The sequence below is a fragment of the Ursus americanus genome, chromosome 3, assembly GCF_024610735.1.
Source record: "Ursus americanus isolate L20-20 chromosome 3, mUrsAme1.1.p, whole genome shotgun sequence".
NCBI classification, from domain to species: Eukaryota; Metazoa; Chordata; class Mammalia; order Carnivora; family Ursidae; genus Ursus; species Ursus americanus.
The window spans coordinates 3192346-3314241 of record NC_142129.1 but is presented as its reverse complement, the minus strand read 5'-3'; the positions used below and the strand labels follow the sequence as shown (position 1 = coordinate 3314241).

The window sequence follows — 121896 nt, the reverse complement described above, 5'->3', positions numbered from 1 at the left end:
AACCCAATTTGTTATTTAACCTAGCAAAAACTTCAAAGTTTTAGGTTACCAAAGATTTTAGAAACTATTTAAAAGTTTCTGAACATTTTCTTTAAAATTTAATTTACTCGCTCCTAACAATTACCCATGAAAACTTCATGAGACGAAAGCAACCATCATTTTAAGTTTTTTCTTTTTTTGGTGACAGGTTACAACAGTGACAAAATGAATTTAATACATTCAGGTAGGATAAAAGCTGATTATCTGTATTATATTTGATGTTGATAGTGCCAAAAGCATGTATATTTTAATTAAACCAACAACCTTGAATTAGCTTTCATAGCAGACGTGCTGCACCCGTGTCCCCTGAAACACTCAGTTGGTCCCCCGGCCGATTTACGTGGGGCTTCTGTGGGGAAATCTTAAGCGGCTGGTTTGAGGCCGGGGGAGTCCGTGGCCCCTTCATGCTGACTTGGGAGCTGCTGCAGTGTGAGCCTCGTGAGGAGGCGGCCTGCCAGGCAGCTCTGGGCGCGTTCGCTCCTTGGCCGCGAGGGCAGGGAGAGCAGGAGCCCTTGGCGCCGGGGCGCTGCCGACGGCCCTGGACCAGCTGAGTGAGCGGCGCCTTGGCGGTCGGGCAGGAACGGGAGGAGGGGCGGCAGAGGCACGTTCAAAGTTGGGACTAACATGGCTCCATTGCCACGTCCTGTCTCTCCCTCCTGCAGAACAGGCTTGCTCTCCAGGTGCTTTGCAGCCCCCTGGGGGGCGCGGAGGAGGAGGCCGCAGTTTGGATGTTAGTTCTGGAGCTTGTACTTGGGGAGGTAGATTCAGGATTTCCACTGTCTGCCTGTTTTCCGCCTGCTTTTCCTCCTTTTTCTGACTATTGAGAACGGGGTTGGTTGTCTAAGATTTTTGTCCATCCTTATCTCTCTGGACCATCAGTTGGGTTCCTTCACATCTTTATTACGGAGGAACATAAAAAGCCTGAATGTACGGAATTTCATCCCAGATAAACTTGAAAAACATTTGAGTTAGTTTTTATCTTTCTGAGTTTGAGTTTTTATGAGCGCTTGCCTTTAAACCAATAGAACTCCTTGGGGCGCCTGGGTGGCTCAGTCCTTAAGCGTCTGCCTTCGGCTCAGGGCGTGATCCCGGTGTTCTGGGATCGAGCCCCGCGTCGGGCTCCTCCGCTGGGAGCTTGCTTCTTCCTCTCCCACTCCCCCTGCTTGTGTTCGCTCTCTCGCTGGCTGTCTCTGTCAAATAAATAAATAAAAATCTTAAAAAAAAAAAAACAATAGAACTCCTTTACAAATTAATTTAGCAGTGCCATCCCAAGGTGGAGAAAATCTCTCTCAGTCATTACACGTGGACACATATACACAAGCTGCAAACAAAACTGAGCCGTTGTTTCACTGATACTTGTGGAGAGGACTTTAAAGACCCAATTTCTAAATATTTCCCATTCATTAAAACAAATCCAGTCGCAGGATAGCATTATAATTTATGGATCCATTTTCTTTTTTTTTTTAATAATAATTTTTTATTATGTTAGTCACCATACAGTACATCCCTGGTTTTTGATGTAAAGTTCCATGATTCATTAGTTGCGTATAACACCCAGTGCACCGTGCCATACGTGCCCTCCTTACTACCCATCACTGGCCTATCCCATTCCCCCACCCCCCTCCCCTCTGAAGCCCTCAGTTTGTTTCCCAGAGTCCACAGTCTGTCATGGTTCATTCCCCCTTCTGTTTATCCCCCCTTCATTCTTCCCTTCCTTCTCCTACCGATCTTCCTATTTCTTATGTTCCATAAATGAGTGAAACCATATGATAATTGTCTTTCTCTGCTTGACTTATTTCGCTTAGCATAATCTCCTCCAGTCCCATCCATGTTGCTGTAAACGTTGAGAAATCGTTCTTTTTGATGGCCGAGTAATATTTCATTGTATATATGGACCACATCTTCTTAATCCAGTCATCTGTTGAAGGGCATCTTGGCTCCTTCCACGATTTAGCTATGGTGGACAATGCTGCTATGAACACCGGGGTGCGTATGGCCCTTCTCTTCACTACGTCTGTATCTTTGGGGTAAATACCCAGTAGTGCAATTGCTGGATCATAGGGTAGCTCAATTTTTAACTTTTTAAGGGCCCTCCACACTGTTTTCCAGAGTGGCTGTACCAACTTGCATTCCCACCAACAATGTAGGAGGGATCCCCTTTCTCCACATCCTCTCCAACATTTGTTGTTTCCTGCTTTGTCCATTTTTGCCATTCTAACTGGTGTAAGGTGGTATCTTAGTGTGGTTTTGATTTGAATTTCCCTGATGGCTAATGATTTTGAAGATTTTTTTCATGTGTCTGTTAGCCATTTGTATGTCTTCATTGGGAAAGTGTCTGTTCATATCTTCTGCCCATTTTTTGATGTTTCTTGCGTATTGAGTTTGAGAAGTTCTTTGTAGATCTTGGATACCAGTCTTTTATCTGTAGTGTCATTTGCAAGTATATTCTCCCATTCCGTGGGCTGCCTCTTAGTTTTTTTGACTGTTTCCTTGGCTGTGCAGAAGCTTTTTATCTTGATGAAGTCCCACAAGTTCATTTTATCTTTTGTTTCCCTTGCCTTTGGAGATGTGTCATGAGAAAAGTTGCTGTGGCCGATGTCGTAGAGGTTGCTGCCTATGTTCTCCTCTAGGATTTTGATGGATTCCTGTCTCACATCGAGGTCTTTCATCCATTTGGAGTTTGTCTTTGTGTATGGTGTGAGAGAGTGGTCAAGTTTCATTCTTTTGCATGTAGCTGTCCAATTTTCCCAGCACCATTTATTGAAGAGACTGTCTTTTTTCCACCGGATGTTTTTTCCTGCTTTATCAAAGATTAGTTGCCCAAAGAGCCGAGGGTCCATTTCTGGGCTCTCTATTCTGTTCCATTGGTCTATGTGTCTGTTTTTGTGCCAGTACCATGCTGTCTTTGTGATCACAGCTTTGTAGTACAGCTCGAAATCTGGCATTGTGATGCCCCCAGCTTTGTTTTTCCTTTTCAACAGTTCCTTGGTGATTCGGGGCCTTTTCTGGTTCCACACAAATTTAAGGACTATTTGTTCCAGTTCTTTGAAAAATGTCATTGGTATTTTGATCAGCATGGCATTGAAAGTGTAGATTGCTCTGGGTAGCATAGACATTTTAACTATGTTTATTCTTCCGATCCATGAACATGGAATATTTTTCCATCTTTGTGTGTCTTCAATGTCTTTCAAGAGTGATTTGTAGTTTCTAGAATATAGGTCCTTTACGTCTCTGGTTAATTCCGAGATAACGTATGATTTTTGGTGCTATTGTAAATGGGATGGATTCCCTAATTTCTCTTTCTTCAGTCTCATTGTTCGTGTATAGCAATGCAACTGATTTCTGAGCATTGATTTTGTATCCCGCCACGTTACTGAATTGCTCTATAAGTTCTAGTAGTTTGGGGGTGGAGTCTTTTGGGTTTTCTATATAGAGTATTCATGTCATCTGCGAAGAGAGACAGTTTGACTTCTTCTTTGCCGATTTGGATACCTTTGATCCCTTTTTGTTGTCTGATTGCTGTTGCAAGGACTTCTAGTACTATGTTGAATAATAGTGGCGAGAGTGGGCATCCTTGTCGTGTTCCTGATCTTAAGGGAAAGGCTCTCAGCTTTTCCCCATTGAGAATGATATTCGCTGTAGGCTTTTCATAGATGGTTTTTATGAAATTGAGGAATGTACCCTCTATCCCTACACTCTGAAGGGTTTTAATCAGGGAAGGATGCTGTATTTTGTCAAATGAGAGGATTGTATGGTTCTTGACTCTTTCTTGTTGATATCTATCACACTGATCGATTTGCTAATGTTGAACCACACTTGCATCCCAGGGATGAATCCCACTTGGTCATGATGGATAATCCTTTTAATGCACTGTTGGATCCTATTAGCTAGGATCTTGTTGAGGATTTTGGTGTCCATATTCATTAGGGAAATCGGTCTGTAATTCTCCTTTTTGATGGGGTCTTTGCCTGGTTTGGGGATCAAGGTAATACTGGCCTCATAGAATGAGTTTGGTAGCTTTCCTTCTGTTTCTATTTTTGGAAATGGCTTCAGGAGAATAGGTATTATTTCTTCTTTGAATGTTTGGTAGAATTCCCCGGGGAATCCGTCAGGCCCTGGACTCTTGTTTTTGGGGAGGTTTTTGATCACTGCTTCAATCTCTTCATAATTAATTGGTCTGTTTAAATAATCAGTTTCTTCCTGTTTCAGTCTTGGTAGTTTATAGGTTTCCAGGAAGGCCTCCATCTCTTCCAGGTTGTTTAATTTATTGGCATAAAACTGTTGATAAAAGTTTCTAATGATCCCTCCTATTTCATTGGTGTTTGTTGTGACCTCTCCCCTTTCATTCATAATTTTATTAATTTGGGTCCTTTCTCTATTCTTTTGAATAAGTCTGGCCAGTGGCTTATCGATCTTATTTATTCTTTCAGAGAACCAGCTTCTAGTTCTGTTGATCTGCTCTACTGTGCTCCTGGTTTCTAATTCATTGCTCTCTGCTCTAATCTTGATCACCTGCCTTCTCGTGCATGGGTTAGGCCTGTTCTTCTGTTCCAGCTCCAGCTTCTTGAGGTGAGAATATAAAAACTGCCTTTTAGGTTTTTCTATTCTTTTGAGTGAGGCTTGGATGGCTATGTATTTTCCCCTCAGGATCACCTTTGCAGTGTCCCACAGGTTTTGGACCATTGTGTTTTCATTCTCATTGGTCTCCAGAAATTGTTTAAATTGATTTTTAATTTCCTGGTTTACCCAATCATTCTTGAGCAGGATGGTTCTTAGTTTCCAAGTGTTTGAGTTTCTTCCAAATTTTTCCTTGTGATTGAGTTCCAATTTCAAAGCATTGTGGTCTGAGAATATGCAGGGAATAATCTCAGTCTTTTGGTATCGGTTGAGACCTGTTTTGTGACCCAGTATATGGTCTGTTCTGGAGAAAGTTCCATGTACCTTCGAGAAGAATGAGTATTCTGTTGTTCTGGGGTGTAGTGTTCTGTATATATCTATGAGGTCCATCTGGTCCCAGTATGTCATTCAAAGCTCTTGTTTCTTTGTTGATTTTCTGCTTAGGTGATCTGTCTATTGCTGAGAGTGGAGTATTGAGGTCCCCTACTATTAACGTATTATTGTCTATATGTCTCTTTATTCTGGTTAAGAGTTGGCTTGTGTATCTAGCTGCTCCCCTGTTGGGGGCATAGATATTTACAATTGTCATATCCACTTGTTGGATACATCCTTTAAGAATAATACAGTGTCCTTCTGTATCTCTAACTACAGTCTTTAGTTTAAAATCTAATCTGTCTGATATGAGAATTGCTACCCCAGCTTTCTTCTGAGGTCCATTGGCATGAAAAATTGTTTTCCATCCCTTCACTTTCAGTCTGGATGTATCTTTAGTTTCTTTCTTTCTTTTTTTTAAGATTTTATTTATTTATTTGACAGAGACAGCCAGCCAGAGAGGGAACACAAGCAGGGGGAGTGGGAGAGGAAGAAGCAAGGTCCTAGCAGAGGAGCCTGATGTGGGGCTCGATCCCAGAATGCCGGGATCACGCCCTGAGCCGAAGGCAGACGCTCAACCACTGTGCCACCCAGGCGCCCCATGGATGTATCTTTAGTTTCAAGATGAGTCTCTTGTAGACAGCAAATGGATGGGTCATGTCTTTTTATCCAATCTGCAACCCTGTGGCGTTTTATGGGAGCATTTAGGCCATTCACATTGAGAGTGATTATTGAGAGATAGGATTTTAATGATGTCATGTTGCCAGTGAAGTCTTTGTTTCTATTGATTGTAAATTTCTGTTCTGTATCACTTTTGGGGCCTTTTTACTTTTATAGAACCACCCTTAATATCTCACGTAGGGCTGGTTTGGTGGTTATGAATTCGGTCAGTTTCTGCCGATCCTGGAAAGTCCTTATCTCTCCATTAATTCTGAATGACAGCCTTGCTGGATAAAGGATCCTTGGCTGCATGTTCTTCTCAGATAGAGCTTTGAAAATACCCTGCCAACCCTTCCTATCTTGCCAGGTCTGTGTAGACAGGTCTGACGTTATTCTGATATTTTTCCCTCTGTACGTAAGGAATCTCTTTCCCCTGGCCGCTTTCAGTACTGTATCCTTGGATCTAATATTTGCGAATTGCTCTATGACGTTTGCTGTGATTTACCTTGGGAGGGGTCCTCTCTGCCTCTTGGACACGAATGCTTGTTTCCTTTGCCAGATTAGGGAAGTTTTCAGCTACAATTTGTTCAAATATCTCTTCTAGACCTCTCTCTTTCTCCACCATCCATCCATTGGGGATGCTGATGATTCTGACATTGGAACGTTTCATTGAGTCAGTAATCTCCTGTAATCTATATTCTCAAGATTGGATTTTTTTTGAGCCAAGTTTCTGTTTTAATTTTCTCTTCTACCATCCCTTCCCCAATTCACTAATTCGTTCTTCTGCCTCATTTAGCCTGGCCGTCAGGGTGTCTAGTTTAGACTGCAATTGATTCATAGCATTTTAAATTTCTGCCAGGTTTCCTCTCATTTCTGCCCTTAGAGATTCCATATTCTCATTAATATTTTTGTTAATATTTTTTTCAAACCTACACATTATCTTTTTTTTTTTTAAGATTGTATTTATTTATTCGACAGAGATAGAGACAGCCAGCGAGAGAGGGAACACAAGCAGGGGGAGTGGGAGAGGAAGAAGCAGGCTCCCAGCAGAGGAGGCCGATGTGGGGCTCGATCCCAGAACATCGGGATCACGCCCTGAGCCGAAGGCAGACGCTTAACGACTGAGCCACCCAGGCGCCCCTCAGGCCTACACATTATCTTGACCATTGTTACTCTGAACTCCATTTCCGATAATTTGGTTATATCCATATCCATCAGTTCTGTGGCAGAGGCCACAGACTCATTATCTTTTCTTTGCTGGGGGGGATTTCTCCTTCTCGTCATTCTGATGAGGAGAGGTTGCGGGGTTGCCCAGAGCCCAAATTATTGACCAGGACCCAGGCAGTGAGCACTTGTTTTATAGGGACCTTAGGGATGTGGGCTTCTTGATTTTTCAGCCTGCCTTCTGGGGAAGGGGCCTGCCGTGCTGATACTCAGGCAACCCTGTTTGGGTAGAGTCTCCGTGTCCCCTGTGAGGGGGGATGGGGATGGGCACAATGTGAGCTGGTATTTCCGGGCTTTTGTTTTCTGGTGGCTTTCCCTGGCGGTTTTCTGTGCCTCTTCTGAGAGGCAGAGCAGCAGTGGCCGTACCCTAGCCTCTGTCTCCGAACAGAGAGATCACAGTCCGCTCTCCACTGAGCTCTCCTGGCCACTTTAACTCTGTTTCTGTCGGTGCTGCTAAAAACCCTGCAGCATCCTGGGTTGTGCGCCCCACAGCCGGTGTCCCAGTCCTCGCTCCCAGGGCTGGCTCGTCTCTGTCCTTTGTGCTTCTAACACCACCAGCCGCCTCCAGTTCCTGCGCGCTCCGGAGCTCCCCATTTCAGTGTGGTTCGCACGCACTCTGGAGCGCCGGTTTTCAGTCTGGTCCTGCGCGCGCTCCCCAGCCCCTGGTATTGGTCCGGTTCCAGTGAGCGCTCCGGAGCTTGGGTTTTCAGACTGGTTGCGCTTGTTCCCCTGCTCACCGGTCTCAGTCTGTTCTCTCCCGGGTGCCGTCCGCGAGTCCGCCCGCTCCCCCGTGCAGGTGGCTGCCGCTTCCCGGCGCCCGAACGCGGCGGCTCCCTCCCCCTTCTGTTTATCTTCTGATATCTGTGCACAGTTTCAAGGCTCCCCGCTTCGTACCTCAATACTCAGCGCTGGAGATGTTCATTTGTAGAGATCCAGATGTATCTTCCTGCGTCTCAGGCTGATTCCGTGGATGTTCAGGCTGGTCTGGTACCTATCCAGCTCGACTCAGGGGACCGGCTGAAAAAGGGGTCCCCTACTCCTCCGCCATTTTTTCTCCAATCCCCCGGATCCATTTTCTGATCGGAACACAGCCAGTTTTGTCCAAAGATACCCAAAGCTGCGGCCCAGGGTACCTCTGTGAACGCTGCTGGTTCCTCCCCCAAAGCTGGGGGCTTCACTGATCGGAACAAACAGCTTCGTAGTTTCTGGCTGTGTAGTCTTACCGCTGGCTTTCTAATTGTGTACTCAAGAAAAATAACTCCGACCTGTCAAAGAGCCCCATCTGGGCGTCAGAGACTCAGGTTACCCTTAGCTGGGTTCCCCATTTAAGCGAGGCCCTGCAGGCAGAGGCTCACCGGTGCCGTGCGTAGGGCCTGCCAGAGTTCCTGTAGGTCGTGGTTGGTTTTCCGGGAGCTCTTCAGCTTTTGAAGCACGGTGCCCCATTCCTTCTAGTTTCGCTTTTATTTTTAGAATCAGGCTTGAATAAGATCTAAGGCTGTTAAGTGTGGTGGATCCAGAGGGTGCTGCTTGTGCCACTTCCAAAGGGCTCTGATACGCTCTCCCATGTGTCTCGGTTTCTCCCTGCGAGCTCTAGGACCATTAAGGGGGCTTGGAGCACTGGATGGTGCATCTTTACATGTGCACCAGGGACGAACCAATCGCTAATTACTGTGTGAGATGGGCAATTCCTATGGGAGCACCGCACGTCCGGGGAATATCCTCGGACACTTCCTTTAGGATTTCAGTCACCTGAAAGCAGCATTTGGCCAGAAGGAGCACGTGTCCCTGCTCTTTGAAGCTGAATGCTTCAGGCTCCCCTATTTTTAGGCAGAAAATTTATTCCAGCCTTATAGTAATAACATCAATTATTATAATGCCCAATTAAAACAACTAAGTCCTGTAGGTGATTCCCACCAAGAGGACGTTACTGGGAACCCTCAACAGCTTGAATAAAAGGACTGTCGATTCAAAGCGAGGGGGTTGGCTGTCAGGAGAAGTTGCAGGGGTACCAAGGGCCCATGCTGGTACCGAGCTGAGTTCCAGATGACCCCCCAGGCGTTCTCAGGTGAGGGGCTCTGATATCCTGCCGATCACGCCAAGAAATGTTGAGGCAGAAAGAACAAACCTTTTTTAAATTTTTAAAGAGAAAGGAAGAGTCTTATTCGAGCCCCAGTTAGGACAGCTGCCCGGGACACGGCCTTCACAAAGAAGGGTGCTCTGGGGAAGGAACATGTGGTGCAGCACGTTGTATTTTTGTTTTTGTTTTTAACCTAGAGTTACAAATCATCCCGAGGAAGGGCATTCCAGAAAGTCACAGACTTATGTTTCTAGTACGTGTGAGGCTGTATGACTTTAATCTTACGGGAACCAAAGAGGGTTTTTTCCTTTATGTTTTTAATGCTTCTTTTTGGTTATTTATTTTAACAAAGCAGATGTACGATGTGTGCATGGGACAGAAATACAGCCCATGCTCTGAGGTTTTGCTGAGTCATTTTGACCCCGGTAAATGTTAAAGTATAGCTTCCCTGGGAGCCCAGGAGCAGGGCCCACAAACTAGACGTTGAAATTTTCCTTTATTTTATGAAAGCATCGCACATAATCCAAAACTGGGATCCTCTTCATTCTACTGCCTCATGATGCAAGGAGACGATGGTGATCAGCAATCCTACATAATTTCTATATCAGGGAAAATCTGAAAATAGGAATAAATAGAAATAAGAACCAAGTATTATACGTGCACTTGCAAAACAAAGTTTACAGATGATAAATCCTGACTGAGAAAGAATCAGGGCAACTGGGATTGTTCAAAAGACAGGCTCAGGGCCGGCGTCGCTTGCTCCATTCTAGAAACTTGGCTCTCTGGTGTCAGGTGAATAGATAGAATCCCATCTGAAAAAACAAACAAACAAACAAAAATATTCCTTGGGAAAGTTTGCAGAAGGAAGTGCACAAATAGTTTTAGAACAGAATCTTAACAGCTGCAAATCAGTCCCAACATAAATGCGCCCCTCGGTATCTCCAGCAGTCGGTATCCTGGCGCACCTGGCGGGAAGCTGCCACGTTGCCCCCGTGGGGACCGAGGGGACCGAGGCCGGGCAGCGCGCTCTGCATCGCGAGGCACATGGCCACGTCCATCTGGAGTCGGGGTGAGGCGCCGCTCATGACTGGAGTTTAGGTCCGAAGTCCTGGCAGTCACGCACAAGATGTAACCCAGTGGGTACACCTGCCATCTCCGGAGGGCCCCGTGTCTGCCGGCACCAGGGCAGCACTGTCCGTGGTTCTCTCAGTGGGTCCTGGAGCCTTCATGAAGGTTACAGAACGTCCAAGGGCACGGACGTGCAGGACCTCTGTCACCCCAACTTCCAGGCGCTCACGGCGGAGCAGCGGCGCACGTTTTCTCCGAATTCCCCCTCCCGGCTGGGCCGGCTCGGGGCGGCCAGCTTAACGGTAACCTTCCCACGGGCAGCATTTCTTTGCCTTCTCCTCGCTCAGCGGAGAAAACACCGCCCTGGACTCCGGAACCCGTCTCCTCCCTTCCTGGAGCCGGTGGAGCCACGGCTGCAGACCACCGCCACTCCCTTGGAACGTCCGAGAACAAAACCCACAGCAGGGACTGCTCCAGCACACTAACCCGGGGGCTTTGCAGTGCACCGGCCACACTCCTAAACCCGCGTATGTGTGGGATGGCTTTTCCGGCCTTGGGCATCCTGAGCCGCTTCGCTCCGGGTCCCTGCACCTGTGCCTCCAGGCGGGGCTTCCTTTCGTGGTCTGGCCGACTGGGGTGAGTAACAGAGACGGCCCCTCCCCCGGCCTGCCCAGCCCACGCTTTCCCCAAGGTGAAGACCTCCTAGGTCACCCTGGCCAAAATGATACGGACGGCCTCACATAGAAGCCCTGGAGCTTTGAAGGCTGACACCAAAACCCGACATGGCTCGATGGGCACAACAGCCCAGTCTTCCGTGGTCTGAAAAAGCTGTTTTGACCCTTCACGTCTGTTCTCATTGCTTTCCTGGAGGCAGCTACACGCGGACCCTGATTCTGTCATTCTGGAACCAGCCAGCCACTGGTTTTTGTTTGGTCTTGTTTTTAACACAATCTGTAATCTTTCCTCAGGATCCTTTTTCAGATGTGATGGAAGCCACAGGAAAACGTGCGGCGAACACACACGTCCACACACTGATCCGCTGGCTTATGGGTAACTCTCCTTGTGGATCTGGCGTTCTGACCACTCGCTCAAGTGTTCAGAGAAGGCCTCTGGGAGACCAGAGGGTGGACCCACGGGAGGGTCTTCTGCCTTCACTCCCCACTGGTTTCCCTGGTGCTCTTCATTTCCTCCTGCATTTTTAAAAAACCCGTAATATTTGCCACGTTAGTCATTTGGTAGCGGACAGTGAAGGGGCACTGAGCGCGTGTGCAGTGTTGTGCGACCATCACCACCACCATCTCCAGAACTTTTCATCATCCCCGACTGAGACTCTGTCCCCATTACACACTTACTCCTGCTCCCTTCTTCCCGCCCCCGTGCCCACCACCTCCCAGCTCACGCTTGTGAACGTGGGTGTGTCCATGTCTCACGAAGACCCTGCTTTCAATTCTTTCAATATACCCGCCCCCCCCAAAGAATTGAAGTGGAATTCCTGGGTCATAGGTGGGTGGGTGTGTGTGGTTTTTTTTTTTTTTTTAAAGATTTTATTTATTCGACAGAGACAGAGACAGCCAGCGAGAGAGGGAACACAGCAGGGGGAGTGGGAGAGGAAGAAGCAGGCTCACAGCAGAGGAGCGTGATGTGGGGCTCGATCCCAGAACACCGGGATCACGCCCTGAGCCGAAGGCAGACACTTAACCGCTGTGCCACCCAGGCGCCCCAGGGTGGGTGTGTTTTTAAACTTTGAGAAACTTCCGTACTGTTCTCCGGAGTGGCTGCACCAGTCTGCATTCCCACCAGCAGTGCATGAGGGTTCCAGCTTCTCCACGTGCTTGTTTTTTCTTTTGTTGGGTAGCAGCCACCCCGATGGGCGCGAGGTACCTCCCTGTGGTTCCATCCGCACTGCCCTGATGAGTGAGTGGGGCATCTCTTCAGGTGCCTCCTGGCCAGGCGTGTATCTTCTTTGGAGAAACATCTATTCACGTCCTTTGCCCACTTTGAAATCAGGTTGTTTGTTGTGAAGAATTGTAGGCTCTTTGGATATTAGCTCCTTATCAGGTACAGGACTTGCAAATATTAGTCTCTCATTCAGTGGGGTGCCTTTTCATTGGTGGTTGTGTCTTCTGATACATAAAAGGTTTTTAATTTTGATGTGATCCAATTCATGTTTTTTTCTTGGTTGCTTGAGGCTAAAGCAACAGAAAAACCTGAAGACCAGGAGAGGCTTTACAGGTCTTAGTGAGCAGGGAAGGTTGCCAGACAGGAGCGGGAGGATAGTGTGACACGAGGAACAGGAAGTAATTTTGTGTGGCTCCTGGGAATGAGGACCTGGGTGAGGATGTCACTCAGCTTTAAGACTGCAAACATGACAACTCAGGTACTTTCTCTTAGGAGTGTGACAAAGGTACGGAGGGCAGCGCCGAGGGGAGGAGACTGGAGGCAAGCAGGCATCTTGGAGACCTCATCAGGTTTGCGAGGGAAGGAGCCCGACGGTAACAGGGCTGCACAGACGTGACCATTCATGCAGCTGAGTCGCCAGGGCGAGAAGAGGGGCAGACAGGCAGGAAGGCAGAGGGGCACTTGAGGAGGGCGTCTCGGCCACGGCACGTTGGGAGGCAGCTCTTTGCCGTGGGGCGTGTCGAGAACCGGGATGGGGGCCTGCGGGATGCGCGGCGGCGGGGACACCGACGTGCAGATGGGAGCGCTGACCGTCCCTGGCAGGTGTGCGGAGCCAGCCAGCTTCCCGTGAATGCAGACCTTATTGCACACTGAGTTTTTGATTCAGCAAACATCAGGGATTTGGGAGGGCTTCCTGGGAGTGCGAGCACTTGGGTTAGAGGAGCTTTTTGCCTCCTGCCTGTAGAAATCTCTGGCAGCCTCGTTCGCTCGTGCGGCCAGTACCGCTCAACCGCGTCTTTCTTCAGTCACCAGATATTGGCAGGATTTACACACGTCCAACTCTGCCTAATGAGAGCAGGGACGTTCCCCTTGACACCCTGCACCTCCCCAGAGGGAAGCACGCCGTGTGTGGCCAGTCCGTGGCAGGGAACAGTGCTCCAGCGACTGCACACGGAGAAGCGATCCCGGAGCTGCCTGGACGGCTGGTGCAGGCCCCCCCCCCGCCCCGGCACTCATGCGTCCCAGCAGCCTGTGCAGACGGCCGTCAACATAGCAGTGACGCCTGGTCACCACGGAGAAACACACTCGTACAGGTGAGGGGCTGCACTTCTCAACACTAATTTTGTTACTGGAAAACACTCATGCTTCGAATAACTTGGGCATGTAAATCTTTTTATTTAAACTCTAAGTGGTATGAAATCTAAATACAGATGAAATATTTCCAATGAAAACTTGTCAGAATTGAGATGTGCACTAAGTGTAAATAAAATACACAGATTTTAAAAACTGCACCAAAAAAACCTCACTATCGCAATAATTTTGTAAAATATTGATGACCTGTAGTGGGAACAATATTTTAGATACACGGTGTTAAATGAAATTATAAAAATTTAAAATTTAAACTTTTTTACTGTGGCTGTTAGGAATTTTTACATTGCATATGTAGGTCCTATTTCTGTTACACAAACTTGAGCAGACAAAATAACAGGAGTAGACTTCCTTTTCTTAGGAGAAAATAACTTTTTTAATCAACTTCTGTAAGAAGCATTTACTTGAAATCTCTATTCTTCTATGTTCGTACGAAACTCTCCGAGCCACCAAATCCGTGCTCAGCAGCTGGGCGAGCCAGTTGGCTGCAGACAGCTCCTGGAGTGTTTAAGGATTATTTCTTGGCAGCTTTTGAAAAAAAAAAAAAAAACCCACTAATTGAAAGGTTAATCAAATCAGTCATTCTTGCATGTTGGTTAAACAAACGCCATCTCCACTGAAGACTGACAGGTGCGTGGCGCTCTGCACAGAAGGCCTGCTTTTCCGTCCGCACCGTCACTTTCCTTCAAGGGTGCGAGTGGTAGGGCAGCCTTCTCGATACTTTGCAAACAAAACTGTGTTTTCAATTATGAAACTCTTCTTCCTTTGCAGGATTTTGCAGAACCCAAGGTATTTCATGGCAACACTAATTCCATCTGTGGTACGTGAGAGGGAACTTCCGGTCAGTTCTGCAGGTAAGTACTTCTGTTTGCTTAGGTACAAAATCATTAGTTTCAAAGCAGGCACATTTTGAGGTACAGTTTGTTAAAACAGGTAAATGCCAGAATATAGCACATCTGGAAACAGTCGCTCTTAGGGCGTACCCTAACAGAGCTCAAGATAAATACTTCCGGCAGCTGATACGCTAGGTCACGCGGGTGAGCCCGCTCGGTGAGGGGGCGGCTCACCGGGAGACCCCACAGAAGGGCGAGGGTTGGGCAGAAGAACTTGAGGACCCTGAGCCTGCACCTGTGAGGCGTGTGATCTCTCCACCTGGAGAAACCCCAGCAGAGCGGGGAGGAGCGCCTGAAGAAGCAACGTCCTGAGTGTGTGACCGTCGTCCAAGCCCCACAGGAGGGGAGAATCCCTCTGACCTGGAATTCGGCTCCTTCAGGACTTGGGCTGAGAGGATGTGCGGTTAAGGAACGATCGAGTGGGTCACTACTGTTTCTGGGGAAGCCACCCGGTGAGCACAGCGAGAGCAGCTCCGGACGTCCGCGACGGTACTGCTCTTAACTACATGGACACACTACACGTGCTGCGCGGTAAACGTCAGTTCCTGACCCGCGAAGACGGCCGACGGTTCGGTCCAACGGGAAGCATCGGGGCACGTGGTCTCCAAGGTTCTGACCGGTGGGTGCCGTCCCTCTGCTTGGGAGTTTTTATTACACTGGCAGAGGATGGGTGCCTTCCAGAAATTCTATTATTTTGTCTTGAAATTACTTAAAATGTGATCCAGTTTGATGTAAGTCATATAAATTATGCAAAAAATACAGAATAAAGGATCACTCAATTCTAAGTTCAAAAGTACATTTATTGAAAATGTGGCCAAGATATCAATATAAAAGAAAAGAGTATAAGAAATAAAAATAAAGTACAAAACATTTTCAAATCTTTAACATCCATAATTTAGAGATAGCAAGGTCTTTATTTACACCATTTTATTTGTAGCCGAAGTTCTGTTAACAGTGTTGTGAAAACATTTAAAAACTTGGCAAATGAATCATAAAACCTAATGTGGGCTCATAAATTCATATAATACAAAACATAATTTATGTTTCCTCAGAATAAAATTACACATCTTAATAAGATGCAATATATTTATTATATTTGTTCTCCTGCTTTAAAATGCCTGTCTCCTAAAGCAGCTGGAAAACACGGGCATCTGAAGGGGCACGTGGCCCGTTCTGGCGACAGCGGGCGCAGCCAGACGTCATCCCAGGGCTCCAGTCGCACTGTAGATGCCATCAGTTAAATTTATATGTAGGCTTGTTGAGGAAAAAACATTTCAAGCACGATGCACACACACATCCCATACAAGGTGCCAAAGCTAGTTAAGTACCCTGATGGCATTTTTCTTTCCCATTTAAACCAGTCAATCCTGCTGCACACCCCGATCCCAGGGAGCTTCACAAAGGCCCGAGTGCCCCCGACTCCGCGCTGGCGGGACCTGGCACGCATGTTGTGCGGAGCCACCGAGGGAGTCTGCTCTGCGGTCAGAGCCCCAGTCGTGGCTGATCACGCACAGGCTGACAGTCCGGGAGCCCCGCCCCCCCGGTAAGTACTTCCTGCGGCTCTGACCCATCCTCCCGGGGCAAAACTACTCTGTCTCCCTTCTGTCTCTAGACAGAAAAAAGGCCCCTGAGAGGAGACCCACGTAACTTTTAAAGCGGTTCTTCTTTCTGAAAGGAAGAGGAGTACAGAATAGGCATTTACAGGTACTCTTTACAGAAAACGCTTATAGCACGGCGTCTGCAGAAACTCACCAGGCCTTCTCCCACTAACTGGCACATACGCATATACGTACGGTTCCGACAGCCGTGCGGAGCTGCTTTCCCAAAGGATATGACTCATAGTCCAGTGTCTGTGTGAGCACTCCGGTCAGAACGAACTCCGCGTTGTGCACATCTGAAAGAACGAGACAAGCGTTGTGGCGGTGAGCTGCTGCTGCGTCCCCGCACTCCGAGCTAGAGCCGTGAGAGCAGCGAGCCTCACCTATTCCTCTGGCAAAATATTCTCGACATAAGTGGAGGTCATTTTCACAGGATATTAAAATTATTTCTGACAAACTCTAAGGAAAAGAAAATGAGTTTATCGGTTACTGAACAAGGAATCTCATCTGGCACTGTGACGAATCAGCAGCTCTCTTCCTTCTATCCACCTTATTTTGCTTGTGCTCCACGAGTTTCCGGAAAGACGGCTGTTTGGACAGCACTCGTCCTCCTGCACACTCCACGATCGCCTTCATGGTTGAGAGACTTGGGCAGATTCCAGGTGTGATATAAAAATATTTTGCCTAAAAATAAAAATATAACTGCTCTGAATTTTTAGGGCATGTAATTTCTCATGAATTCTACCGCGGTGTTTGCAGAAGCCCCGGCAGGTCCCCAGCGTGAAGCGGGCCTGGAGGAAGCCAGGGTGTCAAGATGAACTAACTAAAGCATCTTCCTCTGTCAGGTAAGACCTGTGATGAGTCAAAGTAACTGGAACGTCTGTCCCTAAGACACACGAAGGATTGTGTTGGGTCAGCGAGCACCGGCATGACCCCTCTTCGAGACCTGTGTGTTCTCTGGGCTCCGACCGGGAGACGATCCCGAGGGCGAACGCCCGTGCTCCGAACTGCACCACAAATGCTACTGTGTTTTAAACCACTCGCAGAAACAGAGCATTTAGAAACTCAGACTATTTTAGGTAAGCTACGTCCTAACATTCTCATTCCTGAGCCGGCTCCCTGGGAAGGGTAAAAACAGACCAATACCAAAACAATGTTTACCAGCTATTGTATCTTCTCAAACGTATTTAAAAACCTTCTGTCTTTACTATTTTCCCAAGAATCCGTACTCTCCAGCTGAGTACGCACTTAATGACAAGAGTGGGAAGTAGAAAAGATTGGTGAAAAGCAGAAAACTCAACCTAAATGTCTCTCGCCAATTAGAGTATTCATAAATACGCTCTCCACACCCCGGAGCTCTGTCGTGCGTGTCTCCAACAGCTCCGTGAAGAGCCGTGCTCCGGAGGCACGCTGGGCCTCCCCGGCGGAGGCCTCCAGAAACACATCCCGGGAGGAAGACCAGCCTCCCGGCGCTGGGAGTGTGCCACCCACTCAGTACTGTCCCCTCCGACTGTGCCACCGGGGGCATCCGTGGGGACGCTGACGACCCTTTACCTTGAAGAGTGGGGAGGCGTGCGCCCTTTTCAGGGACTCTTCCAGACTGAAAGAGAACAGCACCTCGGCCTCAGCGTCTCGGAGGAGGTAGTTCTGCTCATCTGGAAAACAGAGCCGCCCACTCAGAAAAGTGCAGACTCGCAGGATCCGCCCCGGAGGTCTCCCCGCAGCAGGTCAGGGGCATGTCGCTCGCGGCTCACACTTCCCTGGGAAACCACTGAATACTGAAATCTCAGCTATGCTGTGTCATTCACTCTCCCCTGAAAACAGCCAGACAAGATGAAAGACAGACTTCCTTCTCCACAGCATATCTTAACCTTCTGAGATCATACGCTCTTGAAAACAAATGGTCTGAGAGCGGGGACCCTCTGCACCCCCGCCACCATTTCGCTGTTTCAGGGAGCTCACAGATCCTGGGTGGAGAACCCCAGTCCCAGAGCGACCAGCTCAGGACCAGCATCACATCCAGCGTGTCTGTGATGACCACACATCTCATTAGACTCTAGGAGCTGATAATCCATTAAACTGGATACATCGAACAGATTCCTTTTAAATATATGAAAGTGGATAGCAACTTAACAAAGAATACTTTCACCAAATCTTGGAGACTTAGGAGAATTGCTTTTCAGAGTTCTCATGGTAACATTTTAAGAGATGTCCAGTTTACCAAAAATCAAAGACCACAAAATGTTTGAACCTTCTTCTACATGTCTGATGCTCAGAAATGCACTTCTTCCTCATTTCATCATAATAACCAGGTAGCGTAACACAGAGCGCTCTAACCTGATGACACGGTCCCCAAAAGTGCAGCACAGGCAAGTCTGGAGTGGGGCTGACGCACATCAGGACTTGCAGGCCACACGGCTTCTGCCAAATACCCTTTCCATAAAGCAATGAGGCTTTAACCACGTAAAAACCATTCTTCGCTGGGCAAGAGCAATCGGATCAGTAAAGAGACAAGTTATTAACAACTGCTAAAAATACAGGATCAGAGGGTCAGTCAGATAAAGCTGCTACGCTGTTTTAGGTGGAAAAAGAATGTCTGGAAATCGGAGAAATAAAAAACGAACACGCAGTACAGTCGCACATGAAATATCTGAGATGTACGTTTCTAGGGCACCCACGGCGGCTGCTGTGCCTTCTCGGGACCTGGTGAGGTGTCCCAGGCAGCAGCCGGGGCTTCGGACAGAGACGCCAGGGGAACAGCAGCGCCCCGCCAGCCCCACTGCCCAGGAGGTGCCACACGCGGCTCTGCTCGCTCTCTCGCTTCAAATAAATAAATCCCCAAAGAAACACCAATGCAAGGCAGGAAAGCCTAACACGAGCTTAGAACTTTCTTGTGCCAAAGGCCAGGAAGTGCTCAAAGACCAAGGGGACAGACTGCGGGACCGTGAAGCCAGCTGGGGTGGCTATCACTGGACATAAAGGACAGCACGGTAACAACCCACGGAATAAAATTTTAAAAAGGAGTCCATACGAGGAAATATTGAATCAAAGGAACAGTAATACTGGCACAATTTCAGCGTACTTCCCCACGAATGACACATTGCACAGAGGCAGCCATCAGATGTCACCTGCTCCCAGGGATCACAGGGACCCATGAGTCACACGACAGAACAGCACAAGTCTAGCAGAAGCGCAGCAAGGACCTGGCCCCGAGCGGGGAGGCCGTGCACTCGGGGAAGCAGCAGGTACACCCAGACAGAGGGACATTCTATCAACTAACCAACTGACGTGACCAGGGAACACTGAGGCGACGTGGCGACCCTGTGTACGATTCTGACCCGGACCCTCTCTGGGACAGCTAGGCAGAGCCAACCGAGGATGAGACCGTGGCCATGGACCGGACTCTGAGGGTCGTACTGTGGCCATGCGGCAGAATGGCCTCTCGCGCAGGTAACACACAGCAAGGTGTTCGGGGAGGACGGCGCGTCACTTTGGCAACACACCCTTTCATGGTTCAGAAAAAAGCAATTTTACTATACTTGCTGCAACTGTTTGGTAAAAAGATTTTTTTTAAGTCAGTCACAAGCTGAATATATTTAAAAATCGATAAAATGTTAAAAGATGGGTAAAAGAAAGAAATGACTCTGAAAGCAAAAATTCAGACACTAATTACTGCAAATCACCCAAGTAAGGTCAATAAATTTAGAAAATAATCCCAAAGTGTCAACTTTTGGCCAAAGTATCTTTAAGTATGTACTAAAAATAAATGATTTGGGGCGCCTGGCTGGCTCAGTTGATGAAGCATCTGCCTTCAGCTCAGGTCATGATCCCGGGATCGAGCCCCACCTCCGGCTCCTTGCTCAGCAGGGGATCTACTTCTCCCTCTGCCCTTGTCCCTGCTCATGTTCTCTCTCTCTCTCTAAATCTTTAAAAAAAAAAAAGATACGCATATACCAAAAAACTGATCCTGAAGCTGATATGGAGGGCGAAAGACCCAGGGCAGCCGACTCAACGCCAAAGGACAAGAACAAGCCCGACTTCCAAGCTCGCCTGGACGCTCCGGGAATCAAGACCGCGTGGCACTGGCAAGAGCGAGCCCAGAAACAGACCCGCATCCACAACATAAACTGGCCTTTAACAAAGGAGCAGAAGGCCAGATGCCGGAGCAAAGATCATCTCTCCAACAACTGGACGTCCACATGCAAGAACTGAACCTAGACACAGACTCTACATCCTTTACAAAAATAAAAACGGATCACAGACCTAAGTATAAAACTACAAAACTCCTAGAACACAGGAGGAAGTCTAGAGGACCCCGAATATGGCGATGACCTGAGACACAAGCTGGACTTCATTAAAATTAAAAAGTTGTGTTCTGGGAAAACAATGTCAACATAAGGAGAAGACAAGCCACAGGCTGGGAGAAAATAGTTGGAAAAGACACCAACTGATTCAGGACTGCTGTCCAAATGTACAAAGAACTCTTAAGATTCAACAATAAGAAAACAACCCAATTTAGAAAATGGGCAAAAACTCTGGACATGTCACCAGAGAAGATACAGAGGTGGCAAATATGCACATGAAAAGATGCTCCGTGATCTACGTCATTATCGAACGGTAAGTTAAAACAAAAATGAGATGACCACTACACAACTATTAAAATGGTGGAAACTCAAAACACGGACAACAGCAAACGCAAGCAAGGATGTGGAGCAGTGGGAACTGTGCTTCGCTGCCGGCAGGAGCGCAGGATGGTGTGGCTAACTTGGAAGATGGCTCCGTGGTTTCTTACCAAACTAAACATACTTTTACCACGTGATCCAGCAATCCCACCCCTTGGTACTGACTCCAAGGAGGTGAAAACACAGCCACACAAAAGCTGTACAGGAGTGACGACAGTGGCTGTACTCACAGCGGTCAACCCTTAGAAGCAGGGAAGATGCCCTTCCTTCGGCTGGTGAGCAGACAAACTGCGGCCCAGGCTCAGCGCCACAAAGACACGAGCTACGAAGCCACGGAAAGACAGGGAGGAAACGGAGACGCCTCTCAAGGAGAAGCCGCTCTGGAAAGGCACGCACTGCTGTGATCCCGACTACATGACACCCAGAAAAGGCAATTACTGTAACCCAGAAAAATTCTCCTAGATCCTGATATTTAGGGAACCAAATCTGAAATCTCTGAATATTTACTATTAAATGTTTATAATGTGACTAAGCCACCTTCTCACCCTCAGAGATCGACAGCTACGCCACACCAGTGAAAACCAGTCAAAACTTCGTGAAGTAGGAACTGCTGTCAACTTTATCAACAGATCAAAGAATCATGCTTCACAAACTGGGGAAGTTGATAAATTAAGCAACTCAAATTCCATGTAGGAAGACTGTCACATTCTCAATTTTATAACTCGTCTACAAAATTGGGAGCTAACCTGTAAGTTTATGGGGGTTGTTCCTACAACTTTTCTCCTTTGCTTACATCATTAGGTTTTGTATTTCAATATCTTTTAAGGACAAAGAAAATTTATTTCAATTGAAAAATTTTCTAAGCATTAATACAGTTATCCTCGTTATTTGTAACCCCAAGTCAGTACTGCTGGTGTTTCTGCAGCCACCTGCAGAGACGCGCGCCACAGGGACAAACCTGAGCGGCCATGTGCCCGATCCCAGAAGGCAGCGCCCTCACCATGAAGCCGTTTTCTTCCTGGCGTGTACTTAGTGTTAATTTGTTTACATTTTCATGCTTTTTGTTGATGAGTCTGTAGTCACGAAGGCCCCGGTGGGTGCCGCGGGGCCACCAAGGGAAGAGACTGTGCGGACAAAGCACGAGCTAGGACGGCTCGGTTATGGCTCGGCTGGCCAGGTCGCCAGGGGAAGGAGCCAAGAACAGGTATTAGCAGCGTCTTTCAACAGAGGCACGTCCAGCAAGGATTTACAGAGCCTGCCGGGGTAGGTACTGGTCAGCTGATGAAAATGTGACTGGGCCTCACAGGAACCCAGCCGTGAGCTTCCTCTGGCCTCGACGGCCCCGTATTCACGAATTTGGGGTCTGCGGCTGCTCTGCAGAACAGGATTACCGCGAATAACAGGAATCGGCTACATTATTACCGTTGAGAATTTAATTTTTTTCATTATTGTTGGTCTTCACATAAAGGATTCTTTCCTTAAGAATCACGGAATTTTACGTCTGGTTCTAGCTTTGCTGTAAATAACAACCCTAATTTCTCATCTGTATATTACACCACATGAACTTTAAAATATATATGCTTTTTATTAATTGTGTTACACTAAAGACTGAATTAGGTTTAAATACCAGTGGCCGAGAAAAGACCATGGATCTGAAATGCTTCAATTTAGCATTAACGAGCACTTGTCCCTGTTAGGGACAACTACGGCTAATTTCGTGGGTCAGAAGAGCGTGAGGCCCAGGGGCGCCAGGGTGGTCTCTGAGGTTCTGGTGGGTCGGTACCCCTCTGCTCCAGGGGCAGGAGCAAGGAGGGAGCAGCACCCAGGGCACGTGGCTGGCAGAGAAACACGAGTGTGTGCGTGTGCGCCCTAACTGCTGTCACTGCCGCGGGGGGGGGGGGGGGGACACGACACAAGGGAGTTAAGTCTTAGCACCACTGTGCTGGGGCTTAAAGACCAAAAAACAAGAAACCAAACAGACTGTGGAGATGCCTGCCACGGGGCCAAGCTCCTCTTCTCCCGCTCCGCCCAGACCAGGGGCCAGGTGAGGGCTGAGGATGTGCGTGTGGGGGTCACAGTGGGCTGGGAAGGCCCGCACACGGAGGACACCACCACCGCTCCTTACGCGAACAAAGACGCAAATCAATGTGGACCCTACAGCTTCGTGGAGAAATTGTTTGAAATTTATGTTCACTCTGTGTGTAGCACGGTTCTAAAAACACTCGGGCACACTGGCGAGCAAAGCTCTCCCGACTACCTAGAAGGAACTCCCACTTGGTGCTCTGAAGGACGGGAGGCGGGCGAGGGGAGGCACACACCCATCCCTCCGGACGGAGCCCGCATTCAGAACCGGGCCAGGGCCAGCACAGTCCTGGACGCCACTGTGCGTGAGAATGGCATTCTACAGCCACTTTCCAAACAAAACCTGGTCAGCAAACAACAGAGCAGTGGCAGAGAGCTCGTCTTCCCCGAACACTGTCCGAGTGACCAAAACCCTTCTACTTCACGTACAACGCAAACATGTCACCTGACCGCTGGGACACGGAAGAAAGTTAGGTATTTTACTCTTGGGGAGCTGCCAGGAGTAAAACCGCAAACTAGAGGTTTGTTGGGATGAAAATGGACAAACTCAAGGGAACAAAAGGTCTGCTCTCAGCATGAAACACTCAGGTAGTGAAGCCAGCACGTACCGACAAACTTCTGACACTTGAAACACTCCTCCAGCCACTCCGGTGTCACGATGTGCCTTACCACCGAGATGGCCGTCAGGAACTTCACCGTGCGTGTCACTTTGCTGGCGATGAGATGTGTGCACTTCTGCGCGGACTCGGCGACCTCGCCCCCGAGAATGTAGAGCTTCTGCCAGGAGGAGCACAGAGCAGAGGTGAGCGCGGGCTCTGCGGGCCCCGGGACGGCGCAGACGGTGCACACGTCCGTCGTCACGTCCGCAGACACCACATCCCTACAAATGAGTCCCCGAGAACCAGGCAGCACATCTCAGACTTGTTGCTGAAGCGGGGTAGTGAAGCAGTGACCTACAGTCTCTGGTTTCCAAGAATCCCAGCAAAGACATGGCTGAGAAGACGTGAACATATGAAAAAGACCTCAGTGACTACACTCATAAATGTAAAAAAATTGTACTAAACTCAGAATAGCATTTGTAACCGTTTCTTTTCCTTAAAAACGATGAAAAGCACAATGTAGGAATCCAACATAATACGGGTGAAGTTTTCACCACCCCCCACCCCCCAGCAACAGGAAGCTGTTATTCCAGAACGTGTATTTGAGGTCGTGTCCCCAACTTCCTATCCAAGTACACACATACACAACTCCCCCCGAGCCCCCTAGGCGGCCTGCGGCTCCAATGGGAGACACAGAGTGGCAGGCGCACCCCCAAGGCTGGGGGTTTCTAGAACACTGGCCTTTGAGCAGCCTTGCTCATGTGCACGTGGCTAGGAGAACGTGTCTTGGTCTAATCACCACAGTCATACTAAGACTGCAAGTGTATAAAACTAAATATAAAAAACACAGAACGAGGTGAAAAATCATTAACAATTTAATGACTACTTGTTAGTATAAAAACTACTACTTTATAAGTATATGCTATTAAGACTATTAGCCTATTCCTGATTAAATGTTCTTTTAATAAACTGCTACCCTAAAGCAAATCTCTATAGAAAGGCACAGCAAAATATCCTTATAGAAAGTATAATTTTACCTTGATATACTGTTGCACCTGGACAGGCTCAAACCCAGTGAAAAGCACAAAAGGGGTCAATTCTGGCGTTAACTTCTTAGTGGGAGGGGGTATATCTTCGATTCTACAAAATAAATGCACAAAACACAAAGGTGACTTTGTTTACTTAAAATAAAAACATCCTTTAGCAAGCAAGGGATTTTAGTAGTTTTAACAACTGTTCGGAGCTTTAACTGTGTGGGGTTTTTTCCGTCAAGGAGAATGTGAGGTACCTGTCCTTTCTTTCCCACCTCTTACACAGTCTCCCCCAAAAGACTGTGCATGGCACCCCCAAGGAAAGTAACCCATCGATACCCTCCCCCTCCCAATTATGAATGTTTTCAACAGCTTTAAAAAGAGGGCAGACACTTTGGCCGGACTCCCCCATCTTGCTGATTCTGCCAGGATAACTGTTGCTAACGGGCCTGTTCTGGGTCCGTGTCAGTCACTGAGGGGGGTGTCCTGGGAGCTGCAGCCTCTCGCAGGCCCTTTGCCCCCCTGCCCTGTCTTACACCAGAGGCTCAAAACAAGCTATCAGACTTAAGCACACCTTTTAAATTAATCAGTCTTTTACATACCCTTAAAATTTTCAAATTCCACTTTTAGCTTACATTTGAGACTGTCTAGGTAAAATTGTTTTTTAAGGTTTATTTATGGCATTTTGATGGCCATCTTAAAAATAATCACAGGGGTGCTGGGTGGCTCAGTCAAGCATGCAACTCTTGACTTCGGCTCAGGTCTTGATCTCAGGGCCGTGAGATCGAGCCCTGCACTGGCTCTGCACTGGGCGTGGAGTCTGCTTGAGATTCTCTCTCTCCCTCTGCCCTCCCCCCCGCCCCAACACTGCTCACGATCTCAAAAAATGTTATATATAAATAATCACATATTACGGATGTTACTGCATACTTCCATAACTCACTCACTCACAGACTGTGATGTGGGGGCAGAACAGGGAGGATGCAGGGCAGGGGAGAGACGAGGAGAAGCTGGTGACTGCAGAGGACAGCCCAAGCAGGTCAACTGTGGTTCACCACGTCCAGCTTGAAAATAACGGCTTTTCCAGGCCCACAGATGAAGCAGAGAGCTCCCTAGTTCATCCTGTATGTGCTGTGCCTTACTAATCGAACGACAGCCAGGACTCGTTACCGACTGTACTGGCCAACCAGGTTCCTAGCCACCTGTGCCCGGGCTTTTTTCCAGTGCCACCACACAGGTCCTTCCACAGGGGTCTGGGTCCCTGCCCATCTGGGCCACAGGGCACACCCTGAGGGCACAGTCCCACACACACTGGTGCAGCACGGCCAGCCCAGCCAGGCTCCCACCTGCTCTGCCACAGCAGCTACGCTTTACTGAGGTTCTGAGGTTTTGCTTAAAAAAATCTTTAATAAAAAAATACTTATCTATCCACCTTTATGTCCAGCAATGAAGTTGTGAAGCAATAAGCAAATCTTATTTACTATGAAAATGTTCACAAATTTCCCCAATGGTGACCAGTTTGTAAAACACACCTGTAAATGAAAACCACCACAGCTGACGTAGGGGGTCATTCCTACCTGGCTCTTTTGGAAGAAGGCTGGATGTTGGTGACTTCATTCTGTTTCAGTTTGGGAGGTAGTCTCACACCCTGTAATTAAAATATCACTTAAATCAATCTCACAAGTAATACAGGCGCTTCTAAGAAACCTACGTCCAACAAACTCTCTCCTACAACATTCATGCTCCCCACCACATCGAAACTAGTATTTGCCCAGAACAGTGACAAGGAAGTCACCGCCCGGGAGCAGGAGGGCTTTCCAGAGAACCTCTGTGTAACTCTCGGCCTGCCTTCCAGGCTCCCCAAACCCTCCCGGTCCTCAGGGTGTGCCCATCCCCCCACCCCCAATCCGAGCCGCGCAGGCCATCCTCCACCTTCCAACAACCACGTCCTCCCTCCCTCCACTCCACACGCCGTCCTCCACCTTCAAAACTGCATGGCAGTTTTCACTTCAAATGTGTTGTCTTATGTCCCAGTTTGGAATCTGGCAAACCTCCTCACTGCAGTTACATCCCCTAAAAAATGACTCTTGCTAAGGAGGAGCTCTGGCTAGGGCGGTTTGCAGGGCTCACCGCACAGGCAGCAGCACTGCTGGGAGCAGGGCAGCTTTCCCAGAGCTGCTTTCAAAGGGACACCGTACGTTTTACTGTCTGAAGCCTCTCCGTCTTCCTGTTTATTACCATTTTCTAAATACTGCCGCTGTTACGTGGACAACCCACACAGAAGTCCGCGGGTGTACAGGAAACGCCCGAAACCTACTCGCCCGTCAGACAGGGGCCAGGCTCACTGTCTCTCCCTGGCACCTTGACAAGAAGTCAGCCCTCGGCTCTCAGGAGCCGGCAAGCACCCTGAAGTGTCTACACCACCACACAGCAGCAGCAGCGAGAACAGGCAGTGGGACGGAAACGTGTAAATGGGCAGCTCTGTAACTGCGGACACGGAGCCACAGGGAGAGCAGTGTCTGGGCCCCTGGGGTCTGGGAGGGCTCTTCCCTGATGACCACGTCCCCAGCTTCGTCCTGAAGGCCACCGTTAACACTGCTTTCATCGAAATGAATTAGGAGAGTATCTGCTTTTGCCCATGCGTCAGAGCTGGTCGTGTTTTGTTCAAACCATAATTACTAGCTGAAGCAAAGGGAAAAACCCCCACGTGACCACGCTATCATCAGCACAAAGGAAACAGACTCTGACGATCATCAGCGGCTCCCAGGTTAGACGTGGAAAACAGCACGCAGAGCTCGCGAGTCAGAGCACAGCTGAGGTGCTCCTCGTAACGCCGACGAGCGCACGCCCCTCAGTGAGCTGTTGGTGGACACACAGCCTCCCTCACCTCCGCAACGCTCAGGGGTGTGCTGAACGTCCGTGCACGTCACACACAGTCCTTCCGCGGAAAAACCCAGGAGAGCACATACGGGAACATGCACGTAACCCTGAACCTTTAACTTACGCTGCCACCACCAAGGAAACCACAGCTGTCCTCACAGCGGCAGGCGCATCAGCAGGGACAGTGACCGGGAGACAAGTTCTACAGGATGACCTTACTGAGATGTGTCACAGAAACACAGCCAGAAGACACAATTCATGTCCTGTCATACCTGACCGACGGGAGTGCAGACAGCCCCGAGGGCCGCCCAGCCTTGTTTCCTAACTGACCATCACCAGCATTCCAACTTGTGCCAAGTACCAAAAGAGAGACTCCCCCCTCCAACGTGGCCAGGCGCCCCCTTCCCGTCTCCTCTGCAGCCCGGAGCGAGTCGGAGCTGCCGGTGTTGCTCTCAGGGCTCCCGCTCGTCCTGCTTCCTCCTCCGCCCCTTCACAGCCACACAGCTCTCGGAGCCGACAGCGCTCCTCCGCACAGAAGCACCAACGACTGACGCCACCGCCACTGAGGGGGGAAGGACCCAGGGCGTGCTGAACATTTCATGACGGGTGAGAACGTACCACCCTCATCTGCTATGCAGACACATTCAAGAACTTTTAACTGACAGATACACATCTACATCTACTGTGATTCCCAACAGTGCCAGTCCACACGACCGGGCCAGAGCCTGGACGTACCATCAGCACCTCTGCCGACACCTTCAGCGGGACTCTCCAAGCATCTAGAGAGAGAGAGAAGTTACTTTGACGACAACACACGGTTTCAGCGGAAAGGCTTGCTTGTGAAACCCTTTTCTGGGGCTGGTAACCTTAGACACGTAGGCTGCTTTGTGCACATTTATCAAGGGCACACGAAAGAACTATGCTTGTGCTAAAAATCCCTCCAGGACAGGGGAGCGCGGCAGGCTGCTGCCGGGGTCATGCTCAGGGGCTAATGCTCCGAGCCTTCTCCAGGGCAGCGGCTCTAGGACAAGCAGCAGCGCACAGCCCCGCACCCCACTGTGGCCGCCGTCCACCGTGTCTGGGAACCACCACCACCCGTGGCAACAGGAGGCCACCGTGAAGGACCACAGCGTGTCCCCCACATGCCGGCCAGGCTGAATGCTCCAAGGAAGGATGAGGAGTCTTCGTAAGGTTTTCATTTCAGAATTGAAAGCAGACAGGGACATATGTCCCAGGGAGGGGGATGATGGCTTAAACTGAAGAGCGCTCTTGTGATGAAAGTCATCAAACTGAATGAGCTTTCTGAAAAGCGAGCGTACTAAAGCAGACTGAATGACCGTTTTCTCGAGTGTCCGTCCTCGAGCATACGCAGCACAGCTAGTGTTGTAGCGGACCTGGGGGGCAGGGGTCTGTGCAGGCCAGCAGCAGGCACACCCATGCCTGCCCACCCCACGGCAGGTCAGCCGAGGCCCGACAAGGGCAGGGGCAGGAGACGGGGTGCTTGCCCACAACTGAAGCAGAGAAAGCTGGACCTGGGTCATGGTGTGGGGGCATTTTAGAGAAGCCATCACTGGCTGGAGAGACAAGACAGCAGCAGCATGGGGGACCCCTTCCATCCGTGAGTGTCTATTAAGATGGCGAACACGGAACCAACAAGGCCCCCGTGCAGGGTGGACAGAAGGAAGGGGCGTGGGAAGGAGACAGGAAATGATAGGAAAGGTGACGCCACGCTGCGCCTCGGGTAAATACAAGGTGGCGGAGGCACATGTGATCCTTGCATGGGTCAGTCGGCCGGCATGTGAAACTCTACTTACCCAGCAAATTTAAAACCAAGTGCGGGGTCGGGGCAAATGGCTCCTGCAGACTGAAGGCCGTGTAGCGGCCGTAGTGGACCTGCCTCAGCGCCTCAAAGTTCCCCAGCAGAATATCGCCGAGCCACTGGGCATTCACGCAGGGTATCCGCCACTCCTTGGCTTTCTCATACTTTAAACCAGTCGGTCTGTTTTTGAGGGAAAACACATTTTATTAAATGTTAGACTTGTCTACTGTTCAAAATTATATTTATTTTCAATATGGTGCCGTAGAAATAGCAGGGATACCTCGGCAGGGTTGGCAGTAACCCCCGGCTGGCAAATGCAGGGCCCGTCCCAGCTCCCGCCGGGTCACCAGGGCGTCCCCTAGTTTAGTAAGTTCACCTTATTCCCGGGACCTAACTTAATTAACTCTTTAGCTCATTCGTGAATCGAATTTCGTCCCCATGTTCTATAGATAACTTCTGCTCCCATCAAACCCATCACGGCCGTTCTTCTACCAGACCCAGGTTCTCAAACCCCCACCCCAGGGCGAGGCGGAGGTCCGGGTATGGGTGGAGGCCAGCGGGGCGCACTTACTCTCTGCAGATGAGCACCGTGTTGCTGCGGCACAGGTAGCCCGTGTACTTGGCGCCAGCCAGGTAAGCCATTAGCTTCAGGTCGTCTCTGTCACTGTCGACAAATCCAGTCACAGAAATAATCTAAGCACAAAGAGAACAAATAAGGCCCAGACGCGGCAACAGTTTAACCCGTGAACCCTGCTTCTCCGTGCCTGTTTTACACACGTGCATTTTCACTCTTCACCATGTTCCTGCACAGAGGCGGGAACGGTCCTCCTACAGACGTCAAGACCAGCCTCTTGTTCACGGTCAGCAGGGTCCATGCGTCGCCAGCAGACGGGGAGCAACGACCATGACACCAGATATGGGAAAACCTTTCTTGTGTTAACAGGACACTGCTCAGATCACCTTAACAAAGCTTCTTTATTAAGCACGTAAATACTAATCGGCCAGTTCTTCATTCCCCTCACTGATCCCAATTTGGAGGTTATCTGAGTGAGAGAACCTAGAGCTACGGATAAACTCCTGCCAGCAGTGCCCACTCTGGTGCAAGATGCCTGGCTTACTTTAGGATTTTAAATAGTGTCAGAGATTTGAGAGAATCGGTTAAATTCTGCTCCACGAAAGGAACTGTGATGGTTCTAAGGGACCCAGGAAATGAGGGAAATGAGGTACTGGCACTGCTCGGGCCCTTTCGAGCTGGGCCGGAGGGAGCACATGGGGACAGGGACGCAGAGGCCCACGGGGGAGACGGGAAGGCAGGGCAGGACCGCTTTGCCAAAGGAGGAGAACGATGACGAAGCAAAGGGATATCCCTTACGTGCTGAGAGCAGGGCTTTCCTCCTGGGGGGAACGCCACCGGGAAGTGAAGGGCGCGGTGAGGGGGCACCAGCTTCTTCTTCTTCAGGACCATGTTCAGCCAGTGCGCGGTGACACACCTCTTCCTTTCTCTGATCGCCTGCCAAACATAAGATCATGGGCTTGCTGGGCTGGGGTGTGTGTAGCTGCAGGACTACATGCGAAGGGGTCAGGTTGCATAACTAGTGACCCCTCCGTCGGAAGCCCTGTGGGGACAGCATACCACTGAGCACTTGGTTTACCACAGTGACAAATGACGAAGCAGGCCGATTGTCACAAAACTAAGAATGGGACTACCTACACACCAACAGCCCGCGACGGGACAAAAGCAACAGTTTGGGACAACCTTGAAAATACTCTGATCATGCAATGACTGAGGTTTATGATCATCAAAATTTAAAAATTTCCCTTAAGAACACAGAGGGCCCCAAGGACAAGAAGTTCTGAAAAAAATATAACTGCCCACCTAAAATTAACCACAGAGGAGGAAAAAAAGCCCTCACGAGCATTTCCACATTTTCAGTTGGGAAGCGGATCCAGTATATGGTTCCAGTGTTTAAGAGGAGTTTCTAGGAGGCCATGCATCACATACCTATCGACAGCGGCCTGTCTACCAATAACAGCATTGTTAGGAGAAGAGAAGAGACTTCAGGGGACAGACGAGGTGACGCCGGGAGAAAGCCTGTGCCCCGCAGAGCGTTACAACCGCTCGATCCAGCCCTGCGTACACAGCCCCACAATAGCGGGAAATCCTGCTTCCGCCCCCCATTCCGCCAGCACTGCTTTGAACTAAGTAAAAGGACCGTGTTCTTTCCGTGACACTACCCGGGGTCGCCCTCACTTTCCCCGTGCTCAAAGCCAGGAGGCCACAAACAGACCTATCCCACCAAAGACTGATGGAAATGACGAAGCAGGTACTTCCCCACTTTCAGAGGCAGAAGAAAGTCCTGTCCAAACATGTCTCTAGAACCCTTGGATGGCCCACGAGAAGGGACAGACCCTGCCGCAGTCAGAGCCGAGGCCACCGCACTCACCTGCGCGTACGCACTGCTGACCTGACTCTCGCACAGGAGGTGTGTGCACCGGCTGGAGAACGTGGGGTCCACGGCACCACCGTGCATCTGGATTATCTAGGCACACAAGACCCGGAGTCGTCATCAACGTCAAGTACTCAGGAAAACGGAGGAGAATCATTTCAAATTAGCCTGCTATCAAACAAATCCATCATGTTTTTATAGTGTATTTCGCCAAAGGACGTACGATGTGTATTGGTGGCACTTAAGGGTTTTTCTATCCAGCACCATAAAATGAAAATGAACTCCAGCGCTCACAGTGAATCGGATTCCCAGAAGGCAAGAGAGGAGAAACGGAATGTCCTCTTAATGAAGCAGGGTTTTCTCCACCCGGCCCTGCTGATGTTCTAGGGCAGCTGATGCGGCGCTGAGAGTGACCTCGTGCTTCGTAGGACGCGGGCCACACCCCTGGACGCGGCAGCTGCGCACCCCCCCCCCCCCGCAGGTGTGACAACTAGAACTATGGGAAGACATGGCCAGACATCCCCGGGGGGCAGAGCCGCCCCTGGTTAAGAGCGATTATTCTACAGGGAAAAAAGAAAAAGTAGTGTGAAGTTAGTGAATACCAGACACTGACTGTTAGCAGCAGACTCTGAGTGGGGCTGAGGGGCTGCTCTGTGTGGACTGTGGGCGTCACGCGATGCCAGCTTGTGTCGGAGCCCAGAGAGACTTTCACTGTCAAAAATGATCTGCCCTGCAAACCAATTCTGCTTCATTTACTTTTTAAATTTAGTTCCTGTAGCAGCTGGCGCACAGGCTAGGAAGGCCATTTCCACGCGCCACTGGGTCTCACTCCCCTGACGCAGCCGCGCTCCGCACTCCTGCCGCGTCTTCCGGTGCCGACCATCGTACTCTACCCGGCCCGCACCGCTGACCTCCCCCGACGGGGGACACCCCTGTCCCCAGCCTTCCTTGTTTGGCTCCGTCACCATCCGCGGTTCAGGGAGTCTCCGGGATGTAACTCACTGCAGCTCGGCCGCCGGGTCTAGCACCGCACGTGCCCTCCCCATGGCCAGTCCAGAGTCAGACGCCCTCCCTCCCGCCTTCCTCTTTCTTTCCTGCCTGCCTTTCACTACGTCACTCCTACACCCTTCGAGGAACACCACGGTGGTTAAGACCATGCCCGCACATCCCCGGATCCCCTCCCTTGGGTACGGGCTGGCCCCACAGGATACGGAGTGACCGCGTGCGGCTTCTAAGACGCAGCCGTGAGACACAGGGCGGCGTCCTCCCCGCTCTGCCTCAGCTCCCACGCCCCGGGGAGAAGCCAGGGCCACCCCAGCCCTGTGGAGGGGGCCCGCGTGGCGAGGCCCAGAGGCCTCCCGCCGACAGCCAGGCAGGGTGCCAGCGGCCCAGCCACCCCACAGCACCCTGCTGGGTGCCCCACCCGTGAGGAAATGCGGAGGTGACAGGCGCCGTTGCTGCGTGTCCCTCACCGAGAAAGCACGCAAGCGGCCTGGCGGCACCGGCTCTACCTTGTGCTGGCCCTCGGGGACCGCGCCTTCTCCCCAGCAGAGGCCGGCTCCTCCCTCCGCTCACTTTCGCAGCTGTGTGGCACGTCCCTCCGCCCTCACCCAAGTCCTTTTCCATCCCTGCGTCGAAGCGCTGTTCCCGGTGACCGCGTCTTCCCGTCCACGGCACGGCAGATCCCCAAGAACGGGCCCCGGGAGGGACCGCTGACTGTGGGAGTCTGAGGATGACGTCCTTCCCGGCGCCACGGGACAGACAGACCACACACGCCCTTCTAGGCCAGGGTCGCTTTCCCTCAGAACCCTGGAGACGGCTGCCCGAGCAGCACCTGACGTGGGGCGCCCCGCCCTCACCTCCCCTGCTCCCGCACTCCTGTTACCGAATGTTGGCCCTCCTGGACTAATCCTTAACCTAACAAAACAAAAGCAAACTTTTCTCTGCCTTTTCTCTGAGCTATTCTACTGCTTTTTAGGACAGTTTCTACACATGACATCTTAACACTTCCGTCATTTTTGAAGAATTTTCTGCGGCTGTAATTCTCAAACGGGCTTCTGCGCCTCCTCCCTCTGACCGCGGCCTCAGTTCAAGGTACTGACATCACTTCCCTGCTCTCCCTTAATTCAACATTTCATGATTTAAAATGTACATCTCTCCTTTCTCTATGTGCTTTAATACCTACAGAGAGAAAACTCCAGCATTCAAAACTTGGCACGTAAAGAAGGTCTTGGAAGGGATGGCCCAGCCTGGACCGTGTGCCTTCCGCTGCCCCATCCCCAAATGCATCACCTGTCTACCTGTGCTGCTCTACGTGGGACACCCTCCAACACCCACTCCTACTTGTCCTTGAAGACCAAGTTCAGGAATCACTTGCTCCCGCAGACCACTGCAAGCCAAGGACCCCCCACCCAAAGGGTGATGTTCTGTCTCATGGCTCACCCTGCACCTGCCGTCCTGCCTTATCATCCCCTGTCCAGAAGGCTGTTTCTCCCACTGATAGTTTTCTCGATCTTATACATTCATCACTACTCCCTAGGTCTTACAGCGTGCTCAGCACAGAGCGGGCTCTACACGACAGGAAAGCTCAGGGGAAGCACGTGCAGGGTGCACTTGAAGCATACTTACACTTTTTTTCTTTTAAATTTGAATCAGTTTTAATTTGTGGCACTGAAGGGAAAAGTATTTACTTCTTTTCTTTAAAGGCCACCACACAAAATAATGAATACAGGCACTGCAGTTCCACAGCTAGACCAGAGACTGGGAGGTCCCTTCCCAGCTGGAGAGGCTGAGATTTTCCAGCAGCTGCCTTTGGAGACAGACATGATTAAGGCACACAGAAGTCGATGGTCCCTATTCCAGGGCACCAAAACCCTCATCTTACTCTCACTTCCCCAGTTACATTCAAGTAATTTGTGCCCCGTAGAATTTATGAGCTGAAAGAATCTGAAGAACAACAGAGTCCATCATTTTCCCCTTACGGCTAAATACTGAAGCCCAGAAAAGCAGTCTGCCCGAGGTCACAGAGAATGTGAATAAAAATGCCCGTAATACATTCACAGCATAAATATGTGTATGTCAGGGAGGGCATGGATGAAGTCCAGTCTACATTCGGAGGAGAGTGTTCAGGACAAAGTTTTTCTTCTTCAAGCACGACTCACCCTTTTCCAGGTGGCCAACAGCTGCTTATCAGACATCTGCTCCGGATAATCCGCAATTGCAAACACACATCCCAGTAAGAAGCCTTCTTCTGGAACTGGCACAGAATTACACAAGAACGGTACAACCCCATGAATATATGACTCTGTGTGCACAAAAACTAATAAAGCTGAGTTCAATCTGAATTTATGAAGTGAATCACTCTGGAGCAGGAGCCTGCTAGACACATACTAGCTGGGCTGTCTGTATTCACAATTAGAAAACAGAACCGACAGAAGGAAGGCCTGGCACGGACCGCTCTGTGTCAGCAAGGGGCAACCGCCGTCCCCAGCAGCAGGGACCGCACTCACCTACTCTATTGTTAGAACCCGGTCCTTTGCTGGGGACAAGACTCGGAGCGGAATCCTCCCCCTGCCCTCAGCCCCACCCTACCCCACCCCCCCCCGTATTTGCATAAGTGCAAGACTTCTGTGAGAAAGACAGACGAACCCCCGTGACTCACTTTCCACTGCTGGGTCGTGTCCAAAGAGCTGGTGCTGGGGCGGCGGCTGCGGGGGCGGGGGCGGGTGCTGCAGCGGCGGCTGCAGGGGCGGCGCCGGGTGCTGCGGGGCTGGCGGGGGCTGGCCCTGCACGTGCTGCGACTGCAGGCGCTGGAGCTGCTGCTGCTGGAGCAGGCTGTGCTGCTGCTGGAGCTGGTGCAGCTGCTGCTGCTGGAGCTGCTGCTGCTGGAGCTGGTGCAGCTGCTGCTGCAGGGCGTGCGGCTGCGGCTGCAGGGGCTGCTGGGGCCGGTGCAGCGGCTGCTGGGGGAAGGGCAGCGGCTGTGGGGGGAAGGGGTGCGGCGGCTGCTGGGGATAAGGCTGCTGGGAGATCTGCGGCTGCGGCTGGAGCTGCAGGAGCTGCTGGGCGGGAAGATGCAGCACCGGGTGCGGCGGGGGCGGCGGCGGCGGCTGTGGCGGCTGCTGCGGCAGATGTGGCTCCGGAGCCACCTTCACCTGGCTGAAAAGCACTGCGTTGGCATTCGCGTGGCCCTGCTGGCTGTGATTCACCTGCTGCTCTAAGTTTTTTGTAGGTGCGGAAAGGGACTGTAAGATCTAGAAAACAAAAATGAGGCAAAGTCATTAGCAACTGTTACTGAAATGTACTCGTTCCCTCCATGGAGAGAATAGGAGCATCTCCTACGTCTCCTTCACGTTGAATGAAATAGGAAGCACCGCACAACTGCAAGCTTCAAAAACAATAAGGCATTTTTCTTTTATATTTATAAAAGCATCACCAACTTCAATAAAGTAAGTGAATTCCTATTCTGAGACCACCAGAACTTGAAAGTAAGTAAAATGGAATAAGCTAATGACTTAGAGCTGACAAACATATAAACTCACATAAACTCGCATGGCTGATGTGTTTTACAGACCACGGTGACGGCTGCAAAAAAAAAAAAAAAAAAAGGAAAATAAAACAAAGGCGTCCTACTTACTCCTGGAGGCTTGAGCAATGTGCTGCGGTGCACAGCGCCCCACAGGGACCCCTTCTCCCTCCACAACGCTCCAGACTTCTCCTAACCCAGGGACGCTCCAGGGAACATCAGCGGACCTGGCAGCCCCTTGGCCTGACCTGAGCTCCTTTCCAACAAGAAGAGCAGTCCAGTGAGAGGCAACATGAAGACCACCCCCAAGTGAAGACATCCGACAGGGAGAGCAGATAACCCCACCAGAGCCGCCGGCCCCTCCTGGTCTGTGGTCACCCTGCCCTGTGCGGGGGCACGCTCTGTCAACAGGGGGCAGAAAAGACACCAACAGCAGGTTTGTTTAAATGGTAAACGTTCCCCCAACTGAGAAATCATCAGTATAGCTGGTAAATTCGTCTTCCTCAAAAAAGACTTGGGGCTCTTTAGATGGAGCAGGAGTGTTCTGAGCTAGAGAAAAACCCAACTAGCCAATTTCTGTTCTAGTTCATTCTGCTTCACAATGACAGGAGTAAGCGGAGAGCTCTGTACAAGGCGAGGGGTGGGAGGGGACAGCACAGGGAGTCAGGAGACGCCAGAGTACCAGATGGCGGGTTCCTTTATTATCCTGCAGAGTGCTGAATAAAACAAAAGACAAGTTCTACAATGAATTTTTTTTCCAATAGGCTCAAATAGCAAAAATTGGAAACCATCTTCTGATGCTCAAAAGACATACAACGATCAAACAGATTTTACTAAAACTCAATAAATACAACTTAACCCTGCTGAAAGCACACTTGCCATTTAAATAAAACTCTAGAAATTTAACCTAAGTCACAGCTGTAAGGAAATCTCAAATAGGATCTTAAAATGTATCTTCCACTTAGACTCCCAAACATTAAGGTCATATAATTCACAAGGATAACACAGACTCTGGATTTAGTGATGGAACACCGGGGCTTAAAACTGAAGCAGCTCATCAGGGGCACTCGCTACAGCTGTCCGTGCAATCAGCTCACCGGGAAGAGCTCGAGCTCCAGAAGGAGTTCTCTGCGTACTTCAGAAACTCCTCAGCGGAGCTCTAAACAGAAAGAAAATTTTTAACAAACTCATAAATAACAGGGTAACAATTTCTCCTCCTCCGCTTTAAAGTATTAAAAGATACCCTGTGAAGCAGAGGGAAATCGACCTCAGCACGCACCACACCCAGACGGCAGAACAGCAACTGGGATGCTCACACCTCATAGGAAAGCACGTGGGGCAGGGTGGCGAATACCTGCCTGTATTTACGTGGGTCAACCCCGAGCCTGTAAGCACAGGGCAGGGTCAGGAACAGTGGCTGCTTCTGGAGGAGAAAGAGGAGTTAGGGGTGGGAGGGAGCTTACCACTTTATAGCCTTGGGTGCCATCTGAATTTTTAAAATTTTGTACATGTACTTTTTTTACTCTCAAAAGTAACAACCCATGTAAATTTGGTAATAAGGAATAAAGGCCTGTCTGCCACAATGAGCAGGGTCGAACAGGTCGTTTGCCTCGTGCTGCCTCGTGTACCCCCCACCCCCAAATCAAAGGAGAGCTCTGCAGGGTCCAAAGGACCCTTCACGTGCACTCCACAGCCGGGAGCCCGAGGCTGTCCCTCTCAGCTTTCACGTCTCAGAGCGGCCAGGAGGACTCTGCAGGAGGCCAGAAGGGCCGGGGCACCTTCCGTGCGGTGACATGAGCTCAGAAGCTGGGGGAAGCCAGGCTGCGAGCACAGGGCAGCTGGGAGCAGATGGAGGTCAGGACAAGAACACCGGCCGGAGTGAGACGGACACTGGTCTGGAAAGCTGGGCACCTGGCAGACAAGCCAGTGAGGGGACTCTCGGGACACCTCCTGTCCCATCAGACGGCCTCTCAACCCTCTGATCTGCCTCTGGCTGAACACACGTTAGTCCCAAGGAATCAAAGAAGTAAAATTCTTAGCTGCGTGATCACATAATTTGCCATACTGCAAACAATTTCTTAATGACTGTCAAGTCTGAATTTTTCCTTCATAGGATGGTATCATAATCTCTAAATTACTTACATGTCGAGTCCCCAATACATAAAGAATTACGATACAAACAACATGGCCCCTAACCACTAAAAATCCGCAGTTTGATCAGATTTTGATGGTTAGCCTTATCCCCCCAACTCCCAATCTAATTTTAAACTAAATCTGTCTTCTATTTGTAACATTTCAAACATTCATTCTCTTCACATCTGGCAGCAAAATGTCCTATGTTCTAACACTGCTGGGAAACCCGGAAAACCTCTTCGCAGCTGCTGCTCTCCCTGGAGCCGGGCCGGAGCTGCCCGGCTTCCCGCCTCGCAGCACACGGACCTCAAGCCGGCTTCGGACGCTTCTCCTGCAGGGTGTGCCCCAACTCCCTGGCGTGGTCACTTATCTCCACCTCACGAGATTATTCCACACCCAAGTACTAACTCAGGCAGCAAGGGACTCAAGGGGACATTACAGAATACAGAAGCAAAGGCCAGCGGTGCCCCCCAGCACTCTGTGCAGAGCCAGCAGACGAAGAGCAGGGAGCACGGCTGTCCTCTTTGAATGGCTGACCCCATTCCTGATTCCTCAACTCCAGCAGGGGTAGCGAGCATTCCCCGGGCTGCCTGAGGGCTGCAGGCTGAATGGGGTGGGGCGAAGCGGGCTGAGCGTACCACTCATTGAATCCTCACATCTCACCTTTCATCTGCACGGGAGAGGTCTGCCCGCAAGCCCCAGCCTCCCCCACCTTGGGGACACCACCACTCCCTGGTTTCTGACTGCCTCCAGGCTATCCCCCTGCTGCCTTCTCCCACTGCCCCAAGCCCCTGGCTTTCCAGTGCTTTCTGACCATCACCTCTGCTCCCCTGACAGCCCCCTGGTGCTGGGACTGCACTTCATGGCTTTGCCACCCACTCCCCGTCAGGGGTGCCGCTGCCCATGGACCCCCCGACCACACTCTGTGTTCCGTCTTCTCCCCTCCCCACTGGGCACCCCATGGGAGCAAAACCTGGACAAGCCTGGCCCTGCCATGCTCTGACCACCTCATCTCAGGGATGTTCTCCTCAGCCCCACGCTCCCAGTCACCCTCCAGACTGTCCTCCACGCAAACTCAGTCACCTCTTGGGCCACGGCAAACAGGCATGGGGAGTGAGCCCACCGAAGGCGCCTCACTGCAAAAGGGGAAACTGCTGCTCGGCCACGAGGCACTGTCACCATGCAGGCTGCAAAATACAGCCTCATCCACTTCTTCGGAAATGCCAGAAATCCCACCTTTATGAAGAATCTCATGATTTTGGCAAAAAAAATTCAAAAAGTTATTTCGACCAAACCGAAGGTGTCAGGCAAAAGGTGATGTCACTTACTGGTGTGGCAACCCTGCTGTCCCTCTGTCTTTCATCTCTAAAGCCAGCGCACCTTCAAAACTGCTAATTCAACTACACCAGGCTCTGACCGCCTCTGCTCTTCCTTCTGTTGGTCACGTCCCTGCCCCGCCACCCCCTCCCGACTTGGTTACCATCTTTCTCACTCTTCCTAATATTCCAAGCTAGGCTGCCAACCTAAACTGGGTCCTAACCATGTCCAACAATACTGTCCTCCCAGGACTTCTGTATCAACTATTCCAGAATTTTCCATTCTCCTCAAACCCCTGATTACCCCTCTCTTCCCCTACACCCTACACACATTGCCTCATGCCATCTTAATTTTCTTCCTTCTGATATCTAAAGAATGTGTTTTCTTTTCTTCGACCTTACTCCGAATGACTGACCTTCCAGTGTGTTGAGAACCACATACTATCAGTTACTCGCGGCCAAGTCGAAGGAGGGAGGACAGGAAGAAAAGGATATTTTTAACACACCATCTCCAATAAAAGATTTTTTAAAACCACCACCACAATCATACTCAACAGTAACACTGTCATCTACAGCAAGAAATACATTTTTGGTCGCCCATTCTAGAGCCCCAGCAACTTGCTCAGAAGGTGGCCTCGCTCCTTCAGGAGAACGGTACAGGCGCTGGGGGGTACAGGCCCCTGCAAATGCCTCCAGCTCCCCCCACTATGTCAAGTCTCACTTTCCTTTCTTTCCTCACAACACGGCCAATTCACACCTGCATCTGGGTCTTCACGGTTGCTCTTCCTTTCGCCTGAACTCCCTGCTCCCATCTCTTCCCACGGCCTCTTTGTCCTTCACACCCCCTCCTTCATGAGGCCCTCCATGATCGTCTCGGCTAGATAGCCTCCACCCCCAAGGGCTATTATATGACCCCCTCATTACGGTCTTCAAAACACTCTGACCCACAGAAGCCCTTTTGTTCCTATTTGTCTGTCTCCACGTGAGATGAGGGCGGGAGACTTGTCTTTCTTATCTGCCACCTTGTCTCCCTGACCTACAGAAATGTACACGGCGGCCAATACGCCACCTCAAATACCGTCTTTTAAACTGAAAGACATTATCTATTAAAACTTTTAAAATCCAGGGGCGCCTGGGTGGCACAGCGGTTAAGCGTCTGCCTTCGGCTCAGGGCGTGATCTCAGCATTCTGGGATCGAGCCCCACATCAGGCTCCTCTGCTATGAGCCTGCTTCTTCCTCTCCCACTCCCCCTGCTTGTGTTCCCTCTCTCGCTGGCTGGCTCTCTCACTGTCAAATAAATAAATAAAATCTTTAAAAAAAAAAAAAAAAAAATTCTAAAATCCATTCCGTATCAACAAGCTCCAATCATAAAACTATCAACTAAGAGTAAGGCTTCTGTAAGGAACAAATAATTCATGTTATTTATCCACCAGGAAGTTCATTAAAAGCAAGTAATGAACACCTGGTCAACATCACGCCTCTCCTGGCTGCACTGCCAACTTGAAGTTCAGGAAGAGCAGAAACCCATCTCGAGGGGCAAGCGTGCTCATCGCTGGTGTCCCGCTGGGATTTGAGAGACACTGAACTACACACACACGCACGTACACGCATGCACACAAAACCGTAAAACAAGTCCTCACACAAATACTGCTTGTAAGTTAACTGTTCTGAAGCAGCAGAGCATAGAGACTATACTGAAACAGACTGTAAGACACAACTCTAAAATCCGTTATTTAAATTTCCGTTCTTTAAAGCGTGACTTACGTGTGCTACATTGGACGGTCGGCTAATCTGCTGCATGTCCGCATTATTAGTAATGTTTCTCAATGTCCGCACAGCTGGGCTCCACGCAGCGATCATTTCCGACCTTTCGGAGCTTTGGAGGCTCTGTCCCGAAGCCATGAGGTTGCCCCGGACCTCAGGAGGTAAGATGCCGCCCGGGACGGGTGGCACGTTGGCGCACAAGTTGATCAAGCCCGGCTCCTTTCCCGCGGGCAGCCTGCGTTTCGCCACAGCTAACTGCGGGACTTCAGCGGGGGTCCAGTTTAAATTTCTCTCTTGTTTTTCAGGCGATGAATCTGAAGAATCGTCAAACATCAACTCCCCTTTGGATTTTTCAGTGTTGGATTTGGGTGAGAACTGCTGGTCCCCTGAGGGAGACCCTTCTTGAGAACTGGCAGGGCTTGATTTTCCATCCGTACTACCCTCATTTGGGGAATCCTGCTCATTTTCTACCTCCTCCTCCTCCTCCTCCTCTTCCTCCTCTTCCTCTTCATAAATAATGAGTCGAGGATGATAAAATGCTTCATCTTTTTTGGTTTTTTCAGATATGCAATCCAGGACCCAGTCAGGAGTCACGATTTTAATACTTGCTCTCTTTAGGGCACATTCGTATTTCTCCTACAAGAAAGCACACACACACACACAGCTGTAGATTTTATCAAATTCCTTAAAGCGTGTATTTAAAAACAGAAGTTTAAGACCTGTAACTGTCAATTCATATGCAGAAAAGCGTAAACTGCTCTCAGATACAGGACTAGAGCCAAAATGAACCATGGATCTATGATCTCAGGACGGCCTCACGCCTGCAATAGTAGTCATAAAAGACTTTGTTAAAAATTAACTTTTATAAATGGAATTATAGGAAAAAGTAGAGCTAGCAAGCCCATGGAAAATTCTCTTATAATGCAATAAATAATGGCCACCTTGTCTAGCTTTTATTTCACACCCTGTACAAAGCTGTTAACTGCGGGGCAGGGTTCCTTCAGGACATCAGACACAGTCACGGGAGGGTGGCCGACTTCTCATGGGGAGGCTTTCCCAATGAGGCATCTAGAGTTTATTGAGCTCACTCCACCGGGACACAAAGGACACAACACGTCTCTGACCTAATAAAGAGGTTTACGACTTAGCTTTGGAGAGAAAGTAAACGCCAGCAAGAAAATGCAAAGCCGCCACTAAGTGATGTGGGAATCAGACTACAGAAGGGCTCTACCACTGAGCCGCAGGACCCAGGGAAAGCCGCGCTGCAAGGTGAGGCCTGGCAGGGACGTCAGTGAGCAAAGCCTACGGCCAAGGGAAAAGGGGTGCACACAGGCAGGGGTTCTCGGGCAGGTAAGGGTGTAGAACAGAATAAATCCCAAAGGAAGAAAGAAATAAATGGGAAATAGGAAGCAAGGGTAATAGGATACAGGAGGTCTAAAACAAATGACTGTCACTGGCTCGCTTAACTAACAGAATCTCACACCCCTGCTCCCACAGCCCAGGATGACAGCAGTTCTCTGGCAAACCCGTCATTAAGGCCCTACGCTAAACTCCGTTTCCTGTCGAAGGGACCGAAGGTGGCACTTGCTATCTGTTAGGACAACAGTCAGCAGGGCTGCCCTGGAGGTGCCGAAGAGACGGCCGCTCTCAGTGTGTGTGGCCGAAGCCAGGACCCGCCTCCCAGGAAGGAGGGAGGCCGACCCACGTCTACGGGTTCTCACTTTCTGTTGCTTCTGAGGATATTCTACGTTGAACCTTTTTAAAACACAAGCAACACTTGGTCATGGGAGAGCAACATGAACGACAAGTGAAGCAAAAAGAAACACGGACGTATAATCATGACCCCACGAGGCACGATTAACACTCGTTATCTGTCATGAACATGTACGTGTATACATACACGTACTGTCACAGCGCACAGACACTTCATGGTGGGTTTTCACCGCGAACGTCTCATGCACAACCTCCAGCATGTCAATACGTGTACTTTCACACTGGCACTTTGGTTCTTCACCGTTTACTGTACGTTTCCCGACAAAGCCGAGACTGGAGACAGCCATGAGATAAATGCCCTGCACCCATCACCCAGCTCCAGGAACGGGCGACCTTCTGCACTCCTGCTTGGCCTCCCTCCTCCCCAACGCCGTTCGTGCACCTCTAACCCATAAACCTCCACCCTGACAGCCTCCACGCTCGCTGTCGCGCCGTCTCACACCCGCGGCTTGTCCATTTTACCCCAAGCTCGCCGCTGTGTTGCGGTCTGTGCACTCAGGCAACCCCCTGGTGTCACGAATTACTGCTCAGTCACTTCTGGTGCCTTTAGTTGTTGCAGGTGTTCCTAATATTCAGTGTTTTGCTACTATGAGAAAATAAAGTTAAATCTCAACACACATATCCTAAATCGTTTGTAGATGAATTCCCAGGTGCCGGTACAAAAGTATGGAAAGTACTTTAAGGCTTCATTATCTGTAACTACATCCCCCTCCAAAAGGGCTAGGCCACCAACTCCATATGACTATGTCGGTTCACCTAACCCCGCTGCCCCACATGCTTAACCCCTTGCAACTACACCGTGTATAAACCATGACTGAAGTGACGGATTTTCTTATTAAGATACAAGCGTATCTTAAACATATGTGAGGAGTATGTGGGAACAGCTAAATGCTTAACTCCATAAAACTACAGCATGTACCAACTGTAGCATCTTTCATTAAGACGGAAGCGTTTGCACACTTGTGTGCAGATACCCATGAAGACGGCCACGTGCGTAACTCACTGCAAACTAGGCCCGCGCTGGGTGACGAGCGCAAGGGCTGACCACGGGACCACGCACCCGAAACGAACACAGCACTGTGCACTAACAGGAATTAACATAAAAATTAACAAAACTTTTTTTAAAATTTAATTTTTTGTTCTAAAAATCATTCTGAAATATTTAAGTATGAAATGTTAAATCAATCCTACCACAGTAAATATAGATCAGTTTTTATAGCAGACTAGAGGCTTAATTTCTTGACTACCTGTCCCCAAAGAGCCACAAAGCTATCTCAGGAAACATCAAGTCTGGATAGATATCAAAGTTTTTATAAACGACAAAAATAATACAAATATACAAGATGACCAAATAACGGTTTATATATTATTTTCCAAGGCAGAAAGATGTCTCTTGAAACAACATGAAAAAAATTTTTTTAATTCTGTTAACAAGTAGCAAAAATAAAACCACTGCCATGAAGTGCAGTCGCTGAGCATTTTGGGCACCAGAGAGAACACGTCAGGCTTTGCGCTGGGATCCACCGCGGCAGCCCTGGGTTCTTCGTCTGCACGGCGTGCGGGCCCTGCGCAGGTCAGGAATGACCTGCCTGCTTCCTATACAAACCCGCGCACAACACTCAAGGCAAACGTGGTGTATTTCACTCAGGTTGTCTCTCCCTTCTCACCAACGAGTGGTTTTTGTCACTGAAAGACAGTAACTGCTTTTACACCAAGGTGACCCAAGAGCAAAGCAATGTCGAATGCCTTTGCCGGGACTAATTTACCAGCTAAGTCAATCTAATTCTTGACTCCTCAAAATTACAAGTTATTCAATGTGGCGGATTCAGGCGCCAGCAGTGAGGCCTGACGGGGTCAGGGCCATGGTCAGCCGGGGGGGGGGGGGGGGGGGGGGGCGCTGGCACAGTTCCGCCATGGCAGACGCACTCACACACAGGAGCCTGTAGCAGCTGTGAACCAGCCTTTCCCAGTACGGAACAAGCGTACTTTGTCCTGTGGATTTTGTTACTAAATCACTCCACTCTTCTCCACTAACTGACCATTTTTGAAAATTCAAGATGTGAAAGGTAGTTTCACTATGCCATTTAAACATTTGCTTTGTTCATTAAAAAATAAAAAAGGATTTAAAGAGATGCCACTGATTTTTGTGTGCAATCAGCTGGTCTGCTTGACAAACCGACCCCACTCACATACTTCCTCTTAAATTACCATTTGGCTCTTCAGAAGTATTGCTCATCCCTACAAAAGCTATAAAGACTTTGTTTCCTTTCAAACTACCACCTAAAATCAAATGACTTTAGCCATAAATTATAAAACATTAACATAAAATAGTATAATCAAAGCATACTATATTTCTCTTAAACGGTTATGCAAAATAGTTCTTACTCAAATAGATTTTAAGATTCAAATCTTCAATTTTCACAGAAGACCTGTCTTCTTGGATTGTGGGGCTTACTACACTAACTACCACACCCACTGGCTCAAAATCTGTCGTCAGGAAACCTGGGTGGTGCACGGCACACACCTGCGGACCAGCTCTGCTCCGTCTCAAAGCCCCTGTGAAAGGGGTCTGCTCGGCAGGGCAGGTGCACGTCAGCCCCAAGCCAACCACCGGGCAGTGGTGCCCTGGCCAAGGACTGCGCACATGCCTTTCTCCTCGCACGCCACTCAGCACACCCGTGTGGAAAACAGGATAACAGCGCTGACGTAGACTGAAGGCAGTTAAGAAAAAATAGAGGAGATACCAATGCGTGGAAAATTAACTCACCATAAATATACTGTCCTTGACTCTCAAAGTTATGAATAACTGCTGATGGGACTCCCAGAGTTTGGTTTCCCGAGAGCGGGGATTCGCAAACTCTCCTGTGCAACTGAGTCACCGGGAGGGCCCAGCACAGATGACTGCGCTCCCCGTCCGCCCTCACCGGGTTCTGATTTACGGGGTCTGCAGCGGCCCTCGAGTTTGCATTTCTAACAAATCCACAGGACAAGGCTGATGCCGCTGACCTGGGGACCCCACCTGGGGAACCAAAAGCCTTGACCCCACCAGCGCTGAGATCCAGGAGCCCTGTCATTATCAAGATAAATGTGCTTCTATATATTCTAGATTATTAAAAAGGAAACGGTCTTGGAAACTTCACCAAATACATGTTTACACAGTTATCCTCAGTACAAGGCCTTTTTAAAAACTGTGAAGATGACTAGAATTACATATTTTCACAAATAAAAATGAACTGAGGTTTTACTGGATTTGAAAGGAAATTCAAGGGATTCAAAAAACTCTCATTTTCTCCATAAAATAACCCCCCATTACTTTATATACAGAGGTCCCATCTGGCTCAGCATCAAAATGATAATCCTTTCACAACCTCGGTGGAAGGAAGCCGGGTCTCAGCTTCTGCAAATGGAATCTAACCAGTCATTTAAAAGACAGCAGCAACAACACGTGACGGCTGAGTGCGGAGAGGGCCAGGTGCGCGCAGCGCTTACCCCCTTCGGCTCTGGGACGACCAGGTGCGTGCACCTCCTGTCGAGCTGTAGCTGGCACTGCCCCCCGTAGAAAGTGAGCAGAGCCCACAAGGCACTCCTGTCGTCAGATGACACCTGCCAGATGGGAGACACACGAGTCAATCCAGGCAAGGTTAGCGTGAAAATACACTGTTAACATCGTAACAATTCTGCTGCATCAACTTAGATGAAATAAACTTAAGGGTATTAGTGGGGAAAATAGATGAGCTTAGCCATTTGCTTATCGTGACAAAAACTTTCATTCCTATCATGATAGTTTTATAGACATCTTTTTGCCTTGTCACCAAAAGAATAAAAAAACATATCCATAACACTCCAAAAAATGAATGGAGGATTATTTCAACAAAAGTGATGGGGAAAAGAAGCAGAAGGAACCAGTACATCATTCCATCTTACAAGTGTCATGTTCTAAAACGTTTAAATACAACAGCAGTATCAAAATCATTACAGAACTCCTTAATCATTAGTAGATAAATACTAATTAAGAAATGAATAAAATAAAAAGATAAAAACACGTTATTTGTAAGCTCAGGGAAAAACGTAAATATTACTTAACGCGTGAAAGGAAATAAGGCAAGCATACAAGGAATAACTGTTATGCTCGCGTAAGTGACGAGGTCAACTCCACATCAAGTGGCTCGTGTTGGAAGAGGCTTCCTTCCACTAGAACAGAAACAGGACCATTTATTGCCTGCCTCCTATGTGCCAGGAACTGTGCCAAGTGCTCCGTAAAATCCCTGATTCTGACGACCGCCACGCAAAGTCGGAATCATCAGACCCACTGTACAGATCAGGAAACAAACTTACAAAAATTACAGCTACTCAGCAGAAAGGCTGGCTCTAAAGCCCAGGTCTGCCTAAACCCAGGCCCACCTGCATTTCCCTGTCCTGTCCTTCTCTAAGGGCACTTACTACCAAAAACAACTTCTAAAAAATAAAATTTTAGAGTCTAAAAGACAAAAGAAACAAGAAAAGTAAATGTGTGTTAATTAATTCTAAGGTAATCATTTAACGAAGTCAATTTTTTTCCTGGATAATTTATTATACATTGAGGGTTATGGTTGTTAAGAATTTTGAACAGTCTCGAGTTAATTCTGTAAATATTACAAACAGCATGTTTTTAAAACCTGCCGTTACTCAGCTCGCCAGAACTCTAACGTTTTACATCTACTTTCATCCAGTTCACAAATGTTTCTAGAAATTATTTTACATTCCACACTACTGTGACTACTAATAAGAACACATTAATTTTATAAAATCACCTTGAAAAATCACTATTTTATATCTCTTTTAGTCACTGTCACATTTCAGAGACTGGATCAGAAAATTGTTACTTTTAACTAGAGGCTTTCACAAAAACATTTATCTCCCACAGCGTCTGGAGAGGTGAGATTTAATTACATGATAATACGGACTACTCCAATAAATTGTTGTATCATCTTTATTAAAAACGAAATTAAAGGAACATAACTTCAATATGCCCTCTTTGGAGAGCCCGGGCTACTCGTCAGTTACGCGCAGCCCTGGCCAACTGACCGCAGCGAGCCTAGTCCGCGGCCCTCCCCAGCCTGCGGTACAGGCCTGCATCCCAACAGGGAGAAGTGTATTGCTGTGGAAAGAACATCGGTTGGGAGAAAGGGAGACCCGGAACAGATACACGGTCTCCAAAACTAGCTCCTGTCAACCTGGAGAACGTCCATGAACCAGATTCTTCATCGATGCACGTCTAGGTTAAAGGACTTCAAACATCCACGCCAGCCCATTTAATGAATCTGTATCAGCATAATTAATAACTCAGAATGCTCTTTCCACACCAAAATGTTAAGTTATCTAGTGGTGATGGAATTATGGGGACATTTTTGTTTTCATTTTTATACTTTTCTGTATTTTCCAAATTTTCAAGAGCATTAATTTTATAATCGGGGATAAGTTTGTTTTTTTTTTTAAAGAAAGCAATCTTCGTAAACTACACATCTCGTCACCTTGGCTAACAAACACCTCGATACCTGAAGACCAGACCCAACTGCTTCAGCAGTGAGTCGGGCCGTCCTGGCCATCTGACCGTGTGGGGGCCAGCCCCCTAGTGCTGCGCCCACACCCGCGTCTCAAACCACAGCCACGTTTGCGGGACGCGCTGGCTCCATGCCTTCCCCACCCTCGACTCCCGCTCCGCTACCACTGCCCCTGGACTCCCAACAGCGAGCTATGCAAGCATCTAGGGGCTGGTCACGCTCCGTTAACTTCAGGCTTACCCTCCCCACTCCACTATTCTCGAAGAATGCGGAGCAGAGGACGGTCACCTCATCCACGGCCCCCACTGAATAAATGCCTCCTTCATACCAATCAGGAACACCCGCCCTTCACGGGAGGTCTCACACAAGCAGGACACTCCTTGGCTCTAGCCCCCTGAATGTGTCCTGTGCCACTTTGATTAAAAACTACAGTCGTCCTGATTAAAGATGGGGGTCTCACTAAGAATTACATCTTTAACTTCTTTGATCTCTCTCACAGAACCTAGTACAGTGCGAGGCACATGGGTAGGCAGTCAAGAAATATTTGTTGATTGAGATACAGAATGGAAAGGGCTTTTATTTTTAGTCTTCAAGATTTAAATTATGACCCTGGCCAGGCTCTCCATCAGACTCTTGACCTGTCCCCCGAAACCTACCCAGCACATTACAACGGGGCCCCCGCCTGCATCAATACCGGGTCAGGAGAAGGCAGATGGTGTCTGTGCTTCTCAGCTTCTGCCGGCACAAGCTCCCTTCCCTACCTCTCCCTGGGAGAGCTCTGGAAGACTCCAACAAAGAGCTCCAGCTTGTATCAACACCCTGACGGGGAAAAGACAGAAGGTCACTGAGAGCCACCAAGCAAACAGTCCTGTCGTAAAGGCGGGTCCTGCCTGGTGTGTGCGTGCGAGCGCTCTGGTGTTCAGAGAAAGGTGCAGGCACCCAAACAGATCTGCGTGACACAGACTGACCACTGCGATGGCTTCCTCCTGGCACCGTGTCCACACTCACACCCCCTTGTTCCTTTGTGTGCACCGCAACGTGCCGTGTGCTCACGGGTCTGTCTCCCCTGCAAGAACAGACGTTTACTGAGGGGAAGACAACCTATCTGAACTGATCTGTACCCTCGGCATTGCTCCGGTCACGGAAGAAGTACTCATCAGGTATCTGTTGCACCAAAGTCCCTTAGTCGCACACTGTGCATGTTGTCTGTTAATACATCTTAAAACTGACATTAACACTTTTTAGCAACCACAAAATATGAGTGTCCCCAGTACACTTTTCTTAACCAGGGTTTGGGCACATGAAAAACTATCAAGTAGAATTTTGTCCATCCTCATCCGATCAATCTTCATGAGCTCAAAAGCACCGCTTTTTATCATGTGATCCCAGGACACATTGGGGATTCCAATTCATCATCCTCAGTGATGAATGGTGTACTAAGTGATCCATAAAGATCATTCTGATCCTGGATTCCAATTTTTATTACCTAATGAATTTGCTAAAAGGATATAAAGACACTGTCATTTTTCTGTCTACCACAGACCCAGCCACTGCCCACAATGAGTTTCGCACCTAGATAAAACTCTACGGGCTGGGCCCCTTCCCAGACCACAGGACAAAGGACGCCTGCTCGCCTCTGTCTGTGCTCTCTACCACCTAACTGGTACCTTTTCCGTGGGCCCCCATTCTCCCCCTCCCCCCCCTGCTGACTACATCTGCATCTTCTCAACCCCAGACCGGAGATCCACATGGACCCCGAAGGCTGCATGATGGCCACCAGGCCAATCAGCAGTCCTGGGTCCCTGTCCAGCATCCTTGCCCTCCTCCTCTCCCGGGTCACAAGCAGGACTGAGGGGACACAGGAAGCCATGCACAACTACCTGCCACAAATTAGGGCCCCACACCTTTACCTGGGGTGCTGCTCTTGTCCAGCAATAGAAACCAGTTGCATCTGATTTCATCCTTGGCTTCTAAAAACAATACCCCACTCCTCCACTACCTCTATTTATGCTCCAGTCTCTCTTCTTGCCAACTCTCCTTCACCGCACGCTACCCAAAGCTCTCTTCCTGGTTACATGTCTTTCTACCTTCTACAAGAAGCTAATGCTCTGCCCTTCATGCCACGTCTCCACGGCCCCCCAGTGGGGTAGCTGATCCACACCCCAAGCTAACATGTTTCAAGCCGAGGTCACCATCTTCACTGTGTGGCTAGCCAGGCTCCCGCTGCCCATCTCCAGCAGGGATGCTGGCCAGCACTTCCCCCCAGACTCCTGGTCTGATGGAGGACATCACCTCTGACTCATGAGTCACCGTGGAGGCAGCTCCTGCAGGACTTGATGCAGGACTGTGAGCACTGCCTTCTCCTTGTCCGTCCCAAGTATGCCCAAGTCACCAAGTCCTGCTGCTTCCTGTCTGGGCCTCGTGTGCACGGCAACATCCTGAATCCAAACCTCTACCTCGAGTCCAAGGCCACGCCCCTCCCTCCTACCCAAACTCCCATCCCTACCCCGCCGGTCCTGCTACTGCTCCCAGACCAGTACCTACAGGACTGCAAGGATTTTAATTTTGTTTGCTTTTCTGTGTTTTCTAAATGTCCTAATATAAGTATGTGTAATGCAAATTTAAATATATAAGAAAAAAGAAAAGAAGCATCCTACTGGCTACTTTAGGGAGCTCAAACCCCAACACCTGGTTTCAGTCCCCATGTTCCCCACCACCCGCCCCCCTGCACCGCGAGAACAAGCCTTTGTTCCCTGGCACCCTTCCTCCCCTTCCATGTGGCTCTACACAAGCACACCCCGCCTTCATGCTCTAACTCTGCCCACTCTTTCAGGCCCCTCAGGTCTGACATCTCCCCTCCCCACGGGCTTCCCAGACTCTGCCATCCACCTCGGGCCTGCTCTTGCAGACTCACACACTGGCATCGGGGCCACCGGATTTCGCACAGCACACAGCAGATGGTGTGTGTACCATAACCTTTACAGTATGTGTCTTAAATAATAATCCGGTACATTTATTAAAACCTTTGTTAAATATAACTATTGGTTTTTTTCTAAGACTGAAAGTGTTCTCTAATGTTAAACTCAGTTAATATTTAATGACGTCTAATTACCAAATTTAAAACCCTGAAATCATCTTATACTCACGTTTATTTTTGATTTTCTTATTTCCCCAAGTCAGGTCTGCTAAATACCATGTCACTGTGACCTCAGTCCCTGAAAATACCTCAGGACCCCCGCCCCAGCTTCTTCCTCTCTCCTCCCCTTCAACTTGCACCCTCCAGATAGTGGGGTCCAAACCTCTGAACCCACACATCCAGTAAATGAAAATATAATGAAATGCAAAATTCACATTTTAGCCAAAAGACATCGTGTTTACACATTAAGGAATAATAATGTCTTCATGTTTAAAACCTTTCTGATATTTATTGTACGTTTGGAACATACAGAGAAGTATAAGGGACCAAGGAAAGGCACATAGAGCCACAGCACCATCATTAAAAGGTTTTCACTTTGGCCAACTTCGAAAATCATTATCGTTATATACGTTTATAGCACAGATGTGAAAAACATTGAAAAATACAAATATCAACAAAATTCCTGTTCTTAAAAGAGGAAAAAAGAGCCAAGATTTCAAGGATCCCTATTAAATGAATGTAGCAAAAACAAAAAGAATTTTATAATCTTAAAGAACTTCAAGAATTTACAGAGATACAAACAAAAACAAAGCAACCCTCCCTGAACTTGCCTACTGTGTAGCCAGGGAATGGAGACAGGGAGGCCGCTGGCACGAGAGCGTCTCCTGGCTTCAGGACTCCCAGCTCCCCTAATGCCTCCAACAGGCCCTTTCCTCAAGGCTGCCACAGGGACAGGGCCACGCTGCTCCTCGCCAGGGTCCCGATGGGAGCAGGTCCGCGAGGGCCTGTGGCCAGGCAGCCTGTGGACGCACCCTTTCCTGTCCTCATGCTAAACACACCGCCCTATGCAACTGTCAAGTGAGTTCAAACAACACCCAGTGAATTTGTTATAATGGTTTTTTAAAGTTTGAGGGTTTTCTAGTTGGCAGTGCAGGGGACAAATACAATTAAAAATACTGAATATTCACTTTCCCACTACTTAGAATTCCTCACTGGTGACATTTTGGTCTCTCCTTTTGGATATTTCTCATATATTTTACTTGGTTACTGTAACACAGCACATACTGTTAATGGCCTGCCTTTTTTCCCCATGGAAAGACTTTCCCCATCTCTTTCCATATTTTCATAAAGCATAATTCAAACCTGGCTCCGTAGTTAGGCTATCATGTAAATGCACAGAACAGGTTTCTGAACCATTTCCAAACGCAGGATGATCTCATTTTTTTCCAATTTTACCCCATTCTACATAGTGCTCTGCTGACACCTTTACCCATCAATCTGCCCTTATTTCTACCAGTTCGGGACAAATTTCTAAACAGAAGAGAACTGCAGGGGAGAATAAAAAGAGTATTTTAGGGCTCTTGATTCGACAACTTTTTTTTTTTTGTAGAAAACAGCCGCACCGATGTACACTCCCACCGCCAGGGAGGGGGAGCCTGTCTGCAAGAGTGTCAGCACCCAAAACTCGGTCACAAACTCGAGAGCGGACAGTCTCATCTCAGTGCTATGAAAACATTCACGTCTTGGGTATTAAAGTGTGTCGAATGTTTTATCACACTTGTTATTTGTAATTCCTCTTCATAAAAAGTTGAGTTCATTTCTCTGCCTTATCTACTGAGATTTTATTTTTCTTATTAATCTGAACCTTTATTAAAAAAATTCTTTGCCTTTATGACTGAATTTTTGTCATCTTAAATAATTTCATTTTTACTAGTCTTTCATATTCGAACTCTGTATCTTTGTAATTCTTTAGAAAGATCATTTCCACCCATTAAAACTTGATACCTTAAAACTAAGCATGAATATTTAAGTAATTATAAATGTGTCATAAGGTCACACTGAATACAGTTACTTAGTAAAGAGCTTCTTTAAAACTGGTTTATCAATAGGTCATAAATCCAATCTTATAAAAACTCAGAACTATTACGTGTGAATACCACCGACAGGCGGTAATCATGCTTACCTGGGAGAGGCAGGCAGTGATTCCAAAAAAAATCTGACATGACTCTGGAGAAAAACCATTTACTCTGTTTGATAGTTATTAAGATTCCAATTAAATGAGATTAGTGCACCTGCATTTCCCTAAGACATCCTATCTGCCCGTTTGAACATGACCCACCCCTGCCCTCCCACTGGATCCATGTAGGAAAAAGACAGGCTGACCGAAGAGTGAGACAGGCAGACTGGAGAAAGGAGCAGCTGACAGCACAGAAAGAACAGAGAGGTCGTGTGAAGCACACTTTCAGACCCAGCATCTCCACTGACTTCATCAATGAAGTGGGCACAGCACTCTCACAGGGAAAACCTCTGAGACCTAGCTCGCTGCGCGCACACACACACACACACACACACTTACATACACACACGGCACAGCCGTTAGTTTAAAAGCAGGTGAAAAGTCTCAGGTGTATTTCAGAAGCAAACATTAAGGGAACTTCTGTGGTATGGCAGAGAATCTTCCACAGAAGAACCCAAGTTCTAGTCTTATCACCACCACCAACTCTATGAACTTGGGCAAGACCAACTCTGAGCTTCAGTTTTCCCTTTGTGAAAACAAGAGTCAGAAAACATAATTACCAACACCCCCCCAGCTCTAAAGCTCTGATCTGTAAAATTCACTCAGAAGAGCTTACTGTGTGCCGGACACAGGGCCTATGGCTGCAGCAAGCGGACACGGCCTCTGGGTGCCTGCACTCTACAGTCTACTCAAAGCAAACGTGACTTTTTGAAGAATTTGGAGTGTCTACAGTTCAAAATGAGTTAAAGTATGACTTTGCTCTTCCTACAGGATACCCACGGATACGTGAATTGAGAGAAACAGACCGGACTGAAAATCCCGCTGCCTTCTGGAAGCCTCTCGCACAGCCCTGCGGAGAAACCTGAGAGAGAGCCGAGCCTGCATGACTGCGCTGTGCTCTACAGCCCCCAACGTCACGCCCTCAGCCCCACCCTCCACCACCGGTTTCCATCCTCCTACCTGCCCCTTAAGGATTTCCTCCGTCCAAAGACTTGGGGCCACCTGAACAAAGGCAAGTCTGGCGCTGTCCGCCCGTGAGCGGGCTGCTCTGGGACAGGCAACTAAGGACTCCGGGGCAACGGCAGCTTCTTAAGGGATCTTGTGGGAGAATAAATGACCTAGCGCAGGAAGACCCAACCTCTCGTCCTCAAAACCACCCTTCTCTCTCCCCGGCTTCTCCCCCTGTGCTTATAAAGACTACAACAACTCCCAAGAAACCAAAAGAACGAAAACTAAAACAAAACAGGAACGGATTTCCTTTAACTCTTTAGATTATGAGGAATCTTGGAACTTCTGAGTTGGAGAGGCTGAAGTTCTGCACATCCTCCAAGAACTGCTTACAAAGGGATGTCTTCTGTTTATTTGAGGCCACCTATCAATATTTAATATAAAAAGATTCCCTCCATCTGCATCAGTTCAGTAAGTAAAAATGCATTCACAGGAACTGCCTGGCACAGCTGCAAAACAAAACAGGGGAAGGACATCATCCCTGCCGGAGTCTGCAATGTTACCATCATGGTGGCACCGGGTACCCCTAAGAGAAGGGATCCCCACAAGCAGGCTACACGTGAAGTGACTGTCCAGTGAAGCTCCACACTGCCAGCTGGAAACAGAAGCCGGGAGGCTCAGGACACTGAGCAGCAGCCGGACATCTCCCAAAGGTGGGGGGGACTGTGCTCTGGAGCCACGCTCAAGACCGAGGCGAGGGACACCGGCGGCACGGGACACCGGCACGGGACGGAGCTCCGCGACAGCAGCGACGAGATCTTCGTGACCCCTCTGGTTTTAGTACCCAGCCCACAGCAGGTGTCAACACCTGTGTTAAATACACCTTCTACCCAACCTATCAACAACAACAGTGCACGAAACTAAAGACGGTCTGCTGTTCTCTTCCCCGTCTACTCCTCAGATAACTCATCATTTGGCTCAGGTACACTTACAATTTCAGAAATAGTCCACCTAACTGGACATCACAAAAATGGTCTGTTCCAGAGACAAGAAAACTGAGGTCCAGAGAAGCAGACTGCCCAAGATCATAAAGCCCAGGCCCAGAACTGAGCTCGTGCCCCAGGTTCCAGCCCAGAGATGCTGCCCCACAGCTGCTGCCCCTCGCACCAGGGGTGATGACAAGGAGCAGGTGCGTGAAGTCTGACGCAGAATGGAAAACAGGAGAGACAGAGAATGCACACACATGAACTGCCCTAACTAACGAAGCCACTGGTTACCGCGTCAGCCTTAAACCCAGATTCCCTCCTCCCTTCCCCAAAAAGGATACGGCAGAAGAGCTCCACACTGAACGGACAAAATCACCCAAGATGGCTGAAAAAGAAAATAAGAACTCAAATCAAAAAATATTTTCAAACTTTATAATCAAAATGACATTATTTCATCAGCATTGCTCCTAGAAATTATAAGCTGTTTTAATGGGTTACAAAGCACCCAGATCATGAGTACTCAAGTAGTAAAAAAAAAAAAATACCACAGTTATTAATACTCAAGGTGAAAAGCTGAATTATAGAATGAAGCACTACCAGATATTTTTAAAAATTATTACATACAGAAATTTAAATTCTAGGTGTACACACTTACTACTGCTTAAGCGTCTAGGCCAGCTGGAGACTATCCTAAGGACAGGGACCTAACAGCCATCCCCACTCCCTCCCCATCTCAGGTACATCAGCAGCTCCCTGGTTCCTGTCTTCAATCTTGAAATCCAACCAAGTGTAAATTCATGAGTGTTTTCAGTAAACCCCAACAGACAGAACATTTGCAAACCATGAAAAGTATCTCTGGTAATTTTTTACAAGTTCCAAAATTCAGATTCATTATAAAATCGTAGCTTAATTATTACCTTTTGGAGTAATTTATATTTTTAAAAAATTATCTTAGATTTCTACATTTAATTTTTAAAGTTACATTCAACTACATATTTCCCCATTTAGCCGACTGAAAAGTCCAGAAACTTTAACCCACTGAAAGGTACATACATACTTATTATTCATGCATCAATTTATTCATCAAGTATTTATCGAGAATCTACTTTGTGCCAGAGATGGTGCAAGGACTGCAAATAGACGCATGAAGGGGAGAAATGTGGTCTCTGCTCTCTTACCCCTCATGCTGCAGCCTTGTGACCCTCACCAATCTTCCGGTCTTGTCAGCCAGCCTTAAAATGACTCTAGAAAACCAAACCCCCTCATCATTTTCCAGGTGACACCAACAATGTTTCAGCCTCAGTTTATAACAATGCGTCTTCTGTGGACAGGATGTAGGAATACTGGGTATTTAAAAAAAACTGCAAGACTAGCCGTACTTGGGATCATCATTTCACCACAATCGGGCGACTTTGCCGAGCGCGCTAACTTGCTGCACGAAGTGCCCTGCGCTGCAAGACGGCACTTCACACTTCTATCCATGCCTTCCAGCCAACGCGCCTTCACATTTCTTTGATAACCCTGGGCAAACTTCGGTTAAATCAAGGGGGCTGGCCAGCATCACGAACTGCTACTGGCCCTGACTCTTCCACAATCAACATCATCCCGTGGGCCGAGCTTTATTCTCCACAGTGACACCTGGAGCCCTGCGGAGATCCTTGGCTGCATGGCTTAGCGCCAGGCTGCTTTCCAGAAACCAGCATTTATACTTATCCCTTCCTCTAGAGTGCAGGACGATTTTTGGAGCCTGGGGCAATGCACTGTGACAGCATTCGGGCAGGTGAAAGTGCGACTTTTCTCGAGACACTGGGAGAGGTGCCTCTGAGCAGGAGTGTGACCACGGAAGGAAGCTGACACTCTGGAAAGGTACCCCTTCCAACTATCATGCAGCACACACCCTGGGAAGTGTCCCTTTGCGAACCTGGGGGTGAGGGCAAGCATAGGTATCCCTGTTTAAGGATTTAGGGCTAGTCATAATATCCACGCAGAGTAGACCCACCCTCAGACCCTCATTCAGAGGGGTGTAGAAAAAATAATGCCAAGTCAGTAGGACACACCAATAACAATAAAGCAGAAATGGAGAACTAGAAAAGCATAGTAACAAGGAATTATTTATCCCAAAGGCCAATAACAATATATAAAAATAAGCCCACTGTAAGTCAGCATAATTAACATTTCCAACGATGCCCTAAGGCCACCAAGAAAAATATTTCCATTAAAAAAATTATTCTGTAAGTTTTGGTGCCTAAAGATGCAAGTTTCAAACATCTATACAATCCAAATACATAAATGATAAACTGTCACCATGCATTCAGATGCCTTATTTTTAAAATGCAGTTGTCAAATTTAGTAAGCTAAAGGCCAAGGGATCTGCGCTTATGGAACCAGGCCTCTGCCTCCATCAGCTGAGCTCAGACTAAAAACTTGAGGGCAGGGGTGCCTGGGTGGCACAGCGGTTAAGCGCCTGCCTTCGGGTCAGGGCGTGATCCCGGCGTTACGGGATCGAGCCCCACATCAGGCTCCTTCGCTATAAGCCTGCTTCTTCCTCTCCCACTCCCCCTGCTTGTGTTCCCTCTCTCGCTGGCTGTCTCTATCTCTGTCAAATAAATAAATAAAATCTTTAAAAAAATAAAAAAAAAATAAAAACTTGAGGGCCTAGCAGCATCATCTTGGGGTGCACACAAACTGCTGGGTCAGCTCTGACAAATTCCATCATCCTGTCATGTGGCACTGTAGTCCCTGGACAGGACAGGCACTGCCACAAATCACAAGCAGCCTGGAGCTGTGAAGTAGATGAAAGATGAGTGCGCCTGGGGCCTCGTTTCAAGCTAACACAGCCAAAGGGGAAGAGCAGGACGGGGGGTCTATTAAGCTAGATTGGCAAAATGGTGATAATTATAGAAGCTACATAATGGGTATTTTATGCAGCCTTATTACAGCCTGACTTTTCCAGAAATACAACATGTAAGATGAAGACGACTGTTTTTTTAGCTCACAACTCTAGCAAGGACTAATCACCATTCTGAAATGTTACCGCCCAGTGGCGACCGTGCCCGTGAGCTTAGGGGACCAGTCCACATCTGCGGCACTCACTTTACATTGGACCAGTCCCAGAGGCTCACCTCCCTACCCCATCCTCCATGGACTGGTGCCCAAGGATTTACACACTGAAATACACATTACTGGGGTTTTTTTTCCTCTTTTACATTTCACTTTGGGCAATTTATACATAAGTATATGTGTACATATAGGTTTTAAATTACGTAATGTTCTCTTACATATAAATAAAGGAATAGTAAAGGCGGTATTACAAAGTGCTTGCTGAGAAATGGGATTTGAGCATCATGAGATTTAAGAACCACTGCTCTAAATGGTCTGGCAACAATGACCTTAGTCCCCAACATTTGTTACTAAGGCTGCCCTTTTCAGGTTCACTCTGCAACCTGCATAATCTAGGGGAAGTCACTGTCTTGAGACAAGGGGTCCCAGGCAGCTGAGGGGGGCAGAGATACTGTCCCCACAGCCAAGGAAGAATGGAAGCAAACCAGAGACAAAAGCAGGATCCCAGGGAGGTAAGTGCGTGAGCCCACAGTCCAGCGCCTGTCACAAGCCTCTCTCTCTCACCAGTGGGGTCAGGCGAAGCGAGCAGGGACCTGTTCATGGTCGGGCTTCATGAGGGAGCTGGCCGTGCCGAAACAAGAGGTCCAGGGTAGCAATATGACCACCGCATGGCATCGCTGCAAATTAAAGTCACTCTGACTGACATGGCCTTCTCTGCAGAGTCTGGTTTTTGAGAACCTTCCCATGAGACAGATCTGCTTTCAGGTTTATTTTCAAAAACCAGGTTCCTAAGCCTGCAAGGCAATTTCAGACCTGGGTACTGATGAGGTACAGATTTCCCAGCGGCCAGCCAGCTTCTCGGCACCCCAAACTTACCGGCAATCTTTCCTAACTCCTAGCCTCTCTTGTTATTAAACCATAGTAATTTTCGTACTGATTTTCAGGCAAAGTATTTGATAGCACGCGCGCGCGCACGCACACACACACAAAAGCAGTAGTGGAATGAACTATTTTAAAACAAACATATAACACCTATGATTAGAAAAAAATTGAAGGACCAAAACTAGAAAATTACATTTCAAAACATGCATTTAACATCAGTCAACTCAACTACGAGCAATGAGGGAACAGCCCAGTGTGCAGATCAACAAACTGTGAACAAGTCACCCACCAGCTGAGGCCCCCACTTTCTAGAACAAACCACCCAGCGTCAGCTGGTACCAATAATGGCCACCGGGTGGACAGTGGGACAGTCACCATGACCACTGTCGGAGAGCAGTTAAACAGCACAGCAAATGGGGGACAGGACTCCCTCCAACGTGTCTAGCTGGAAATTAAGACCCCACTTGCCACAGTGGGGATGGAAAGTAGACCCTCCAGGAGTCACGTCCTGACAGGACTCCGCCTGCCCGGGGTGAGCATACTTCCTAAGGAGTCCCCAGCGCCCATCGCTGTACGTGGACACACCCATTTCCAGGACACGTCCCTGGCTCTCTACAGGGCCAGACGGGGAGGGGCAGAGAGGAACCAGGCCATGCCACAGCAGGTGCCTGAGTGACCGATCAGTACCTGCAATGTACAGAAACCTGGCCACAGCATGACTTACCGCAACAGGCCTCGCGCTGTGGTAGGCTGGTGACATGTCAGAAGAGCTCTGTTCACCTAGCAGCTTCCCATACAAAACAGTACTTGGGCAAACACTGAGTTACAGTAAGACTTTACACTGATTTCAAGACACATGATCAAGTGTATAAAATTAATGAGACTTACTACTGACCTTAACTACAGGTAAATCAAAGACTTCCCGAGCTTCTCCAACCTCAGGATTGTCCCCGTCCTCTGAAATTATGTGTGAGGCTAGAGCGTTGTAGGACACTTCCTTGGCTTTCCCAGCTTTGAGAAGCTGGATAACCTTCAAAAAACCACACAAATTAAAATGAAAAACGCCGCATTTCATTCTTGATTTACACAAAGTGTTGTGAACAATAAAATTTCTAATAAAAACACACCATGTTCGCAACACAGATTTAATAACCTTTTACTCTGACTCATATGCCATCAAACATTTGAGGACAGTAGGAAGCAGATCCTGATCCACTGACCGAGGAAGCATGGAGGCTGTGAGCCAGGTTCCAGGCAATGTCTCTGCCTGGAAAACAGAAGGTCTGACAGACGACACTCCAGTGCTGAGACGGGGGCCCAGGCTCAAACTTCAAGGCTTAGAGACAGGTAGTTTCACCACAAATGGGAAAGTTTCTAAAAGAGGAGCTAGATGAGCAGAATCTTGATGAACTTATGGAGTTAGACAAAAATACATGCACTGTTGAGGGGAGAGCAGCATTCGACACTGGACAGGTGACAGGGTCAGACTGTCACGTGCTATGCAAAAGTGTTTGTATTTTAATCTCATACAGAAGTGTCTTCTGGAGCGATGCAAGGGTTTTAAGCAGGGAAATGGCATGACCAGATTTTGCCAAAAGATTATGGTCAGTGCAAGAAGAACGGACTAAGCTTGAGACAACTGCAGCAGTCCCGGGGAAAGCAGCAAATAACTGACCCAAGGACTGTCACTAGGGACAGGAAGAAGAAAGAAGTGAGAACGCACAGGACTCAGTGCCTGGGAGGGGCAGGAGTGCAAGAGAGAGTGCTGGGGCCACAACAGTAGCATGCACGGAGGAGCAGGTTACAAGTGCAGAGGTGGGGAAGCAAGAAAAGTACTTTGGTTTGGGGCACATCCTCCCAATGCCAGGTGGAAAGTCTAGGAAAAGACATCAATGGTATCTGGAAGACGTGGGCCCCAACCAGATGGGGAGTCAATGGTGGCCGAAGTTCTGAGAGTGAGGCCCCCAGGTGCACAGTGGTAAGTGAATCGGAGGCTACTCACCTGCCAGAGACTTCAGGGACAGGTGGAGGTGAGCGCAGAGCCCGAAGAGCCCAGGGATGCACCACATATGAAGGTGACCTGACACCCACGTAGCTCAATTTACCCACAAGTTGGGTAAATTTTTTCAGAATGTTTTATTGACCAACGAGAGATGGCAACTGGAGCCAATGCTAAGTATTTAATAAGTGAAAAAACAGTGGTTGTAGCCAGGTCACCTCCACTTTCCTCCCTTCACCTCCAAGCACCTTTAGTTTCCACATCCACTCAACCTGACCCACAGAATATGGCGCCCTCCTCCTATCTATCCTCCAGCCTGCATTTCCAACCCTACTGCCTGTTTTAGGAGTCTTGAGACTTCAATCTCTCCCCTTCCACCCACGAACAATGACGTTCCCACTGATCCTCACACGCGTGCACACAGGCACACGTGCTCACACACCCAGGCCCCTTCTCCGCCTCCTCTTGCTGAAAAATCGCTTGGAACAACAGACCAACCTATCTTCACTTTCTCACCTCCTGCTCAATCTTCACCCACCGTCGCCTGCCTTTTCTACTTTACTTCATGGACCGAAAGATGCCCACCATGGGCTTCTTTCCAGTCTCCATACGACTGAATCTGTCTTACTAGATTTAGCTCACGTCACTCTGCACCAGGTGTACTGGTCATCCTGGTGTACCCCAAATATATCAACGCCTCCATTCCTCAGCACACGCGTTCCACCTCACCCTCTTACCTTCTGCGTACAGCTCAAGAAGTTCAGTGCTGCCTCTTCCTATGCACCCCAGCAGAAAAGTCTGTCCTTGCTGCACCTACCACCCTACACTGTAATGTCTTCAGGTATGCTCCCCAACCCTCAGCAATGACGGGACCTCAGGGAGGGGTATCAGGTTCCATTCATCTTCAGATTACATCTGCCATCTAGGCCACCGCCTAAACAGGTACTAGATGTTCAATATACGTGAACTTTCTGAATCCGTATTTGTAAGATTCAAGGAATCAATGTTCTGGCTCTAAATCCTTTAGAAAATATACTGTTTCACATCAAAGTGGTTTGCCAAGGACATTTTTAAGCACTTAGATTTGACTCATAGTTGAGCAAATATGGTTCCAATTCAGCTTGTTCCAGGTTTTAAGTAACATTTGGTTCAAGTCCCTCATAAGAGCCAAAGTCCTAAAATGAAATAAAGAGAGTAGGAAGGAGGTGGGGGAGAAGGATGGAGAGTGAAAGACAGGAAAATTATCAATACTGGAAAAAGCTTCCTGTTAACAGGCGCTCGTCATGATCACTCTGGGCTCAACACCTGTGTATCTTTAGATTCAAGGCTCAGTCTCTTCACCCTGTAATTACAGTAAAAAAGGATCCACCTTGGGGGTCATGCAAGGGACTTAGTTTAGTTTACTAAGATATCAAGAGATCAGCCTCTAGAAGGCCAAGACCAATCAGCCTTCCACAATTCCTTCCATGCCAAACAACATTACTGGTGGAACACCTGTCTCCACTCTGGAGGACTGAGGTCTAATCACCTGGCTCTGCATTCCCTCCCCTCCACGCTTAGCACTCACAGCAAATGAGACACCCCAGGTAACTTGAACGGCACAAACTTTAATAAAGGGAATCCTGTGAGGATTCACCTGAAAAAGATATTCAACTAAGATTCGCTTCCACAGTGGAAGAGTAACACTCTGACGTTTAAACAGAAGTATAAACTTAGGGGAAAAACAAGATCCTTTGGCATGAGCCTGTTAAATGTTTACAGTGATGGTGCTACCCGGGTATCTTCCACATTTACTGTTTAATCCCCCCAGTTAGGAAAATCAAAGAATGGGAATTCGCGGATGGCAAACAGCGCCTTGCACACGACTGAGGCTGCACAACCCCGACGTGTGAGCTCCGGTGGCTGGCCACAGCAGGGGCAGTTCTCTAAGCCCTCAGCAGCCTGGACCTGGGGTTCCTAGTTGAGCTTCATCCGCTTCGCCCTGTCCACTCTCGGAACCCAAACCCACGGGGTGGGCGGCAAGAAGGATGCTCCCAGTACGAATTTGCCCCAGAAAGGGGCAAAGTGGCAGTTGGCTGAAGTGGCAGGCTTGGGGGACTTACCACATGAGGCAGAACGCCGGACCCTCACCAGGCGGAGGTCGGTGACAATCCGTGCTAGGCCCGAGGCATGGTCCCCCACCCCCACGCTCTCTCCTCCTCTCTGGTCAGAAAGTAGCCCCGTCTCCACGTCTTCCCCTCCCTGAGCTCACCCTCCAGGTGCCGTCCCCGCTGATGGTCCCAGTAGAGCACGACCCAGATTCACGCTCCCCCTAATCGTGGGTCCTGAAGACTCCCCCGCTCCAGCCGCCCGGCCACGGGTTTCCCCGACCACCCCCACGTGCCCTCCCTCTCCTCTGCTCCCCGCCGGTCGCAAGTCCCGCAGAACCCCCACCCCCAGGTCCCCTGCCTCCCCTCCAGAAGATCCCGCAGACCACCCCCCAGGTCCCCACTCCAGGTCCCCTCCCCTAGGTCCTCTGCCTCTGGTGCCACGGGACCCGCATCCCCCGCCCCCCGTCCCCTCCGGCCCCAGGCCTGCTCGGCGCCAGGTGGCCCAGCGTCCGCGCAGCCAGGGCGGCGGGCCCAGCGGGGCCCGGCCGGAGGTGCCCCGACGTTTTGCGCCCGGGCGCGCGCCCGCGGCGGGAGCGGGGACGGGCCGGGGACGCGGAGAGCGGCGGACGGGGGCGGCGCGGTACCTGCGGGTCGATGTCGCCCACCGCGTAGTACTTGACCTCTCGGAACATCTCCTCGGGAACTTTGGGCGCCGGCTCCGACATGGTCACGGCGGCCAGAAGGCTCCGCGGCGGCTCGCGCCCCGCCCCGCGGGGCCCGCTCCCCAACGGCGCGGCCGGGGCCCGGTCCTGCGAGTCGGGCCCGCTCCCCCGCCCTCTGCGCCCCCGCCCGCTCCGAGCGGCCCAAGCGCGGGAGCCGCGCGCGCTCTGCGGGACGCACCATCCCGCCGGCCGCTGAGGGGGAGCGCCGAGGAGCTGGCTGGTAGCCGGCACCGCCCCGCGCTTCCGCCGCGGCCCGCGGCCCCGAGGGCAGGGGCACCGCGCAGCCCGCTCCGCAGACCCGGAGCCCGTGGCCGCCGCTTCCTCGCGAGGGGGGCCCCGGGGACGCTGAGAAACGCGCCCCCCCCTTGTTGCGGCCCGAGTGGGCCGGTCCCGGGAAAGAAGGGAACGCGGGGGCCCCTCCCGTCAACTCTGGCGGCCGCTCGCGGCGCAGGCGCGCGGCGGAGGGGGCGGGGTTTGCAGCCGGCCGGCTGAGGCGATGGCGGCGCGCGCCGGCCTCCAGCTGTGGAGGGGCTCACGCCGCCGGCGGCTGCCCAACGGAACCCGAGGTAACGCCTCAGCGCCCGCAGCCGAGAGAGGCCGGGTCCCGGGCGCCGGGTCTTAGCTGAGGGGCGGACGCTGAAGTGCGTCCGGGACCGAGAGCGCCACGGGCTGGCCGAGGGCTCCAGGCCTCGCCCTTGGGCTTCTCCCCGTCGCACCCGCACCTCACTCCTGCCAACGGAGGCCTTACTCCCCTCCCCCTATAGTCCCAGGCGGCGGCCCGCCGTGACGTACACTCTCTGACGTCACCCTGGCGGCGCCTCTCTGACGTGTCCTCGCCCTGACGTCACCTGGCGGCGCCGCGGAGCCCCGGGCGCCAGTGGACGCCGGCACGGTGGGCGGGGGAGTGCGGCCGGGAACTGGAGATGGAGGACACCGGGGCCGAGGTGGCCGCCCGCCGCTGCTATCAGCTGCGGAGTGAAAGGCGTTCTCAAGTCAGTGTTAGTGCTCTTGGTCCTTTAAAGGCCCGGGAACATCCGGAGTTCCCTTCTGAGGCCTGCCTGAGCTGGCCTCTGACCCCAGGTGCGGTGACAGGCGCTCGGGCCCGGGAGGACGGCGTGGCGGGACTGGGAGAACAGGGCGGCCGGGGAGGATGGGGTGGGAGGACGGAGAAGACTGGGAGGCTGGGGAGGACGAGGAGGACGGGGTGGCGGGACTGGGTGGCCAGGGAGGACGGTGCGGGACGGGGGAGGATGGGGAGGACGAGGGGGTGGCGGAACTGGGTGGCCGGGGAGAACGAGGCAGCCATGGAGGAGGGGGGAGTGTGGTGTGCGTGCGGGCTCGTCGCTTCCGTGTGTGCTTAGCAGCCAGCACATTCCTGTGATGAAAAATAAAGACACGAGTGCTTTTCTGAATAAGAATCGCTCTCCTTCCTCTGAGTACCGGACAATGTATCTGATGTTGATCACTACAGCATTTTATGTTCGATGTTAGGAAAATGTCGGTGTAATAAATCCCTTTTAAAGACCAAACCAAAATTAGCTTGCCCTGTTACTGTGTGACAGAACTTGTTTAGCTCTTATCTTCTCTGGTTAAACACTACATAATTTTAAAAGACAGAAACCATACCACACAGGTATTCTGTTCTGTAGGCTAGAAAAGAAGAACTCGTAGCGTTTGACAGAACAAACTTATCCTGCTGGGACTTAACATGATTCAATAAGGCCGACTAGGGAACTAACGTGTGTAGTTTAAATCTGCGCTATGTAAAGTACCAGCCTGTCATCCCCGGGGAGCTGCGCAGGCCAGCGGTGGTGCACACGTGCACCCTGCAGCAGCGCCAGGAAGGCTGACGTCCGCACAAGAGGAAACACTCAGTACACTGAAGACGCTGCTTTGCCAGGGACGAAAACTAAAAACCTTTAGACAAGTTCTAATTTCCTGTGGGTGGTGGATGCTCTGAGGAAGTCTACAAGACTGACATCCTGAAGTCATGAAGAATAACCCATCTCCCAAAGGACTAGAGATGACAGTTCCATTTTTTAAAATTAGCACTAGGACCCATAAAAATGATTTTCACAAAATGTTCATTTCTATAATATAAGATGTCCATATGCAAAGTTATGGAAGAAAAATACCACGTTCAGACTGCTCTATTTTTTTCCACAAATAGATATTTCTCGATTTTTGTAGCACTTTAGAAGATGTCCCAGTTTAGGGGTAATAACAGTATCTGTTCATTAAACAGAAGCTTTGTATTTCTTTAACTTTGATGCATGTACTATCCTCAGGACACTGAGCATTAATATTTTTCACTTCCCCCAACTAAGTTCAAAGATTGGTCATTTTGTTGATAATCTTCAGAGAATAAACAGACTGCTTGATGCTAATTTGGTAAATAAGGTCATCCATTTCTTTCTGTTTTGCAAGTTAGGTAACCCGGGGCTACAAAAAAGTGAAGTGTAAAATTGAAAAAGCAAAAGTAGAGTTGGGAATACTTAAATTGTACCTACTGGTGGGAACTTGAGGCATTATTTAGAAAAGTATTTCCAAGTGGCTTTTTAAAATACATCTCTGTATATTGTATACAACACTGTCAGTCTTGTTCTCATATTTTGTTCCATTCAACTGGTCACACGCCCCTTAAAGTTAGATATTAGCAATGTTTAGTAAACCTTTCATTTGGATTTATAGACTACAACATTTAACCTTTCTCATGAAAGGGGATACTTAAGTTAGACACACAAGCCAGAGTTTTATCTCAAGAGAACCAGGGAACCTAAAGGGTGTTGTTTATGGGAAAGGTTCATTCAACTGACACTGAGCACAGTTGCCTCCAATAATCATCTAGCTATTCAATGTAAAAAAACTAGTAAACGGGCACCTGGGTGGCTCAGTCAGTTAAGCATCTGCCTTGGGCTCAAGTCATGATCCTGGAGTTCCAGGATGGAGTCCCGCATTGGGCTCCCTGCTCAGTGGGGAGTCTGCTTCTCCCTCTGACCCTCCCTCCTCTCGTGCTTCCTCTCTCAAATAAATAAAATCTTAAAAAAAAAAAAAAAACACAAGGAAAATAGTAAATTACCCCAAATCCCTTCCCCAGAAGCAGCACTTGAACTCCTTCCAGACATTGTCCCATATAAACACATTTTCTCCTGAAAAAAATTACACCACATATACTGCTCTGTTGCCACTTAAAAAAGAATTGTCCTTCCTGTGGCGCCTGGGTGGCTCAGTCGTTAAGCGTCTGCCTTTGGTTCAGGGCGTGATCCCGGCGTTCTGGGATCGAGCCTCACGTCAGGCTCCTCCACTGGGAGCCTGCTTCTTCCTCTCCCACTCCCCCTGCTTGTGTTCCCTCTCTCGCTGGCTGTCTCTGTCAAATAAATAAATAAAATCTTAAAAAAAAAAAAAGAATTGTCCGTCCTTGTCAAATGTGCATTATTTAATGCATATGCCATATAGTTTTTTAATGTACCTGAATTTAATATACCTCTTGCACACTTGTTTCCTACATGTAACAATTACAGTGCTGCAATGAAGCAGTCATCATAAAGTACACAGTGGTTCTGTACTCTGTCACACTGACAAAGATTTTAACACCCCGACTCTAACTTCCTGAGCTGTTCCCTTCTCTTTAGATCTATTTCCATCTCCAAGATACTATGAGTCAATCTCACTTTTTTAATAGGAAGGATACTTTGAGGATGAGAAACCCAAGACCCAGAGATGTTAAGTAACTCACCCATGATCACAGTTAGTAGGGCTAAATCCATCTTTTTGGATTTACTTTAATTCATTCTTTAGAAGAATTAAAAGGAACAAGTTTAATCTCACATAGAAAAATGGTTATCTCTAAAAATAATATTTATGGTATGGAAAATTTAGCTTTGTATCAGTTAAAAATAGTCCACTCATACATATTTTTGTGGTTAATGTCTAGTCCTCCTTTGGAATTGGCTGAAGAAGAGATGATCGTTACATTTAAGTTCAAAACTTCCCGATTTTAATGTCTTGTGTCAGTTTTAATTTTCTGATTTAATTAGTTTCCTAATTAGAAGGGGTTAAATTAATTAACCTCATTATTTACTATATATTTAATGATTTCTTCTCTATTGGGAGTTACTTAATTTTCAATAATTGGAAAGCTTATGACAGGAGGGAATATTGCCAAGTCTCACACTTTCTGCTTGACGACCAGTGGCAGGAACAGGACAAGCTGAAGGGGATTTTAGGTGAGGTATCAGGTACGTGCAAAGGCCCTTTCCCCCTTGTTTTGAAACATGGTACATGTAAAAACAGGTTGGGATTCCATAATTTCTATCAAATTAGAACTCAATGGATATATCATTTATTTAAGGTTAAAAGATATCCTAGGACATAGGATTTTATAAGAAATAACCCTACCACATGACCTTAGTTATAGACAATAAACTAATCATGAAGCTTTGAATAATGTTAGATAATTATAATGGAAAGGAGGCTTTCTGAAGTTTTCACCCCTATAAATGTGACACACCAAAATATTCAGATTTTCCTCAGCCTTGTTAACGGACTACATCAATGGCATTTGGGACAACACAGTAAAACCATGGCCTGCTATCCATGTCCTGTGGAAACCAAACAGGCCTGTTCTTCTGTGTTTATATGTGTATAGGTTTAAGCAATTTGTGGATAACTAGGTTTTAAAGAAGTGATATATAAAAAATTTCAATAGTTACTTTTTAAAGAGCAAAACTGAGGCTGTATATTTCCTTTCGCCACTTCCCAATACATCCTCATGTAGATGGATCAGTCCTCTGCTGCGCAGAGACTAACAGAGACAGCACACAGCTGCTCACCTACCCAGGCCTCTTCATCGCCACCTGTCCATGGCACCGCACTACCTGCGGAGGCCCAGGGCTGCCGCAGGTTACATGAGGGAAGCTTGGGTGGTGGTACAGGTTTAAACACAAACCTAACCTATTTGGTAAAATGAAGTGTCTGGTTATAGGAAATGCACTTCCGTTAAACAAGCATTTGTTGAGCATGCAGGAGCATGGCGAATAGGCCTTGCTTAGCCGTCAAGATGCACCCTCACAATGACTGAGAGTCTTTTTTTTTTTTTGAAAGAGGGGGAGGGGCAGAACAGAGGGAGAGGGACAAGCAGACTGGGCTAAGCCAAGAGCCTGACACGGGGCTCGATCCCACGACTCCAAGATCACGACCTGAGCTGAAATCAAGAGTCAGATGCCCAACCAACAGCCACCCAGGTGCCCCTGACTGAGAGCTGTTCTCTAAGCAGCATTTTAAACGTCAGCATGAGTAGCATAGGGTCCTGGGGTTCAAAGCAAGGAGATGCCACGGGGACAAGGATGATTAGGGATAATAGGAAGAGGAGGAAGACACCCATTCCTGTTGGGAGCAGCAGCCTTAGCAGAGGCCCGGCCCAGAACCACCACGGCAAGACAGCAACTCTGACCCGAGGAGGCGGCTGTGGGCAGGGCTCTGGAAGACCCCAACCGAGAAGTGGATTGAAGACCTTCAGGGAGGAGCTGTGTAGAAAGTAACAGTGATCGTCCGGGTTCTCATAGATCAGACTCTGCCATGGATCAGGGCTAAAACTGTGACAGTAGAAGCTGGTCTTCTGTTGGGTCCCATTTGGAAAATATCCGCCCTGTTCAGTGTGGAGCAGGCGTAGTACCACTGTGAGAAGTGCTAGCTGCACAGTGCTCCCTGCTCTGGCCCCACACTTCCCGGAGCTTCTCACTGCCTGTGGAGCAAAGTTCAATCCTGTTAGCCTGCCGTCAGTGAGCTCCATGACCTCCTATTACTCTGACATACGCCCCATCCTTATTCTCCAGAACTGAGCACCCCCGGCTTATCTCTGCTACTCCCCTTCATTCACGCTCTCTTACTGCCAAGCTGGGCTATTAGACGTTCGTGAAGCACGGCCAGAACTCCATGGCTTTCTACAGACTGTTGAACTCTCCATCTGGAATGACCCTCTCCACTTAACACACCTATGCAGATCTTACCTCTTCTTCCTATGGCCAAGATCAAACACCCATTTCTTGAAACATCTCTCATGCCTGGAGATAGAATTTTTGGGGTCCCTTCTATTTATGATTACAAATAAATTATGTTAGCGGAGGCTCTTCAGCAGGGATCCAGGGTGGCTAAGCCAATCAAATATGAGAGAGCTTATCTCAACCCAATGTAATGGCTGGTGTGATGCGTCTGTGAATCATTTTCAGGGCAAGTAGAACAGAGCTTGCCTTCATCCCAATACTTAATATTTAAAATACCAAAAAGACTTTATTTTGAAATACTTCTTCATCTCACACCCCATCCCCACCGACCCCCACATAAGCTCTCCACAACTAGCTAAAACAAGTCTTATTTCCGTTAACATGTGTTTCCCCCACTGTTTAAAGTGGTGCCTGATGTTTCCCCCACTGTTTAAAGAGTAGACGGATGCATTTTGAATGAATTAATATCATTGCTAAGGATTCTTCACCCTGGTCTTGAGGCACCGTGAAGGAGTCATCATTGTGCAAATTTGAAACTCCGCTCTTCTCATGAAGTTGCCATGTTATTGGCTACTGGGTTTTATTTTACAGATGGGGAAACGTTCAGAGAGGTTAGGTCTTGGGTCAGCCGAGTTTTTGTGTGAAAGGCCAGGTAGACAAGATTTCAGGCATCATGGTCCATAGAGTCTGTTTTGATTTCTTACCTTGGCTGTTGCAGCAAAAGCAGCCATAGGCAATATGCTTGCCCGTGTTCCAATAGAACTTGACTTGCAAAAACAGGCAGTGGGCCAGATTTAGCCTTTGGGTCTAGGTTTGCCGACTTGGGGTGGGGGATGGGGGCCGAGGGTTACAGATTTGAAAGTGGAAGAAACAAAGACTGACACCCAACAGGTGTGAGCTAAGCCACCGGCCTCCTGGCCCCGGTCGGCACACTTTCTGCTTCACTCTGATATCTCTGCGCTCTCGGGAGGTCTGTCTGAATGCTTGACCATCAGGAAAACAGGGGGATTAGGGCTAATTAATTAGTCCAGACTTTGAAATCCAGAGAGAAAAGGGCCTCATATTAAGTGCAAATCATCGTCCTAAGTAATATATTTGTGGCACTTTCATTAAATTTTCTCTCAAATCTTGAAAAATATGTATCTCCTGGCTGCCAACATTTTCATCTTAGCATAATTATGAAGCCTCCCCAAATAATCATTTTTCAGTTTGTGATACTCAGTGGGGCACAGTGCCAGCTGCTGAGACCTGACCGAGCTGTTTGAGACTTATTAGCACAGCACAGGTGAAAATGAGTAAAGTCGTAGTGAAATTTGTTCATAGTATATTGAATATAAAAGCCTATTGTGTAGTGATGTTCATGGAAAAACAGAAAAGCACTAAAATCTAAAAGAAGTTAAAATAATTCAGTGTCTCTCAAGGTAAATATAGGAATTTTAGGGGCCCTTTCACAAGATATTAATGAAAACCATTTCCATTACCAGAAAAAAAGCCAGACATTTCAACATGTAACAATGTTTTCATGAATAACATGCTCAAAAGAGAAAATGGTGGCAAAATTAGGTATGTGGCTCCTTTAAATGAGTTAAAGTACCTTTTTCTTTCCTTTTTTTTTCATTTCCTAACATGAACAAGTATTTTGGACCTTAAGCTTAGAACAAATCTAGGGACTATGAATCTGAAAAAAAAAAAACAAACACTCTTTGTTTATGGACATTCTATTCCTAGTCAATTCTAAAGACACATTTTCTAAGAGATTCAAAACCAATTACATCAAAGTTCTATTACTGTCCTCTGTTTTCTGAGTAGGATTTACAAGTAACTCTTGACTCAGTTTAAATCAGTTCATCTTCTGAGGCGCCTGGGTGGCTCAGTCGGTTAAGTTTCCGATTCTTGATTTCAGCTCAGGTCATGATCTCAGGGTTGTGAGATCGACTCCCAAGTTGGGAGTCTGCTTCTCTCTCTCCCTTTGCCCTCCACCCCCGCTCATTTTCTCTCTCCCTCTCTCTCTCTCTGTCTCTCTCTAAAATAAATAACTCTAAAAAAAACCAGTTCATCTTCTTCCCTCAAGTACACGCTGCTCCTTCAGAGACAGAGACCGCAGGAAGTGTCTTACCAGCTGGGAGTATGGAGGCTATAGGATGAATCAGAAGGAAAGTCACAGGAAGGAAACAGCTGGTGTGCTTCGATTGGGTGCTATTCCGACTCTCTGCTATTTCCTTTGAAACGTAAGAAAACTCACTGGGGTCAGTGTTGAGGGTCTCGGTATTCATCTTGTGCCTGCGCTGCTCGCATACTCAGAAGAGTCTGCTCCACACCCATAGAGAGAAAAGAAAGTAAGCTTATGAAAAACAGAGAGCAACCTTGATGAACCCTTTGCCCAGGCAACCAGTTTCAATGATTAATTGATTGAAGAGTGTTCTGGATAATCGTAACATGTTCTAAGTGGAGAATTTACTTAGTCTATTTGCCTATGTGTGGGAGCTCCAAGAACATTCACAGAAGTATCAAAACTAGTGTTGAGTTCCATGTTCCAGTGCTACAGAAAATATTCAGTGTATTGGAGGATAGGCATCATAACATCATAAACACTGAATTTTTACAGTTTAAGCTTTGTGATTCGTGTATTTCATTCCATTTACCTACTGCCCATTAGAATCAGAGAAAGAAGTTTCATTTATACCTTCTTTAGCGGTGATATTTACAAAAAGATTCATCAGAGATTAGCACACCTGAAACTCAACCCATCGATGTTTGCCAGTTTGCCACAGTGCATTCTTCCAGGCAGTCCCTTCTTGAAACTCATCCTAGGAATATTTGCTTATATCCTGAATCAGATATTTTCAGATATAAAAGTATTAATTCCAGTCTTCTTGGTGCTGAATGAAGATCCAAAAACACAAATAAAAATGAGAGGCTTTGCTGGGACTTGAGCGGGACCACATCAAGATTCCCCTTTCCTCCCTCCTCTGTACTCTCTTCTCGGTTTTTTTCCTTGGTGTTCACTGGTCCTCTCTTCTGTCTTGCTTGATGTGGTGTCATTCCTCCTCTCCATTTCTTTAGTGCTCAGACGGGAGGCTCGGAGAATTTGGAGTTGGTAAGGTAAAACATGCCAGAGGAAGGTTAAAATCAGGGAAACTTTCACCTTGTATCTTGTAATAATAATTTTGTTCATAATAATTAAATATTTGTTCAGATGTTCATTCTTTTTGGCAAAAAAGAAAAAAAAAAGCTTACTTACTCATACTGCCACTTCATGTCCTGGATGGGCCTCTGTTACCTTGCATCAAGTTCTCAGAGCTGTTTTCCTCTTATTTCATCCCCATAACAATTTGGGGCTACCTACTGCTGCCTTCCAGCTGACTTGTCTATCCCTGTTCTTACAACTTAGGACTCCACGTCTACCTGGAGTGCAGGGGACTCTTAGTTCTCCTGTGCCCAGTGATTAGAGCCAGTGGGGAGCTGTGACAAGCCAAGACTAGCCCAGGTGCTTGCAAAGGGCAAAGGAATCACAGAATGGATAGCGGGAGAAGGTAGTTGTAAAGTCCAGCTGTGGTCACATGACCATGTGCAAAACAACAGCCTCACCCAGACTGTTCCATCAGCTCCGCCACTGTGTAAGGTCCAGTCCCTATAATAAATTCCTTGTCTATCTCGTGGTTGCTCCGCTTCTCTGAGTACACCCTGATTCAGGGTAGATGATATACAAATTCATGTGCATACACAACTTCCTGTCCTCTTCCCAGGTTAGAACAAAGAAACTGTCCTTCTGACTCTAAAGCTTTAGATCTTGTCCCACGTGTTTACATCCTGAGTCGCCTCGCAATTATTCTTTCTCTCCCTCTCAATCTCTCTTTATTGGGTCTTCCAAAAGGCTTTTATTTTTTTAAAGATTTATTTATTTGAGAGAGAGAGTGAGTGAGAGAGAGCGCACGTGCACAAGTCAGGGGAGCGGCAGAGGGAGAGGAAGAGAATCTTTAAGCAGACTCCATGCTGAGCTTGCAGCCCAATGCTGGGCTCGATCCTATGACCCTGAAACCATGACCTGAGCTGAAACCAAGAGTCCGCCGCTTAACCGACTGAACCACCCAGGTGTCCCCAAAAAGCTTTTAAATAAGATCATGCTGGTGGTTCAGTTGGTTAAGCGGCCGACTCTTGGTTTCAACTCAGGTCATGATCTCAGGGTCATAGGATTGAGGCCCAGGTTGCGCTCCTTGCTCAGCAGGGAGTCTGCTTCTCCCTCTCCCTCTGCCTGCCACTCCCCCTGCTTGTGCTCTCTCTCTCTCTGACACATAAATAAATAAAGTCTTTTAAAAAATGAAATAAATAAGTCCATGCTTTTACACATGACCACTTTATGAAGTCCAACCTCTCTCTTACCCCAGATCCCTGAGCCACTGCAAGAGCAGTTCATAGTGGAATTGGCATGTGAGTTAGAAAAGATTGTAGGCCATGGAGATTTCAAACACTGCTGCAGGAGAATCTAGCCATAAAATACAAGACCAGAGGCGCAAGTGTGAAAATGGACAGGCACGAAGTCCACTCTCAGGGGGCAAGGGAAAGTAGTGGGAGAGGTCCTGCTAGCAGGCAAGCAGTCCCCAAGCACTGGGATAAATAAAAGACAACCATTTCTTCCATACTTGTACCCTTCTCTCAAGATTCAAAGTCAATGGAGGGAGCAACGAATCTGTCAACCCCGCGTTGATTCCTCTCCTCCCTTTACACCGTGGCGGAACAGAGGCTTGGAGTCTTTCAGTACCTCCGATATTTTCAGTACCTCTCGATTTCTTGTTCCTCTAACATCTGTCCGCGGCGGTGGATGGCAATTACCCTCTATAACTGAAGTTTTGTCTTAGGAAAAGGAAAAGTATTTGTGGCAGCAATAACAGCAAACAAATTAGTGTATTTTTTCTACTTCCTCTACTTAAACAGATAAGCAAAACATACTTGTGAATCCTTCTGTCCCTTTTTATTTAAAAAATGTAATTGTACAGCTAGTTTGCACTTACTATGTCGTGGCATGCCTCCAAGTTAATATGGATGCTTCTAACTTAAAAAAAAAAAGTTGCATAGTTCATTTCACGGTTCTACCATGATTAATTGAACCTTAACCTGAATGCCCACTTAAAGAGATACCTCTGGGTTTTTGCCACCACAAACCACACAGCAATAAACAGCTTTGAACTACAGTTAAGAACTGGTGCTTTCGTTTCTGTAAAATTGAATTTCAACTCTTGGAGAAGGATTCCTGGATCACAGAATATACACATTGTTAATTTTAATGGATCCTCCTTTTCTATTGGGGATTATTTCTTCCCCAAATTATATTTCCCTCAGCAATTTTCATTACTATCAGCAACGTGTAGGATAGCTCCTTTCCCTACACTCTCACCAACTTTGGATGACACGCTATTTTTCTGCCCATCAAATTAGAAAAATGAAAAAGACTTCAAAAAGTAAACTACGGCATTTCCCTGTCTGCAAGTAAGATTGAGCACTTTTTCATGTCTTAATTTGCTTTTAGCACAGCCGTAACACTCATTTTTAATTCATGTTCTATATCAGGAAAGCTTTGCAAGTTCAACCCTCGCAGGATGCTTGGGTGGCAAGTGTGTATGTGTCTGTGTGTATAAGAGGGTGAACTATACATGCACAAATTCTTACATATACAGACATATGCACACGTATCTGTGTATGGAAGACATGTAGCAAGGTGTTGACATTGGTGAGCCTAGGTTATGATACATGTATTCTCATTATTCTTTCAACTTTTCTGGAAGCGTGAACATTTTTCAAAATCAATTGTGGGAGAAAGGTGGCCTCTCCAGGTGCGAGCACGGTATATCTCACGTCTCATGGGTTTTCCAAGACTCAGACACGGTGGGCCTCAAAAAATGCTGCTTCCAGAAAGATCTGCTTTTCTTTTACCTCAGAAAGGCTCTGTAGCTATTCAGACGCTGTCATTGTAGCAACGACCTGGAGATGAATGCAGCTGGCTGAGGTAAGTTTAGAGTCGGACAAACAGCTGTGGGCAGCAGGAATGAATGCTGGGAACCACCACAGGCTCTGATCTAATTGATTGATTGGCTTAAAAACTCCTGCAGCACGTAAAGCTTAATCGGCACAGAGAGGGCTGGGGGGGGGGGGCGGTCCCAAGACGATGATAACACGAGCAAGTGCGCCTACTCAGAGTTCCAACACGACCGGGGTTCTTGGTTCTTAAACACGGCACCCTGATTATCTGCTGAGTGCAGACGGCGGGGGGAAGCATGTTCCCGAAGCATCGCGGCCACACTTCTGCCTTCAGCTCCTGGGAAGGCCCGTTTGGCTGATCTGCAGGATGGATGCCGTGCCTGTGAACACCGAACGGTAATGCTCCCCGAGAAGTGAGACTGCGCTGCCGTCCCCCAAAATGCAGAGCTCATTCTGCCGGCACCACTTTGTGGACCTTAGGGGTCAAGGTTTTGAGAGTTCTAGAGCTGAGGAGGGCTACAGTATAGAGCAAAAGAGCAAGATTTGTGATACTGCGTTAAATTATTTAACAGCAGGGAAAATCACGTGACAGAGCTGCAATCCTTGTAAAGTTCCCCACTTAACTGTCACTCCTCAACCCACTTTGTCCTCTGCTTTCTCTGCTGTACAGACCAGAAGGCTAAATATGAAATTTCCTAGCTTCTTTTGTAGCAAGCATTAGCCGTGTAATACAATGCTTGTCGACCCAATGTGAGTGAAGGCTCCTGTGGAGGCGTTCTGGGGGAAAATCTGCTTTCCCGGCTCACTGGTTCAGGTGCGCGGGGCGCAGGCCGAGCTGGGCAGAACGCCACACTCCTTCGCTAACCTTCTCTTTCTTCTGGGAAAAGGACGAGGTGCTTGGATGTGCATCAGGCAGTGTGAAAGCAGGAGGTGGTAAGCCAGCCTGCAGGGGACGGTGGGGTGCAAAGACAGAGCTGCGTCCTCGGTGACCCTGCTGTCACTGCTCTAGCCCAAGGCTGCCACGCGGTCGTTCCAGTAGGAAGCACTGCTCATGAGGCATTCAGCTACCTCTAGCTAACCACGTTCTTGGTTCCCTGAGATCCTTTTAAAAAGACTACAAAGTAATACCTAGAGCAGCAGATGGTCGACATCGGCATATGGCATTATGATTTTAAAATTTTATTATCATCCACCAAAGTAGGGAAAAATTTAATATTGCTAAGAGGAGTGAAAACTGTGACATTCTCAATATTTTTAAATAAATGGTTTCATAATAATCATGAGTTCTCCATTCTGCTGAAGGTAGTTGTTGCTGGAGGAGGTAATTCATCTCAAAGAGACTGTTTTAGACTGGAAGGTACTGAGCTGCTCTTACCGTTGAATTTCTTATTAAAGCATAATGCATATACGAAGCATAACGCACAACAACACGCACAAGTCCTACGTTTACAGCTGGAAGAATGTCACAAGTGGGCTCACCGTGTAACCAGCAAGAACTGGAACACGACCCCCTTCTCGTCACTGCTCCCTGACCATAGCCAACTATCGTGATTTCTGATGCCCTAGAGCCGTTTTCCTGTGGGTAGAACTGGATAAATGGAATTCCACATTAAGCAGAATTCTGCGTCTGTCATCCTTTGCTCGAAATTCTGAGAGGGGCACCGTAGTTGTGATATGTGTGATGCAGTCTGCTCGCGCATAGCGTTGTGTAGTATTCCATGGTGAAGGGCCAGCTTACTCAGGGAACTTCCCACAGATAAGGTGATAAAGGGGGGACATTGGTTCAATAGGATGTTGTGGGGGACTCGGTATCAGAGGCTCAAAACTTCTGTGAGTCCTCAGAGAGTAGCGCTGCCAGAGACCCTGTGGGCAGGAAGGACACATTCACATGTGTGGTGGTAGAACGGCTGCCCTCCACAGATGGCTGGCTCCAATGCGGGCCCGTCTGGGACACTATGCAAGTGACTGGTCGATCCCCTCAGGGGGTGGTCCCGATGTGGGGGCCCCGCGTTGGTCTCTGCTATTGGCAGGTTGGATACTAGGCAGTGAGAGTAACTGAATGAGGCCTGATGGGAGGCAGTCTGTACTGTTCTGCCACGGCTTCTCCACGCAGCTGTTGGCCTGCACCAGGTCGGCCAGTGACAGAGGCTGGCTGTCCCCAGCTGGCTGGGCCATTCTGCCGTGAGGATTTCATCCTGTGTGGTTGCCCTCTGGAGGTGTTCCAAGTAATTGAAAAAGAGAGAGCGATGTTCCCACTTTGCATGTACTCCCTTTGGCCCCTCCACATGTTGCTTTCACAGACCACCTTCTTCCCAATCTTCCGCCTTCCTGACCTTTAGACCCCGCTAACGAGTCTTCATATATTCTTACTTTGGGTCATTTCTTTCTGCACAAAACGGGTGATCAGGTGCACCGCCCAGAGCTCTGTTGATCGACAGGTACTGTCTTTCAAGGCCACCCCAGAGCGCGGCCACAAGCACCAGCGGTCTTTCCTCCGGCTTGGGCCAACACCAAGCTGACCCATCTGTGTGAGCCACTCTCAGCCTTTCTCGCAGCCCGTCAGCCAGTCATGCAGCCACAGCTGTGAGCTGAGGGGCAGGTGCTCACACAGTGACGACAGAGGACAGGGCGGTCTGGGCTACCTGCTTGGGGAGCTTACTTGGGTCTCCAGCTCTGCTCTGGAGCATTTCCATTTTATGCTGTTTTGCTGCTGGGCCCACCCAATCTTGCGGGCGGGTCTGCAAGAACCGGGTCTTGGTTCTATCTTGTTCTACTGCCACTTAATGTCTCCTTCTCAGATGCTCTGTCTCCGCTGAAGCCCTCGTGCACCCCAAGCTGCTTTTCCAATGGCGAAGGCTTTCTGTGCAGATGGCAGGACTTCGCATCAGAGCCCCAGGAACTTTTACCGTGACTCCCTTATTGGTGTTCACTGCAAAATCTACATGGAGTCTTTTCCCATCCCAGGTACATGCAGTACCATAAGGTTTGCCAAGTCTCACGGCCCAAGCAGAAGGGCTCCTTTCCCTGCCCCCAGGACCTCTGGTAGATCCCCCTCCTGCTCTTGGCCCCAGCCAGAGGTGGCAGCCTCCTCATGTCAGCGGGGATAGGAATCAGAGCAGTGTTCTCAAGTGTGCAACACGCTGCCTACGGCATCCAAAATGCCTACCACGCATTATACTTCCTTTTTAGCGGAGGCCTATCCCAGATGCAGTGCTTTTTCTTTTACTTTGGAAGGACTGTCCTGCCGTGTCCCAGACAACTGGACCCCTCCTATCTTCACTGACCGAGCAGCTGCCTGGATCCTCGGAGGGTTTATTCCCTCCCCTTTGCAGCACACATACTTTACCAAGGACTAGCAAACTGCCATCCAGTTCTATCGATGTTCTGTGTTATCACAGTGGACCAGTGTGACATTCTGATGAAGGCTGACAACTGCACTTCCCAATGTTGGTCTCAGGGCTCCGTTACAATTCTTCAGAATGACTGAGTCTCCCAAAGAGACTTTGTTTACATGAGCTATCTCTATGTATACTTACTGGAATATACATTTAAATGGACAAATTTAAGACATATTTGTGTATTAATCTGTTAGCGATAAAATAATAAGCCCATTACATGTTTACATAAATAGCATGTCTTTAGGAAAAATGACTATATTTTTTCAGAAAAAATTTTTGAGTGGCATTGTTTAACATTTTTGCAAATCTTTTCAAGACAGCTGGAATCTCATATCTGTTTCTGCACTCCATCTGTTGTGATACGTTATTTTGGTGTAAGTTTATGAAGAAAATTTAGCCTCACAGAAATATATAGTTGAAAAGTGGAAGACTGTATTAATAGTCTTTTTAGATAATTGTGGCTATTTTTCTATGATGGTATATCAAAACTCAATATGTGGTAGTTTCCTAAAGGTTTGTTGTGATGTGGAATCTGAAATCCTTATCCTGCTCTTTCTGTACCCCGTTAGTGTCCATTGGTCTATTTTGCCTTTTGAAATGGATCTTTTATCCCTTTGTGATTTTTGTAGCATCATGCACTGGTCACTGATGCAACTTCCAGATGTTGACACATTTCATCACCTAACGTCAAAGACTCACGTTTGTTAATATCACCACCAATCGCATCAGAAAGGCCTTTAAATATTGGGAAGCTGTCAAGTTCACTGTGGTGGATATGAGTTTTCCAAAACTCTAATTTTCCCTTGAAAGCTCACCTTTTCTTATGGGCAACAAACACTATCCATTGTTTTGCCTGAAGTGAAGGCTTACTTCATTCATTTTGAGAAAATATCTGCCAAATACCCAAGACGCCATAATGATAGTTTATTATCTGTCAGTAGTTCTTTCAAGTAAAAATGGTGTTTCACTTAAAAAAAAAAAGCTATTAGTTCAACTCTAGCAATCACATGTGTGCTGTTCCTTAAGACAACCATTGTCTTTCAGTGCGTGCTGGAAACGCAGTACGCATACCTTTGGTTTGTTACACCGACATTTTTTTTTTTGAGATTTTATTTATTTGACACAGAGAGAGACAGCCAACAAGAGAGGGAACACAGCAGGGGGAGTGGGAGAGGAAGAAGCAGGCTCCCAACCGAGGAGCCTGATGTGGGGCTTGATCCCGGAACGCCGGGATCACGCCCTGAGCCGAAGGCAGACGCTTAACGACTGAGCCACCCAGGCACCCCTGTTACACTGAATTTTAAAAAGATGTGTATTCAAAGGTCAGGATTTAATATAATTAATAATATATAATTTAATATATTGATGTAATAGAATTCTATTACTATAATTAATGTAATTTAATATAATTAATGCTTCCTTAGGAACTTCTTCAGTGAAACTGGCCATTTTTTCTTTGGTTTTCTTCCTGTGGGCGCACGGAGCGAGGAATCCCAGTGATGATGCTGCAATCTGACTCCATTGCTCCGATCCGTGCTCAGCTGCCCACAGGCTAACTCACCATCGCTTTCACACCCTCAGTGAAAATGTCAACCCAGTGAAAAAAGCAAACGGTATCTTAATATTATTGTGAAAATAGTTTTGACCTTGAAGACCCGCTGAAAGGGGCTGAGGGGCTCCTTGGAGTTTACAGACCATGCTTTGAAAACCACTAGTCTAGATGATCCAGGGTCCTCCAGACTGTTTTATGACACAGAGAGGGGGAGTTAAGGTAGCTTTGGAGCAAGAAGGTCAATGTCTGCCATTGGCTGTTTCAAGTGAGTTCCAAGTGCTTTGATTGTCCTGTCTGATGGGAATGGGAAATAGCTCAGGGGCCAGCTCAGCGTCTGCATGCCAGTCCTGGAAGCCACGTTAATCCACTCCAGCAGATAGGCCAGGTCAGCTGGATCTGCAACGGGCTGTGCAACTGTGCTAATCATACTTGATTAAGTTTGGTAGATCACTGTCATCGGCCAGGATCCAGATGATGTTGTAAGGATTAAGTAGTGAATAGTGTGCGGATAAGACAAGCAGGTGATAATCTCTGCCATTTCCCTTCAGCTGTGTTGTTATTTGCTATCTTGGAGACTCCCTCTTGGCCTTCCCTATTATAACAGTTTTTACCCCACAGGGTCAACCAACCAATGTGGGGTTCTGCCAACTACCATAAATGCATTCTAATCCTATACTTGGGAACTGGAGAAATAACCACCGGGGAAGGCCCACTGACCCAGCACATCCACTCTGATCTGGACCTTGACCATTTATTGGCTGGCCTCCCATCGTTCCTGCTCCGACAAGACCATAGTAGCACTTTGGATTCCTAAATATCAGTGTTAATTCAGACTGTGTCCAACAGTCCTCAAAAGGTCTGGTTATTTCCTATCCTCCATGCACAGTTAGCTGTGCATGATAGCTCCCAGTTCTTTGGGGGGAAGGACTGAGGCTATTTCTCCCGAGTGTACCTGGTTCTGCATTGTAGGGTCATTTATCATAGACACCTGCCTTCTCCTTCAGCCCATGGGTCCTGGGCCTGAGAAGTGGTTCAGGGGTGATCACTGGGCAGGTCATTGTGGCTCTCTTCTTAGCACTATCTACCATCAGCCTCCTCATCGTCCATGCTTGGTTTGTTTTGGGTGCATACCTTACCCAGTACTCTTGCTGACTAGCCATCTATCTAGGCTCGACGGTCACTGTGCTCCGTTCACAATCTCCATAGCTCACTGAATGCACCCTCCTGCCAGCCACTCTGACCTTGTCATTTGTTGCAGTAATTATGGGAGGAGCACGATGTTATCTGAGAGGTGCAACTTCTATAACCATGTCCTGATCTTATTTTATAAGATTTCAGTAACAATTTAGCATCTATTCCTGGATTCACCTTCTTCAGAATAATTATGCTTTTTAAAAAAGTTATCTTAATTTTTATATTACAGTGTTTCCACTCAGAGAGCTTTAATTGTGCCTATATTAAACATGAAAAACAGTAGTTTACTTGGGAGATCTTTTTTTTTCTGATTTTGTTCTTTCAGCAAATATTTATGAAGCCTAATACATTTTAGGCTCTGTTGGGTGCGATAGGAAAACAACAATAAAGAAAAGTTGTCTGACTTGAGGAATTAATTACTCAGCCTCATGAATTGCCTATGACTGGAACAGTCAACCAGTTAATGTAGTTCATTCAGGAAGACATGGGATTAGGGGCCAGTAGTTTGTGCTTGAGCCAAAAGAGTGTAGCAGGTGGTCTATTACCCTGGGGTTGCTCTGAATGATGACCTGTCATCCTTGCTACACATTCTCCCTGACCACGTCTATGTGTGTTGTCCTATGCTGATGGACCCAGAGAATGACCCAGAGTTAGTGGTCTCCAAATGAGGTACATGGATGCAGGTGTGGGTAAGGCAGTCAGTGGGGGTTTAGGCTGAAAATAACTTCTACTTGTAACCTTTACCCTTTGAAAAAGGGGAAAAAACACACTCTATCATATAAAATCTAGACTGTGACTAGCACATTTCTTCTTCTGGTCATAGGATGTGTATGGAACTTGAGATACCCTGAAGGAAACGTAGGATCTCCCCCAGCACCTCATTCTTTCAGCTGTCAGTATATCGTGACTTGTGGTTGTTTTCTACTCTTCAGTAGATTAGATGAAGAAAAAAGTAGACTTTGTATGTATAAACAGGGGTAAGCAATTGTGTTAAAAGTGTGGTGACCACTGTCTCTTAAGCTGTAAACTAGATGCATGCTAGTCACTCCATCCATGATCCATTTCCATTTTCTTCTTGACAAAGCAGCAGCCTGGATTTTGGTGGCCATTATTAAGCATGTGGAGAAGGTGAGCCTTTAGGTCATGCAGAATGGCTCCTCTGGTTATTTTTATCTTCTATCGCCTTTGGAAAAATTGGTTGGGAATAACACTGAGTTCTATGAATTGTTTTGGTCTTTCCCTTACCATTAAGTGGTCTCTTAGGGCAGCTATGGACTGAATTGTACCCCCCCCCATTCCTATGTTGAAACCCTAATTCCCAATGTGACTGGTGACTGTATGTGGAGATAGTATTTAGAAGGTTAAATCCAGTCATGAGGGTGGGTCCCTAATCCAACAGGATTATGGCCTTAGAAGAGAAAGATATCTCTCTCTCTCTCTCTCCCTCTCTCTCTCTCTCTCTCTCTCTCTCCAACTGTCTGCAAACCAGGAAGAGAGTCCTCATCAGAACCTGTCCATGCTGACACTCTGATCTCAGACTTCCAGACTCCAGAGCTGTGAACTGCTCAATTTCTGTTGTGTAAGCCACAGTCTGTGGTATTTTGTTATATCAGCCCAAGCTGATGAAGACAAAGCTTGTAGTTAACTGTTGTGAAATCTTGATTATTAGTGCAGTAAAACAGACTGATCAAGAGCAAAGATTGGGCCACACTCAGGCTCAAATCTCATGTGATTTTGGGTAAGTTTCTTTATCTCCAAGACTCCATTTCCTCAATTATAAAGTAGGGATAATAGGGCCACCTGGGTGTCTCAGTCATTTAGGCATCTGACTCTTGATTCCCGCTTAGGTCAAGATCTCAGGTCATTGGATCAAGACTCACGTCAGGCTCTGTGCTAGTCGTGGAATCTGCTCAAGATTCTCTCTCTCCCCCTGTCCCTCCCCTCCTTCCCATGCTCTCTCTTTCCCTCTCTCAAAAAACAAAAGAAAATAAAAAGAAAATAAATGAATAAAATAACATAAAAATAACAATTCCTTAAAATTTGTTTGAGGTATGATCATACAAGGATACGTATTTGATACCTGGTTTATAATATAGACTTTATATAATAACAATGATGCTTTAATGATTTATTGATCTCTTGGGGCGCCTGGGTGGCTCAGTCATTAAGCATCTGCCTTCGACTCAGGGCGTGGTCCCAGGGTCCTGGGATCGAGCCCCACATTGGGCTCCCTGCTCCCCTGGGAGCCTGTTTCTTCCTCTCCCACTCCCCCTGCTTGTGTTCCCTCTCTCACTGGCTGTCTCTCTTTCTGTCAAATAAATAAAGAAAATCTTTTAAAAAATTATTTATTGATCTCATAAAATTGTGATGGTTTAGGTGGGTAGGAAAAATGTTATCCCTCCGATCTTTGCAGTGGGACAGAATAAAGTTATATTCTGCATTCTCCCATTTTTCTCACCTTTAAACTTGTAATTAAGAATCTTTGTATTGGTCTATGTGTCTGTTTTTGTGCCAGTACCATGCTGGCTTTGTGATCACAGCTTTGTAGTATAGCTTGAAATCCGGCAACGTGATGCCCCCAGCTTTGTTTTTCCTTTTCAACAATTCCTTGGCGATTTGGGCTCTTTTCTGGTTCCACACAAATTTAAGGGCTGTTTGTTCCAGTTCTTTGAAAAATGTCATTGGTATTTTCATCAGGATAGCATTGAAAGTATAGATTGCTCTGGGTAGCACGGACATTTTAACTTTGTTAATTCTTCCGATCCATGAGCATGGAATATTTTTCCATCTTTTTGTGTCTTCTTCAATGTCTTTCAAGAGTGATTTGTAGTTTCTAAAATATAGATCCTTTACGTCTCTGGTTAAGTTAATTCCAAGATAATGTATGATTTTTGGTGCTATTGTAAATGGAATAGATTCCCTAATTTCTCTTTCTTCAGTCTCATTGTTTGTGTATAGAAATGCAACTGATTTCTGAGCATTAATTTTGTATCCCGCCACATTACTGAATTGCTCTATAACTTCTAGTAGTTTGGGGGTGGATTCTTTTGGGTTTTCCATATAGAGTATCATGTCATCTGCAAAGAGAGACAGTTTGACTTCTTCTTTGCCTATTTGGATACCTTTGATCCCTTTTTGTTGTCTGATTGCTGTTGCAAGGACTTCTAGTACTATGTTGAATAATAGTGGCGAGAGTGGGCATCCTTGTCGTGTTCCACTTCTCAAACTCAATACACAAGAAACAAATAAACAAATCATAAAATGGGCAGAAGATATGAATAGACACTTTTCCAATGAAGACATACAAATGGCTAACAGACACATGAAAAAATGTTCAAAATCATTAGCCATCAGGGAAATTCAAATCAAAACCACACTGAGATACCACCTTACCCCAGTTAGAATGGCAAAAATAGACAAGGCAAGAAACAACAATTGTTGGAGAGGATGTGGAGAAAGGGGATCCCTCATATATTGTTGGTGGGAATGCAAGTTGGTACAGCCACTCTGGAAAACAGTGTGGCAGTCCTTTAAAAAGTTAAAAATTGAGCTACCCTATGATCCAGCAATTGCACTACTGGGTATTTACCCCAAAGACATAGACATAGTGAAGAGAAGGGCCATATGCACCCCAGTGTTCATAGCAGCATTGTCCACCATAGCTAAATCGTGGAAGGAGCTGAGATGCCCTTCAACAGATGACTGGATTAAGAAGATGTGGTCCATATACACAATGGAATATTACTCAGCTATCAAAAAGAACGATTTCTCAACATTTGGTGCAACACGGATGGCACTGGAGGAGATAATGCTAAGTGAAATAAGTCAAGCAGAGAAAGACAACTATCATATGGTTTCTCTCATCTATGGAACATAAGAACTAGGAAGATCGGTAGGAGAAGAAAGGGATAAAGAAAGGGGGAGTAATCAGAAGGGGGAATGAAGCATGAGAGACTATGGACTCTGAGAAACAAACTCCTTCAGAGGGGAGGGGGTGGGGGGGTGGGGGAATGGGATAGACTGGTGATGGGTAGTGAGGAGGGCATGTATTGCATGGTGCACTAGGTGTTATATGCAACTAATGAATCATGGAACTTTACACCAAAAACCAGGGATGTACTGTATGGTGACTAACATAACATAATAAAAAAATATTATTATAAAAAAAGTATCTTTGTTTGCAGTTAAGCTCCTACTTGGATCAAATAGATGTATACCTTCCCATTATAAAAAAAATGTATGATCAGCATTTTTCTATATGCCAATCATATGACTTAATCACAGGTTGTAGGTAACTTCAAAAGACAACAGAATTTGCATCTAGTTGCTGCTAGAATGGACACAAACTACACTTTGTAAAGATGTGTTTCAGTAGATGTCTTGTAATTTGTCATCATGTCTATAAAATCCCCACACAGTATATTCATCTTGGTTGCATCTTTTGTATGTATCTTTCATTGGATGGTGTATTTATTTGGGAGAGCTACCATAACAAAATACCACCCACTGAGTGGCTTAAGCAACAGCAATTTCCTCCCCCCTGCCTCCAGTTCTGAAGGCCAGAAGTCCAAGATCAAGGTGTCATCAAGTTTGGGTTCTCCTGAGGCCTCTCTCTTTGGTTCACAGATGGCCAACTTTTTGCTGTGTTCCCTCATGGTTTCCTTCTGTGCACACATTTCTGGTGTCCCTTTGTGTGTTCAAATTCCCTTTTGCTGTGAGGACACCAGTCTGACTCATCCTAAGAATTTCAGTTCAAGTTCATCTTTTTAAAGATCTTATTTCCAAATGCAGTCACATTTTGAGGTACTGGGGGTTAACACTTCAATGTGAGAACTTTGAGGGAGAAGGGGTCATGACTCAGCCGGCAGGTGGTAAACCACAAAATTCTCCTCAAAACTGGCATTTCAGAGATGCTTTATGGCAGATGGGAGTTCTATACCTGTTTACCTTTTTTTTTTAAGCTAAAATTATGGCCGTGCTGTAAGATTATAAAACTGAAATGTTCTGATTTCCCTTTGTGTTTCTGTAAGAGATAAACCAGAATTTCTTTAAAAAAAAAAACAAAAAACAAAAAACTCTGGTTCTCCTGGAAATACCCCATTGGATTTCTTCTTTGTGAGAGCATTTGACTGCATTCTTACCTATGTGACACTCCAATTTTTGCACAATATCCTCAGTTATCCCTGGCTTGGCCCCTTATTTGATAGCTTCTCGTTGAGCTATCAGTGCAGCCTACTAGCTGTAGCACACAGGGCCAGTGGGGAATATACTTGCAATCCATGATGCCTTTTAAGATTTGTGTAAGGAGATCCCATCACCAAGGCCTGCTGCCTACTGGGTATGCAGCTCACCCAGTATTCCAGGCCATGGGCCCCTGGAACTGAATGCAGAATTGTTCAGAGCATTTGTTTCAAAGATGAAGATCCATAGTTGACTTGTCATTCCAGTTGGTTCTATGGCTTCAAGAAGGTAACGTGTTCTGACTGAGCTCAAGTTTTCCCCTCGAGTAGAGCCACACACGGTAGCACTGCACGTGGCAGCCACCATTGGCTGTGTTGAAGGGCTATTTGGTGAAGCAGCTCTGTGGATAAGCTTGTATTTAATGAAGAATATTCTCATCAACATTTCCTAACAGCATTCTCTCCTCTGGGTCCCAGCGGAGGAGTTTCTCTCTTCCCAGTGCATTCTCCTGATGCTTATTGTACTCTGTTAGAAACGGAATCTTGTGACAAAACATATTTTTCATTTTCAAATAGCTGAAAAGCTTTTGACCAAACTTGTGGCCAACAACTTGTGAATGTATAGGACTTCATAATACCAATTATATGACTTTAAAAATGCTTAATGCCGTCTGATATTCCTTTCTGTCACATAATTTTTCTTATTTTAGTTTATTTTATCTTGTTATATCATGTCTCCCTTTGTGAAGTGCCTTCCATCACAACTTCTGGGTAGGAATTTTTATCTTTTCCCAATCACAATGGATGTGTATATGGTCATGTGTGTAAGTGCAGGGAAAGAGTTAAATACTCCCTCTTTCTTTCTAGTGAGATGGGGTTTTTATAACAACTTGTATCCCGTATTGCCCTTCAAAAGAAGCAAATCCAATGGGGACCACTGAAAAGACTGCAGCTTCTCTATGATTCTGAGGACATAGTGTAAACGTGGTGGTTCCAATACCTCAGCCATCTCTAGGAACAACGGTAAATGCTCTCTTGCCTTTTCTCCTTAAAGGAAAACTACCCCTTAGGGGAAGCACCAGGTGTTGTGTAGGAAGGACGCAATCATGTACTGACATCTTCAAGGGGAAGAAAAGCCAGCGATACCATCTTAGACCCTTAACTCGGAAAACGCATGCTAAATGTAAGCCCCTGCGGAAAGCTGAGAACGCACTCAAGGTATCCAGACCACCCCTGGAAGGATGCGGGTAGGGGGTGGCTCGAGGAATGTTTCCAGTAGAGTTCATTGGTAAACTTGATCCACTCAGGAAGCGCATTTCAGGAAGCAGGCTAGTACCGGGGACAGCACCAAGACCCGCGCCCAGGTGGGGAGAGGCGGCAGCACCATGGACAGCACCAACGCGCGCGCTTGGGGCGGAGAGGCGGGGAGAGGCGACCTTATCAGCTGATGCCTTACGTAGGCTGGATCCCTACTTTGAGAAGGCAGATCTGGATGGGCGCGCCAGCTTTTGCGCTCCAAAGCCGCGGCCCCAGACGGGGTGGGGCTGGGGCTGGGGGGATAGCAGAAGGCAGATCCCAGAAAACAGGTCCCTGCTTGGCTTCCGCGGCACGGAGTTGAGGCTGCAGCCGGCTGCCTGGAGAGAGGGGCGGGTAGGGAGGCGACGCGCAGCGAGAGTACTGCTCTGACGCACCAGCACCCCCTCCGGCACCCACACGCTCCAGGGTCGCCCAGCTGCCCCTGACTTGGGAGATGCTCAGCTCTGGGAGACCAGACCGCTCTCTCTGCCTAGGCGAAAAGCCTGGGCATGTGACAGCTTAGGAGGGCCCTGGCTGCCAGACGCAGCCCAGCACCCTCCTCTCTGCCACACCATCTCCCACGTATGCTCGCTGGCAGGAGGTTGGGGCCAGGTTCATAGACAAACCCCAGAAACCCAGCCACCAGCCAGAGGTTGCAAACATCCAGAGTGGCTCTGGGCACAGTGGCAACCGTCTGTCTTCCTGAACGCCCCTTCTGCGCACACCCTGGGCCGGTCTCCTGACCCAACGATGGATTTGCCTGTGAACGTAACCTACTTTTCCCTCTCCACCCCCGCCCCTTTGGAGACCAACCGCAGCAGCCTTGACGCCGGAGACCCGCGCCCCAGCCCGCCCCGCCTCTCTGTCTTCGGTGTGCTTGTTCTGACCTTGCTGGGCTTTCTGGTGGCTGCGACGTTCTCCTGGAACCTCCTGGTGCTGGCGACCATTCTCCGTGTGCGCACCTTCCACCGGGTTCCGCACAACTTAGTGGCGTCCATGGCCATCTCGGATGTGCTCGTGGCCGCTCTGGTCATGCCACTGAGCCTGGTGCATGAGCTGTCCGGCCGCCGCTGGCAGCTGGGCCGACGACTGTGCCAGCTGTGGATCGCGTGCGACGTGCTCTGCTGCACGGCCAGCATCTGGAATGTGACGGCCATCGCGCTGGACCGCTACTGGTCCATCACCCGCCATCTGGAATACACGCTCCGCGCCCGCAAGCGCGTCTCCAATGTTATGATAGTGCTCACGTGGGCGCTCTCCGCGGTGATCTCCCTGGCGCCGCTGCTCTTCGGCTGGGGGGAGACCTACTCTGAGGGCAGCGAGGAGTGCCAGGTGAGCCGCGAGCCCTCCTACACCGTGTTCTCCACCGTGGGCGCCTTCTACCTGCCGCTCTGCGTGGTGCTCTTCGTGTACTGGAAGGTCTACAAGGCCGCCAAGTTCCGCGTGGGCTCCAGGAAGACCAACAGCGTCTCACCCTTATCGGAGGCTGTGGAGGTGGGTGTTATAGAAATCCTTGTAAATACTTTACTTGCATTTGTTCAGGCTTTATCTCCAGCACACTGACTCCAAGGTTTATAGAAAGTGAACTTTTTAGTTTTCTTTTGGGGGGAGGGGAGGGGAGGAGGGGGAAAGGATAGACTGGGGGAAAGCATCAGAGACGGACTTTGCGTCAATGCTCAGCATCACAGAGCTGATAACGGCCTTTACCATCTCTGATGGATTATTTCCATACCTCCACAGGGTCTCATTTGGCTCCAAAATTCTGTGACTCTGTAACACCCTTTAGAAGGTCAGAAGAAGTCAGTGTCTGGGGCTACACTGGATCAACTTGCAGCTTGCTGCACGTAGAGTGGGGTGTTCAAGGAGGGAAGGGGCAGATGGTAACTGACTTGGCAGAGAGATTGCTCAGTATCAGGCAAAGCAGATAAATGTTTTAGCCCAGTCTATTTTTTTCTTTGCAAATTAAAGCAACTAATTTTGCAAAAACATAGTATCCCCTGAATTACCACCTGCTGTTCTGCACCCTCCTCCTCCAGGATGCCAGATTATCAAGATGTTTCCCTATTTCAGAGCCTGCTTTTGTTACACACTTCCACCGCCTGTGCTGCTGCTTTCTGGGTCTATCTCCAACCCCATCAGGCTCTTGTACGCAGCGGAGGATCTCTTGTTTGCCTTCCCAAACAGGTTACGGAAGGAAATTAAAATCTAAGTCAGATAATCCCCCAGCTCTTTACAAACAGCATTTTCTGTAGGACAATCGCTTCGCAACAATGAAGTCTCTTTTCTTGTCCTCTCTCCACCACGCTTTCCTGGTTTGTTGTTAACTCTTAATAATCCAACCCTGTGACTCCAGATTCAGGAAATATATGACAAATGAATCCACTGGATATGGAGATCACTCTCCCCCGACTAACTCTCATTGCCAAGGTGATCCTTTGAGCCTGATTCATATGTTTAAGTTAGATCAGAAATCTACACAGCCCCATTTTCTGTTATTGGTTCTGGGACAACATTAATTCCTTTAAGCATATTAAATACATACTATACACAGACTTGGTGCAAGGAGTAAAGTGATAAAGACATCATCTTTCCCACGAAGAGCTCCCTCTAGCGAGGGAGATAGACACATACTGAGAGTGCTGTAATATGACTGTGTTTTCAAGATCAGTAGCTAATTCCAATAAGCGAGCTCAGAGGAACCAGAGGTATAGGTAAGGGAGGAGAGAGTGCATCATTCTAGAAGAAGGAAAAGGGGGTCAGAGGCTACCTGTCCTTCTATCTAGAACAATGATCTCAGCCAAGGGTGATGTGTCCCCTCCAGAGACCATTAGGAATGTCTGGAGACATTATTATCAAGATTTGGGGGAGAGCACTAATGGCATCTAGCATGTAGAGACCAGGGATGCTGTTAAACATTGTGCAGTGCACTGGACAGCCCCCCCCAACAAAAAATTATTTTGAGCAAAATGCCAATAGTGCCTGATTTGGGAAACCAATGATCTGTTAGATTTCTGGACTGAGCAAGGAATGCTGATGGCTAAGAGCACTCGCAGCCCCAAACTGCCTGGAGCTGCCACACATGTGAGAATCCCCCCAACTTTGGGCCAGGAACAAGAGCACCGGCCACCCACAAAGGTCCTCCTTACATGGACCCTCTTCTGCCAGGATGCTTATCCAGGTAAATGGTTTATGATCAATACCAGACACAGCTTGGAAAGGAAAAGCAGTCACAGTTTTGTCTTGTGGAACTTACTGCAAAGTGATGCGGCCTTTCACTGCTCTGCTCTGGAGGCAGCATTAGCAAAGCATTTGGACGCTGTTATGCTTTACGCATTTTTTTTGCACTGTTTCATTTTCTCTGTCCTCTCACTCTCTCTGCCATATAACTTCAGAAAATGGGTCCCTTGGCTTTGCAAGACATCCAAATGACCCGGGGCTCCACTGTTACTGTGACGGGTGAATTACAAACCAGGTCTCCTGATTTTTCCCTGGCAGGAGGTGCCGAAGTTTCCAAATACAGTTTTACCACCAACTAGCTGTGTTACCTAGGGAAACACAACACCTCTTCCCTGCTTCTTTGTCTGCTGAGTTCTCTTCGAAAATGTACTGAGAGCCTAACCTCTGTCAGACACTGAGATGGGGACTGGCAACACCAGAGATGGGCCTTGCCCTTGACAAAGGATGATGAAACCACTACTAAAGATCTGGCATAAAAAGATCATGCTGAATTTATTGCTTACTAGTCTGTGGCAGAGCTGTGCTAGCCAGGCACAATCGCTCTGAGCAGAGAACAATGCTAATCTTACATGGCATTTTTGGGAATCATGGAGTTCAGACACTGGGGGACTTTGAGAGGGGTAAGTGGGTTGACTTCATCTGTATGAGTCTTTTTTTTTCTTCTCTATCTTTTAATTAAGTTAAATTAATTAATTAATATATACTATAGTATTAGTTTCAGAGGTAGAGTTTAGTGATTCCTCGGTTGCATGTAACACCCAGTGCTCATCACATCAAGTGTCCTCTTTAATGCCCATCGCCCAGATACCCTGTCTTGCCCCACCTCCCCTCCAGCAACCCTCAGTTTGTTTCCTAGAGTTAACAGTCTCTTATGGTTTGTTGCCCTCTCTGATTTCATCTTATCTTTCCCTCCCTTCCCCTATGATCCTCTGTATTGTTTCTGAAATTCCACATATGAGTGAAATCATATGATAATTGTCTTTCTCTGATTGACTTATTTCGCTTAGCATAATACCCTCCAGTTCCATCCATGTCATTGCAAATGGTAAGATTTCATTTTCCGGTGGCTGAGTAATATTCCATTGTTTATATATACTACTCTTCTTTATCCATTCATCTGTTGATGAACATCTAGGCTCTTTCCAAAGTTTGGATATTGTGGACATTGCTGCTATAAACATTGGGGTACCAGTGCCCCTTTGAATCACCAAGTTTGTGTCCTTTGGGTAAATACCTAATTGCAAGTGCTGGGTCATAGGGTTGCTCTATTTTTAACTTTTTGAGGAATCTCCACACTGTTTTCCAGAGTGGCTGCACCAGCTTGCATTCCCACCAGCAGTGTAAGAAGGTTCCCCTTTCTCTGCATCCTCACAAACATCTGTTGTTTCATGACTTGTTAATTTTAGCCATTCTGACTGGTGTGAGGTGGTATCGCATTGTGGTTTTGATTTGTATTTCCCTAATGCCAAGTGATGTGGAGCATTTTTTCATGTGTCTGTTGGCCATTTGTGTGTCTTCTTCGGAGGAATGTCTGTTCATGTCTTCTGCCTATTTCTTGGCTGGATTTTTTGGTTTGGGGTGTTGAGTTCTTTATAGATTTTGGACGCTAACCCTTTATCTGATAAACTATTTGCAGAAATCTTCTCCCATTCCGTAGGTTGTCTTTTAGTTTTGTCAACTGTTTCCTTTGCTGTGCAAAGCTTTTTATCTTGATGAAGTCCTAATAGTTCATTTTTGCTTTTGTTTCTCTTGCCTTTGGAGACATGTCTAGCAAGAAGTTGCTATGGCTGAGGTCAAAGAGGTGCTGCCTGTGTTCTCCTCTAAGATTTTGATGGATTCCTGTCTCACGTGTGGGTCTTTTATCCATTTTGAGTTTATTTCTGTGTATGGTGTAAGAAAATGGTCCAGTTTCATTATTCTGCATGTGGCTGTCCAATTTTCCCAACACCACTTGTTGAAGAGACTGTCTTTTTTCCTTTGGATATTCTTTCCTGCTTTGTCGAAGATTAGTTGACCACAGGGTTGAGGGTCCATCTCTGGGTTCTCTATTCTGTTCCATTGATCTATGTGTCTGTTTTTATGCCAGTACCATACTGTCTTGATGATTACAGCTTTGTAACATAGTTTGAAGTACAGAATTATGATGGATGCCACCAGCTTTGGTTTTCTTTTACAACATTCCTTTTTCTATTCAGGTTCTTCCGGTTCCATACAAATTTTAGGAGTATTTGTTCCAGCTCTGGGAAAAATGTTAATGGTATTTTGATAGGGATTGCATTGAATGTATAGATTGCTCTGGGTAGCATGGTTATTTTATTTATTTAGCTCACAGATAATAATAATATTATTATTATTATGTTATGTTAGTCACCATGCACTACACCATTAGTTTTTGATGCAGTGTTCCATGATTCATTGTTTGCGTGTATCACCCACTGCTCCATGCAATACGTGCCCTCCTTCATACCCATCACTGGGCTAGTCCATCCCCCCACCCTCTCTCCCCTCTAAAACCCTCAGTTTGTTTCCCAGAGTCCATAGTCTTTCATGGTTCATCCCCCCCCTCTGGTTTCCTTCCCTTCATTATTCACTTCCTTCTCCTAATGTCCTCCCTGCTATTCTTCATGTTCCACAAATAAGTGAAACCGTATGATAATTGTCTTTCTCTGCTTGACTAATTTCACTTAATATAATCTCCTCCAGTTCTATCCATGTTGATACAAATGTTGGGTAATCATCCTTTCTGATGTTGTCCCTATATTCAATGGAATTTTACTCAGCCATCGGAATGGATAGCATAGACATTTTAACAATATTCGTTTTTCTAATCCATGAGCACGGAATGTTTTTCCATTTCTTTGTGTCTTCCTCAATTTCTTTCATAAGTGTTGTATAGTTTTCAGAGTACAGATCCTTTCCCTCTTTGGTTAGATTTATTCCTAGGTATCTTACAGTTTTTGGTGCAATTATAAATGGGATTGACTCCTTAATTTCTCTTTCTTCTATCCCATTGTTCGTGTATAGAAATGCAACTGATTTCTGTGCATTGATTTTACATCCTGCGACTTTGCTGAATTCCTGTATGAGTTGTAGCAATTTTGGGGGGGAGTCTTTTTGAGTTTTCAACATAGAGTATCATGTCATCTGTGAAGAGTGAAAGTTTGACTTCTTCTTTGCTGATTTGGATTCCTTTTATTTCTTTTTGTTGTCTGATTGCTGAGGCTAGGACTTCTAGTACTATGCTGAACAACAGTGGTGAGAGTGGACATCCCTGTCGTGTTCCTGACCTTGGGGGAAAAGCTCTCAGTTTTTCCCCATTGGGAATGATATTCTCTGTGGGTTTTTCATATATGGCTTTTATGATATTGAGGTATGTTCCCTCTATTCCTACACTGCAGAGTTTTAATCAAGAAGGAATGCTGTATTTTGTCAAATGCTTTTTTTGTATCTATGGAGAGGATCATATGGTTCTTATCCTTTCTTTTATTAATGTGGTGTATCACATTGCTTGATTTGCAGATGTTGAACCACCCCTATAGCCTAGGATTAAATCCCACTTGGTCATGGTGAATAATATTTTTAATGTGCTGTTGGATCTTATTAGCTAGTATCTTGGTGAGAATTTTTGCATCCATGTTCATCAGGGATATTGGTCTGTAATTCTCCTTTTTGGTGGGGTTTTTGTCTGGTTTTGGGATCAAGGTAATGCTAGCCTCATAGGATGAGTTTGGAAGTTTCCTGCCATTTCTATTTTTTTGGAACAGTTTCAGAAGAATAGGTATTAATTCTTCTTTAAATGTTTGGTAGAAATCCCCTGGGAAGCCATCTAGCCCTGGACGCTTGTTTGTTGGGAGATTTTTGATTGTTAATTCAATTTCTTTGCTGGTTATGGGTCTGTTCAGGTTTTCTATTTCTTCCTGTTTCAGTTTTGGTAGTTTATATGTTTCTAGGAATTTATCCATTTCTTTCATCTTGCCTAATATGTCAGCATATAATTGTTCATAATATTCTCTTATAATTATTTGCATTTCTTCGATGTTGGTTGTGATTTCTCCTCTTTCATTCATGATTTTACTTATTTGGGTCCTTTCTCTTTTCTTTTTGATAAGTCTGGCTAGGGGTTAAAAGAAGGGCTTCTGCATCAAGGAAATTCAAATCAAAACCACACTGAGATACCACCTTACGCCAGTTAGAATGGCAAAAATAGACAAGGCAAGAAACAACAATTGTTGGAGAGGATGTGGAGAAAGGGGATCCCTCCTACATTGTTGGTGGGAATGCAAGTTGGTACAGCCACTCTGGAAAACAGTGTGGAGGTCCCTTAAAAAGTTAAAAATTGAGCTACCCTATGATCCAGCAATTGCACTACTGGGTGTTTACCCCAAAGATACAGACGTAGTAAAGAGAAGAGCCATATGCACACCAATGTTCATAGCAGCAATGTCCACAATAGCTAAATCGTGGAAGGAGCCGAGATGCCCTTCAACAGATGACTGGATTAAGAAGTTGTGGTCCATATATACAATGGAATATTACTCAGCTATCAGAAAGAATGAGTTCTTAACATTTGCTACAACATGGACGGCACTGGAGGAGATAATGCTAAGTGAAATAAGTCAAGCAGAGAAAGACAACTATCATATGATTTCTCTCATCTATGGAACATAAGAACTAGAATGATCAGTAGGGGAAGAAAGGGATAAAGAAAGGGGGGGTTATCAGAAGGGGGAATGAAACATGAGAGACTATGGACTCTGAGAAACAAACTGAGGGCTACAGAGGGGAGGGGGGTGGGGAAATGGGATAGGCCGGTGATGGGTAGTGAGGAGGGCACATATTGCATGGTGCACTGGGTGTTATACACAACTAATGAATCATCGAGCCTTACATCGGAAACCGGAGATGTACTGTATGGTGACTAACATAATATAATAAAAAATCATTATAAAAAAAAAAAAAAGAAGGGCTTCTGAGGGGTGCCTGGGTGTCTCAGTCAGTTAAGCATAGGATTCTTGGTTTCGACTTGGGTCATGATTTCCTGGTTGTGGGATCGAGCCCCACGTTTTGCTCTGCACTCACGCAGAGTCTGCTTCAGATTCTTTCTCCCTCCCTCTCTGCCCCTCTCTGCTCATGCTCTCTCTCAAATAAATAAATAAAATTTTAAAAAAAGAAGGGCTTCTGAAATTGCTTTATATAATGTATGTTTTCACAGCTGGTTTATGTAGCTCCTCTCTTTTCTAAACTTCTACTTTTAAGGATCTGTTTTTCTCCATCTGAGGGGACTTCAATTAACTTCATTCACTGGTACAGATTTGTAGCCCAGGACAAAAAAAAATTTGTTCAATACTCTCATGAAGTTTTAAATCCTGTAACAATTTTTATTTTTATTTTCTCTCTGAAGTTTAGGAAAATTCTAAATTATAACCCTTAACTTAACTCTAGGCCAGGGTTTTAACTGAAAATATATAGGTTTGACTCCTTCTCTGGCAATTTTACTGTGTGACTTTGCTTTTTCTGAGAAAACCCTAAAGAAAGGACAGTGCATTTAGGAGGCCAGGTGAAGCTGAATAGAAATATGCAAGACCTAGGTATGCAAGGCAGATGGTTTGGGAATGTTACAAAATCTTTGAGACTATTTTAGAGTTAGAATTTTGTTTAAGACCTTAACATACCAATTAAAGAAGATGTTAACTGTTGGGTATTTTTCTCCTAATTTTTCTACTGCTCTTAAATGGCTTAATTTATTGATTTTTTTTACTTGATCAGAAGTTCCTTATGAAGATTTTTTAAAGAGGCATTTGCCAAGAAAAGCACAAGAGTTAGGATTATAGGGAAATTTAAAATAGGAAGTCAAAGTTCCTAAAGGAGAAGTTCAAGACCTTGGCTTAGACAAACCATGACACGCAAGAAAGATCCACCATGGTTGGCGAATAGTCTGTGCCTATGAATAGTGTCTCAGGATCCCTGATCAGAGGCTAGCAAGGGGCCATACAATCACCAACCCAACACTCACTGAGCTGGAATACCAGCTAAACAAAGTGACATTCTTTCACAAATTGAGAAGACAGGGAGTGCCCTCAAATCTTGTAAAGGACCCAAGCAAAGTTTGATTAATTGCTTTTCCACAAATTGGTCTTAGGTCTAACAGTCCTCAAAACATTAGCACTTGGGTCTGGCTTGGAATGGATCAGTAGCTTATCAAGCCAGTACCTTACAGTTCAATCCTTTTTACATTCAGCTGAAAGAAAGGCTCTCCAGGGAAAAAATAATTTTAAAATGAACCAATGAAACCAAGACTTTGCACATATAGACATATAACAGCAAAAGCAAAGCAAGTAGCAGCAGAACAAGTACATGAATGGCATAAAAAAATATTTGCTAAATGGTACAAGGGATCTGATGGACTTACCCAAAGATCCTTGTCAATTACCAAATGGTATGTATCTCAATCAAAGGTCTAGTTACTTGACACAAAAACCTAAGCCTAAAGACCTCAAATGAAGACACTTTGGGTTACAAGTCCTAGGATAACAATACAGAGAGCAAGCAGAGCCCAGCGGGGCTGGCAGGGGCTGTTGAACGGGCACCCCTGACTGCAGACCCTGAGTGCAACTGGACTTTGAGGCCCAGGGAATACACCTGTGGTCCAAGCATCCTGTGGAGGGTCTTCAAAATGATCCCAGTGGATGCTCTAGAACTGTCTAAGGATGATACAAGCACCACATAGTCCTGAAATAGAAATACAAGCCAAACCTACTGCTTGCTACAATTAGAAAAAGCTGGATTTGTCAGGTACTGTCTCTAAGCAGAGCTGAATGCCAGCCATCTCTGGGGACTGGGACAGCATGGAGCTCAGGAACTGCAGGGCAGTGAATGGATATCACCTTAAAGTGGGGTTACTCAGTGAGACTGCTGTCGATGGATTGGCACTCAGAGGAGTGTTTATTGGGGCGAGTCCTACCCTAATTGGCTGACTTTCAGAAGCGAGGGCAGCCATGGATTGGTTGGTTCGCATGTGTGTATTCACAGAACTGTATTGTCCCTGATCAACTGAAGATATTTAAACAAGTAGCAAGTTTTCTTCTTACCATAGCTACAGAACAATCAGTCTTTTCCGAAGTTAGCTGGGAAGTTTGAGGAATGTTTCACTCTTCTCCTTGTGGAGCCCTCCCTAACATGTAAGAGCATTTTTAGCTGGAGCATCCTGGTTCAGCTGCCCATCTTCTATTCTGACAGTGGTATGGTCTAACCTGCAAATCACCCAAAACCACACTTCTAAGGTAAGAGTCTTCATCCCTGAGCTTCGGTACCCACTACTGATGGTAATTTATTGATTATCTGTGATACTAATAGGAAAGTGAAGCCAACTGGTTAAAGGAAATTAAAGAAACGTATTAGATTTATGATTAACCAGTGAAATGTTATTTAGCACATAACCATTTTGGAAAAATGAGAAGTCTAACACATAAGTACATGTCCCCCGAAGATTGCATTTATTTGGAGAGATGGGGCTAACTGTTCACTTAGAAAAATTTTATATGTGAAGTGATGGGCATTGAGGGGGGACATGTGCTGTGACGAACACTGGGTGCTATATGCAACTGATGAATTGTTGAACACTAAAAAAAAATTAAATAAACAAATGATACGGTGTTATAAAGATGATTAGGAAAAGTCTGATTTGGCTTGAATGCTCACTTTCTTTTACCCTACTACTTCTTTTCCCGTGAATCTACTAATGAGCATGTTGAGTAATTGATAGAGTAATTAATAGAAATCAATTCTCCAGACTCAGTTAGGTGCTTTGTTACAATCATTGATTAGCAGAGAGCAAAGATTTAAGGAGTCCCTGAGTCAGAAAGCCACAGGGTGAGCAACCAAAGACATTAGACACCTAGACACCTAAAACCTCCCCAACAACAAAGACCCTCCTCCTAGTGGAACTTCTGCTGTCCCAGACGAACCATTGTAAACCAGTGACCCTCTTTCTTCTGTCAGGTGAGTTGGTGTTGAGTGCTGCACCAAGAGAAATGTCAATGCCGATCAGCATTTCACATCAAGGTCCTAAAAAATGTGCTTTTTTGAGACACATCGAGTTCTCGGACTCACCTATGAACAATTCCTGACTCCAAACCACAAAAAGAAAGTATTTAGAAAAAAATTACTTTAAATTTAAAGTAGAACCCTACGGGGTTCTCATGGAACATGACAAGAATTGTAAAACATGACACTTGAATCTTTGTTGGAAGGGCCTGTGGAAGCGGGCTTCCACCCTGCTGTGCTAACAGCTCAGTGAGAAAGGAGCATGAATCTACCACCTGTGAGGGAACATTTAGCTGAAACACCCTACTGACAGGGGAGAAATCATCCTGAAGACAAACTTAGAAATAAAATACCTGGATCATCTTTAAGAACACACTTCGTTCAACATTAGAACCACAGCGAAGTGGAAAATCCTTGCAGATCCAATGGATGTACATTCTATTTGGGAATAGCTCATCCTCTGTAAGAGCCTCGGTGAACTGTGCTGGAAGAACGCAAGGTTTTGTAGTACAAGTGCTGAATACTCATACAGGCAGGCGCTTCACATTCCTTCACGGGGACTGTGACTGCAGTGATGGGCTTCCATAGAACTGTCTTATAATACTTCGGCCCCCCTTTCCTAAGACTAATTTTTATGGAAATATTCAAATCCTACGCTTACATGTAGGTCATACACCTGGATAAGCAACCACGGTGATCCACCTGTCAGATGAATGTTGAGCTACATTCTGATATGGCAGCCCCTTTGGATATGGGGCTGGATCGGAGTGTACAGGCGGGCAAGACCTCAAGAGAGGCAGATACTCTGAGTGCCAATCATTAGGAAAGAAGATGGTTCCCCAGAATGGAAACCTTGAAACTTTTCTCCATTATGCAGCAGAAAACTCCTACAAATAGAATGTGTCACTTTGGGGGTGGGTATATCTCAGCCTTACAGAAGGTTGGCTTTACGTTGGTAGTTTCATTGTGGGGCTCATTGTGTCTTGCAACTGAAAGTTTAGTATATAAAGGACTAAACGTGGGCTTCTGGAGCCAGTCTGCAAAGGCTAATGACCACAGGGAAGAAAGACATGGAGTCAGGATGGGAGGGGCTGGCTGGTTCCCAAGAGTGTGCCATCTCTCAAAAGTCAGAATATCTGGTTGCATGTTGCCGTATTTCTTTCTGCTTTGACAAAACCCTTATATCAGCTGTGCTATAGAGAATTAAGGGGTGGGCACAAGGGAGTCACAACCCTGAGTGGCTAGTGTTACCACCAAAATAGTGCTGAGAGGGAGGAGAATTTCTTGGGGATGGGGGCACGGTTTAACAGTCAGGACCAAAATTCTCCTTCAATTGCCATCTTTGGAAAATGAGGGGAAATGGCTTCCCTAATGCCATTTTAGGACTGAGTTTTATTAAGAAGTTGGTGGGTTTCCCTGTTTTATGCTGAAAAATGAAACTGAATATTGTGTTTGCATTTCTGTAAATGAATTCCCTGCAAAGCACTACCAGATACATACTAATAATATGAGCAAGCTTGGTGCTCCTGGGTGGCTCAGGGGTTAAGCATCTGCCTTCGGCTCAAGGCGTGATCCCAGGGTCCTGGGATCAAGCCCTGCATTGGGCTCCCTGCTCCGCTGGGAGCCTGCTTCTCCCTCTCCCACTCCCCCTGCTTGGGTTCCCTCTCTCACTGGCTATCTCTCTCTCTCTCTCTGTCAAATAAATAAATAAAATCTTTAAAAAAATAATATAAAATAAAAAATAGTATCGTTTCTTCTCAGGTGAGACTGGGATATAGAAAGAGAGGTTTTCACTTCTCATTTTATGTATGTTCTTAAGGGTTGCAGTATTGGGGACTATTTGTTCCAATATCGATGCTCTTCTTTTTGATTCTACAATACTTGGTGTTTCATTGTTCAAGTAAATAACAGGTTATCATACAAATTTAATAATTCATATATCAACTAATATTACTTTAACCATACTGTTCCTATTTACACCTCAGTTATCCTATATGACAGATAAGTCGATGTCTTTTGACTCCAATTTATAGATGTAGCCATGAACTGTTTAAGTGGTTTAGGTTAACGAGAATGACCTTCAGACTTGGTCCTTTGTCTAAAAGATTGTGTGCTGCCTGAGAGAAAGCTGTGTAATTCTCCTTTTCAAATGCACTAGGGTCACAGAACGCTAGGGTTTGGAAGAATGATATCTAATATCCATGCAGTCTCCAATGAATGATTGATCGGCCCAGAAATTGTCCCAAATTCTGACTGGACCAGTTAACTTGCTAGTTTAGTAAATCTACCTCTTGTAATTTCTCCATATTTAGGCTGTCTTTTCATCAGATACTCCTTATTTCAATTCCCCAAAGATGGAAGTAAAAGGACTAGAATGGAGGGAAGAGGCCCTTTCCCAGAAATCCCACTTCTCTGGAGAGGGGACTGGAATGTGGAGAGCCTGATTCTGTGGAAGCCTGCCCAAAGGAGACCTGAGAGCACCTAACTGGGGGAATCTAAGAGTTTGGAGTCTGCTTTCCACGAAAAGTTGGGGGAGGGGAAGGACACAGATTAAGCCCTGAAGGAGATAAGTGTCCTGGCGAGTGAACTGTCCCAAATGATCATCGGAAACTGACACCAGAAGAAATTCTAGAAAATTCCTGTAACAGGATTCACATGAACACAGAAAGTTATTAAAATTTCGGAAAATCAGGCTTTAATTGTTCAAGGGCTTGATTACTCATGGACCTTTGTCACTAAATTACATGTACCGCACGGCCGGTTTGTTTTCCTTGTTGACGAGACAGCGATAGGGAATTCATCTTCATCCCAGTCATTATGGACGCTCCCACTTTCCTTCCATTTCTAAGAGGTAAGCCAGCACCCAGCTCTGTCACCACGTTTTCACAGCTGAGGGTGGGCTCCACAAGCTGCCGGTTCCCCACCCCCGGCAGTCAAGGTCTTTCTCTTCAGGTCAATGTGCAGGATCCACATCAGGGTCTGGATTCAGCTTTCACGTGCCTGACGGGCATGAGCAGCTGCTCTTCATGAAGCTTCTGCTTATCTTTTCCAGGGGAAGACCTCTGCTCAGCAGCCCCAGATGGCGTTCACTGTCCGCCAGACCACCGTCACCTTCCAGATGGAAGGGGACACGTGGAGGGAGCAGAAGGAGCAGAGAGCTGCCCTGATGGTGGGCATCCTCATTGGGGTGTTCGCGCTCTGCTGGATCCCCTTCTTCACCACGGAGCTCATCAGCCCGCTCTGCTCCTGCGACATCCCCGCCGTCTGGAAGAGCATCTTCCTTTGGCTCGGCTACTCCAACTCCTTCTTTAACCCCCTCATCTATACAGCTTTCAACAAGAACTACAACAGCGCCTTCAAGAATTTCTTTTCTAGGCAACACTGAGCCTGAAGCCTGGGGACAAGGAGGAGCTATCCCCTAACTCGGTGACACTTCCAACCCCATCTGCTTCCCCATCCCTACCTGGCACCACACGGAAGACACGAGTCCTCAAGGCTCCCCAGGGTCGTCTTCGGAACTAGCCCTCACTTCTAAACTCCGGGGTAGGAACGTGGGCCTTCACAGGCTGTTTGGGTGACCTTATTGATCTAACTTACCCGTTACTGCTCACTCTGCACCTAACAGCCACAGACTTTGCCTACAAAGTACCCTTTCCCTCCCCAAATCCACTCCAGCGTGGTCATCGTCCTTGCCCCAGAGAAAGCAAACAAGGCAGACGAGAGGGAGGAAGTCAAGCAACATAGGTTGAGAATGGATAGAAAATGATGAGGAAGAAGTCAGAATGGGGACATCCGAGGGGTAGGAAACTATAATTCCCAGTTTTCTGGAACAGTCCTTTTTTTGAAATTCCGTTCTACAGTCCTGGTAAGTATACCCTAGTACTTATTGTGTATGTCCCAGTGTTTGGCTACAAAATATTGTCTCTAAGCCTATTAAAGAACATAGCCACAGCTGCAAGACCAGTGAATATTGGTTTAAGGCTTTGTTTGTGGTGCGGACACACACACACACACACACACACACACAACTATGGAGGAAGTGAATGTTCCATTTGGCTGGTTTATTCTAAAATTCAACCCATCAACTTGGAACAGGAGCTAAAAATCAAATCCTTCCTTCCGTTCTGAAGCTATTATGCACAACGTACAATCCCCTGGTTTTGTACGATCCGTCAAACTTGGTTATTTTCTATGGGTTTTATTTGTATGGAATTTATTCAGATGTTGCAGGACAAAGATCTCTATCTTTGGATCACGGGATTGGAGGAAAACTGTTGTCGTGACGTGGGTGGCTTACTCAGTACAGTTTTACAACCGAGGACTGTGAAGGCGCACTCGCCAAACACACACACTTTAAAGGGACGGTTGGTCAATTTGCTGTCTTTTCATTGGTGTGTGAATCCCTGCTATGGGGCCAACACTACAACTATGAGAAAGGCAGAAATATGGTAAAATGTGGCCTCCGTCCCTTACAAAGTGACACCTTTATATAAATGAGTCAAGGCAATTAAGTGATGGTACAGCATTTATATGCTCATAGAAAACCCAGGCCATTCGATGAAACTAAAAAGCTCTCGGACAATAAAACTGGCTGTGGTCCACTATGTCCATGATTCTTTGAATGCATGAATTTTAAGATTATGTATTATAATAATATTTGAATTATTATAATAAATATATGTATTCTTTCTTATATAATAAATTATGTCCATTAAGATTTCAAAAATAGGACATTTATGTTAATTTGTGGTCTTATTTGGAAGTTTAGTCTTGCATGTACTGCAGAGAGTCTTTGCTCAAAGAATGTGAGCGGATGAGAAAATGTTGCACAGCTCTCGTGAGGGCATGACTGACGATGCCAGGTGCAGACCTCGTGTCTATGCATTGAAGCAAATTCATGGAAAAATTTACTTGGAAACATTCTTAGATTTTTTCTCCCTTCTGCATATATCACTTGAGGTGCCCAATCCACAAGCATTTTAAAGTACAGATTGTTCACTGGCTTGAGTTACCTTCCCCGCTATTACTTGGAACCAGAGAGGCTACCATGGCCTTCCAGATTCTAGTGTTACAGTAACAAAGTGCTTCCAAAATGTCACTAGTACCCATAGCAGAGGGAGCTACCCTCGGACACGGAGAACCTGGAGATGGGCCATCGGAACCAAGGGTAAGATTGTTCAAGTCTATTTTCTCTGAAAGTCCACATGAAATTCTTTACTCCATAATTTCAGTGTTTGTCTTCCCGTTTTTTTTAAAAAAGTTTTATTTCTTTCGAACTTTTCAGTCAAGTGAGGCTTTCGGAAGACGTGGCACATTTGTCCGGTGGCTTCAGTAACTCCTGGACTCCCCCAGGATTCTAGACACCTTGTTAGAGAAATACGTTGTTATCATGTGCATTCCAATCTCCTCCTGAAGTTATTAATATTTTTGTGAGACACGTGAGTCCCGTGACCGTTAGGATTCAATATGTATTTAACCCCTCCCAGACGTCACTTAAAACGTATATGGTAAGAAACACTCTACATATACCACCCAGAGCAAGAAACACTGCTCATAAGAAGGACGAAGTGGCAACAAATCTGTTATTTTGCTTCCATTTCAAGAGCGAAAGTTGTGGATGACTAGGTAGAAAATACTACAAAATGCAAATGGTGGTCGAGCTCAGGTGTCTGCGGAGCAATTCGTCACCCGCGACTCTGCCGCGCCCCCAGTCTGCCGTCCAGGGCTGAGCAGCAGTCCCCATGCTCAGTTCTGTCTGTTTGCTCCTTCCCGAACAGCCCCTGCATGATGGGGGCCAGGTCAGCTCCCCGCTGAGGGTGCCACAGCCCCGGAGGACCACGTCTGTCGTGGGGGCCCCGTGTCTGGCCGCCATGGGGTCACCCAGCCACACACCAGTGCTCTGATCTGCCTCGCCCTGTGCACTCAGGGCAGCGCACTATTCCTGACTCCCAGCGTGTGCACAGACATCGTCTCTGGCCATCCTGGTGTCTCTGTTATCAGGAATGAAGAGGGTCCAGTCCCCTGACCCAGATGGTCACACTCTGTGGGTGGTGGGTGGTGGCATTTCACACGACAGTCTCTCCAGGCTCCACCGTTCAACTTTTCTGGGGGTGTTGTGGGCTGAGTTGTGTCCCCCCAGAATCTGTATGTGAAGTCCTGACCCCTCCGGCCCTCAGGGTGTGACTGGATGTGGGGGCGATTAAGGTAAAGTGAGGTCGGGAGGGTGGGTCCCAATCCAGTGTGCCTGGTGTCCCTATAAGAAGAGGGGATGAGGACACAGGCACGCGGAGGGACAGCCGCATCAGGACATGGGGAGAAGATGGCCTTCCACACGCCAGGGAGCGGCCTCAGCGACCAACCCGCCGGCAGCATGACCTCGGACACCTAGCCTCTAAAACCAAGACAATGAATTTCGTGTGTTTAAACGGCCCAATCCGCAGTACTTTGCTACGTACCCCAGACACAGCGCAGACACACCAACCCAGCACAGGGTTAGGGTTCGGATTAGGGTTAGGGTCAGGGTTATCCTGACGGGCAGGGATTTCAGGCGGAGCCTACAAGTGACCTTCCCAGCCTGCAAAGGTCAGGGTTTCCACGTCAGCGGAAGGAGAAGGTTCACAAGGCCAGATGCCCCAGGGCCTCCTGTTTGGCATCAGACAGGCTACCCGTCCCCTCTGCCCTGACCCGGCACCCTAAGTGGGGCAGAGGCCCCGGCCCGGATTGGAGAAGGTGGGCTGGAGAGCGTGGGCCGGGGTGGGGGGGGGACCACCTCTCATTGGCCTTCCTCATCTTCCTGCCCCCCCGAGGCTCGTGGGGTCCCGCGGGCGTGGAGCTGCACCTGCAGCGGGGTCCCGGGGAAGGCAGGACGCGTGACAGACAGACAGCATTCACAGTACCGCTGCTCTAGCACCCGCAGGACCCGCACCGCTAGTCAATGCGTCCTTCGCTATTTCCCACAACGGGGCTGCCTTTCCGCGTCACCAGACAGCGTTTTAGAATCTTTCTGAGCATATACAGTTTGTCTGAGGAGCTTAATTTTTCTCTGCATTTTAGAAGCCCTCTAATGTTCAAATAAGGTCGAGGATGGATAGGAGGTAGGGTCATAACTCCCACCGTGCCCTGTGCTGTTTCACGCGCACCTGCAGAGAGGGGCCTGGCGGGAGCTCAGAGCCACCGTGAGGACAGAACGGGCTGCCCGGCTCTTCTGCCCGTTCAGCTCTGGTTTGAAGGGAAGCAGACGGGTGAATACAAAGGACAAGGGGGACAATGGTTCTTAGCGCCACGGAAAATATGGTAGAAAACAAGAGTTTGGGGATGTGTCTGTGTGTGGGTGCGTGTGTGCTCACGCTCGCACGCGTGTGTGATTTACAGAGAATGCATAAGGCTACAAAACTGAACAGCCCGCGGAAGGGCCGTGGGCTCCGGGAGCTTCAACCAGCCCGCAGCGGCTCACGCGGTAGCCCGCGGCTGGCACAGGAGCCCGGCCCTGCAGCCCGGGGCACTGACTCTGGCCGCTGATCCCCAGCGCTCTCTGCCTGTCCGGCGGTTTGGATTCTCCCCGCGTGGCTCCAGCACCGCACTCTACCCACCGGGGCCTAGAGCTCGTCGTGCTGGCTGGCAGGTAGCCCGTCTTGTTCTTGCTGTCCTCCACGGTCGTGGTTTTCCCGATATTGTTAACACTGTTTTCCAGCTGAAGCCTGCTATCCACATGTCGAGCTCCCGATAAAACATTGTTGCTTTTTTTTTATTGAAGGTGCGTGAAATCAATGCCTACGTGCCTAAACTGACTTATGGAAGATTGTCATCTTTCTGACGCTGAGTCATCCTATCTGAGAGCAAGGGACGGCCGTCCTCATTCGGTGTTCACACATTCATTCATCGTCCTATACTCTGCGGAGTCAGGGCCCTCACGCCCTCCCTGAGGGGCCTGTTTCCCTCTGGAGGCACCTGCTTTCCTGGGCTTGTCACCTCTCCTCCAGCTGCAAAGCCAGCAACGTTCATCCCTCTGACCCTCTTCCGTTGCCAAACGTCCCTCTGACTCACGTTGCCTCCCTCCTCCACTTTTAGGGATCCCTCGATTACATCGGGCCCAAACATAATCCAGGAGGACCCCTACCTGCCGACCAGCAGCCACTTAGCGGAGCAGCCAAGGGGTACGGACGTCTGTGGGGAGACTGCAGGTGCACACGTGGATCGTACACTGTAGCTCGAGGGGGGCTCAGGTGGGCGTGGCCGTGGACAAGACACAAGCCCCCTCAAATTTTGGACCTCTTACCGTACTCACATTTTGACACATTTACCAAGGGTAGTTCTGCGTCAGGCCCAGCAAACCTGCCCAGGACGGGCGGCTGACTCCCGGGCCACTTCCAAGAAACACTTCAAGTTCCAAATCCATCACGGTCAGTTGTCCAAGCAGTTGGAACGTGGGACCGAACGTGTGGCTTCCTGGGCAGACAGGCCGGACTGAACTCATTTAGAAATTAGCGGGGTACTTCCTGATGAGGAGACGCTGGCTGCCCCGTTTCCCAGCAGCTGTATGGGAGGGCTCCTTGCCCAAGTCACCCCAAATATGCCACTGTGTCAGCAGCTGAGCAAATCGGCCTTCCCTTGGGTCCTGACTTCTCTGCCTGGATGGGGCCCCGGATGCCGGGCCTGCGGTTTTTCATCAGGGAGCCCAGAGCCAAGGAATGTAGGGACTGTAGTCTTTGGGGCTGGTCGTGAGGATCTTGGCTCTGGCTCCACAAGGAAGATGAAACAGGTCTCTGCTCAGGGGCAACTTCCTGAGGTTGGCCTGGGAACGGGAGCCAGGGCCCGACTTGCTTGTACAAGCAGAAAGACGGAGGTCACGCTGTGTCCCTTCGAAGTCAACGATCGTGCTTGGCGGGGAGCTGAAGGGAAGACTATATTTAAGAGAAAGCTGTATCTGACCCACGGTCTGATGCCAGCTTTCTCTTGAAGTCCAGGCAGGTACACCGTGGGAAGATGCTCGAGCGAGTGCCCCCGCCCCGGGCAGCGCTTATCCCCGGGACTGGTTTGGCGTGGCCCTTCTGTGCGGAAGACCAACAGCCCAGGCGCTCAGCTTGCCAACGGAGCAACAGGGCCCTGGCATCAAGCGCGCACACTCCCCAGAGGACTCTTACTGGCAGAAACTAGGAGCCACTGGGGACAGGTGGCCTCCTCCTTCCCCCCTTCCTGGATAGCGCCACACGGGGAAGCCTGCTGGCTTAGTTGTTGCCTTGCAGACACCGATCTGTTCTCAGCTCTCTGAGGCCAAAATCCCCATGGGGACTTGTCTGAGACGGTAACACTCTGAAAGTTGCAGGTCTCCTCTCTCCACTTCCAAAATGAAGTCGCTTTCTGACATGAATGCCTTGGAAGGGAACAGCTAGCCTGAACGGGTGTCTCTCTGGAGTGACCTGACTACTTTAGAAAGTAATGAACGTATTTCACTCACCACCTCCCATCCTCGCGGTGCCTCTGTGCTTTCACTGCAGCGTTAAATTTGCAATGAAATCATTATTTCCTTCCTTGGTCCTCGGAAGACTCTGAGGTAGCTTATTAGAAAACCAGACAATAATGTCATTGTAATAAAAGCTGGTGGCGCTTTGGAAGCCTTGTCAGAATGTCTAGGAGGAATGATCGCTTTTCCGAAAGTGTTAACAGTGGTCACCATCACAGCTATTTTCCTTTACAAATTCTGGGGAGCCTGGTAACTGGTCGCCACGCCGCAAAGTACAGAGGGGATAAAGTTGGAGGCATAAAAGTGGACCTGTGAGCAGCCCCAGCCCTTGGACCGCATGGCCGCGGAGAGCACGGCTTTGCCGATGTTGCCCGTGCCCGCACCGCTGTGAAGGACTCCCAGGGACTCACACCGGCTGCAAGGGACTACTCCTGCCTATGCCCCCAACTGCGGGAAGCCCGCTGTTAGTCCTGGCCTAGGTCACAGGAGTGAATCCCCTGCTCCCTGGGGGCTCTGGGAGCCAAGTTTCTCCATTTCTCTCCAGCCCTCTTGCAGATCCTAGGTCAACAATCAACACGATGACAAGTCATGTCTGCCCCACACACTGGACCTTGGATCAGTTTCTCAAAAAATGGAAGGCATACTTGCTGGCCGAGGTCCGATGAGAGATCGTGACGTGGTTGTCAGATCTGTTGCGTGAATGGCGGTCCCGTGCGGAGGTTGCCGACTGACGGGATCTGAACCATGGAATCTTTGTTTTAACGATCGTGGGTTCATTCTTTTTGAACTAGTCACATCTACGCATGGATTTTTAAGAACAAGATAAACTGACTTATAAAGAAGTAAAAAAAAAAAAAAAACACTTAATCTCTGATGTTCCAACAACAAATTGAAAGCTAGTCTCTGTCGTGATCATTGGAGCTGATTTCAAGGAAGGACAAACTCCGATTCCACCCAAGTGTGCCCCTTCATCCGTCCCATCTGTACCCACATCCTCTAGCTGGTGTGAACTTTGTGTCCCACCCAGCACCCAGAGTCACACGTTGCAGGCCTGCCCCCCATGGCAGAGCGTTCGGAGACAGGGCCGGCCCCTGGGAGGTGATTAGGACTAGGGGAGGTGGTGAGGGGGGCCCCCACGGTGCAGCTAGCGTCCCCGTAACAAAAGACACCTGAGGCGTCGCTCTCTCTCCACGCACACCCTGGGAGGTCATGTGAGCACACAGCGGGAGGGCAAGCCCCTGCACCCACAGCTGAAGTGGCTGGAACCTTGCTCTTGGGCTTCCAGCCTCCAGAACAGTGAGAAAAGTCGTGTCTGTCGTAAAAGCTCCGAGCCTGTGCTATTTGTCATTGCGGCCTGAGCCCTCTCATACTCCTGGTGGTACTCACTCAAAATTGAAATGCTGGTGTAATTGATATACTTTTTCGAAGAAGACGTTCATGTGCCTTCTTCTCATGCGTTTCCAGGCAAACAGATTGCTCTCTGGTCACCGCAGGTGTCCATCCGCCAGGACTGGATGTTAGGAGTGTCAGGAGAGGGGAGGCATTGATCCACTCAGCTTTGAACAGCAGCTTTGAGAAGGAAATTCTTCTACATTCTTTTAACTCCCCTTTTTGGGTATTAGAATTAGAAACAGAATCAATAGAGTGTGTGTGTGTGTGTGTGTGTGTGTGCGTGCATGTGCGCGCGTGAGCAGATGGAGGGAGAGAGAGATTTTTTTAAAAAAAGATTTTATTTATTTGACAGAGACAGCCAGCGAGAGAGGGAACACAGCAGGGGAGTGGGAGAGGAAGAAGCAGGCTCCCAGAGGAGGAGCCTGATGTGGGGCTCGATCCCAGAACGCTGGGATTACGCCCTGAGCTGAAGGCAGACACTTAACGACTGCACCACCCAGGCGCCCCGGAGAGAGAGATTTTGAGGAATTGGTTCATGTGATGGTAGAGGCCGGCAAATTCGAAATCTCTAGAGCAGGCCTGCAGGCTGGAAATCCAGGCAAGAGTGGCTATTGTAGCTGGACCTCGAGGACATCTGCTGGCAGGAGTCCTCATTCCGTGGGGGGCATCAGTCTTTTATAAAGGCCATCCACTGATTAGACGAGGCCCACCTGCATCATGGAGATGAGTCTGATTTGCTCAAAGTCTGATACACACATCAACTGCATTTTTAAATACCTTCGCATCTAGAGTAATGTTTGACTGAGTATCTGGGTACCACGGCCCAGTTGTCAGCAGCCGAGCTAGGACAGGTGGTGGCCCCCAGCAGAGAAGGCCTACATTCCTGATTTCTTTTCCACAAGGGCCTCAGTGCTGTAGGCAGTACCAGGAACACAGTAAGCTCTCACGTATTTTTTGAATGAAAATATGAAGGCTAAGCCCGGCCTTCCTCCCAGGGAATTGAGAAGAATGGACCCGGGGTGGAGCGATGAGGTCAGGCACTGTGGTCCCTGTCTTCCAACCCCATGGAATGCTCTAGGTGTATCCAGCTAACGTGGGAGAGACTGAGCAGTGGTGGCACTCTGTCTTTGCTCTGCAGCTTTACAGACTGGCTCAGAGTGACAGCACGACCTGGGTGGGTGCCCAGGGGACCCCCTGCTGTGCTATGTTTCGAGGTGACATACAGGTGCTCGGAAGGGCCACAGGTGGGGACCGGAAACTGACACATAAATGACTCAGTGGCAGGCCCCAGTACACAGTCTGGAGAGGAAAGAGGAGCCAGTCCCAACTCAGAGTCAGGGGTCCAGGAGGAAAGCCAGACTGGCCCCTCCACAGCACACAGATGTGGGGGATCCAGGGGACACGTCCCAGATTAGGACCCCGGCGTCCACTGGGAGTGCCTTCTCCAGGAGGAGAAGGGGAGGCGGTGGGCACTCACCTAAGGAGCCCGCGTCATCGAAAAGATGACTGAATGTAGCCTTGGTGGAGACAGACATTAGTGGACTCGTGCTAGAAAAGACGCTGGAGGACATGCCACCTTCCTCCGAGGCTCGCCACACCTCCTTCCTCCCTGGTTCTCTTTCTGAGCAAGAGCTCCAGATCATGGGATGAACCCAGGACCCTGGGCTTGCTGCCCGCAAACCTCCGTTTCCCTGGACCTTTTTTTTTTTTTTTTTTTTTTTAAGATTTTATTTATTTATGTGACAGAGAGACTCCCTGGACCTTTTGAGCGAACAGCCTTAGAACAAAATTGAGTTTTGACTGGTCTTTCTCAACACAAATCATGTGTTTGCAAATGTTTTCAGTAAAAAGTCGGATAGTAAATATTTTATGTAGGCTTTGCAGATCATACGGTTGCTGTCGTAACTATTAACTCGGCCACGATGGCATGGGCCACAGACGATACAAAAACCAGCACACTGGCTGGGTCCTGATGAAACTATTCAGGGTTTCATATCATTCACACGTGTAGTGTGAAAGTATTGTATTGTGAAGTACTCTTCTTTTGACTTTTTTCCCATTCTCTTAAAAATGTAAAAACCGGGGCGCCTGGGTGGCACAGCGGTTAAGCGTCTGTCTTCGGCTCAGGGTGTGATCCCGGCGTTCTGGGATCGAGCCCCACGTCAGGCTCTTCTGCTGGGTGCCTGCTTCTTCCTCTCCCACTCCCCCTGCTTGTGTTCCCTCTCTCGCTGGCTGTCTCTCTCTCTGTCAAATAAATAAATAAAATCTTAAAAAAAAAATGTAAAAACCATCCTTCACTAGCATGTCACACAAAAGTAAGTGGCCGATTGGGCACCGAGACAAATTATTGGAACCCTGACCTAATCTTTAAAATCTTTAAACTTCCTGCTTCCCGACGAACAGTCATCTTGAATTGTTCTTGGTGGCAAACTTTTAATCCCGGCTTGCATTCTTTAACTTTCTGGAAACGTTACTCGATGATTCCTTCCTATGTGCGTGGCCGTTGACGTCTGACGCAAGCCTCACGTCCTTCGCTCTGTGAGTGACCTGACCTTCCCTCCAGGAGGACGATGGGGTTTAGTGGGCTCCATTCCAGGGTGGACATGTCCCTTTTTTCCAGAGTGGGACCTTTCAGTGTGTGGATTCGGTTCGTCTTTTATTCCAGGAAGATGTCCCTGAATTAAATTCTAAATAGTCTGTTCCATCGTTTTATTTTTCTAGTGGCTCCATTTGTTTGCGTGTTGAAATGTCTTTGATAGTTTCACGAATCTCTCTGATCGTTTGTGTTTTCTCTTTCCCCTTGGCATTTCTTACTCCCTTTACGTTCCTCCTTGTGCTTCTGGTTATACCTCCTATCCACTGTTCATGGTCAAGATATAAGTGTCATTTCTGGGGCGCCTGGGTGGCACAGCAGTTAAGCGTCTGCCTTCGGCTCAGGGCGTGATCCCGGCATTATGGGATCGAGCCCCACATCAGGCTCCTCCGCTATGAGCCTGCTTCTTCCTCTCCCACTCCCCCTGCTTGTGTCCCTTCTCTCGCTGGCTGTCTCTATCTCTGTCGAATAAATAAATAAAATCTTAAAAAAAAAAAAGATATAAGTGTCGTTTCTGAGCTGACTTTGTCTTTTTCTTCTATTTCTTTCCTGAGTTTGAGGAGTCCCCACTGCATCCCTTCATTGTTCTCTGATTCTCCTGAGTTTCTGAGTTTGAGTTTTGACTCACGGCAATCTCCTTTTCTTGTTTAATAATATGTAATTTAAGTTAGATTGTCATGGTTTTCATCTGCCTTCGTTAAACATTTTACATGAGAGAAATCTCTGAGTAGAAAACCGAACTCACGGGGCGCCTGGTGCAGTCGGTAAGCGTCTGCCTTCGGCTCAGGGTGTGATCCTAGCGTTGTGGGATCGAGCCCCACATCAGGCTCCTCCGCCACGAGCCTGCTTCTTCCTCTCCCACTCCCCCTGCTTGTGTTCCCTCTCTCGCTGGCTGTCTCTATCTCTGTCGAATAAATAAATAAAATCTTTAAAAAAAAAAAAAAGAAAAAAGAAAACCGAACTCAGAATGCAAGTAGGCGGCTCAAAGAGTTACATATCACTAACGGTTATAGTAAATATAGTACGAAAACAACATTCAGTCTTTTAATTAAGAGAAGAATCAGCAAGTCTAAGAAATTATAACAGAATGGCCAAAATGAACCACACCCAGTGCTGGAATGGTCACGAGCACCCTCATTCCCAGTTGGTGGGAGGGAAAATTGCCCAATATTTTTGAAGTTCATTCTTCTCTATTTAACAGAATCCTTGACTGTGTGCATAACGGGAAAGCATCTACTTGCTCTTCCCGCCCCACATTAGGGATGGGCCCCCAGGAGATCAGAAAAGAAGTTTTCCTTTCAGAAAAAACATTTTTGAGAAGGTGACAGTTGTGTTATGTGATGTGGAGAACAAAGGCAAAAGAAAAAATGATATCTCCTTACAACTTGCAGCCCACTGACAAGTCCTCGGGACGGGCAGAGTGACCGTCCTCCAGACACTCAATAGCCTCGAAGTTAATACATTGCTGGAGGCAAAAGGCAGCCTTAGCTTGACATTAGCCTGACTTCCAGGGTCCTGTAAAAATCCTTTTGGAAATTTCCTTTATCTCTGCCTCCCCGCCAAGGTACATGTTAGCAATCATTCCCCAAGCACATGGCCCGCCGGTACACATCTGAAGGGTCTCATGACTACGGTTTTACTGGACAGTAGTAAGTGGCCCTTTCCTAACAGCAGCTAGCCCCTTGAGGTCCTGGAAACCTTGCTTCCAAATTCCTTAGAGACTTATGCTCTCCCTGACCCCCTCCCAACTTGAAAGTGTATAATGGGCCACTCCTCGCGACCCCAGTGCAGCTCTTTCAGCGCATGGCTCCTGTCCCTGTGCTTTAATAAAACCGTGCTTTTTGTACTGAAGACATCTTAAGAATTCTTTCTTGGCTGTTCATTCCTAAATCCCAACATTTTCAACTCATTACATACTTTAATCTTAGCCGGCCTGGAATTATTGCAGTTATTTTCTGGGATCCTTGTTTGTTTGTTTTTAATATTGCTGGGGGTGGAGAACGGATTTCACTCTGGGGTGGAGGTGGGATCTTTTCTTTGGAAAGAGTCTTTGGCTGTGCGACCAAAATCCTGTCCTGAAGGGAGGGTAATGCCTAGGAGCGTAAACTACTCCATGTCATAATGCAGGATCGTTTCTAAGATGCTGAGATTGAGACCCTCCCTGGGCTACGTTAGCTTCTCAGGCTGAGGGCTGGGGGAGGAGGGACGGGGTGGGGCAGACGCACTGCGGGAGCCTCCGGTGTTATGAAGATAAGATCGAACCCCTGAAATACGCAAACAAGCCAGGATTGGCATGATTTGTCTCTATCTGCAGTCCTGAGTCTGAAGGTCAAGGCCAGCAGACTACGAAGCAGTGAAATGATCTAGTTTTTAAGCGAATTACTTTAGAGGAAAGTGGAACCTTCAAGAAAACATTGGTGATGGGGCGCCTGGATGGCTTAAGTCATTAAGCATCTGCCTTCAGCTCAGGTCATGATTCCAGGGTCCTGGGATTGAGTCCTGCATCGGGCTCCCCCAGCAGGAAGCCTGCTTCTCCCTCTCCCTCTGCCCCTGCTTCTGTTCCCTCTCTTGCTGTCTCTCTGTGTCAAATAAATAAATAAAATCTTTTTAAAAAACCCAAAACTTTGTTTAAAAAAAAAAGGAAAGGAAATACTGGTAAGCCCAGCCTGGAGTTGGTGTGGCCGGAGAAGTCGCGGGAGGCCAGCAGGTGGACAGGCTGTCAGTGGATAGAGAGGCTGCCTGTGGGGAGAAGGGGAGTGGGATGGCGGGAGTGCCAGCACTGCCCACATTCGGAGGCTTTGCTTTGGCGCGTACGACCCTCTTGCTGGAAGCTCTGACTCTCTTTGTTGTAAGTCCTTGAGAAAGCAATCGGGATGTCCACCGACTTTAGGAAAGTTCCATGCTTATTTTACCAGAACATCAAAACCCAAAGTTTACAGGCTAAGCTCCAAAGCTCTCAGCTCATCATTAAAAAAATGTCATTGCCGAGGCTCTGCGTCCCCTGCAGGGTGATTCTGGGATTCCCCCTTGTTTCCTTCAGCAGGGGAGCTGCGGGCGCTGGCCTGGGTGTGCTCATCCTGTGGTCCACTGTCACTGCCTCTGTCCCTGTGTCTTAACAATGGAGACAAAGCATAAACTCTAGGTCGGTGATCACAGACTTCATCACCTCGGACACATGCTCCCACCAGGGCGGACGGAAGGAGAGAGGAATGTCAGTCTTGAGATGCGGCAATACAAGGCCACTTCTCACAGCATTTTCATAATAATAGAAAATAGTAGAAGCAACATTAATACTGATCAAGGAATTTGATAAAATGTCACAGAATAATCCTCACAACGAAAGGCTGTGAAGCCATCATATTTCGTATGTGTATAAATTATAGGAAATGAGGAGGACAATACATTTTTATGAAGTGACATTTATAAGAACTTATAGCCTAATAATATTTTAGGTACATATTTTTATATATAGGTTTGCATACCTTAGAAGGTTACAAAACAAGACATAAACAGAGCTTATCTCTGTGTGTTGGGATTACAGGTGCCTTTCCTTTCAACTTTTGAAATACTTTCTTACACTCTTGTGATGAATATAATTTATAACCAGAAACAAAGGTGTTTGTAATTTTGACAGTGCCGAGCTGGAGACGAGCTAGCTTGCACGAGGCAGAAAGCTTCCCTGTGTATTTAAAAGAGACCAACTTAGCAGCAATATTTGGCCCCGTGAAAACAAAAGAAGCCAAACATTCCTCTTAGAAGTTTGTCTGGAAAAGCAATGCTTCTTCTTCCTGATGATTCGCCCCCACACATGATTTATTACAGTAATAAAGGCTTGCTGTAAAACTTCCAACAAAGTGTGTTTTATTATCTTTCATGGGGAGTGATCTGCACAAGGCGTGTGTTTCCCCATCTGTCTGCTTCAGGTTCAGGAATTTCCAGGGCTGGTGGGAGGAGGGGCTCTTCTGCTGCGTCTCCTTCCCCACGCAGCCCTGTTGATGGGTAGACGTTCCTACGTGTGATGAATTATTAATGGAAGAAGCTGCGAGACCATAAATATTCAAGGGGACACATCTGGTTTCCCTGATGCTTTATGGAGGGCAGAAAAAGTACGTTTTTACTGCATAGAACACCTTGTCAACCCCAAATCTCTTTTTGCCTGGGCCCAAGCTCTACAAGGGGAAAAAGAATCTTCTGACTCTCCACATAGAGTCCAGCTGAGACACGCGGGCGTGTGAGTACGCGTGCAGGGCTTTGCCTGGATAAACCCAGGTTAGCGACCAGCCCCCGCCGGGCTCCCTCAGTAGATCCGAGGCTGTTGGCGGGTTGGGGTGGGGAGGGACATCTCCCCAAGACACTTCTACTCAGCTGGAGAGTGGCCTTTAAGATACCAGTTGAAGCCTCTGATGAGGAGAGAGAAGGAAGGGGGTTTGCAGTTCGAGAACATCTGGGTGCAGGTGTTGGGGGAAGCTCGGGGGGTCCCACTCTGGCTTCGACAAGGTGCTTCCTCTCTGTTTTCCACCCCAGATCACGGGCACGTCTCTGCTTGAACGTGCACCCGCAGCAGCAAGGTGTCGGAAGGAACCAGAGTGCAGGGGAGCAGGCGTGCTCCGGTCACCTTGGTGTCAGCCGAGCCCTCCCCACGGGACGCTGCACAGCACCTGTCCTCAGCATCCAGCCCTCCACCACGACCCTTACTCATGCAGTATTTCTTGAACCAGACTTTTTTAGGGTGTGTTTCATAAAACCCTAATCCCAAGGAATCTTTAATAGATACTGCGTGAACATCAGCGTTCTCCTGCATCCAAATCAGTTTAGGAGACAGAGTAAAACGGCTTTTCAAAGTCTCTGAGAAGAAGTATGGAAACCGCTACCCTATACTGAGAAGCTCTAGGAGTCCCTAGGAGAACGCCCCCCAGAGGACCCTTCTTATAAAGATCTCCGGCTTCTGGGGGGAAGGGGCGCTCTGCTGACATCTAGTGGGAAGGGTCCAGGACGCTGCCAACATCTCACAGGTGCCAAGGACCAAGCCCTCAACAAGGGCTTATCAGGCCCAACAGGTCAGCGGTGCTGGTCTAGACACGTGGCGTCCCCTCCCCAGCCCTGCCCTCTCCTCGCCCTCCCTGCTCTCTGTGGAGCAGCCGGCTTGCAGGATGCACACGAGGGGAAGGGTGCAGGCACGCCAACTCTAAGGTGACCAGAACATGCTAGGCTGTGTGTCAGGCCCTGTCCAGGGTCCATGTCCCCGCAGACCACCCAGGGCATGGCACCCCCGCCCCCTCGGATCTGGATCTCCCTCCACGCTCCCACGTGTCTTGGCAAGCCTCTGTCAGGACACTAATCACACGCGGCGAGAGCTTTCTAAAGGAGGCGGCCTCAGCTCCCTGCATCTCACATCCGATAACGGCTCATCTTCCAATATTTGAAAGAGGACATGTCTTGAAGGATTTAGAAAAGGCCTAGCACGGATACCACTTTACCTAACAAATGTTTAAACAGTTTTATTGCTTATGGAACACAGAGCTTCTAAATCAGTGCCCCTCACCTTCCAAAAACCCCCAACGCCCCTGCAGGAGAGTGACAGCAGTCAAGGAGGGAGGCGTTTCTGTCTGCTGAAGACACTGGAGAGGATGAAGTGGGATGGACGCCAGGTCCCCAGAGCGAGGACGGGGAAGGACACTCGGGGCAAAGGTGGAGACGGACGCCCAGGAGCCAGCCCCTGGGTGGGAATGGCGCACTTTCTGGAAGAGGCTTAGGGGTTAGGAGAACAATTATTTAGCTCCAGTTGATTACAAACTATGCTTGGTCAAGACTTGCTTAAACACAGCAATATTCATGACAGCTGTTAGCCTGGTGGGGGCCCGCGCTGAGACTGATCTGCTGTGCCCGGGTGGAAACTGAGGCAGAAGCTGGATCCTGACCAAGTGGGAGCTGCTGGGAAGAGGAAGCAAGGCCTGGCGGGGCTGGGCCACGGACCGTGCCTGTGACGAATGAAGCTACTCTATTCCTCCGGTGGCTTGAATGGTCACTGAACACGACGGAAAGGCTCTGGGAGATAAGACAGAAGCTGGAGTTCACTGCGGCTGTTCCTTTGGCCATAAGAACTAATTTTTATTTATTTTTATTATTTTTAAAGATTTTATTTGTTTATTTGTCATAGAGTACAAGTAGGGGGAGTGGCAGAGGGAGAAGGAGAAGCAGGCTTCCCCGCTGAGCAGGGAGCCCGATGTGGGGCTCGATCCCAGACCCTGGGATCATGACCTGAGCTGAAGGCAGATGCTTAACCAACTGAACCACCTAGGCACCCCAAAAACTAATTTTTAAAACCTCTTTTGTGTGGAATTGTTAGAATTTGGCCCCTTCTTGTGTTGAGAATAATGGCTAAGGTTAGCAAAGATGGCCTCATATATGGAAGACAAGTTTCTAGAGGATGCTATTGGTAAGATTTCATACTTTAAGGTGACCAGACTATAAAAGCACAATCCTTAAATGTTGCAACAAATAACACATAAAGTAAGCACCTGTTAAATTTTTACTTGACTCGTTAGTGAGTGGACCCGCAGAGAGCCAAGAAGCTGGTTGGAAAGGGTTTGGGGAAGTGGGATTGCGAACAGAAATGCAAACACGGGATCCCTAAAAACCGGCTCCCGACCTCTGGGGCAAAGAGAACGTAAGCTTCAGGTGGTCCCACCTGCCCGAGCAGCCATCTACCAAAGACAGCAACAGAGGCTCTTTACGAACACACAGATGCTGGGGTCACGGGGGCCGGGGGCACTCGGGACAAAGGCCAGAGCGGTGTTCCCACCGCAATGTGAACAGGGCTAAGCCTGCTGGTTCACTGCGGTAATTCCGGTGTTTGGAACAGTGCCACGCACCTGCAGATGCTCGGTCAATATTTGTTGAATGAGTAAAGGGTAGCCAGACTTCTGTCCCACTCTGCAGCACCCCGCAGGAAGTTTATGATACGACCGAGCATGCGGAGAATTAAAATGTATGAGAACACATAGCCTTTAGGCTCCAGCCATAAACTTGGATGTACTCGAAGTATCACTTTAATTACATTTCCAATCCTCTTTCAACTGCCCAGCTACATCTGCGATTCCACAATCTCACCCAGTGCCATAGGCTTGGGATGAGCCTGCCCAGCTACATCTGCGATTCTAGAATCTCACCGAGTGTCATAGGCTGGGGATGAGCCTGCCCAGCCACATCTGCGATTCTAGAATCTCACCTGCCCCATAGGCTTGGGATGAGCCTGCCCAGCTACATCTGCGATTCTAGAATCTCATCCAGTGTCATAGGCTTGGGATGAGCCTGCCCAGCTACATCTGCGATTCTAGAAGCTCACTCAGTGTCATAGGCTGGGGATGAGCCTGCCCAGCTACATCTGCGATTCTAGAATCTCGCCCAGCCCCATAGGCTGGCAATGCGCCTGCCCAGCCACATCCATGGTTCTAGAATCTCACCCAGTGTCATAGGCTGGGGATGAGCCTGCCCAGGGGGCCTCAGCCTGGGTCCATGTGGTGAACAGTGAGACATCATATCTTGACTCCGTGACCCCCTCCTGTGACATGCTTGGGACAGGAAGATCCACGTTCCTTTTCACCTACATCTGCAGGTCAGCCGTAGCTAGAAGTTCACGTTGCCTATTTTTTAAAAAATACTGATGCCTGGCCTCTCCTCTGAGTTCAGCTGCCTTTGGGTGTGATTTCCTTTTATTCAGGTAAAATTCCCGATGCATAAAATAACCATTGACGGTGAACAACCGGCAACACCTACCGCAAGCATCACCCTCATCCGGCTCCGAAACAGCTCATCTCTCCCAAACAAAACCCTGTCCCCATTAAGTGGTTAATCCCCATTTCCCCTCCCCCCCAACCCCTGGCCCCCAATCTGCTTCCATGGATTTACGTAACCTGCACATTTCATGTAAACAGAATTATGCAATATGGGAACACTGTGTCTAGATTTTCTCACATAGCATCATGTTTGCCAGGTTTACCCGTGTTGCAGCCTGCCCCTACTTCATTCCTGTTTAGGGTTGAATACTACAGTGTATGCGTCTACCATTGGTTGTTCATCCATTTGTCTGTGGATGGACGTCTGGGCTGTTTCTCTCTTTGAGCCATTCTGAAGAGTGTTGCTGTGGATGGTCGGTTACAAATATTTGTGTGAGTCCCTGTTTCCAATTCTTGAAGGATTATTCCCAGGAGTGGAATTGCTGGGTCAGATTGTAATCTCATGTTGAACTTTTTGAGAAACTGCCGCCCTGTTTCCACAAGGATAAACCATTTTACCTTCCCTCCAGCACCGGACAGAGGTTCCTATTTCTCTG

The 121896-nt window shown here is 47.8% G+C and overlaps 2 protein-coding genes and 1 long non-coding RNA gene across 7 annotated transcripts; 2 read left to right on the top strand and 1 right to left on the bottom strand.

Moving 5' to 3' along the window:
• The first annotated feature begins 9011 nt into the window (after nucleotides 1-9011).
• Nucleotides 9012-34523, top strand: LOC148110321 (uncharacterized). 3 transcript variants are annotated; one of them, XR_015723768.1, is made up of 4 exons: nucleotides 9012-13269; nucleotides 14096-14836; nucleotides 15579-15760; nucleotides 33543-34523. It is a non-coding gene; the product is annotated as an uncharacterized LOC148110321 (long non-coding RNA). The 3 variants fall into 3 exon arrangements; XR_015723769.1 differs by lacking the exon at nucleotides 33543-34523 and having other exon boundaries at nucleotides 14096-14178; nucleotides 14598-14836; nucleotides 15579-16053; XR_015723767.1 differs by lacking the exon at nucleotides 33543-34523 and having other exon boundaries at nucleotides 15579-16053.
• On the bottom strand, nucleotides 13854-64385 carry PAXIP1 (PAX interacting protein 1). Of its 3 annotated transcripts, XM_087860656.1 has the most exons (21): nucleotides 64167-64382; nucleotides 60329-60463; nucleotides 55833-55876; nucleotides 53504-53567; nucleotides 46354-46467; nucleotides 41092-41727; nucleotides 35017-35605; nucleotides 34517-34611; nucleotides 31353-31448; nucleotides 30281-30418; nucleotides 29480-29601; nucleotides 28904-29088; nucleotides 27825-27868; nucleotides 25787-25857; nucleotides 24216-24318; nucleotides 23188-23356; nucleotides 17370-17470; nucleotides 16365-16499; nucleotides 16199-16274; nucleotides 16052-16111; nucleotides 13854-15467 (listed from the first exon to the last, which is right to left on the bottom strand). In XM_087860656.1, exons 1-21 carry the CDS (start codon nucleotides 64245-64247, stop codon nucleotides 15451-15453), a joined length of 3075 nt encoding a protein of 1024 aa, XP_087716782.1. In that variant the 5' UTR covers nucleotides 64248-64382; the 3' UTR covers nucleotides 13854-15450. The 3 variants fall into 3 exon arrangements, with proteins under 3 accessions (XP_087716782.1, XP_087716783.1, XP_087716784.1); XM_087860657.1 differs by lacking the exon at nucleotides 46354-46467 and having other exon boundaries at nucleotides 64167-64385; XM_087860658.1 differs by lacking the exons at nucleotides 60329-60463; nucleotides 64167-64382 and adding an exon at nucleotides 49061-49223.
• Nucleotides 64386-89589: 25204 nt separating this feature from the next.
• Nucleotides 89590-104739, top strand: HTR5A (5-hydroxytryptamine receptor 5A). The gene is made up of 2 exons (XM_045793601.2): nucleotides 89590-90333; nucleotides 103172-104739. Exons 1-2 carry the CDS (start codon nucleotides 89590-89592, stop codon nucleotides 103502-103504), a joined length of 1077 nt encoding a protein of 358 aa, XP_045649557.2. The 3' UTR covers nucleotides 103505-104739.
• The last annotated feature ends 17157 nt before the right edge of the window (nucleotides 104740-121896 follow it).

Coding starts and splice junctions, on each gene's coding strand:
- PAXIP1 (XM_087860656.1), bottom strand. CDS start 64,247: ATGTCGGAGCCGGCGCCCAAAGTTCCCGAGGAGATGTTCCGAGAGGTC. Junction 53,568..55,832: donor CAGTGTGGAGCTCTTCTGCC/GTATCCTTTTTG, acceptor ACTATCAAACAG/AGTAAATGGTTTTTCTCCAG. Junction 23,357..24,215: donor AGGTGCAACAGTATATCAAG/GTAAAATTATAC, acceptor TCCTCCTGGCAG/AAGCTCTACATTCTCGGGGG.
- HTR5A (XM_045793601.2), top strand. CDS start 89,590: ATGGATTTGCCTGTGAACGTAACCTACTTTTCCCTCTCCACCCCCGCC. Junction 90,334..103,171: donor CCTTATCGGAGGCTGTGGAG/GTGGGTGTTATA, acceptor TATCTTTTCCAG/GGGAAGACCTCTGCTCAGCA.